Source organism: Schistocerca piceifrons, chromosome 5 (genome assembly GCF_021461385.2).
Source record: "Schistocerca piceifrons isolate TAMUIC-IGC-003096 chromosome 5, iqSchPice1.1, whole genome shotgun sequence".
Lineage (NCBI taxonomy): Eukaryota > Metazoa > Arthropoda > Insecta > Orthoptera > Acrididae > Schistocerca > Schistocerca piceifrons.
In genome coordinates this window covers 705885534-706029712 of record NC_060142.1, presented here as the reverse complement: position 1 = coordinate 706029712, position 144179 = coordinate 705885534, and the positions used below count along the sequence as shown (strand labels likewise).

General features: G+C 39.8%; 1 protein-coding gene across 1 annotated transcript; it reads left to right on the top strand.

Annotated features, from left to right (window-relative positions):
- Positions 1-59593: 59593 nt before the first annotated feature.
- LOC124798515 (facilitated trehalose transporter Tret1-like) lies at positions 59594-112356 on the top strand. Its single transcript, XM_047261958.1, has 6 exons — positions 59594-59853; positions 60387-60505; positions 86917-87198; positions 96694-96921; positions 99357-99850; positions 111864-112356. The coding sequence occupies exons 1-6, from the start codon at positions 59604-59606 to the stop codon at positions 112123-112125; spliced, it is 1635 nt and encodes a 544-aa protein (XP_047117914.1). The 5' UTR covers positions 59594-59603; the 3' UTR covers positions 112126-112356.
- Positions 112357-144179: the final 31823 nt, after the last annotated feature.

The following is a 144179-nucleotide window of genomic DNA, read 5'->3' as shown; positions in this document are numbered from 1 at the left end:
GCGGGATTTTGTCAGTTCGTAGACCCTTCGGATATCTGTGGTTGTGAGAGATTTGATTTGTTTTTATGTGATACTGACGGCTGCACGCTACTGCCCCAATGAAAACAGAAGTCACGCGAACTCCTTTGGTTATGAATTATATGAGATTATCACGATAGTTTGGAGCAGATGCACGCTAGCCGCTTTCAAATGAACGTACCAGAAAATTCGTACTCATTTCCAGTTTTCATAGTTTTTAAGGCAGCTCGATGAGAATGTTCTTAAAAAAGTCACATCGATAGCGATTATAATAAACCCATACTAAAATCTCACGTGAGTAGTTGTTCATGTAGCTTTCAAAATCAAAACTGTTACCTTCCTTAACTACGGAATACTTCGACGTCATTGTCAAGAATGTGAAACAAAAAGTACTTTAGAAAGTGAAAACATCAACAATTAGAGTCTACTGTAAAAAGAAGATTTGTTTCAGGGGAAAAAGAAAGGCTGCTTTTAAAGAAGTTATAAATATAAAATTAGCAGACATTACATTTGGCACGAAAAGCTTACAAATTAATAGCTTATCAAACTTTTGCCCTAAAAGAATTGACACAATATAGATTAGTTTCATGTATTCTGAGGTACAACCACACGTGACGCTAGTACGGAAGTCTTGGAGAAACGCTGCTGTACATTTATTTATTTATTATTATTATTTTTTTTGAGTCATCAGTCTTCTGACTGGTTTGAAGCGGCCCGCCACGAATTTCTCTCCTGTACCAATTTTTTCACCTTACAGTAGGACTTACAACCTACGTCATCAATTATTTGCTGGATTTATACCAATCACTGTCTTCGTATGCATTTTTTTTGCCTTTTTCAGCTCCCTCTAGTATTATGGAAGTCATTCCCTGATGTCTTAACAGATGTCCTGTCATTCTGTCCCTTCTCCTTGTCAGTGTTTTCAACGTATTCCTTCTCTCTCTGATTCTGTGCAGAACCCCCTCATTCCTTACCTTATCATTCCACCTAATTTTCAACATTCGTCTGTAACACCACATATCAAATGATTTGAGTCTCTTCTGTTCCGGTTTTCCCACAGTGGTCCAAACATACATTCTCACACATTCTTCCTCAAACTAGGGCCTATGTTCTCATACATCCTTCCTCAAACTAGGGCCTATGTTTGATACTAATAGGCTCCTCTCGACTAGGAATGGCCTTTTTGCCAGTGCTAGTCTGCTCCGTCCGTCATTGGTTATTTTGCTGCCTTGGTAATAGAATTCCTTTACTTCATCTTCTTCGTGACCATCAATCCTGATGTTAAGTTTCTCCCTGTTCTTATTTCTGCTACTTCTCATTACTTTCACCTTTCTTCGATTTACTCTCAGTCCATATTCTGTGCTCATTAGACTGTTCATTCCATTCAGTAGATCATGCAATTCTTCGTCACTTTCACCCAGGATAGCAATATCACCAGCGAATTGTATCATTGATGTCCTTTACCTCGAATTTTAATGCCGCTCCTGAACCTTTCTTTTATTTCCATCATTGCTTCTTCGATGTACAGACTGAACAGCAAGGGCAAAAGACTGCGTCCTTTATGAATCTGAGCACTTCGTTCTTGGTCGTCCACTCTTATTATTCCCTCTTGGAACTTGTACATACTGTATACTATCCGTCTCTTCCTGTAGGTTACCCCTACTTTTCTCAGAATTTCGAATATCCTGCACCATTTTACATTGTCGAACGCTTTTTCCAGGTACACAAATGTTATGAAGATGTCTTGATTTTTCTTTAGCCTTGCTTCCATTATCGACCGCATCATCAGAATTGCCTCTCTGGTGCCTTTACCTCTCCTAAAACCAAACTAATCGTCATCCAACACCAATTTTCTTTTCCATTCTTCTGTATATTATTGTTATAAGCAATCTGCATGCATGAGCTGTTAAGCTGATCGTGCGATAATTCTCGTACTTGTCAGTCTTCGGAATTGTGGAGATACATTTATTGTTGTTGTTGTGGTCTTGAGTCCTGAGACTGGTTTGATGCAACTCTCCATGCTACTCTATCCTGTGCAAGCTGCTTCATCTCCCAGTACTTACTGCAACCTACATCCTTCTGAATCTGCTTACAAGGGAACCTCCCCATCGCACCCCCCTCCGATTTAGTTATAAGTTGGCACAGTGGATAGGCCTTGAAAAACAGAACACAGATCAATTGAGAAACCAGGAAGAAGTCGTGTGGAACTGTGAAAAAATAAGCAAAAAATACAAACTGAGTAGTCCATGGGCAAGATAGGCAACATTATGGACAATGCGAGCTTAGGAGCGCCGTGGACCAGTGGTAACGCAATCAGCTGCGGAACGAGAGGTCCTTGGTTCAAATCTTCCATCGAATGAAAAGTTTAACTTTTTATTTTCAGTTTATGTGACAAATTCTTACGTTTTCATCACTTTTTTGGGAGTGATTATCACATCCACAAGAAAACCTAAATCGGGCAAGGTAGAAGAATGTTTTTACCCATTCTCCAAGCGTACAAGTTAGGTGGGTCGATAACATATTCCTGTCATGTGTCGTATAGAATATATCAGATGTGTTTTCCTGTGGAGGAATCGGTTGACCTATGACCTTGCGATCGAATGTTTTCGGTTCCCATTGGAGAGGCACATCCTTCGTCTACTAATCGCACGGTTTTGCGATGCGGTCGGAAAACACAGACACTAAACTTATTACAGTGAACAGAGACGTCAATGAACGAACGGACAGATAATAATTATGCAAAAATAAAGAAAGTAAAATTTTCGCTCCAGGGAAGACTTGAACCAAGGACGTCTCATTCTCCAGCTGCTCACGCTACCACGGGACCACGGCGCCCCTGAGCTCACGTTATCCATGATGTTGCCTATCTTACCCATGGACTACTCAGTTAGTATATTTTGCTTATTTTTTCGTAGTTCCACACAACTTCTTCCTGTTTTCTCAGTTGATCTGTGTTCAGTTCTTCAAGGCCTATCCACTGTGCCAACTAATAACTAAATCTGAGGGGGGTGCGATGGGGAGGTTCCCTTGTTAGTGTATTCATCTCTTGGTCTCCCTCTACGATTTTTGCCCTCCACGCTACCCTCCAATGCTAAATTTGTGATCCCTTGATGCCTCAGAACATGCCCTACCAACCGATCCCTTCTTCTTGTCAAGTTGTGCCACAAACTCCTCTTGTCCCCTGTTCTATTCAATACCTCCTCATTAGTTACGTGATCTACCCATCTAATCTTCAGCATTTTTCTGTAGCACCACATTTTGAAAGCTTCTACACTCTTCTTGTCCAAACTATTTATAGTCCATGTTTCACTTCCATACATGGCTACACTCCATACAAATAGTTTCAGAAACGACTTCCTGACACTTAAATCTATACTCGATGTTAACAAATTTCTCTTCTTCAGAAACGCTTTCCTTGCCATTGCCAGTCTACATTTTATATCCTCTCTACTTCGACCATCATCAGTTATTTTGCTCCCCAAATAGCAAAACTCCTTTACTACTTTAAGTGTCTCATTTCCTAATCTAATTCCCTCAGCATCACCCGACTTAATTCGACTACATTCCATTATCCTCGTTTTGCTTTTGTTGATGTTCATCTTATATCCTCTCTTCAAGACACTGTCCATTCCGTTCAACTGCTCTTCCAAGTCCTTTGCTGTCTCTGACAGAATTACAATCTCATCGGCGAACCTCAAAGTTTTTATTTCTTGTCCATGGATTTTAATACCTACTCCGAATTTTTCTTTCGTTTCCTTTATTGCTTGCTCAATATACAGATTGAATAACATCGGGGAGAGGCTACAACCCTGTCTCACTCCCTTCCCAACCACTGCTTCCCTTTCATGTCCCTCAACTCTTATAACTGCCATCTGGTTTCTGTACAAATTGTAAATAGCCTTTCGCTCCCTGTATTTTATCCCTGCCACCTTTAGAATTTGAAAGAGAGAATTCCAGTCAAATACATTTATTACGCAATCATAAATTAGTCTTAAATCTCAGTATTACTCGAAAAGAGGTCGAATACAAACCATTTCATTCGAGCGAGCGTAGAAACCAAGATTTACGTTCTAAAAAAATTAAAAAAGCTGTTTCAAAAGTACAACACTTGATCGTAAATCACATGAAAAAACTGGGTATTTTACAAGTACAACGAGGTGACAAAAACGGTGGTATACCTCGCAGTGTCGCCTCGGATCTCCTTTTGCTCGGTGTAGTGCAGCTACGCAAAGTGGCAGGGACGCAACAAGGGGGAAGTCCGTGCAGAGGCACCGAGCCATGCTGCCTGCCTCCATAGGCGTCCATAATTGCGAAAGTGTTTCCGGTGCAAGATTTTGTGCACGAACTAACTTCTCGATTATGCCCCATAAATGTTCGATGGGGTTCGTGTCGGGCAGTCTAGGTGGCCAAATCATTCACTTAAACTGTCCAGAACGTTCTTTATGGTGTGCATACTGTAAGACATTCAGCTGGCTTGTTTGGAGGAAGAGACCAAACAGCAAGGTCATCAGTCTCATCGGATTAGGGAAGGAAGTCAGGCGTGCCCTTTCAAAGGAACCATCCCAGCATTTGCCTGGAGTGATTTAGGGAAATCACGGAAAACCTAAATCAGGATGGCCGGACGCAGGATTGAACCGTCGTCCCCCCGAATGCGAGTCCAGTGTGCTACCACTGCGCTACCTTGCTCAGTGTAAGACCTTCGGTACACACACCATCAGATTATTTGACCTTTCGCTCTAACGAAGTAGGCGAGTGTCAGCAATATGTCTACTGGTCTTATCGTGGCATGTTTATCTTTTGCCGTTAGGTCAGACGATAGAAATGTCACTTTCACGCTTAGAGTAGCAGATTGACGGTGACCAACTGTAAACAGAACTTGATTAATTGTCACAGACATTTATTAAAATAATAACAAGCATAAAAATTACTTAACTTGGTTCTGGATGCTATTTACAATTGACAATCTAAAGTTCCTTTGGTATTGGTACGTTAATCTTATTCTCACGTGTATCTCTGATACTTGACAAAAGTGTCTATTCATTTATCTTCATGGCTATGTACAGGAATATGGTAATCTTATCAGGCACAGACTGAAACTTCACTATAGACTGGTACAGACAAATGTAGAACTCGTACAGACTGGTACAGACTAATGCAGACTGACTAATCGGAGATCTGTACACTCGTTATAATACCTCGCGCGTTCATGTATCATTGCGCGAGTGTGATCCGCGAGGAGAAACGGTTCTGCGTTAGCAGCATTCTCATTGGCTGCGTTACATATTAATACGCGGATCGGCGGAAGCAGAATTTGGTCCGTCTCTGTGGCAGCGCCATCTCGTAGTGCGGAGACGGACGAGCGCTGCGCCTGCGCTGTTGTGGTTAGCGGGGCACGCTCTAGTGGGAAAGTTGTGTACGCGCTGACTACGCAGAACTATGTACACAACATTCTTCAAATCAGTCGTGACCAATTGCGGTGAAGTGGCATGGTGCTTTGTCTTCCATAAAAATTCCATCGTTGTTTGGGAACACGAAGCCCGTGAATGGCTGCAAATGGTCTCCAAGTAGCGGAACAGAATCATTCACAGTCAATCATCGGCTCAGTTGGGGCAGAGGGCCTAGTCCATTTCATGTAAACACAGCCCACACCATTGTGGGGCCACCACCAGCTTGCACAGTTCTTTGCTGATAACTTGGGTCGTTGGCTTCGTGGGTTCAACTGAAATCGGGACTTATCTGACCAAGCCAAGGTACTCCAGTCGTCTAGGGTCCAACCGATATTGACATGAGCCCAGCAGAGGCGCTGCAGGCTATGTCGTGCTGTTAGTTAAGGCACTCGCGTCGGGCGTCTGCTGCCATAGCCCGTTAACGCCAAATTTCGCCGCACTGTTCTAACGGATACGTCCATCGTACGTCCCACATTGATTTATGCGGATATTTCACGCAGTGTCGCGTGTCTGCTATCACTGATAACTCCACGCAAACGTCGCTGCTCTCTGTCGTTAAGTGAAAGCCATCGGCTACCGCGTTATCCGTGGTGAGAGGTAACACCTCAAATGTGGTAGTCTCGGGACTCTCTCGACACTCTGGAATTCGAAATATTGAATTCCCCAACGATTTACGAAATGGAATGGCCCATGCTTCTAGCTCCAACTACCACTCCGCGTTAATTCCCGTATTGCCATAATCACGGAAACCTTTTTACGTGAATCAGCTGAGTACAAATGACAGCTCCGCCAATGCAGTTCCCTTTTTATAGCTTGTATACGCGATACTACCGCCATCTGTGTATGTTCATATCGTTATCAAGTGACTTTTGTCACCTTAGTATAAACAACGACGATAATTACTTTGCTGTCGGCTGCTAATCGTCTGAGGAGCAAATAAACGCGCTCTAAACTGTTAGATATTAATCTTCTATAATTTCCAATGAAGAATCAGATCTTCCGTACCAATATACCTGGCGTTCCTCGCGGCAGTGCGAAAAATATGGATGATACAGTGTGCGCAGTCACTGTTGCTGCATCTCAATTGACACGAGAAGAAATGTAACCCTGCAAAGTCCGACAAAGCGAGGTTAAGTTTCGCGTAGCGTTACTGACACGCCCCTGGTAACGTTACTCATACGACCCTATCTTCTCGGGTGATGTCAGTAAGATAACGTTATCCTTAAGCATCTCTGGACTCAACAGTGAGTTTTACGGTTGCTTGTTTTCGAAGGCGTCTAGCTGGGAAGTCGTTAAAGACTGAGTCTTCGGAGAAAGCCAAGTAGTGGACTGACTTTTACGATCGCGTTCCAAAGAATACTGAACAGTAATTCGCATGTAAGAAATTTCTCCAAGACGGAATCGTTCATGAAAATTGAAGTTTTAATCGACTTGCCATAGCATTATTTTATTACTATAATTCAATAATACTTTTCGACAAAGGATATAATAAACGAATAGCGGTATCTCAATCCGTTATGCTTACGGGTCTCAGGAAAGCCCTTTCTTTCCATTGTTAAGATAGCGCTTATAAATTACATGTTTTCTCAGAAAGCGTTTCAACTAGGAAGTTGAAATTTTTGCGAGTTATTTATTGGAATATTGTCTACAACTTAAAACAGGGATTTTTAAAAATTTGAATTCAACTGTTATAGATTAATTTTTTCTATTGTAATGAAAATTCACTACTTCTTGTGTCTTTTTGTTTATAAATTCAAAAACTAAATGTTTTTGGAAAAAGGCTGCATTAAGTTGCGGAGAAGGAACTGTGTAACGTTTCCTGAAAATCTGAAGCAAATTGGTTTGATAGATCCTGAGAAAACATGTCATTTGTATGAAAAAATAAAACTTTTGGGAATCGAGTGACGAAGTTTGGATTACCTTTCTAGTGCATTCCAAGTCCGCAGGACGGATTATCTTCACCTTCGGCAAACTCTTCCTCCAGATTCCTCTTTGTTCTCCTGTTTACTCCGGCTTCTGTTTCTAGGCTATTTACAGCCTGTCAGCAGTCCGAAGACGTTCCTTGTCTAAAGCAAGCAACGTTCGTACCATGTTGAAACGTATCTCCATTCCAATATTTCGAAATACTTTACACGTTACAACATTGCCATCATTGAAAGAAGCAACAGCATCACACACAACAAAGTGAAGTGTTTCTATTCCAACAAACACAGTCTTGGCCATATAACACTATTTACACTTTCATTAGGGTTTTGAATTTTTCCACGAACACACTTTTCCAACAGTTCAGGTGCTGCTAAGTCTCTGAAAATAAGTTTTATCATCTCCATTACCGCATCAGACAGACTATGCTTATGAGTGTACACTTCACCATTTAGCAATCCATAGTTGTATTTACATCAACTGTTTTCTCCTTTGGGACACAATTAATGATGGGGACTTTCATCGGTTGAAAAAGTATGAAAAAAATAGCTCAAACAGCCTTCTTCATTTAATCGACACTCTGAGTGTTTTGCCTAGTGGCCATTCCATAATAGCTCTCCAGTTTGTCAATCACACTGTCAGTTTACCTTCCCTTCCCATCCAACCCTTTACTGTCACCGAGTGTTTTTTTTTTTTTTTGTACGAAGCTTTCAGTCGCCGAAGTCTTGATCCCATTCGTTTCTGAACGTGTCCAATACACTCAGGTTTCTGCTCTACAGCATCATCACCATAGAGCTTCAGTTCTTGAATATGTTTGAAATTGCCACTATGGTTAGCTGTCTTTCACGTGTCTCTTTATTTTTTTTGTGGACACCTACAATGTTTAGATATTACTGCTACATCTAAAACTGCCACTGTATACATGCTGGTGGCAGATACTACACCATGAAGACATGTGCTCCCCGTTTATGCCAGGTACCATTGAATGGTTCAAATGGATCTGAGCACTATGGGACTTAACTGCTGTGGTCATCAGTCCCCTAGAACTTAGAACTACTTAAACCTAACTAACCTAAGGACATCACACACATCCACGCCCGAGGCAGGATTCGAACCTGCGACCGTAGCGGTCACGCGGTTCCAGACTGAAGCGCCTTTAACCGCACGGCCACACCGGCCGGCTTACCATCGAATGCTGTAGTCAAACATCTGTTACCATTATTTCCTACTATTGCCTCTTCCACAGCTTTCTTCATAGATTCTATATAGGCATCTTCTACTTTACACCCTATAAAGCTGTTATACACTGAAGAACCAAAGAAACTGGTACCTGCCAACATCACGTAGGGCCCCCACGAGCACGCAGAAGCGCCGCAACACGACGTGGCAAGAACTCAAATAATGTCTGAAGTAGTGCTGGAGGGAACTGACGCCATGAATCCTGCAGGGCTGTCCATAAATCCGTAAGAGTGCGAAGGGGTGGAGATTTCTTCTGAACAGCACGTTGCAAGGCATCCCATATATGCTCAATAATGTTCATGTCTGGGGAGTTTGGTGGCCAGAGGAAGTGTTTAAACTCAGAAGAGTGTTCCTGGAGCCACACTGTAGCAATTCTGGACGTGTGAGTTGTCGCATTGTCCTGCAGGAATTGCACAAGTCCGTCGGAATGCACAATGGACATGAATGCGTGCAGGTAATCAGAAAGGATGCTTATGTAAGTATCACCTATCAGAGTCGTATCTAGACGTATCAGGGGTCCCATATCACTCCAGCTGCACACATCCCACACCATTACAGTGCCTCCACCAGCTTGAACAGTCCCCTGCTGACATGAAGGGTTCATGGATTCATGAGGTCGTCTGCATACCCGAACACGTCCGTCCGCTCCATACAATTTGAAACGACACTCGTCCGACCAGGCAACATGTTTCCAGTCATCAACAGTGCAAAGTCGGTGTTGACGGACCCAGGCGAGGCGTATAGCTTTGTGTCATGCATTCATCAAGGGTATACAAGTGGGCCTTTGGCTCCTAAGCCCATATCGATGATGTTTCGTTGAACGTTTCACAGGCTGACGCGTGTTGATGGCCCAACATTGAAATCTGCAGCAATTTGCGGAAAGGTTGCACTTCTGTCACGTTGAACGATTCTCATCAATCGTCGTTGGTTCCGTCCTTGCAGGATCTTTTACCGGCCGCAGCGATGTCGGAGATTTGATGTTTCACCGGATTCCTGATATTCATGGTACACTTGTGAAACGGTCGTACGGGAAAATCGCCACTTCATCTCTACCTCGGAGATGCCGTGTCTCATCGCTTTTACGCCGACTATAACACAACGTTCAAACTGACTCAAATCTTGATAACCTGGCATTGTAGCAGCAGTAACCGATCTAATAACTGCGCCAGACACTTGCCTTATATAGCCGTTGCCGACTGCAGCGCTGTATTCTGCCTGTTTACATACCTCTGTATTTGAATACCCACGCATCTATCAGCTTCTTTGCCGCTTCAGTGTAGTTAGTAAATTTGATTGGCGGACTTCGAAGATTCATCATGCCCCAGAAAACTTCACCTGCTGTACCACCTTAACAATTGTACGCAAGGAATAAACAAATCTAATGTTGTGTTCATACATTTTGCTACCATTTTTTTCATCTGGAGTTACTGCAACTCTGTTACACTTACCGCACTTCAGAGAAAGCGGAAAAACTTCCACTGGCAAGTCCTACGTTATTTTTTATAGAGCGTTCCAGATGGACTTCAGTACACTGAATAAATCTTACACAGTTTGCAAAAATTCCGTCGAGAACTGACATACCAGGTATTTCATTCATATCCGATTCGCGCCGTAAGACATTCATTCCTTCCTCTGCGAAGTACTTTCTTTCTCACTTTCATTACAGTGGCCGGTCGGGGTGGCCGAGCGGTTCTAGGTGCTACAGTCTGGAACCGCGCGACCGCTACGGTCGCAGGTTCGAATCCTGCCTCGGGCATGGATGTGTGCGCTGTCCTTAGGTTAGTTAGGTTTAAGTAATTCTAAGTTCTAGGGGACTGATGACCTTAGAAGTTAAGTCCCATAGTGCTCAGAGCCATTTGAACCATTTTCATTACAGTGGGTAGGTGTACCAGCGAGGTTAGGTTCACACACTTGGTTATGGTCTTTATTGTTTACGTTAATAACACCTACCTTTGGCTTTCCAACATTTCTCCTTTTCTTAAAAGCCTTCAGTGGATTTCTAGTCACTTTACATTTACCCATGATTACCTTTCAATAAAACAGAGACTTCACCGAACAGAATTCACTGCAAATATTTTCATGATTACATAAGAGTAACACACGACAATCGAGCGAGCGATATATATCGTAGCCCGCATCTCGTGGTCGTGCGGTAGCGTTCTCGCTTCACACGCCCGGGTTCCCGGGTTCGATTCCCGGCGGGGTCAGGGATTTTCTCTGCCTCGTGATGGCTGGGTGTTGTGTGCTGTCCTTAGGTTAGTTAGGTTTAAGTAGTTCTAAGTTCTAGGGGACTTATGACCACAGCAGTTGAGTCCCATAGTGCTCAGAGCCATTTGAACCATTTTTTTGATATATATCGCACTATCACAAGTTAGCCCGAACATTTATTTTATAACACTTACTTTCTTTCATATCACTAAAAAGTATATGATGAACATGTAGATTCATGAGTACAATATTTGACAGCAGTTTAACAGCGCCAGAGTGGGTCACGCCCATGCAGAACATATTTAAAAAATATTTTAAAAACAGTTGTAGTCTTCTGAATTGAATAAATTATATATCAATTGAAAGGGCAGAGTCTGTAGATTTTTAAAATGCAAAAATGTAAAAATTGAACCTTTCTTGATTTTGAGCCTTTCCGGAGTCCCTTAGTGAAGTGAACCCAACCGATCATTGAGTAATACCACAGTCCGATCCCTGAACGATGGCAGTTGGCGCATGTCGAGGCACAGATGGGGATTGCGTTGTTGACGATCCCTAGAGGTCTGCGCGGATAAGAAAAGTGCAATCCGCATCCGCACCGCATCCGCAAGGTCCTAACCCGCAACCGCATCCGCTGCAATTAATCCGCATCCGCAACTTCCTTATCCGCATCCGCATATATTTAAGTTTTGAATGAGTAATTAATAGTAATAGACAGTAGTAGTTAGAATTATGGTATTTAATGACATAGTTACTGTTAGAGTGCCATTTCTCCGACAACTTAACTACTTTTGACTTCTTAAATCACAGGAAATGCTCTATACCTACTGTAAAGCAGACCATTCCAAACAGGAAAGCATTGGCGCTCCGGAGCACACACAGTAGCGGCTCGGATCTCGTGAGATTGGAAACGCTATTTAAAAAAATGAAATTCAATGTAATAGTATTACATGGAATGTTTTAGCAAATTTGAAGTTCCACTTTTGTGTCCAGTGTAGGGATATACTTTTTTACATGCAAAACAAGCCACTGTGTCTTTTATCTTTTCGTTGCCATCAAATACGTATCCGATTTTTTTCCAAATTGGCGATTTCAATTTGTTTTCCTTCACTAATGTAAAATCACCTTTTTTCACCTTACACGAAATTGTATCCATCGATATGATGTTCATTTGAAGAAAGAACTCTCACTGATATTTGCTACGATACACGTTGTCACTCGGTCACTACAAAGCGGTAACTGAAGGAGGGGGAAAATTGCAACGGGCACCTGTCTGGTAGACAGTGGGCAGGTCTGCCACCCAGAGAGCACTTCACAGGCCACACAAAAGACACGGCCGCGGAAACGGATTAGGCGCAGCTCTCTTGGGTCGTAGCCAGGGGCTGAGGACATCCGCTCTACCCGGGCCCTACAAGATTCCAAGAAAGTCAACAGACTTGAAGTTTTCAACTAACATTGCAACATACGTACCGCGCAGATGCCTTGCTCACTATCCGCAGATGACCCGCGGATACCCGCGCCGGTCGCGATTTTATCCGCCAAGTAACAGATACCGCGGATATATCCGCAGATACCCGCATCCGCGCAGACCTCTAACGATCCCAAACGACAACTGCGGTACGCGCATGCGCGTGCTTTCCGCTTGTAGAAAGCGTATATCCTGCAAATTTATATCTCGCTTGCTTCTGCAGAATTTATCACTTACCACCACAATTCCCAACAAATGGAATAGAAATCACTAAACAGCTCGCCACGATGACGTTTAATGCTCGCATTACCTACGGCATTAACAGCAGAGCGCTCACAATAATACTGAACGCTCATTGGCTTTCGGAGAATGCGTGTCGGAAGAGCGCAGAGCAACCCTAAACTCGAGCGCCGTCATTCGTGACTCCAACTATAGTGGTGGAACAATCTGTGGCGTCGTAAACAGGAGAGCGAGTAGTGCAGTAGAATAACTCTGGACCTGTATGACAGACGAAAAAGAGAATGTTTATTGTTGTTTTGTAACCTAGTTATTTTATGTAAATTCCTTGAAGTTTTAATGTGTGTTCGTGTTTCGGAGTTATCGAGATTTCGGAAGTAGTAAAAATAAAGGAACTACAGTTGTGGAATCTTTTAATCGATTGTGGGGTATAGTATCCACAAGTGGCGACCCAGACTATTGCAGAAGGTACGTCAATTAAGAGAGCAATCATTTCACCTAACGGGGTGGGCTGTACAGGCGGTCTCTATACTCCCGGAACGCATATTAGGAGCGGGGGAAGAACGTCACGGTGTTCCACAACTAAGGTTAACGTTCGAGCAAGTCACGGACATTTCGCCAACGGGCTGCATCGCGTCTTCCGCGTCGCATTGTAAACCGGTCGCGCCGCCGTGTGGGCTGCAGCAGCCAGAGCTTTGGTTCTGACTTCTCGAACTCCCTTTCGAAGCCTGTGGAATCGCAGACGATACCTTGCAATTGGTCATCACCGTGGGCGCATTGGACTCGCAAACTTCACTTGTACTAGCTGACGTGGTGCAAACCATTTTCAGACGAATTTGGAAGACTTACTGAAGATGGACAAATGTGTCCTTCGCCAACAAGCAGTGGATTTTATGGCATATCAAATAACCCCGGAAGAAATTAAGCCCTTTGCAGTCCAAGGTAGACTCGTAACAGGTGGTACCGCTCCCAGAAATATATACACTCCTGGAAATTGAAATAGGAACACCGTGAATTCATTGTCCCAGGAAGGGGAAACTTTATTGACACATTCCTGGGATCAGATACATCACATGATAACACTGACAGAACCACAGACACATAGACACAGGCAACAGAGCATGCACAATGTCGGCACTAGTACAGTGTATATCCACCTTTCGCAGCAATGCAGGCTGCTATTCTCCCATGGAGACGATCGTAGAGATGCTGGATGTAGTCCTGTGGAACGGCTTGCCATGCCATTTCCACCTGGCGCCTCAGTTGGACCAGCGTTCGTGCTGGACGTGCAGACCGCGCGAGACGACGCTTCATCCAGTCCCAAACATGCTCAATGGGGGACAGATCCGGAGATCTTGCTGGCCAGGGTAGTTGACTTACACCTTCTAGAGCACGTTGGGTGGCACGGGATACATGCGGACGTGCATTGTCCTGTTGGAACAGCAAGTTCCCTTGCCGGTCTAGGAATGGTAGAACGATGGGTTCGATGACGGTTTGGATGTACCGTGCACTATTCAGTGTCCCCTCGACGATCACCAGTGGTGTACGGCCAGTGTAGGAGATCGCTCCCCACACCATGATGCCGGGTGTTGGCCCTGTGTGCCTCGGTCGTATGCAGTCCTGATTGTGGCGCTCACCTGCACGGCGCCAAACACGCATACGACCATCATTGGCACCAAGGCAGAAGCGACTCTCATCGCTGAAGACGACACGTCTCCATTCGTCCCTCCATTCACGCCTGTCGCGACACCACTGGAGGCGGGCTGCACGATGTTGGGGCGTGAGCGGAAGACGGCCTAACGGTGTGCGGGACCGTAGCCCAGCTTCATGGAGACGGTTGCGAATGGTCCTCGCCGATACCCCAGGAGCAACAGTGTCCCTAATTTGCTGGGAAGTGGTGGTGCGGTCCCCTACGGCACTGCGTAGGATCCTACGGTCTTGGCGTGCATCCGTGCGTCGCTGCGGTCCGGTCCCAGGTCGACGGGCACGTGCACCTTCCGCCGACCACTGGCGACAACATCGATGTACTGTGGAGACCTCACGCCCCACGTGTTGAGCAATTCGGCGGTACGTCCACCCGGCCTCCCGCATGCCCACTATACGCCCTCGCTCAAAGTCCGTCAACTGCACATACGGTTCACGTCCACGCTGTCGCGGCATGCTACCAGTGTTAAAGACTGCGATGGAGCTCCGTATGCCACGGCAAACTGGCTGACACTGACGGCGGCGGTGCACAAATGCTGCGCAGCTAGCGCCATTCGACGGCCAACACCGCGGTTCCTGGTGTGTCCGCTGTGCCGTGCGTGTGATCATTGCTTGTACAGCCCTCTCGCAGTGTCCGGAGCAAGTATGGTGGGTCTGACACGCCGGTGTCAATGTGTTCTTTTTTCCATTTCCAGGCGTGTATGTGGCTGAGGTACTATGAATCATTGCTAGTCATTTTCTTCCCTGTTACATCCGAAAATTTAGTGAAGGAAATTATTGCTTTTGTTCCTCTATGTGGGTCGTTACGCTAGATGTCCACTTGAGGCAGCAGAAACATTCTGCTGTCTGACCAAATACTGATTTCTTAAACTTTCTCAATGTTGTTTCGCGAAAGCAGCGACTCCCCCCCCCCAAAAAAAAGAAGATCCTGTTTAATTTCAAGTGACGTTTCCATCATAGCATTCTCGTACTAACCGAGCTGACCAGTAACAAACCTACGACCTGCTAACCCGACCTCGTACAATAATTAAGAGTGGTTGAAATTTCTCATAATTAGAGACTGTAAGTAGCGACCTGTATCTGCTTTGAAGAAACTTTTAGTAGCCAATATCGCATTTAGTGTTATTTATTCCTGTCGACCGGTTTCAACAGTTGAGACTGCCATCGTCTGATCTGTCAAGTGACGCATTTACATAGGGAACATTTACAGTCATCTTTATGTTTGCCATTACAAATGAGGAAATTGACATTCTACATTTCCGTACCTTCAAAAAACTGTTATACTTTCTGTTCCATTATGGCTTTATCACATATGCCGTGAAGTGGATTTGTGGACACACGTTCACTATATTTGATTGCTGGCGGTGAAAAATATGTCCTTAATTTTTGGCACTTTCTTAATAAACGACATTATGCAGTTGTCCGGAATACCAAATACAGACAATTTTTCTCTACTTTTCTTTATAGTGTTTTTTCTTAACCCACCCCGGAGTTGATGTGTTACTGCAGTGAGCAGTTGATCCACGCATTTGCCACTCTTAGTACCGGTTATTCTCTGATCAGTGAAGTATTCTTTTTGAATTGTCCCACCGAGTGTGTGAGCTGACGCTCCCTCCTCCTTGCGATGTCGGTTTCCTGCTGTGCGTGTTGGTGTATTTTCTTTTTTTTTTTTATAGAAACACCCTTGTCACATTGATATGTTTTGTACCTCTACTATTGCTCGTTCCCTGTGCTTTCGTTGGTTCCTCGCGGAGGAAATGAGGCATGGCGACCAGGCATCGGGCTGCGACCCTTGCCCAATTTGCCTCCCCCCCCCCCCCCCACCCCACTTCGCTTCGGGATCCGCGAAAGCTGTAAGTAACTTTGGACCCGGCTAGTCCTTGGATGGGTGACCGTCTAGGGAAATTGAAAGATCTGCACCAGGCCATGGTGCCACACGAAATTTTTGGACCAGAGCTGACTTGATGATCTCATCGTTGATACGCCATAACGAATTCAAACCTGCATCCGAGCAAGTATTGATGTTGCTCAGGAGTGCTGTGGAAAACCTCCACATGGGAAAAAGACGATTTTGTCGCTACACAGATCTTTGTTTTTTTGATTTGGTGATCTAAGACACAATGTAAATGCAATGCATTCCTCGGTGTCAATTTTTGTTTTCTGTGCCATGAATTTCGAAATAAAGGAGTGACGCAAAACTTTTGTTAATGTATGTACATAGATGTGGATTTACCACCCGGTTCGCAGTTTTGATGTTTGTTTGTTCCTAATCTCATTGCTGATGCCTTTCTATACCTTCCCCTTTCTTTGGTACACTTTCAATCCGTATGTTATGCTTAGTGGACTTTTCGTTCCTTTTAGGAGTTTTTGTAATTGACATGCGTCTCGCGTATTGCCTTTGTTGACATGCGACTCACTTCGGTGCGACGAAACATGTAGGCCTACTTTTCTGTGATGGTGGCTAGGAAGATTTCCCTGGCATCCACATCTATAAAAGTATGCTTCCCTACTCTTCTCTAGGGGTCACTGACCCTTATAGTACGTAAGTAATAGTAGCTTAAGTTTTAGTGTTACAATAGGGTCTTTTCATTCATGAATATATCCATGTTGTTTGTTATTGTTGTAGTATATGCTATTGTAATAGTTCTAAGTAGAAACAAATAAACATAAGAAAAAATTGAGAAATTTCTTGTCAACGGCTTACAAAGGAGTTTTCCACCTCACTCAGAAGTTAATGTTCAGAATAAAGAAAAGAAAGAAAAATGAATAGATTACCATAAACATTCAAGTAAATTTAATTTTGTATGTAACGGTTCATTGTTATCATCAAGAAATTGGACAACACTATATCATCATCATCATCATCATCATCAGTGTTCTGGCTGAAGGCAGGTTTTCACATGGTAGTTCTCCAGGCTGTCCGGTCTTCTGCCATCCTCTTCAGGTCTGCATAATTTCCTCTTCCCTTTGTGTCGCCTATCATCTTGTATCTCCTTCTTCCTCTCAGTCTTCTCCCACAAACCAATCCTTCCAAAGCATCTACTAGCAAGCACTCCCTTCTCAATGAATGTCCCAACCAGTTCTTTTTCCTTTCTCTTACAACCTTCAGCAGACATCTTCTCTCACCAACCCTTTCCAATACTCTTTCATTACTCACTCTTTCCATCCAGCTTATTCTCTCCATTCCCCTCCACATCCACATCTCAAATGCTTCTAACCTCTTTTCATCCTCTCATCTCGGAGTCCATGTTTCTGCCCCATATAGTGCCACACTCCAGACAAAACATTTGGCAAGCCTTTTCCTTAGTCCTTTATCTAATTTGCCACATAAGAGTCTCTTCTTTCTGTTGAATGCCTCCTTCGCTATGGGAATTCGAGTTTTCACCTCCTGGTGACATCTCAAGTCTTCAGTTTCTGTGCTTCCAAGATATTTAAACGCACTTACGTGACTAATGGCAGATTGTCCTATTTTAATATTGGACAGTCTGCGTCTTGTACTGATGACCATACTCTTTGTTTTTGCTTTGTTTATTTTCATCCCATATTCCACACAAGCTTCATTCAGATCTTTGAGCATGTAATTCACTGTCCGCTCACTTTCTGCCACTAATACCATGTCATCAGCAAATCTTATACATTCTATTCTCTTTCCACCAATACATATTCCTCTTTTCACATCTAAGCTTTTCGCAATAATCTCTTCAAGGTATACGTTAAACAACAGTGGGGAAAGGCAACAACCTTGTCTAACACCTCGTCCAATGCTGCTTCCTTCTGATAAATAAAATAAAATAAATAACTCCAGAGGTACATCATAACATGTAAAATTCAGTATTATGATGAGTTGGTGCATGTGTCAACGCTAAATGAGTGCATTTTGGATGTTGCGTGTAAGAAACAGTTCCATGTAGCATGCTGATACGTTTTGTTGCTGTGATTTTCCCTGTGCTTAATGTTGTAGGAAACGAGTTCTGTAATGGAAAGAAAGGTATTTCGGACCCTCGTCCACACAGTTTCTTCTGTTCGTTGAGCAATGTCTCCTGAAAGTACCGCCGCATCTTTCTGTTACTCCTTCAAGTGCGACACCGCTGCATTAGTGCTGACAATATGGGCGAGGGGGGGGGGGGGGGCGGTGGTTGAAGGAGAAAGGGAAGTTCCTAGACGAAGGAAACCGACACTGTTAGGATCAGTTCTTGGTAAATGCACAAGGCGGTAACCCACGCAGCGCAAAGGGGCGAGGAACCTTGACGGACATGCGGGCCACTCTTCAGTGTGCCTGGCGCTCGGCTCCCCCGCATTCCGTTCCTCTGACGGGCCCTCGACACCCGCCAGTCGGGCGTCAGCGACCTCTTAAGTGAAGCCTGTTGACGCGGCCGACACCGTTGTCCCGTCTGCAGGCTAGCGGCCGGCGAACATCGCGTGTCGAAGCGAACGATTTGCGGCGCTCATTGTCAGCAGCATCTGAACTGCTGGTACTCTAAAACTACCGGCCTTACCTCCGGGCATTGCTGCGAACGGCTTCCACGAACGTCCATAAAGCTTATCGCAGTGGGCGTTTCTTCAGCACTTTGCTTCCAATGCCTCAGTTTTAAGACCTCGCACACGTTTTACGATACTCTTACGTTTAACGAGATTATATTGGAGCCTTAAGAGCTATATCCTCCCTTTGGGTTACCACGGACGTATCGGTTGCCGGTATTCTTATGAGATCAGCCTCTGTTCTGTTCTTCAGATGTCGTGGCATAGCCACATTCTACGCGTCGCTGTGAGGTTACAAGTGTACTCATTACCCCCAGTTGCGTACCGAACGAATCACAGCAGAATATGTGGCTGGTGGTACTTTGTTTGTTTGTGTCTCTGATTTCCTTTATTAGGATAATTAGGTGACAAACACGGCACTGTCCGAATATTCATTTTGCCAATCTCCTATTAGCAATGAAAACAAAACAAAAATCTATGTTTGCAGAGAAGTATCGAAAAAATTTCATTTCCGTGTCTTTCTGAAAACGCGTTTGAAATTATGAAACAGTCGTACAAAGAAATGTGTACAAATGTGTAGGTACAGTATCCAAGATTAGAGACATGATTAGAGACAATTACTGTTCGCTGGACGCAGCTGCTTCGCGCACTGGGACAACGCCTTTGATAGCTCTTGCGCTTTGCAGTTGAAGGCTGTCAAAAGCGTTGACAGATGCAGGCATTTCCTTAATTTGACTCGAGTGTATTTGTGGGGAAGAATAAACGCATTATAAAAAGTTTTACGCTTCTCAGTGTTTATGATGTCATATCTCCTGACCCGTGTGTCATACAACGATATAATTTTGTAGATACATTCAGCGGCATAAATGGATGCTGTCTGCAAAATGTGTTGAGAATAGAGTTAATATAAAACAAGAAAACAATTAAACGTCATGCGGAATGCGCCAGTTTTTCGTGCATCTCAGTGATTATGATGTCATTATCTCTTGAACTATGTATGGTACCATGATGTACTTTCGTAGGTGCGTTTAGCGACATATGTGGATACTATCTGCGAAATTATTTGCGAATACATTTCGTAGCACAGAAGTGATACGTATAAACGTCATGCATGCTTCGGCAATTTTTCACGCATCTCATTGTTTATGACATCGTATGTCCTAAAATATACTAGGAGGTGGTTCTTAGTCCCACAGCGATTGTTGCCTGACAGTAAGAGACATGTGTACCAAGTTTTGTTGAAATCGCTCTAGTGGTTTAGGTGGAGATGTGGAACACACACAGCCGGCCGGGGTGACCGAGCGGTTCTAGGCGCTACAGCCCTTGTGAGGCCAATTGAGGAGCTACCTGACTGAGGAGTAACGGCACCGGTCACGAAAACTCACAACGCCCAGGAGAGCGGTGTGCTGACCATATGGCCCTCCATATCCACATCCGGCGACGCCTGAGGGCTGAGGATCACACGGTGGCCGGTCGGTAAAGTTCGACCTCCAAGGCCTGTTTAGACAGCGTTTGTTTGTTCAGTGCTTGATTTATGACGGTACACATCGGTACGCCGTACCGGTGCCTCTGACGAAAAAAAAAAAAAATCTGAATCCCAGATTCTGAGATGTGCGATAGAACTTTTGCTGCGCTTGAAGCTATGTAAATCAAATGTTGTATTCACACTTTTAATATGCTCAGAAAAGCGTTAAAATAACGCTTACTGAATTTCGAAAACACCCTCTGGAACATCACAGTACCAGAATCTTTTTCTTTTTCTTTTTTCTTTTTTTTTTCACAAATCAAGCATTGGATATGCTCATAACACACACGTATACGTGATTCACTGTAAAGTGTATGACATAGGGTCCTTCCTACTGTACCACTTATCAAGGGTTCTTCCTGCTCGATTTGCATGTGGAGTGCGAAGGATGACTCCTTCGATGTCTGTGGGCGCTGCAGTTAGTCTAATATTTCCTTCGCGGCACTTACGGTAGCAATACTTAGAGATAGTAATGTATTCTTAGATTCCTGAATTAGTACTGTTTCTTGAAACATAATAAGTTGGCTTTCACAGAATACCTGGCGTCTATCTTGGAACGTGTGCCACTTCATGTTTCTCTGCATCTCAGTGGGTCACACAAACCTGTGATCATTCGTGCTTCGCGTCTTGGTATTTGTTCAGTATCCCCTGTTGGTCTCATTTGCCATGAGTTCCACACACTTGAGCACTACTCGAAAATGGGTTGCTTTGCAGGCAACTTTCTTTCTAAACTGATTGCATTTTCCCAGCATCCTACCAATGAAATGAAGTGTCACCTCCTCCACCTACGTTTCAGCCTTTGTGATCATTTCATTTTATATCCCTACAAATTATTACTCATGTTACCGATGATGGTGCCACTAAGGCGGAGTTACTAAATACAGTTTTCCGTAATTCCTTCACGAAAGAAGACGAAGTAAATATTCCAGAATTCGAAACCATAACAACTGTTAACAAGAGTCATAGGAAAGTAGGTATCTTAGGTGTTGCGAAACAACTCAAATCACTTAAGAAAGGCAAGTCTTCCGGTACAGATGGTGTACCAAACAGGTTCCTCTCAGAGTATGCAGACACAATAGCACCTTTCTTAGCAACCATATACAACCGCTCACTTGGCGAAAGGTCTGTTCGTAAAGACTGGTAAATACACTACTGGCCATCAAAATTGCTACACCAAGAAGAAATGCAGATGATAAACGGGTATTCATTGGACAAATATATTATACTACAACTGAGATGTGATTACATTTTCACGCAATTTGGGTGCATAGATCTTGAGAAATCAGTACCAAGGACAACCACCTCTGGCCCTAATAACGGCCTTGATACCCCTGGGCATTTGAGTCAAACAGAGCTTGGATGGGTGTACAGGTACAGCTGCCCATGAAGCTTCAACACGATGCCACAGTTCATCAAGAGTAGTGAGTGGCGTATTGTGACGAGCCAGTTGCTCGGCCACCATTGACTAGACGTTTTCAATTGGTGAGAGATCTGGAGAATGTGCTGGCCAGGGCAGCAGTCGAACATTTTCTGTATCCAGAAAGGCCCGTACAGGACCTGCCACATGCGGTCATGCAATATCCTGCTGAAATGTAGGGTTTCGCAGGGATCGAATGAAGGCTAGAGCCACGGGTCGTAACACATCTGAAATGTAACGTCCACTGTTCAAAGTGCCGTCAATGCGAACAAGAGGTGACCGAGACGTGTAACCAATGGCACCCCATACCATCACGCCGGGTGATACGCCAGTATGGCGATGACGAATACACGCTTGCAATGTGCGTTCACCGCGATGTCGGCAAACACGGATGCGACCATCATGATGCTGTAAACAGAACCTGGATTCATCCGAAAAAATGACGTTTTGCCATTCGTGCACACAGGTTCGTCGTTGAGTACACCATCGCAGGCGCTCCTGTCTGTGATGCAGCGTCAAGGGTAACCGCAGCCATGGTCTCCGAGCTGATAGTCCAAGTTGCTGCGAACGCCGTCGAACTGTTCGTGCAGATGGTTGTTGTCTTGCAATCGTCCCCATATATTGACACACGGATCAAGACGTGGCTGCACGATCCGTTACAGCCATGCTGATAAGATGCCTGTCATCTCGACTGTTAGTGATACGAGGCCGTTGGGATCCAGCACGGCGTTCCGTATTACCCTCCTGTACCCACCGATTCCATATTCTGCTAAAAGTCATTGGATCTCGACCAACGCGAGCATTAACGTCGCGATACGATAAACCGCAATCGCGATAGGCTACAATCCGACTTTTATCAAAGTCGGAAACGTGATGGTACGCATTTCTCCTCCTTACACGAGGCATCACAACAACGTTTCACCAGGCAACGCCGGTCAACTGCTGTTTGTGTATGATAAATCACTTGGAAACTTTCCTCATGTCAGCACGTTGTAGGTGTTGCCATCGGCGCCAACCTTGTGTGAATGCTCTGAAAAGTTAATAATCATTTGCATATCACAGCATCTTCTTCCTGTCGGTTAAATTTCGCGTCTGTAGCGCGTCATCTTCGTGGTGTAGCAATTTTAATGGCCAGTAGTGTAGAACAGGTCACACCAATATTCAAGAAAGGAAATAGGAGTAACCCATTGAATTACAGACCCATATCACTGACGTCATTTTGCAGTGGGATTTTGGGGCATATACTGTACTCTAACATTATGAATCACCTTGAAGAAAATGACTTATTGATACATAACCAACACGGATTCAGAAAATATCGTTCTTGTGCAACACAGCTGGCTGGGCGCAGTAGCAGCGCGGTTCTAGGCGCTTCAGTCTGGAACCGCGCCACTGCTACGGTCGCAGGTTCGAATCCTGCCTCGGACATGGATGTGTGTGATGTCCTTAGGCTAGTTAGATTTAAGTAGTTCTAAGTCTAGGGGACTGATGACCTCATATGTAAAGCCCCATAGTGCTCAGAGCCATTTGATTATGCAACACAGCTGGATCTTTATTCCCATGAGGGATTGAGTGCTGTCGAGAAGCGATCTAAGATCGATTCCATATTCCTAGAAGGTTTTTGATACCGTTCCGCACAAGCGACTATTAATCAAATTGCGTGCATATGGAGAATCGTCTCAGTTGTGTGACTGGATTCGTGACTTCCTCTCAGAGAGGTCACAGCTCGTAGTGATGGATGGTAAATCATCGAGTAGAACAGAAGTGATGTCTGGCGTTCCGCAAGGTAGTGTCATAGGCCCTCTGCTGTTCCTGATTTACATAAATGACCTAGGTGATAATCTGAGCAGCCCCCTTAGATTGTTTGCAGATGACGCTGTGATTTACCATCTAGTAAAATCATCAGACGATCAATTCCAAGGATTTCTGTATGGCGCGAAAAGTGGCAATTTGCACTAAACAAAGGAAAGTGCGAGGTCATTCACATGGGTACTAACAGATATCCAATAAATTTGTGGTATACGATAAATCGCACAAATCTAAGGGCTGTCAACTCGACTAAATACCTAGGAATTACAATTACGAGCAACTTAAATTGGAAATACTACGTAGATAATATTGGGGGGGAGGCGAAACAAAGACTGCACTTTGTTGGCCGAACAATTCCAGAAGATGCGACAAACCCACTAAACAGACAGCCTACATTACACTTGTGCGTCCTCTGCTGGAATATTGCTGCGCCGTGTGGGATCCTCACCAGGTAGGATTGGCGGAGGACATCGAAGGAGTGCAGGGAAGGGCAGCTCGTTTCGTGCTATCGCGCAGCAGGGGTCAGAGTGTCACTTAAATGATTACGCGACTTGGGGTGGCAGTCACTGAAACATAGGCGGTTTTCTTTGCGGCGAGATCTATTTACGAAATTTCAATCACCAGCTTTGTCTTCCGAATGCGAAAATATTTTGTTGACATCCACCTATGAAGGGAGAAATGATCATCATAATGAAATGAAATGTCGTGTGACGAGGGCCTCCCGTCGCGTATGATAAAATAAGAGAAATCAGAGCTTGAACGGAAAGATTTAGGTGTTCCTTTTTCCCACGCGCCATTCGAGAGTGGAATGGTGGAGAAGTAGTATGAAAATGGTTCGATGAATAATAATAATAATAATATTTTATTGTCGTTAAGCTTACAGAAACAATAGACAACGTCAAATTGCAAAATATAAACAAAATTATATGCAGGAGTTATAAGTGCAATATTACAATAGTTTTATAAATAGTCAATAGACAGGAGACACAATATATAAAGTGAGGTAGTACAACCAAATCAATCAGAGTGTACCAGTACAAAATACAGGAAAAAGTGAAAAGATGAACCCTCTGTCAGACGCTTAGGCCTAAGAGTGAATTGCAGAGTAATCATGTAGATGTAGATGTAGACGGGTATTTAGATGAGTCGATTGATTCACTGATTTAACAGTCAGGGCATGCTACATTTTTGCGTATGTGGAGTGAAAAATGTCACATTTCTGAATACCCAGAGGAAGTTTCCCTGCGCCACTTATAATTCACATCAAGATTGGGCGGAATCTATGCCCACTTTTTTTTCGGACAGTATTTCATTATAGACAACTGCATCGTCTGCAACAAGTATGAGGTTACTACTAATACAGTCTGCCAGGTCAGTAATACAAAACATGAACAGCAAGGGTCACAACACGCTTCCTTCAGGCGCGCCTGAGATGCCGACTCCCGTAGAAGGTAACACGCAGAGCCCTCCCTGAAAGGAAATACTCAGTTAGACCTACGAAATGTTATATCATTATATTTGCCTCTTACAGATCTACTGCCGGCCGAAGTGGCCGTGCGGTTAAAGGCGCTGCAGTCTGGAACCGCAAGACCGCTACGGTCGCAGGTTCGAATCCTGCCTCGGGCATGGATGTTTGTGATGTCCTTAGGTTAGTTAGGTTTAACTAGTTCTAGGTTCTAGGGGACTAATGACCTCAGCAGTTGAGTCCGATAGTGCTCAGAGCCATTTGAACAGATCTACTATTATGGCGCAAAAAACAGCATAGTTCCATTTAAGAAAATAAAGTTGATGGGCCTACCTGCATCCCAGTGATAAATGAAGTTTTACCTGTCTCCTTGTGCACTTAAATTTTGTCTTCGCGACCCCTACAGGAGCATTGGAGCAGTACGTGACCTTTTGCGGCTTTTTTTATTTCCTTTAAAGAAAGAAAGCCTTATGATATCGGTTCCATACATACTTTCCGTGAGAAACATTTGTACGCACCACATAAACCTTACAGAATTTGCTAACTGTTAGGTTACGAAACAATTTTTAGCGAAAGATTATGTTTCCTGTAGGTAACTGAACTGCCACTTCAACAGACTGACACCAGGTTAAGTTACGTTCGCTACACACAAAGGCCCTAAATTCAAAGAAATTTTTAGTAAATTATAGTAGAGCAATTTGTTATTTTTATCATCTAAATTGATAAAAGCTAACAAACTGCCCTATATAAACAGTACTTTAGTCCGTTACCGGCACTTAAACAATCGTTCTGTGGACCTGTACCGCACGATACTAAAGTTTTGTTGTCCCCGAAACTCTGATTATTATCAATGTTTGACAATTAATTACTGTGACAACACGTATGCTGACACTTCTACAGTTTCAGATGAACGAAAACTAAACATCTGATTAAATATTCCATAAAAAATATTAAGTGTAATGTAATATTTTGTGTAATGTAGTATCTTGTATAGACACCTTTTATTAACCTGACACGTTACACATCATTATGAAGTGTCGTATTCATGATCTATCGAACAAGTACTAATCTAATCTAATCTCAAAAGCATTAGGATAATTTTAAGACATTCATTTGGTGACAATACAGTTGTTCCTCCTTCTAATGTTACTATTATTTTAAACATGTGCTAACGACTACATTTTTCTATTACAGAATGTTAACCTTGGATATAACGAAAATAGAAGGGTCTTTTAATGTACAAAAGGCAAAGAACAACAGAACGGAACTAAAGGATGTGAAACCGTTACTGCCACAGGTACTGTGCAACACTACATTAAAAATATATACTACTTATCATAATTTTATTTGACACTTATTTCTCTTGCGTGAAATAAAAGATGAACTTGTTGACTATAGTCGGTGGAAAACCTTTGTCTAAATATTGAAGTTGCTCAGAAGTAAAATGTAAATTCAGTCTTTTGTGTAAAACAAGGCACCCACTGGTAATTAAACTCTGATGTGGGAGCAGTGTGTGGGCCACTTACAGACAGATCCAAGTCCTAGTAATATAGAGCAAATGATGTATGGTACTCAAATCATGCCCGGACACAAATGAAAACATTTTATGCAGTGAAGTGTGATTGGTTGAAAAGTATCTGAGAAACTCCTCTTACAGTACCAGCCCTTGGAATATCCTTCTCTATAAAATAAAAAAGTTAACAGTTGGCCAGTCAGGACACATTGTCGTCATCCAGACTTTTATTCCTGGAAATAGGAATTCAGTTTTATATATACTGTGTGTGTGGCTCAATATTTATTTGATTGGTGCCAGAATACAAATTTAAAGGTCCGTTTTTCAGGCCTCAGTCAAAACTAAGAAGATTTCTATCACTATAGTAATCACCTCTTGTGCCTCTGGCAATGATTATGTAATGTGAAGAATGGTAAGCTGACCTGGTTTAGCTGTGCTTGTTAAACTGTATGTCTTCCTATAGCTGGGTGAGTGACGGACATTGCATTACTCACGTCAATGTGTGAACAGGCCACCTTTTTCCAGTTCTGTGATAATATGTTCCATGTTGTTGTGGTTTTCAGTCCTGAGACTGGTTTGATGCAGCTCTCCATGCTACCCTATCCTGTGCAAGCTTCTTCATCTCCCAGTACCTACTGCAACCTACATCCTTTGAATCTGCTTAGTGTATTCATCTGTCGGTCTCCCTCTACGATTTTTACCCTCCACGCTGCCCTCCAATACTAAATTGGTGATCTCTCGATGTCTCAGAATATGTCCTACCAACCGGTCCCTTCTTCTTGTCAAGTTGTGCCACAAACTCCTCTTCTCCCCAATTCTATTCAATACCTCCTCATTAGTTATGTGATCTACCCATCTAATCTTCAGCATTCTTCTGTAGCACCATATTTCGAAAGCTTCTATTCTCTTCTTGTCCAAACTATTTATCGTCCATGTTTCACATCCATACACAACTACACTCCATACAAATAATTTTGGAAAAGACTTCCTGACACTTGAATCTATACTCTATGTTAACAAATTCCTCTTCTTCAGAAATGCTTTCCTTGCCATTCCTCTCTACTTCGACCATCATAAGTTATTTTGCTCCCCAAAGAGCAAAACTCCTTTACTACTTTAAGCGTCTCATTTCGTAATCTAATTCCCTCAGCATCACCTGACTTAATTCGACTACATTTCATGATCCTCGTTTTGATTTTGTTGATGTTCACCTTATATCCTCCTTTCAAGACACTGTCCATTCCATTCAACTGCTCTTCCAAGTCCTTTGCTGTCTCTGACAGAATTACAATGTCATTGGTGAACCTCAAAGCTTTTATTTCTTCTCCTCGGATTTTAATACCTAGTCTGAATTTTTCTTTTGTTTCCTTTACTGGTTGCTCAATATACAGATTGAATTTAATCGGGGAGAGGCTACAATCCTGTCTCACTCACTACCCAACCGCTGCTTCTCTTTCATGCCCCTCAACTCTTATAACTGCCATCTGGTTTCTGTACAAATTGTAAATAGCCCTTCACTCCCTGTATTTTACCCCTGCCACCCTTAGAATTTGAAAGAGAGTGTTCCAGTCAACACTGTCAAATGCTTTCTCTAAGTTTACAGATGCTAGAAATGTAGGTTTGCCTTTCCTTAATCTAGCCTCTAAGATAAGTCGTAGGGTCAGTATTGCCTCACATGTTCCAATATTTCTACGGAATCCAAACTGATATTCCCCAAGGTCAGCCTCTACCAGTTTTTCCATTCGTCTGTAAAGAATTCGTGTTAGTATTTTGCATCCGTGACTTATTAAACTGATAGTTCGGTAATTTTCACATCTGTCAACACCTGCTTTCTTTGGGATTGGAATTATTATTTTCTTCTTGAAGTCTGAGGGTATTTCGCCTGTCTCACACATCTTGTTGACCAAATGGTAGATTTTTGTCAGGATTGGTTCTCCCAAGGCCGTCAGTAGTTCTAATGGAATGTTACCTACTCCCGGGGCCTTGTTTCGACTCAGGTCTTTCAGTGCTCTGTCAAACTCTTCACGCAATATCATACCTCCCATTTCATCTTCATCTACATCCTCTTCCATTTCCATAATATTGTCCTCAAGTACATTGCCCTTGTATAGACCTTCTATACACTCCTTCCACCATTCTGATTTCCCTTCTTTGCTTAGAACTGGGTTTCCATCTGAGCTCTTGATATTCATACAAGTCATTCTCTTTTCTCCAAAGGTCTCTTTAATTTTCCTGTAGGCAGTATCTATCTTACCCCTAGTGAGACAAGCCTCTACATCCTTACATTTGTCCTCTAGCCATCCCTGCTTAGCCATTTTGCACTTCCTGTCGATCTCATTTTTGAGACGTTTGTATTCCTTTTTGCCTGCTTCATGTATTGCGTTTTTATATTTTCTCCTTTCATCAATTAAATTAAATATTTCTTCTGTTATCCAAGGATTTCTACTGATCCTCTGCTGCCTTCACTACTTCATCCATCAGAGCTACCCATTCTTCTTCTACTGTATTTCTTTCCCCCATTCCTGTCAATTGTTCCGTTATGCTCTCCGTGAAAATCTGTACAACCTCTGGTTTAGTCAGTTTATCCAGGTCCCATCTCCTTAAATTCCCACCTTTTTGCAGTTTCTTCAGTTTTAATCTACAGTTCATAACCAATGTATTGTGGTCAGAATCCACATCAGGCCCTGGAAATGTCTTACAGTTTAAAACCTGGTCCCTAAATCTATGTCTTAACATTATATAATCTATCTGATACCTTCTAGTATCTCCAGGATTCTTCCATGTATACAATAGTCTTTTATGATTCTTGAACCAAGTGTTAGCTATGATTAAGTTACACTCTGTGCAAAATTCTAATTGATGGCTTCCTCTTTCATTTCTTACCCCCAATCCATATTCATCTACTATGTTTCCTTCTCTCCCTTTTCCTACTCTCGAATTCCAGTCACCCATGACTATTAAATTTTCATCTCCCTTCACTATCTCAAGAATTTCTTTTATCTCATCATACATTTCATCAATTTCTCCATCATCTGCAGAGCTAGTTGGCATATAAACTTGTACTACTGTAGTAGGCGTGGGCTTTGTGTCCATCTTGGCCACAATAATGCGTTCAGTATGCTATTTGTAGTAGCTTACCTGCACTCGTATTTTTTATTAATTATTAAACCTACTCCTGCATTACCCCTATTTGATTTTGTATTTATAACCCTGTATTCACCTGACCAAAAGTCTTGTTCCTCCTGCCACCGAACTTCACTAATTCCCACTATATCTAACTTTAACCTATCCATTTCCCTTTTTAAATTTTCTAACCTACCTGCCCGATTAAGGGATCTGACATTCCACGCTCCAATCCTTAGAATGCCAGTTTTGTTTCTCCTGATAACGACAGCCTCATGAGCAGTCCCTGCCCGGAGATCCGAATGGAGAACTATTTTACCTCCGGAATATTTTACCCAAGAGGTCCCCATCATCATTTAACCATACAGTAAAGCTGCATGCCCTCGGGAAAAACTATGGCTGTAGTTACCCCTTGCTTTCAGCCGTTCGCAGTACCAGAACAGCAAGGCCGTTTTGGTTAGTCTTACAAGGCCAGATCAGTCAGTTATCCAGACTGTTGCCCCTGCAACTACTGAAAAGGCTGCTGCCCCTCTTCAGGAACCACACGTTTGTCTGGCCTCTCAACAGATACCCCTCCATTGTGGTTGCACCTACGGTACGGCCATCTGTATCGCTGAGGCACGCAAGCCTCCCTACCAACAGCAAGGTCCATGGTTCATGGGGGGGATATGTTCCATATGATGCTTCATTCAGATCTTGTAACTTCAATAGCTTTGCTGTCCTGTGTGTTTGTTGCCAGCTTTGTCACCATAAAATGGTAAAAATATATAATATTTAAATGGTCTTCTGAAAGTATTAATAAATTGGCACTATTTTCATACTTAACTCTTGATTGTCTCCATTGCATAAACATATAGTGTAAAGAGATCTGCTTCTCATGCAAATTTATGCACTTTTTTAAGTAGTAGTTTTATTTAAGAGACAGCCGTATTTTTACAGCATCAAAGGCCATTTGTCACATCATAATTACCACAGTTCTAATTTTTCTACTCATTGTCCTGTTAACTTCTTGCTGCATATCATCTTTTATTCCCTCGATCTGTTTTTTCTTTAGTCTACTTCATTTTCTGTCCTTCACATAAGTACTCCTGTATTATAGAAGCATACAGCTTTTTTAAAAAAAAATCCCCATTCTTCTTTTAATTTCTGTCATCCCAGTTTTATCCTACAGTCATCATACAACACGGTTTCCAAAATCCATTTTCTATACTGCTTAGTGTTGATTTCAATTTTGTACTCCTGATCCATAGGAAGTTGTGGTCTCCACAAATTACTGAAACATGTTGATATTTCACTTTTTTCTGACGTCATCATTTCATAAGATGAATTTTAGTTGCCTTATTGTAGACTTTCCTTGCCTCATTTTCTACAGCAAATCATTTTCACCTGTTACCCCTTCGCCCCTCCCTCCCTGCTCTGAATTCCTGAACATTGCTAATACAATCTCCAGTCCCTACCTTGTATGTTATTCTACAGTGCTTCTAAGTAAGACAGCCATTTGACTACTGTTTCTAGTTCAGTGCCGAAGAATCACTGATATGCATTTTTTGAATAATTTTAGTAAGAGACAACAACTTTGCCTGAACTCCTTATTTACAGGGAAAAATGTAAGTTCTTCTTAACCTGATTTTTGGTTTGAGCAATATAGTAGAAGTGATCTGAAAACTCTGTGCAAGTCATAATTTTATTTATATTAATACAAATAACATGAGGGTAAAGGAGACCACTCACTGAATAGTAGAAGCATTTTGAACTGTTGACAGGCATCCATAAAAGAATGAGAACTTTGCTAGCTTTCAGAGAACTCCCTTTGTGAGCTTGAGTACACATACATATGCACCCTGAGCCACAAACCTGTGCAGCTACATTGTACCGGCTGAACACATAATCCAGGAGTGTGCCTATGAAACAGCTCCAAAGGAGAGCCCCTCCCCCCCCCCCCCCCCCATTATAACCCAGTATCATCCAAGACTGGAGCAACTGCAAGACCTGCCCAATTCATCCTTCCATCACATACTACACACTCCTGTCAGAGGCTTATCATCTCCCATCAGAGGCAGTCTACCTACGAATGCAGCTACATTGTATACCAGTTCTGCTACAATTGCTGTGCAGCATTTTACGTGGACACGACCACTAATGAGCTGCCCACCAGAATGGAGGGCCACTGCCAAACAGTGGCCAAGAGCAGACTTGACCACCCATCGACGGAACAAATTGCCAATCAGAAAGTACTCAAGTTCATGGCAGTTTTGCAGCCAGTGCTGTCTGGTATCTTCCTGCCAGTACCAGCTTTACTGATCCCTGTGAATGGGAGTTATCCTTGTAACACCTCTTTTCCTCTGCTAATCCTCCTGGCCACAGTGTCCACTAATTCACTGCACTCACCCCTTCAGTGATATTCCCTTCCTCTGTCCTGTCCCCGCTCTAAATCCACACCTCCACCATATTATTGCAATCCTGTGCCAAGTGAACTTACTGGCTCAGAATTGCATTACTATGCCCTGCACCAGCTGCTTCTCCCATCTGCACTCCAATCTAATAAACCTGCTGCCTCCCTCTGAGCTGCCAGCTACACCACTGTAAGCTCTCCATCTGATTCCTGTCTTTCAGTGATTGGTATCTTCCCCTACATTATATTCATTCTAGGACTAAAAAAAAAGAACAAAAAAAGTCATGTACCACAAAGGAATAATCCAAATGTGATGGAAATTGGTAGATGTGATGTACATGTACAGACAAACAAATGATTACAATTTCAGAAAAAAATGTGTGATTTATTCGAGAGAAGGAGATTCACAAATTGAGCAAGTCACTAATGTGTTGGTCCACCTCTGGTCGTTATGCCAGCAGTTATTTGACTTGCCATTGATTGACAGAGTTGTTGGCTGTCCTTCTGAAGCATTTTGTGCCAAATTCTATCCAGTTAGTGTCTCAGATTGTCAAAATCATGAGATGGTTGGACGGCCCTGTCCATAATGTTCCAAATGTTTTCAGCTGGGGAGAGACCCAGCAGCTGTGCAGGCCAAGGTAGGGTTTGGTAAGCTTTGATACAAGTGGCAGAAACTCTTGCCGTGTGCAGGTGTCATTATCTTACTGAAATGTAAGTCCAGGATGACTTGCCATGAAGAGCAACAAAATAGGGTTTAGATTGTTGTCGGCATACTAACGTGCTGTAAGGGTGCTGCATATGACAACTAAAGGGTACCTGGCATGCCAGACCATTACTCCTGGTTGTCAGGCCATATGATGGGCGACAGTCACCTTGGCATCCCACTGGTATCCTGTTCCTCTCCAAACAGGTCTTCAGACTGGAATCTCACTGACTAGAGTAGCATTGTCTTCAGTGGTGAGACCTGCTTCAAACAGAGCTCTGATGGCCAGCAAAGACATGTCAGGAGAAGTCCCCGGACAGCTGTGGGATACCAGCCTGTCACCCACCGGATGGGCTGACAACCATGAGTGATGGTGTATGTGTGTGTGTGTGTGTGTGGGGGGGGGGGGGGTGCCATTTTTTTCGTAGCAGCACCCTTTTGGGGGTATCACCTGCAGCATCCTTACAGCACCTTGGTACATCGACAATGTTCTATGCTCTGTTTTGTTGCCCGTCATGGAAGCCATCCTGGGTTTACATTAAAGCAAGTTAACACCCCCTCGCAGATGGTGAGAATTTCTACTGCTTTTCTTTGTGCTTGCCAAATACTACCTTGGCCAGCAACATCACCGGATCTCTCCCCAGTTGAGAAAGTTTGGAGCATTATGTGCAGGGCTCTCCTTCCAGCAAGGGATTTTGACAATGTAAAGCGTCAGTTGGACAGAATTTGGCATGATATCCCTCAGAAGGACATCCAACAACTCTGTCAACCAATGCCAAGCCATATAACTGCTTGCATATACATCTACATCTACATTTATACTCCGCAAACCATGCAACGGTGTGTGGCGGAGGGCACTTTACGTGCCACTGTCATTACCTCCCTTTCCTGTTCCAGTCGCATTTGGTTTGCGGGAAGAACGACTGCCGGAAAGCCTCCGTGCGTGCTCGAATCTCTCTAATTTTACATTCGTGATCTCCTCGGGAGGTATAAATAGGGGGAAGCAATATATTTGATACCTCATCCAGAATCGCACCCTCATAAGAGACAGAGGTGGTTGCTTAATTTGTGAGGCTCCTGCTCTTGAATAAATCGTTCAGTTTCTCTGAAATTGTAATCATTTGCTTGTCTGCATCACTTCTAACAATTTCCAATCCATTTGGATGATTCCTTTGTGGTAGTTTTTTTTTTCTTAGAATGTACTTTCTGCTACCATATTTTACTTAGGTTATCTGTGTGCACTGTGCAACAAAATTAAAGAGTCACTTTTTGAAATCCCATTACTGTCTTCCATTGCAAAAGAGAAGTTTGAAATGTGGCTCAACAGTGCCTACAACTTCCCTCTGTAATGGTTCAAAAGCATGGCGCCCTCAATGTCTTGCCAGACGTGGAAAAAAAAAGAGGTGGGGGGGGGGGGGGGAAGGTGGGGGCGGAGCTCAGGAATTCATGTGAAGTATAAGTAAGGTATGTTAATGATATCACACTGGCACCAATTTCAACACAATTCTGTCCAATGCCACCCTGGACGTGTTGCATGATGGGAAGGTCGGTCACATCCCCTCTTACACACATTTCATTCCCTCTTTAGACGCCTCTGCAGTGGAGGTCAGATTGTGATGCCCAGCTTTGAAATCATGCAGTTTTATTATGGATGGAAGAAGAAAACATTTTAGACATATCATCAGTTAGAATCAATACTAAAGGGCCTCAGAGGCGGCATAATTGTGTCAGTGAGACCACCTCTTTGCATGGGGCATTTCTTCACACAATTTTCGTGTTTGAAAACATCAGACTACAGTGCAATGAGCAACAGAATGATGTCCTTGACAATCTTTGAGACTTCCAGCTCCCCGTAGACAATTTAACATTCTCTAAGAGAATGGTGGGCCTGTAACTGTGTTGAACATGATCACACTCCTTTGGAGTGTAGTGTGACTGATGTTTGCTCTTCTGTACATGGTAGAACCACTAGGGACTGTTCAAAACCATTCAACAAAATTTGAATGTCATCTGAAGCAGCAAAGACCATTTCTGCTTTTTCGGCCTCCTATTTGGCGCCCTCCTGTGTCCTGATAACAGGGGGTGTGACAGTGACACATGCGCAAATAAAATGGTGAAGAGTCCCTCTAAGACCTCCTCAGTTCAGCAACACCCTCAGCAGCACCTGCGCTCCTTTGTTGAGTACTTTAAAATGTACCTGTACAGAGACAACCCATGATGAATTCTTAGATGCTTGCTGGCAGGCAACCCCTTAGACATCCCTCAGGTTCCACATCTCCACAAGCATGCGCTAGAGCACCAGCGTAGCACCACTCAGATGAAGAGTGCCAAATTTCATCAAACAGTTTTGAATGGTCCCTGATGATTCCATCCTGTAAAACAGAGCAAAAATTGTTGTTATGCTACACTCCAAAGGAGTATGATCACATTCATTGGGGTGGAACTCCCACACTGTTATTAGAGGAGGCTTCAGTCATCCAAGGCGTGTCAGCTGTGTCAAAGGTTGTCAAGAACAATGTCCTGTTGCTCACCACACTGTGAACCATTGTTTCTGACTATGAAATGTGTGGCAATCAGCACCTCATGTGAAGGAGTGCTTTCAGTGATGTTCTTTATGTGATCCGTTCAGGTTTATTCATGTTGATTCTGAGCGGTGGTGTGTCTTGGCACCCAAAAAAAAACTGTATGATTTCAACTGGTAATCACGGTTCTGACATCCATTACAGAGATGTCAAAAGAGGGTGTGAAATGTGCGTGAAAGGTAATGCGAGAACCTATCCATCATGATAAATATCCATTGTGGTGTTTGGCAGAATTGTGGTGAAATTGGTGTCAGTGTGACATTATTAACCCATCTTACATTTCAAATGAACTTCTCAGCTCTGGCCTTTATCAGCATGTGTCAACACTTTTCTATTTGAAGCACCAAACTCGTGATATTTGAGAGTACCATGCTTTTACAACATTACAGGGACAGATTGCAGCACCTTTGAGTGGAATTTAAAACTTCTGCATTACAATAAGTGACAATTATGGGGTTTTGTTAAAGTGACCATTTAATTGTGTTGCACAATGTATGAACTATTCACAGCATTATTGTATTTTGAACATGTCATATAGTTTCTTTGTTGTGTACAGTTTATCGATTGGTATGCTATAATACATTTTTTTGTTGGTTAATTAATAAATATGTATAGCTCATTAACATATTCAGTGTTGGTTTTTCTGTTAGTTGTTGAAGAATAATTATATTACACTGATATGATATCCAATCTTAAAACCCCTGTGAGCTTCAAGTACTCTCATTTTGCCTCAATCCCTACCCTCAAAATTCTTTTATGGAATCTAGCTGATAAAGCAATTACACTCAATCCTCTATAATTTATAACTATGTTCTGTCTCTCACTTTTTTGTATATAGAGCTTATGTCTGCAGGTTTACACTCTCATGGCAATAGTTCTCAATATAGGCATCCACTTAACAAATTAGGTACTTCCTGTAATTCAACTATATTTTCATAATTGTAATGCTTTACACGTATGTCATAGACCTGGGGATTTATTATTCTTCCTTCTCTTAAAACAATAACAGTATTTAAATTGCAAATTGGGACAAATGAACTGCAAATTAATTTCTTTGACTCTGTGAATTAACATTTTCACCTGTTTTTTTTTGGCAGATAATCATTACAGGCCTCTGTTGCTTATTGTTATTTGATCTTGGAATGATGATCTCCTTCACAAGGATGACTCCAACTTTGTATGAGAAGTTGTCAGTTGATGTAATAGATGCTTCTTGGCTTGGTAAGTCCTTATGCACATTTTTTGTTTTAAATACATAGCTGAGGCAAGCAAAAATTTAATTTAAATACCTTAATTAAAAAAAAAAGATTGTGACAATTTTTCAATATCTTATTAATACACACACACACACACACACACACACACACACACACACACACACACACAGACAGAGGGGGAGAGAGAGAGAGAAGAGAGAGAGAACAGGAGGGGGGGGGGGGGCAATGAGAATGAGGAGAAGAAGGAGAAAAAGGATTTCTGTCATTGGATAAATAGACAGCCTCCAAAAAAAGAAAATAATGTCAATACCTGCTGACTGTTACTGATTTAGTCAGTCAGTGTTAAATTGTACAATTGCACCTCAGTGCCTTGATTTCAATGACCCATTCCTTGTACTACTACTGTAATTATTGTACTGCTGTAATTATTATAATTTCTGTTGTCATTTTAGGTTGTGTGTTTTGATAATCCATGGCTTAATTTTTCACAACACTATAGTCTGAGACCTTCACAAAAAAAAAATAAACCTTACACTTGAAACTCTGTGCTTGACAGTTGTACCAACAAATGTAATAATGATACAAACAAAACTTCCAAGATAAAAATTTCCATGTAACCAAGGGAAGACAATACAACCAAAGCTTCTTCAATACTTTGTGATGAGACTGTCATTATGTTCTGTCCTAGTATTCTATATTTTATCATTCTCTGCCACACTTCCCTTTCCAAAATGCCAGTCCTCATGTGGTGGTCCAGTGAACACACTCTTCCATACTTCTTTTTTTGTTTATTTCTATCCATGGTGCTAGATGAAATGTTATCATTCAGACTGGTCATAACTATAAGTTAGTTTTGCTGTTTGATTGATTAGTTTGTTGATTTGGGGGAGAGGACTAAACAGCGAGGTCATCGGTACCATCAGATGAGGGAAGGATGGGGCAGGAAATCAGCAATGCTCTTTCAAAGGAATGATCTTGGCATAGGCCCGAAGTGATTTAGGGAAATCACAGAAAACTTAAATCAGGATGGACTTCACTTGCCTCTGTCTCTGAGACTAGTGATGAACTCAAGGTGGATTTTCAGAGACGATGCTATTGTGCCCTTTTACTCACTGCTCCCAAGTAGCTCTGGTTAAGTAGGAAGTGAGGAAATTTCAAACACCTGCTTTCCACCATATCTGGGTAGCACTGCTTCTTTGAATCCCACATATACAGTGAGGCATCTGTTTCATTTTAGGCACTTTTTGATATGATTCAACATATGCCCCAGTACCGCTGATCGACTCAGACTTTGATTCCACTGTACTTCATTCACATCTTCAGAAGGACATCACACAATTAACTGAGTATCTTCTACGATGGAGAAATATATTATTAACACTTGTGAGATAGGCCCATTTCTCACATGGGCCCATATCTGCGGATGTCATATTTCCTGAACTATGTGTCATCTAATGATTTAATTTTGCGGATAAATTCATTAGTATATTTGGATAGTGTCTGCAAAATTTGGTGTGAATAGAGTCAGTACTAAAGAAGTAATAAATTAAAACATCATGCCTGTGAGACTCACATATGTTTCACCAGATCTTTTCATTAATCCGCCGGAAGGATTCAATCCAGGTCTTGCGAGCCTCTCTGAATACCAAAAGCAATGTGCAAACATGCATTACTATTTGGGTGGATTTACTTTTGGCCTTTCATCATTATTATAATCTTTGTGGTATCATTTTAAATGAACTTGGAAATGTCGCATTGCTCCACCTGTGGTTCTGGATTGACCACAAAAGCTACTTACAGCACATTTTTGGTCCTCCAGACTTTCAAAAAACTACCAAACATTTTATTTATGTTTTATCTTACTGAACTTGATTAACTCAGGGACACAAAAACAACAGTGTTCTTAGCCCTCTGTTGCCAGCCCTGAAACTGAGTTTATTGCATGGTATCTCTCCCTGTCACTCTAATAAAGCCAAGCAGTACCCGTAAAGAGCAGTAGGAGATCCTTTACTGCTGGGAGCATTCAGTTTCTTAGGAATTAATGACCCAAATATTCTGTGTCTTTTGACCTCCAGTGCTTCCAGGTGGAAGATTAAGTGCAGTGCAGTTTCATCCACCACACCCCATAGTCTGAACTTGGGGGCGTCTTCCTGTACATTATGGTGACAAAAGTCATGGGATATCAAGATGCACGTACACAGATGGTGGTAATATTGGATACACAATGTACAGAACGGCAGTGCATTGACAGAGCTATCATTTGTATTCATGTGATTCATGTGAAAAGCTTTCTGATGTGATTATGGTCCTGTGACAGGAGTTAACGGACTTTGGGAACAGAATGGTAGTTGGAGCTAGATGCATAGGACATTCCTTTTCGGAAATCATTAGATAATTAGATATTCCATGATCAACAGTGTCAAAAGTGGTCAAGAATAGCAAATTTCAGGCATTACCTCTCACCATGGACAACACAGTGAAGACCTTCGCTCAGTGACTGAGCAGCTGCGTTTGCATAGAGTTCAGCAGTGTTTGTGTACAGTTGTCAGTGCTAACAGACAAGCAACATTGCATGAAATAACTGCAGAAATCAATGTGGGACTTACGATTAATTTAGCCTGTAGAACACTGTGGCAAAATACAGCACAACATTACCTGCAGCACCGCTTGTGGGCTTGTGACCATATCGGTTGTCCCAAGATGACTGGAAAACTGTGGCCTGGGCAGATGAGTCCCCATTTCAGTTGGTAAGAGTTGATGATAGGGATTGAGTGTGGCACAGACCACACAAAGTTGTCAACAAGGCACCGTGCAAGCTGGTGGTAGTTCCATAATGGTGATAGACTTGGTCCTGTGGTCCAACTGAGCTCATCGATGACTGGAAATGGTTATGTTTGGGTACTTGGAGACCATTTACAGCCATTCATGGACTTCATGTTCCCAAACAATGACAGAATTTTTATGGTTGACAGTGCTCCATGTCACCGTGATTGGCCTTAAGAACATTCTGGACAGTTCAAGTGACTGATTTGCGCTTTCATATTGCCTGACATGAATCCCACTGAACATTTATGGGACATAATCGAGAGGTCAGTTCATGCACAAAATCCTGCACCAGCAACACTCGCAATTATGGATGGCTGTAGAGGCAGCATGGCTCAGTCTATCTGAAGGGCAGTTCCAACAACTTGTTGAGCCCATGTCACATTGAGCTGCTGCACTATGCTGCACAAAAGGAGGTCTGACATGTCTGTTTCCTGGAGCTGCCATGGCCAGTCACTAGTTCTGTCATGAAGTCTGCCTCCTGTTTAAGGTGAAGACTACACAGCTTCTCTTAAAACATTTTTTTGGCATCATTAGCTTGGCTTCTTTTTGTTTTTGGTTCTTAGTCCAATAATTTGCATGCTATATCCTGATCCAACCACACAGCTTTGATTTTACCCTTGCATTAATGATGGTTAAGGCGGGTTATGGTCCAAAATATGGAGGTGTCTCTCCTGTCCTGCACAGCCTATCAGCTCATTCTTACCACTAATTCCTGAGTGACCAAGGACCCACAACAGGTTTACCCTGCTACATTTCCGTAGTCTTACAAGGGCTACATGGCTTTCTGCAATGCATTTTCATCTCATTGCAGTGTCTGATACAAATTTCAGAGCTACTTCGTTGCCTGAATGAATATAGATGCCATGATCCTTGTAGTACCTACACAGAACCTCTTCTGCACACACTCTGACAGCAAATATCTCTCCACTTGGAACGATATGGGTAGAGTTCCTAGAGGGCTGACTAGTTTAGGTTGTACCCCATAAACTGTGGCCCAAGCATCTTCATCTGTTTTCAGTATGTCAGTGCAACAGATTATGTCTTCTGAATGGTATCGTGCTTCAGTCTTACACTGCTCCATACTTACAATTGTTGGATTTCAAGGTTTATTGAAGGTGCAGGAAACAGTTGTTTAGTCAGCCAGCATTTCCCCAACCAACACTATAGTTACTGCTTTCATTATATTAGTGTGGGATTCTGCATTGCTAAAGCAGGGGTGGCCAAGAATTCAGCTCATGAGCCATGCCCTGGCTCATGTGCCATATAGCTGAGCCTGGCTCCACACTTCCCCTACCAACACACTGTACTGTCTGTAATAGGAAGAACCTGCAAACATGCCATATTTAGATGGCAATGCAGTTGCACTATGTATGAGTTGGTATTATATTTCTCCACAACATAGACCACAGATGAAACAAATTTTCAATATTATATAATTATTTTTGACACACTGTAGACATAATGTAATTTTTATCTGATACAAGCTGCTGGCATACACACAGACGGGGACAATTTCATAGATTTTCGCACTCAGGTTGCCATCTAATTGTGACTTATTTAGTTCCATAATTGAAGAAAGGTCTCTGACACACATATGTTGATCAAAATATTGTACAACTTTTGAAACCTCATTAAGAAAACATGGAACCTCTACCTGAGGAAAGCAATATAGAAATTGTGGGTAGTTTTAACAGAAAAGGATTTTTCTTTAAAATGGGCATTATAGTGCAGCTCAATCACTTACATCTGCACATGCACAGGGACTCTTTCAACCAAATTTACAAATGTTATTGAAAACAGATGTAAGATTGGTTGTGTCCTCAAAAGGTTTGGAGAACAACCCGTGCAATTCTTTTGAGGCCACAGTGAATCCTTTAAACCTCACGTTTTCTTTGACGCCAGTGAGTTTAAGGAACTGAACTGTGTTTGGCAAAATTTTTCCCATCCACATTGCAATTTTCTTTTTAAATCAATCATATCAAATCAGAAATAAGTTGTTTCTCAACTCCAGTGTTTTACTGTGGTCTCTCAACTCCAGTGTTCTACTGTGGCCAGTGTGTAGTTAAGTCCAATTAAAATGTTAGATCTGCAATCCATTCTTGATGTTCTAATTTTCTTTCCTGCAATTCTTCTTCCTCTGTAAATTCAACAACAGTGGGGTTTAATTCAAAGAATTCATTCCAGGCATGCTCCTATACAAAACCAATGTACTTTGTGGTAATACATAAAATTTATGTAATCTTCCTTCATTTCCATCAAAAACAGTTGCAATTGGCAGTGCAATAATGTGTGCAACTTCAGAAAGTTTGCTATTTGTACCACCAATTTCTTCATTTGCTCCACGCATGCAAATGTAGCACAAAGTGCTTCTTGATGCACAGAACAATGAATTCCATCTAGTCATCATTATAATTTTTTGGTCTTTCATTATCAACTAAATTTTCAAATTCTTTCTGCACGGCATTATAATGTTGTTTCATTGCAAATTTGCGGTACCCATCAATTATGTCATGTGTATTATGAGGATTTTCATTCCTCTCTTCTCTCATTTTCATTCAGTTTTAAGGGCTTGTGACAGTAGATCACTAGACAGCCTTTTCTATTGCGAACAGCCACTGGACCTTTGAATTTCCTTCATATCAGGAACAAATAGACTGGTGCCACGATGCTGATGAACTGAAGAGTATTATGCCAGCTGTAAAGTACCACACTGCAATACTAAATGAAATGACACGCTGTATTGGGTATTACCGAGAAGAACAGAGCAAAGCCGAAACGCTTCGAGCCTCAACCTGCACATACAGCTCATATGTGGTTTGGCAGACCACACCTGGCCCTGTCCTAAAGGTTTCCAATTTTTAACCTGTATGCCCCTGCTGCTGCCACTGTTGTAACCCAATGATACAATGTGGGTATGTGAAGCAAGTTCTCCATCCCAGCAGTGGGCAAGCTGCTGACTCCACCTGTTATAGCTAGGAGACCAGACTCTGCACCTACCCAAGGTTCTCTGCAGCCACCTTCTTTTCTTATTTATTTCACCATACTGTAGCCCCGTAAGTTTTCATAGGTCGTATTACAGAAATGCATGACCCTGGGACTTAGATCTTGGATTTTATCGTTGCCCATTCTGGTTGACATTTATGTCAGGGGTCCATGTTGGCTTTGCTTCCAGGGTTATCCATAAATACTTCACTCCCCCCCTCCACACTCACACAATAGAATTTCATCAAAGAGCTTAAGATTCCAATATAAGTCCTAGATATGCTTCCTCAGGAATAATATGCAACAGTTTTCCTGGAACTCAACCTTAGAACTTGCATCCAGCACCAGTTTTGCACAGTGTTCAGATTGCATTGGACCATTGTTTTAATGGTACTTGTAACTTCGCAAGTATTACCATAACTAAATTGTTTGCACATCCTCGCCAAAAGTAACCTCTAGCATTTAACTCTTTATTGAGTTCATTCAACACTAGATTACACAGTAACTGGAACAAAATCCCTCCTCACAGATACTATGTGGTGGTGTTGATCACTATTTTCTCAACCATCATGGAGGCTACAACCTTTCGTCTGCTCAGCGTGGTTTTAATTCACTTCGAAATAATGGCCATAGTTGCATACTTTTCTTCAGGTCTAACCATGAATTTGAAGGTATATTGCTAAAAGCCCCCTCAATATCCAGGAAGGTGCAGAGACCAGTTTACTGAAAATATAGAGCTTTTCTCATCTTACCACAAACTGATGAAGTACTATTTTGCTTGATTTAGATGGTTGGTATGCATGTTAGTTTTCATGTAGAGGAACCTCAGTTAACCTCCTTTATTTGCTGTCCACATTAACCAATTTTTCCATTGTCTTTAAAAGAAAGACTGATTGATCTTATAACCTTAGGCTCTGTATGATCATTTCTCCTTGATTTCAGAATGAAAACAACATTTACTGTCCTCCAAGCATTATTACACCTGCTGCTAGATGACTCTGAATGGTGTGAATAGAAGTCTGATGTCTGGATGACTTTTATATGCCACCCTTTGTCCTTCCAGGATGGAAATTATGTAACCCATCTAGTTTGCATCTTGTGTTATCCATCTGAAAGTGTGTGTGTGTTTTTGAAATGTTTTCAGATGATGTAAGTGAGCTGGGATGTGTATACCTGCCCAGTATTCATCTATTTTCATGAGGGAAATTGCGTAGAAACCACATCCAGACAAGCCGGCACATATGTTCTCATTGTTAATTTGGTGGGCGGATTCAGTCTGTTACACACTGCTCATCAAATCCCAAAAGCAGCATGGTCATGTGAATTGTTGTTTGTATGGGTCTATTTTTGGCCCTACATCATTATAATAATGTTTGTGGTACCATTTTAAATGATTTTAGAGACTGGATGTTCCTCCACTTGTGAAATATGACTGCCCACAGAAAGCGACTTACAGGTCATTTTTGGACCAGCACTCTCTCGAAAACCTACCACACATTTTATCTCTGTTTCATCATACCATACTTACAGGATAATCCAGGATGGAATGTAACAGTATTAAAGAAGGAAAGCTGCTACTCACCATATAGCGGAGATGCTGAGTTGCGATAGGCACAACGAAAAGATTCACACAATTATAACTTTCAGCCATTAAGGCCTTTGTCAGCTATAGACACAAATACCCACATGCGCACACATACACTCATGTAAGTGCAACTTGCAAACACGTCTGCAGTCTCAGACAACTGAAACCACATTGCGAGCAGCAGCACCAATGCATGATGGGCGTGGCGACTGGGTGGGGGTAAGGAAGGGGATAGGGCTTGGAGGGGGAGGGATAGTATGGTGGGGGTGGCAGACAGTGAAGTGCTGTAGTTTAGACGGAGGGCAGGAGAGAAGGTGGGGAGGGGGGGTAAGTAGTGGAAAGGAGAGAAATAAAAGAAATTAAAAGACTGTGTGTGGTGGTGAAACGATGGCTGTATAGTGCAGGAATGGGAACAGGGAGGGGGATGGATTGGTGAGGACAGCGACTAACGAAGGTTGAGGTCAGGAGGGCTATAGGAATGTAGGATGTATTGCAGGGAAAGTTCCCACCTGCGCAATTCAGAAAAACTGGTCTTGGTGGGAAGGATCCATATGGCACAGGCTGTGAAACAGTCATTGAGATGAGGGATATCATGTTTGGCAGCATGGTCAGCAACAGGGTGGTCCACTTGTTTTTAGGGTGCCAACACCAGCTCTTCTGAATTGCACAGGTGTGAACTTTCCCTGCAATACACCCTGTTGTTGTTGTTGTTGTTGTGGTCTTCAGTCCTGAGACTGGTTTCATGCAGCTCTCCATGCTACTCTATCCTGTGCAAGCTCCTTCATCTCCCAGTACTTACTGCAACCTACGTCCTTCTGAATCTGCTTAGTGTATTCATCTCTTGGTCTCTCTCTATGATTTTTATCCTCCACGCTGCCCTCCAGTGCTAAATTTGTGATCCCTTGATGCCTCAGAATATGTCCTACCAACCGGTCACTTCTTCTTGTCAAGTTGTGCCACAAACCTCTCTTCTCCCCAATTCTATTCAATACCTCCTCATTAGTTATGTGATCTACCCATCTAATCTTCAGCATTCTTCTGTAGCATCACATTTCGAAAGCTTCTATTCTCTTCTTGTCCAAACTATTTATGTCCATGTTTCACTTCCATAGACAACTACACTCCATACAAATACTTTCAGAAACGACTTCCTGACACTTAAATCTATACTCGATGTTAAAAAATTTCTCTTCTTCAGAAACGCTTTTCTTGCCTCAAGTAGCAAAAGTCCTTTACTACTTTAAGTGTCTCATTTCCTAATCTAATTCCCTCAGCATCACCCGACTTAATTCGACTACATTCCATTATCCTCGTTTTGGTTTTGTTGATGCTAATCTTATATCCTCCTTTCAAGACACTGTCCATTCCATTCAACTGCTCTTCCAAGTCCTTTGCTGTCTCTGACAGAATTACAATGTCATTGGCGAACCTCAAAGTTTTTATTTCTTCTCCATGGATTTTAATACCTACTCCGAATTTTTCTCTTGTTTCCTTCACTGCTTGCTTTAATATAGACATTGAATAACATCGGGGGGAGGCTACAACCCTGTCTCTCTCCCTTCCCAACCGCTGCTTCCCTTTCATGTCCCTCGACTCTTATAACTGCCATTTGTTTCTGTACAAATTGTAAATAGCCTTTCTCTCCCTGTATTTTACCCCTGCCACCTTCAGAATTTGAAAGAGAGTATTCCAGTCAACATTGTCGAAAGCTTTCTCTAAGTCTACAAATCCTAGAAATGTAGGTTTGCCTTTCCTTAATCTTTCTTCTAAGATAAGTTGTAGGGTCAGTATTGCCTCACGTGTTCCAATATTTCTACGGAATCCAAACTGATCTTCCCCAAGGTTGGCTTCTACTAGTTTTTCCATTCGTCTGTAAAGAATTCGCCTTAGTATTTTGCAGCTGTGGCTTATTAAACTGATAGTTCGGTAATTTTCACATCTGTCAACACCTGCTTTCTTTGGGATTGGAATTATTATATTCTTCTTGAAGTCTGATGGTATTTCGCCTGTCTCATACATCTTGCTCAGCAGATGGTAGGGTTTTGTCAGGACTGGCTTTCCCAAGGCCGTCAGTAGTTCTAATGGAATGTTGTCTACTCCCGGGGCCTTGTTTCGACTCAGGTCTTTCAGTGCTCTCTCAAACTCTTCACGCAGTATTGTATATCCCATTTCGTCTTCATCTACATCCTCTTCCATTTCCAGAATATTGTCCTCAAGTACGTTGCTCTTGTATAGACCCTCTATATACTCCTTCCACCTTTCTGCTTTCCCTTCTTTGCTTCGAACTGGGTTACCATCTGAGCTCTTGATATTCATTCAAGTGGTTCTCTTTTCTCCAAAGGTCTCTTTAATTTTCCTGTAGGCAGAATCTATCTTACCCCTAGTGAGATAAGCCTCTACATCCTTACATTTGTCCTCTAGCCATCCCTGCTTAGCCATTTTGCACTTCATGTTGATCTCGTTTTTGAGACATTTGTATTCCTTTTTGCCTGCTTCATTTACTGCATTTTTATATTTTCTCCTTTCATCAATTAAATTCAGTATTTCTTCTGTTACCCAAGATTTCTACTAGCCTCGTCTTTTTACCTACTTGATCCTCTGCTGCTACCCATTCTTCTTCTACTGTATTTCTTTCCCCCATTCCTGTCAATTGTTCCCTTATGCTCTCCCTGAAACTCTCTACAACCTCTGGTTCTTTCAGTTTATCCAGGTCCCATCTCCTTAAATTCCCACCTTTTTGCAGTTTCTTCAGTTTCAACCTGCAGTTCATAACCAATAGATTGTGGTCAGAATCCACATCTGCCCCTGGAAACGTCTTACAATTTAAAACCTGGTTCCTAAATCTCTGTCTTACCATTATATAATCTATCTGATACCTTCTAGTATTTCCAGGATTCTTCCATGTGTACAACCTTCTTTTATGATTCTTGAACCAAGTGTTAGCTATGAATAAGTTATGCTCTGTGCAAAATTCTACCAGACGGCCTCCTCTTTCATTTCTTTCCTCCAATCCATATTCACCTACTGTGTTTCCTTCTCTCCCTTTTCCTACCCTCGAATTCCAGTCACCCATGACTATTAAATTTTCATCTCCCTTCACTACCTGAATAATTTCTTTTATCTCATCATACATTTCATCAATTTCTTCATCATCTTCATACACCCTGCGTTTCCATAACCCTCCTGGCCTCAACCTTCATTAGTCACTGTCCTCACACATCCAGCACCCTCCCTGTTCCCATTCCTGCACTACACAGCTGTCATTTAACCACCACACCCAGTCATTTAATTTCACTTCTTTCTGCTATCTATCCCCTCCCCCTCCCCCCCTTCCCACCTTCTCTCCTGCCCTCCATCTAAACTGCAGCCCTTCACTGTCCACCACCCCCAGCACACTATCCCTCCCCCTCCCGTCCCAGCCCCCTCCTTACCCCCACCCAGTCGCCACTCCCATCATGCACTGGTGCTGCTGCTAGCAATGTGGTTTCAGTTGTCTGAGACTGCAGACATGTGTGCAAGTTGTGTTTGCGTGAGTGTGTATGTGTGTCTATTGCTGACAAAATGCCTTAATGACTGAAAGCTACAATTGTGTGAATCTTTTTGTTGTGCTTATCGCAACGCAGCAACTCTGCTATATGGTAAATAGCAACTTTCCTTCTCTAATATTGTTATGTACTTACAGGATGTTTATATTACAATTAATCTGTGATAATATTCTAAGAAAAAGTATTTTTGCAAAAAGAAGCAAATTCGTAATTCAGAAACTCTCATTTATTCACTGACTAGCTGGATCTACTGACTAGCTAAACCAGTCAAATGACTGACCCCCACTTGATATGACTGGGCTTTGATTGTTTGTTGGCCTCTACAGTAGCATAGGAAATAATCAGAGGGAAAGCACTGCTCAAAACTCTGACCTACTGATTAACTGCCTAAGCTGACCAGTGCTAACTGGGACTGGACTTCAATAAACTCTGTAACTGATTTATGTCATCTAATTAAAATTCTACCAAAATTTTAAAAAATAGTATTAGAAAGAGTTATTATGCTAGTTTGTGGTTTTAATATCAATGTGAGTAGCAGCAGGCTTAATGAATCGCAGAACACATCAAAGCTTTGTGTAGAGGGAAGGTATAATATGAGTACATTATTGCTGTTATTTTCACCAGCGATTGAGAGTGTGAAAGTCTCTCATTTCAGTGGTCTTTGAGATAAATGAGATAAAGATAATTATTAATTTTGCTTTTCTGTTACTATCTTCTCCTGTGTAAACCATGACAATCTAAAAGTTATGTTACTTAACAAGTCTACCTCTCAGTCATCAGCAATGCGCAGTTAGATATGATATGCAAGATATGTGTGAGAAGTGATCTATTTGCAACAGTGGTGATACTATTCTTTATAAGTCTGTACCTAACCATTGCCAGTAAAAGAAAAAGCTAAACCAATGCTATTTTCATTTCTGTATACTTTAAATAAAGTCTTTTACCAAGCTACTTTATTAGTTTGGGAAAAACAGCATGTTTGATTTTATCATGTTCTGATATTTATTTATGGCAAAGTACTGGGTTGGCAAGAAAGCAAAAATAACATGGTAATACACTCATCTACAGCAAAAATTTATGTTTCATGACAGCATGTGAAATATAATAGAAATGTGTGTATTGGTATCAGCATATGACAGCGCTGAAGCTTGTATCCACTCATTCTCTGATTCACTCATATAACCTGATATGGAATTGCTGTATTCTATCACTTGTGTCATATATGAACTTAACAAATACCAAACAAAGATATGCATTAGTATGAAATAGACAAAAAATTATTTTATTGCATTTCATTGAACTGGCCTAAAGAGAAAATAATATTATTTACCTTAATTAACATTTCAAAATATTGTCTAGATACACTATGTGATCAAAAGTATCGGGACACCACTGAAAACAAACATTTTTCATATTAGGTGGATTGTGCTCTCACTTACTGCCAGGTACTCCATACCAGTAAGCTCAGTAGTCATTAGACATTGTGAGAGAGCAGAATGGGCTGCTCCACGGAACTCACGGACTTTGAATGTGTCAGGTGATTAGGCATCATTTGTGACATATGTCTGTATACAGGATTTCCACACTCCTAAATATCCCTAGGTTCACTGTTTCCGATGTGATAATGAAGTGGTAACATGAAGGGACATGTACAGGAAAAAAGCGTACAGGCTGACCTCGTCTGTTGACTGACAGAGACTGCTGACAGTTGAAGAGGATTGTAATGTGTAATAGACAGACTTCTATCCAGACCATCACACAGGAATTCCAAACTGCATCAGGATCCAGTGGAAGTACTATGACAGTTAGGTGGGAGGTGAGAACACTTGGATTTCGAATGGCTGTTCATAAGCCACACATCACTCTGGTAAATACCAAACAATGCCTTGCTTGGTTAAGGAATGTAAACATTGGACGACTGAACAGTGGAAAAATGTTGTGCCGAGTGACAAACCATGGTACTCAATGTAGCAATTCAATGGCAGGGTGCGGGTATGGTGAATGCCCTGTGGACGTCATCTGCCAGTGTGTGTAGTAGTGCCAACAGTAAAATGTGGAGGCGGCGGTGTTATGGTGTGGTCATGTTTTTCATGGAAGGGGCTTGCATCCCTTGCATGCCATTGCAAGTCACCAAAGTGGCGTCAACTAAAAAGGACTTGCAATACGGCGGCCGAACTTCCCCGTATGGGGCCTCCCGGCCAACAATGCCATACGATCATTTCATTTCATTTCATCACAGCACAGGCCTATATGGATGTTTTAAGCACCTTCTTGCTTCTCACTATTGAAAAAGCAGTTTGAGGATGGAGATTTCGCCTTCCAATATGATTGAGCACCTGTTCATAATGCATGGCCTGTGATGGAGCAGTTTCACGACAATAACATTCCTGTAATGTACTGGCCTTCACGGAGCCCTGACCTGAATCCTATAGAACACCTTTGGGATGTTTTGGAATACTGACTTCATGCCAGGGCTCATCAACCAACATCAATACCTCTCCTCAGTGCAGCACTCCATGAAGATTGGGCTGCTATTCCCCAAGAAACCTTCCAGCACTTATTTGGATCCATAGAAGAGCTTTTAACTGCTGCAGAAATGCATATTGTGTTTTGTACTGCAATTTTCCATATTCATTCTACTTTGAACAAGGTCTGTGTTTATATAAATGTGTGGTACAATGATATTCATCAAAATCATTGGCATCAGTCGTATTCTTTCTATTAAAGTCTATTTGTATAATACAGTGTTTACAAAAGGACAGATATTTTTATGTTTGCCCAAAGTTTAGTAATGGACTTTTAAAGTTCAGAATCTGCTGAAACTTCTGAAATTTTTTTGACATCAATAAAATATGAAAAGGGCTCTCTCATATTACAAATCTTGCCAATGTATTAAAAGTTGTTCACAGATATAGAAACAAGCAATATTTACCTCAAAATAGCTATTTAAATAGGCAAATAATAATATTATGACAAAGCTGTCTACACCTAACTATGCTCACTTATGATATACAAATAATTTTAAAATTCGATTGTCTGACACAGAAACCATTACTGTATCACAGAAAATTGAAATCTAGTTATCCAAAAATGGTTCAAATGGCTCTGAGCACTATGGGACTTAGCTGCTGAGGTGATCAGTCCGCTAGAATTTAGAACTACTTAAATCTAACTAACGTAAGGACATCACACACATCCATGCCCAAGTCAGGATTTGAACCTGCGACCAGAGTGGTCGCGCAGTTCCAGACTGTAGCGCCTAGAACTGCTCGGCCATCCTGGCAAGCCTCTAGTTATCCATTACAAATGAGCACTGCTGTCTGAAATTTCCTTTTCAAGATACCTACATCAGCATCCACACTCTGCCAGCCTCTGTGAAGTGCATGATACACAGTACATCCCATTGGTATATCTGAACACTTCTTAAATAAGGAGATAATTCAGAGGCTTCCTTTACCAGGATACAGATTGGCTGGCAGCTTTTCGAGGAGCTCTTTGCGGTGTGGGGGAGTAGCCATGTATGTGAAAAACAGTATCCCATTTGAGTCAATTGATGTTTCAAAGTACTGCACTGAAAAGGTGTTTGAATGTTGTGCAGGTGTGGTTAAACTTAACGGCGCTAAACTTCTATCTGTTATTATTTATAGATCCCCAGACTCTGATTTCACAACATTTTTGCTAAAGCTAGAGGAGGTTCTTGGTTCACTTCATAGGAAATACAAAAAGTTGGTTATATGTGGTGACTTCAATATTAATTGTATAAGTGATTGTGCAAGGAAGAGGATGCTGGTAGACCTCTTTAATTCATATAATCTTACACAAACCGTATTCTTTCCAACAAGAGTGCAAGGGAACAGTAGAACAACCATAGACAACATTTTTGTTCATTCCTCATTACTAGAAGGGCATTCTGTTAGCAAAAAGGTGAATGGCCTTCCAGATCATGATGCACAAATTTTAACTCTAAAAGGTTTTTGTGCTGCAACACGTGTTAAATATAGTCATCAGCTGTTTAGGAAAGCTGATCCAGTTGCTGCAGAGAACTTTTTAAACCTTATCAAGGAACAAGAGTGGCAAGATGTTTATAGCGCTGATACAGTAGGCGATAAATATAAGGCTTTTCTCAAGACTTTTCTCATGCTCTTTGAAAGTTGCTTTCCATTAAAACGTTCAAAACAGGGTATTAGCACAAACTGGCAGCCTGGGTGGCTGACTAGACGGATAAGAATATCTTGTAGAACAAAGTGGCAATTATATCAAAATGTTAGAAACAGTCAAAATCTAAATGCAGCAGCCCATTACAAACAGTATTGTAAGGTGCTTAAAAATGTTATTAGGAAGGCAAAAAGTATGTGGTATTCAGATAGAATAGCTAAGTCTCAGGATAAAATTAAAACCATATGGTCAGTCGTAAAGGAAGTGGCTGGTCTGCAGAGACAGGTCGAGGATATAGAATCAGTGCATAGGGGAATGTCCGTGTTACTGATAAGTCGCATATATGTACACTATTTAATAATCACTTTCTGAATATACAGGTGAACTAAATAGAAACCTAGTCCCAACAGGGAACCATATAGCGCTCTTAGAAAAAAGTGTTCCGAGACTGTTACCTGAAATGCTCCTCCATGATACTGACAAGAGGGAGATTGAGTTAATAATTAAATCACTAAAGACCAAGAACTCTCATGGATATGACGGGGTATCTAGCAGAATACTGAAGTATTGTTCTATGTATGTTAGCCCAGTACTTATTATATCTGTAACTTTCCCTTTAGGAGTGGTCGGTTTCCTGACCAATTAAAGTACTCAGTAGTGAAGCCACTTTATAAAAAGGGAGACATTGATAATGTTGACAATTTTAGACCTATTTCTATGCCATCGGTGTTTGCTAAAGTTATCGAGAAGGTTGTATATACAAGGTTACTGGAGCATTTAAATTCTCATAATTTGCGGTCAAATGTTCAGTTTGGTTTTAGAAATGGTTTAACAACTGAAAATTCTATATTCTCTTTTCTCTGTGAGGTTTTGGATGGATTAAATAAAAGATTGCGAACGATAGGTGTTTTCTTTGATTTAACAAAGGCTTTTGAGTGTGTTGACCACAAAATATTACTGCAGAATTTGGACCATTATGGAGTAAGGAGAGTAGCTTACAATTGGTTCGCCTCTTACTTTAAGAACAGAAAGCAGAAGGTAATTCTCCGCAATATTGAGAGTGGTAGTGATGTTCAGTCTCAATGGGGCACTGTTAAGTGGGGCATTGCCCAAGGGTCGGTGCTGGGGCCACTGCTGTTTCTTATTTATGTAAATGATATGCCTTCTAGTATTACAGGTGATTCAAAAATATTTCTGTTTGCTGATGACACCAGCTTGATAGTGAAGGATGTTGTGTGTAATATTGAAACAGTAACAAATAATGTAGTTCATGAAATAAGTTCGTGGCTTGTGGAAAATAATTTGATGCTAAATCACAGTAAGACTCAGTTTTTACAGTTTCTAACTCACAATTCAACAAGAACCGATATTTTGATCAGACAGAATGGGCATATTATAAGCGAGACGGAACAGTTCAAGTTCCTAAGCGTTCGGATAGATAGTAAGCTGTTGTGGAAAAACCCATGTCCAGGATCTTGTTCAGAAACTAAATGCTGCTTTATTTACCATTAGAACAGTATCTGAAATAAGAGACACTTCAACACGAAAGTAGTCTACTTCGCATATTTTCATACGCTTATGTCGTATGGTATTATTTTTTGGGGTAATTCTTCTGATTCAAAAAGGGTATTGTTGGCTCAAAAACGGGCTGTTCGAGCTATATGTGGTGTAAGTTCGAGAACCTCTTGTCAACCCGTATTCAATAGTCTGGGAATTCTGACATTGCCCTCACAGTATATATTTTCTTTAATGTCATTTGTTGTTAGCAATAATAACCTATTCCCAAGAGTTAGCAGCTTCCACTCAATTAATACTAGGCAGAAATCAAATCTGCATGTAGAATGCACTTCCTTGACTCTTGTGCAGAAAGGAGGTCAGTACTCTGCTGCATCCATTTTCAATAAGCTACCACAAGAACTCAAAAATCTTAGCAGTAGCCCAAACTCTTTTAAGTATGAACTGAAGAGTTTCCTCATGGCTCACTCCTTCTATTCTGTCGGCGAGCTCCTGGAAGAGCTAAAAAATTAAGCAAATTCCAGTGTTGCATTGTTGATTTTCTTTATTTAACCTTACGACTTGTCACCTGAATGTTTTTTTATATTTCATTTTATCTGTTTCTAATATCGTGTTATAATTTCATGTATTGACTCGTTCCATGACCATGGATACTTCTCCTTAATTTGGTCCCACAGAACAATAAATAAATAAATAAATAAAATAAATTGTGCTAGTTACTAGGCCTTCTTCCCATTCCATTCACACATGAAGCATGGAAAAAATGTTTAAACACCTCTGGGCTTGCTATAGTTAGTCTAGGCTTGTCTTCATGATCCCCACAGCAGTGATATATGGGGCATAGCAGTATGTTTCTGGACTTGTAATTGAAAGGTAGTTCTTGAAACTTTGTAGGTGGGCTTTCCCAGGATAGTTTGTGTCTGTCTTGAAGCAGCTGCCCGTTCAGTATCCTCAGCATCCATGGCACACTTCCATTAGTCACACGAGTCTGTGACCATTTTTAATGACCTTCCCTGTATACATTCAATATCCACTGTTAATCCTGTTTGATACAGGTCCCTCACACTAGAGCAATATACTAGGATAGATTGCAGGAGTATTTTGTACTTACCTGGATAGCCAAGCATCTGAGACGGGGAGGTGTGCCAGTCCTGGGTCAAATCCACCCAAGGGATTAACAATGAGAATCAGTGTGCTGCCCAGCCTGAATGTTGTCATTTTAGGTGGTTTCCCATATTCCACTTGGTGAACACCCAAGTCCCACCCCAGTAGCACTGAGAAAACTTCCAATCTCTTTCAAATGAATAACACTACACACAGACAGTTCTGTTACATACATTCTGTCACAGGGGTAATGGGATGGTGACAGGAAGGGCATCTGGCCAATGCTTAAAGTAACCATACATGCCCAGTCCATCACTAACCATGTTGACCTAGTGCTGGCAGGGGTCAAAGGCACAAGAAAAATAAGATAAAGAAGCTGCAGGAGTATTTTGTAAGCAATCTCCTTTGTACACTGGTTGCATGTCCCTAGTTTTCATTTATATGAAATGAGGATGAGGAAAGAAAGGGAAGGGTTGGGTGGGAATTCATGATTTTGAGCTACACAGGGCAATGTGGGAAAGTTGAAAATTTGTGCCAGGTCGGGACTCGAACCTACATTTACCACTTCGCATGATTGTTTGCCTTAACTGTTGTTGGCCATCTGGACACAGTCCCTGACCATCTCAAATTTTCAAATTGTCACATGTGCCAGTATCATCTGAACTCGTACGGGAATCAGTAATTTGTGAGTAGGGAGTTAACTGATGATGGTGCATTACAGCATACAATAAGTTAGAAATTTGTGTTGGTTAGAAGCAGTAAATCCAGGTTTGAGTCCTGATCTGGTATAAGTTTTCAACTTTTGTCATCAGATTACCACAATTCTCTGTGTGGCTGGAAGTCATGAATCCCTACCCAACCCTTCCCTTTCTTTCCTCATTCTCTATTTCATATAAATGTATGCATCAACTGTGTCATCATAAGTGGTGTCTGTTCTGTTGGACACATCTGACAGAACAGACACCACTCAAATATATACATCCCTAATATTCTTTCAATGAACAAAAATCTGTCATCTGTTTTACCTATGATTGAGACGATTGTTTTGTTTCATACCATTCCAATTATGACTTGTTGATATTGATGTCATAGGATACTGCATTTATCATTTTGTGAAGTGCACAATTTGACATTTCTGAACATTTAAAGGAAGCTGATAATCTTTGCACCATTTTGACATCTTACCGAGATCTGACTGAATATTTGTGCAGCTTTTTTAAAGACAGTACTTCATTACAGATAACTATATCACTTACAGAAAGTGTGAGGTCACTTTTAATTTTGTCTACAAGTTCATTAATATATACAACATGAACAGAAAGTGTACCAACACAATTCCCTGGAGTACCTGTTGATGCCTGTGCATCGAAAATAACATGCTCACAATTCTCTGGGGTACCTGTTGATGCCTGTGCATCAAAGATAACATGCTCATCCTCGCTACCAAGAAATCCTCAATCCATCCACAAATTTCACTTGATGTTCCGTACGAGCATACTTTCAATAATAAATGTAGACATGGTACTGAATGAAATGCTTTTCAGAAAAAAGAAATAGTGCTTCTTTCTGACTGCCTTTGTCCAAGGCTTTCAGTATGTTATGGGAGAAAAGTGCAAGTTGGGTTTCACGAGATCAATGTTTTTAGAATCTGTGCAGGTTGACACAGCATGGTCAGTTGTTGTTCTCTTTGAGAAACTGTTCAAAACATTTTGAATACCCACTCTACTGTACTTTTTAAAAATTTGAAAACCTCTTTCTCCCTGCTGGATGATGACAGGAAATCACGACAAACAGCCACCTGAGTAATGGGGGTAAAAGTAAACCTGCATTCTTAGTGCAGTTCAGTAGAGCACGTCTCCAATCATGAACAAGATAATGCAGCTTGTGCACACTGTTCTATCTGGCAGTTTTACTCAGAGGGTCATTTCGAGCTTAGGACGTGCGTGCATTGTCCTTTATGAGAAGAAGGGTTGTCAGCACGAGGCTGCACCAGCCAAATGAGTGTGCACCACTGTGACATCATCTGAACACTGAGTTTCTATTGTGAGAAACAAAAGATTGAAGAGCTCCCTTAAATGAATGCCTGCTGTCAATAACACCTGCTAATGACTGCTACCTGTAAATTATGGCTCATTAGTACCCCAACAAAATGCAAGAGAACTGTGTGCTACCTTTTTGTTGTGCTATGTACACCTGCTTAGTACAAACCTATCTTCATATGATTAGTTTGATTCCTAGGTAATCTTTATGAACAAAAATACAGAACAGCCCCCTTCCCAAGCCCCATGGTGCACTGACAATGTGCTAAGGGAATCACAATGAATTTCCTTCCCTATCTTTTTCCCGTTAATGCTATTCTTGTACCATTAGTATGCTATACAGTAGTGAGACATTTAATTCTAATCTTTCTTTTATTTTTGGAGTATACTTATAGGATAGGAAATGTCAGTCAGTCCAGCATTTGCTCTTATGGCAGGAAAAACTAATGTGCTCCATATCAAAGCTGACATTCACAGATAAATCATAATAATAACAATAATCATAAACTTAGCTGTCCTGGAAGTAAATTAAGTGCTGAGTTGACAGTTATTCCTTGGATGAAATTAATATTTAAATATCATACAGCTTTTTGTTATTGATGAAGCATTATCTGTTTTATGTTGCTTATGAAACATTAACCCCTTTGACAATCAAGAAATCAGAAGAAGATCGTATTAATCATAAATACTCCACCCAAATGCTAGCGAACTGTGTTAGTGGTGAAACAAAATAAGAGGCATTGTAATTACAGAACACTGGAAACATAACTGTTGATGTATATTAATTTTAATAAATGTGTGGAATTATGAGTTTTTTCAGATGCACTTAAGGTGTCAAAAGTTCTCCCAGTTTTTTAAAAAAGGGGACAAACATCTTCCTCAAAGTTACAGACCACTGTCCATTGTTCCAATATTCTCATAAATATGTGAGGCACTGATACACGCACAAATAAGCACCTTCTTTGAAAAACACAGTATCTTGTGTAACAATAAGTTTGCTTTTCACAAGGGAAGAAACACAACAGGGATCATCTTGGAAATCATTGACCAAACCTTAATAGCTTTTGAAAACAATAACATGGTGTCACTGGTATTGTGACCTAATCAGAGCTTTTGATTGCATTCCTGTTGATGTACTACTGACGAAACTAGAGTTTTATGTGGTGAGAGGGAGCACTTTAGCTGTGATAAGTTCTTATTTAAGTAACGGAAAACAATTTTTCAGTCAGAAATGTAAATTCTTCTGCAATGGAAATCAGTACAGGTGTACCACAAGGGCCTATCCTTGGACCTTTCTTATTCATTGTAGCTGTCAATGATTTACCTAATAACATAGCCCACCCTGTCATACGTTATGCTGATGATACAACACTCTTACCACACATCAGAATATTTCAGATCTGAATAGTGTAACAAAAGAAACAATTGATACGGCCCTGGACTGGTTTGCACCCAATAAGCTCCTGTGCAGTCCTGATAAAACTCAACAATTTTTAATGGGAACATCAAATGAAGTAGGCAATAAGTCAGTAAAACTCTTAGGTATTTACACTGACTCAAAACTCTATTTGGAGAACCATGTCAATCACATATGTGAAGAAATATCCCAGGTGGCATACATTATGTTGAAACTAGAAGAGGTAGTGAGCTTGAAGTACCTTAGCATGGCATACTTTGGGCTAAGCACTCCCGTCATATCAAGAATGTTTTGAAGTTACAAAAAAAGTCTTATGCGTAATATTTAAAATAGGTCATAGGGAGCACTGTGTCCTCTTTTTTCCAGACTCAGAATTATAAATTTATACATTTATGTGTCTGTCAGAGGCGATTCTAAAAGTCGGGTCAAGGGGGGGGTGGCTAATGGGGGGGGGGGGGGGGGGTTTGGGAGAATGGAATATTGCTTAACAAAAGGAGAGTTCTCCACTGACAAATTGGTAAAATTTGGTGTTGCTTAAAGGAATTTTGTGTTAACTGTTTTGGAGAGTTCAGGGTAGAAAAAAACTTATTTTAATATGGGAGATTTTATAAATTGCACAAACCATAAAAAAAGGTCTACTTACAACAAATAAGTTTTCATTAATTTTCTGGATACAGAAGATGACATGAATGTAAAAACTTGAACTTGACATGGATATAAAAAAAAAATTATGTAACAAAATTCACTGGATACTTCCATCTTCAGCCCAATTTGTCATTTTTATTCGCCTCTGTTTCTTTTTACTGATATTTTCAATGCCTGCATCTCTTTCATTATGGGTATTTGCAAGAGTCAATACACTTAGTCTCACGTACCCCATTTGGAAAAACTACTTGTCACAGTTCTTTAAATCTTCAGTTGCTGTTTCAGATCTGTTACTTTCATCAACCCACTTTTTCTTCCGTAGTTTCAGCTCTCCTTCTGGATCTGTTGAAGTACTATATTTGCTTATTCCTGAAGTCATTTTATCCAGTGTAGTATGATACTCCATTGGGGGGGCACTGCCCCTGGTGTCTGTACTCTATATTAAAAATAATATTTCAGAATTTGTTGCCAGACAGGAAATACATGAAAACAACTCCAAAGCTAACGGTGATTTGCACATACCACACCACAGATTAGCAAGAACAGGAAATTCCCACAAAGTAAACCCACTCAAAATGATCAATAAACTGCCAGCTCATGTTCAGTTTATGGATAATTTTTTTTTTTTTTTAAATTAAGCGGTACAGCTGGCTGTCAGATCATCCATTTTATGATATTAAAGAATTCTTTGCGATGTCTGAGGAGGCTATTAGCATTTAGAAATTTTCTGTAGTTAAACATATTATTGTGTGCTGTGGTTAAGGAATGTGTAATTACATAGTTATACAATACAGAATACACTATGTACAAGTGTACTATACTATATTATGATACATTATATTATATTACAGTATAGATTATTGCATTAACTTTCAGAAACTATTCTGGTGTAATCTGGTACGCTGCCATGCTTAAAATAGATACCATAATGTATTGACATTAGTTTATTTCATTGGTATTATGTATATTCTACTACATCCTGTATGACGAAGCCAATATCATTGTAAAATGATCTATGGCGAATTAAATTCTTGATTTTTGTCATGAGGACTCTGATATCCAGTTCCATTTCTTTTCATCTGTAGAAGAATGAAAGAGAAGGGAAGATTAGGATATAATGTTCCATTGACTTTTAGGTCAATAGAGATAGTGCAGAAGAATGAACATACAGGTTCAAGATGTGCATGAATGTTCAGTTCTGTTTGTGTTAATTTCAGCATTTCATTTCTATTCCATGATACTAATTTTCTTCTTTCAACTTTATTTTATGACTATTTCTCACATACAGTTCGAAATTTTCATTTCAGGTATTACAACCTACATTATGCTGGCACTAGGAAGTTGCCTATCAGGTTTAACTGCTGATGCTGGAGGGAGGAGGATAGCAATGATACTGGCAAACAGTGCATCTCTTTCAGGATGGATTGCCACTGGATTGTGTAATAGCACTGAAGTGCTGTATGTGTCCAGTGCTCTAACTGGTCTAGGCATAGGTTTTACCATGACACCAGTGATTGCATATCTTGGTGAAATCAGTCAACCACAGTTTCGCAGCATGCTGATTGCAGCTACTGGTCAGCATTGATTTTCTTTTATTTCTTTACATCTGTATTGTTATTTTCTATGCAAAGTCATATTGTTAAATTGTTATTAGATGCTCTTAAAAGGGAGCTGATATGTGTGAGTGATGCGTATATAGAATCAAGCAGAGGACATATCAAATGTTTTTTATGTGTTCTTTGTAATATGTTCTTTCACTAATAACCAAAAACAAAAGGTTTTTGGTTAGATGTTTATAATTTCTTCCCCTTGTTTTGGTGCATGAAATAAACCCCAAAGTTTTTAAAAATAATTCTGATATACTCTATATAAAGAAAAAAGCAAATATCCGTCAAACTTTTATAGTCCTTGCAACCTGAATAGTGTATGCAGTTCATATGCTGTGAAGTGCGTCATCATTTTGTATTATTTGTGTTGCATGTAACTATAATCCAAAGCCAGTGTGTCCAAAGAATATAATAAAGGAATTTGTTTTTTGTAAAATAATTGTAAGCCTTGAAGAACTTTTCTCTTGCCAAGTCATCAAATAAATTCTTATGTTTTGCAGGCACAATGCCGCACATAGGATGTCTACTTATTTACAGTTTGTGGCCATATGTGCACTGGAACTGGATAGCATTTGCAAGTGTTGTGGTGCCAGTCATTTCTGTTCTCTCTATTCTGTGGGTAAGCATCATTTCTGTATTTTGAAATATGTGTGGCTTCAAAAGTAGAGTTTGTAGTTTTAAATGCAATTAAATTTTATGTGTGATAAAGAAGAGATGGAGGTGAGGGATGCTTCTACTATAATTTGTCTAGTACATGAGCTGATGCTTATGAAGTGTATAGCAATTATTCTATTTCAAACAGCTGCTGTCTGTAGTATCAGAGTTTGGTTTCCGAAGTGGCAAAAATACAGGGTCGGCCATCGTAGAATTTACAAAAGTTGTACTTGATCCTCTTGACAAAGATGAGTGTGTCACAGGCATATTTTTGGATCTTTCTCAGGCCTTTCATACAGTCAACCACAAGATTCTACTAAATAAATTAGAAGCATTAGGAATAAGAGGGGTAACTGATGACTGGTTTCGATCATACCTAGCAGGTAGGGTACAAAGAGTAGAGATAACACATACTTCAAATAGATCCAAACATTTAGTAAACCACTTATCAGAACCAAAATACGTTACTATAGGGGTTCCACAAGGTAGTATATTAGGACCAATACTATTCCTGATACACATCAATGACTTTCCCAGTAGTGTTACTCATGGTGAAAAAGATCTCTTTGCTGACGACAGCAATATTATAGTCACTAAGAAAACAAGAGAATTCCTTGCAGAGAAAGCAAATGAAACTCTCAAGGAAGTTTATGATTGGTTAATAAGCAATAAAGTGACATTGAACATAAAGAAAACTAATGCCATGAATTTCAGTTTGAAGAGGGAAAATGACAATGTTAAATTAAACGTAGATGGTACTTCTATAGACTGTGTACCAAATGCAAAATTCCTAGGAATGAATATTGATTCCCAGTTGAAGTGGTGTGAACACACAAAGGTACTTGCAAACAGAATGTCATCAGCATGTTATGCCCTTAGAATCCTATAATCAGTATGTAACATGCAGTGTCTTTTACTTGCATACTATGCATATGTACACCAAGTTCTTAGCTATGGCATTCTTTTTGGGGAAGAAATGCACAAAATATTAACACAGTTTGCAGACTCCAGAAAAGAGCCATAAGAGTAATAACCAAAAATAGTAAACGAGCTCATTGTAAAGATCTGTTCAAAACACTGGGGATTTTAACTGCTCCACATGAATACATTTACCAGTCAGTTGGTAATTACTGCATAAACAGCTCTGTCCATGACCATGGAACAAGAACTACACTCAAATTACACTTACCAAGAAAAAATAAACATAAAACTCAAAACAGCATTTTCTACCAAGGAATAAAACTGTACAATAAATTACCAAAAGAGATTAAACAAATTCCAAAAATACACTTATTTAAAAAGGCAGCTAAAAACTATCTTTTGTATCCCGCCTGGAAGGTGGCACGTGGGTCTGCTCCTGTGATCTGCAAAATAGGCCAAATGAAGGAAGTGAGTAGGAGCAGGAGAGATAAAGCTCTTCGGTACTGCATGGAAAGTAAAAGCACATTTAATAGAGAATATTAGTCAATGACGTATGTGTAACTTTTGGTAAAGATGAGCACGTAGGTGCGAAGCTGTTGTCCATGTATCAAAGCTAACAGTTACTAGTAGTTGGACAAATTATAATTGAAGAACCAAGGCAAAGTATGTAATGGCTAGCCCCCTATCTACATCTACATCTACATCTATACTCCGCGAGCCACCTTACGGTGTGTGGCGGAGGGTACTTATTGTACCACTATCTGATCCCCCCTTCCCTAACATGCAGTATCTTTTACTTGCATACTATGCATATGTACACCAAGTTCTTAGCTATGGCATTCTTTTTGGGGAAGAAATGCACAAAATATTAACACAGTTTGCAGACTCCAGAAAAGAGCCATAAGAGTAATAACCAAAAATAGTAAACGAGCTCATTGTAAAGATCTGTTCAAAACACTGGGGATTTTAACTGCTCCACATGAATACATTTACCAGTCAGTTGGTAATTACTGCATAAACAGCTCTGTCCATGACCATGGAACAAGAACTACACTCAAATTACACTTACCAAGAAAAAATAAACATAAAACTCAAAACAGCATTTTCTACCAAGGAATAAAACTGTACAATAAATTACCAAAAGAGATTAAACAAATTCCAAAAATACACTTATTTAAAAAGGCAGCTAAAAACTATCTTTTGTATCCCGCCTGGAAGGTGGCACGTGGGTCTGCTCCTGTGATCTGCAAAATAGGCCAAATGAAGGAAGTGAGTAGGAGCAGGAGAGATAAAGCTCTTCGGTACTGCATGGAAAGTAAAAGCACATTTAATAGAGAATATTAGTCAATGACGTATGTGTAACTTTTGGTAAAGATGAGCACGTAGGTGCGAAGCTGTTGTCCATGTATCAAAGCTAACAGTTACTAGTAGTTGGACAAATTATAATTGAAGAACCAAGGCAAAGTATGTAATGGCTAGCCCCCTATCTACATCTACATCTACATCTATACTCCGCGAGCCACCTTACGGTGTGTGGCGGAGGGTACTTATTGTACCACTATCTGATCCCCCCTTCCCTGTTCCATTCACGAATTGTGCGCGGGAAGAACGACTGCTTGTAAGTCTCCGTATTTGCTCTAATTTCTCGGATCTTTTCGTTGTGATCATTACGCGAGATATATGTGGGCGGTAGTAATATGTTTCCCATCTCTTCCCGGAATGTGCTCTCTCGTAATTTCGATAATAAACCTCTCCGTATTGCGTAACGCCTTTCTTGTAGTGTCCGCCACTGGAGCTTGTTCAGCATCTCCGTAACGCTCTCGCGCTGACTAAATGTCCCCATGACGAATCGCGCTGCTTTTCGCTGGATCATGTCTATCTCTTCTATTAATCCAACCTGGTAAGGGTCCCATACTAATGAGCAATACTCAAGAATCGGACGAACAAGCGTTTTGTAAGCTACTTCTTTCGTCGATGAGTCACATTTTCTTAGAATTCTTCCTATGAATCTCAACCTGGCGCCTGCTTTTCCCACTATTTGTTTTATGTGATCATTCCACTTCAGATCGCTCCGGATAGTAACTCCTAAGTATTTTACGGTCGTTACCGCTTCCAATGATTTACCACCTATGGCATAATCGTACTGGAATGGATTTCTGCCCCTATGTATGCGCATTATATTACATTTATCTACGTTTAGGGAAAGCTGCCAGCTGTCGCACCATGCATTAATCCTCTGCAGATCCTCCTGGAGTACATACGAGTCTTCTGATGTTGCTACTTTCTTGTAGACAACCGTGTCATCTGCAAATAGCCTCACGGAGCTACCGATGTTGTCAACTAAGTCATTTATGTATATTGTAAACAATAAAGGTCCTATCACGCTTCCCTGTGGTACTCCCGAAATTACCTCTACATCTGCAGATTTTGAACCGTTAAGAATGACATGTTGTGTTCTTTCTTCTAGGAAATCCTGAATCCAATCACAAACCTGGTCCGATATTCCGTAAGCTCGTATTTTTTTCACTAAACGTAAGTGCGGAACCGTATCAAATGCCTTCCTGAAGTCCAGGAATACGGCATCAATCTGCTCGCCAGTGTCTACGGCACTGTGAATTTCTTGGGCAAATAGGGCGAGCTGAGTTTCACATGATCTCTGTTTGCGGAATCCATGTTGGTTATGATGAAGGAGATTTGTATTATCTAAGAACGTCATAATACGAGAACACAAAACATGTTCCATTATTCTACAACAGATTGACGTTAGCGAAATAGGCCTATAATTATTCGCATCTGATTTATGACCCTTCTTGAAAATGGGAACGACCTGCGCTTTCTTCCAGTCGCTAGGTACTTTACGTTCTTCCAGCGATCTACGATAAATTGCTGATAGAAAGGGGGCAAGTTCTTTAGCATAATCACTGTAGAATCTTAAGGGTATCTCGTCTGGTCCGGATGCTTTTCCGCTACTAAGTGATAGCAGTTGTTTTTCAATTCCGATATCGTTTATTTCAATATTTTCCATTTTGGCGTCCGTGCGACGGCTGAAGTCAGGGACCGTGTTACGATTTTCCGCAGTGAAACAGTTTCGGAACACTGAATTCAGTATTTCTGCCTTTCTTCGGTCGTCCTCTGTTTCGGTGCCATCATGGTCAACAAGTGACTGAATAGGGGATTTAGATCCGCTTACCGATTTTACATATGACCAAAACTTTTTAGGGTTCTTGTTTAGATTGTTTGCCAATGTTTTATGTTCGAATTCGTTGAATGCTTCTCTCATTGCTCTCTTTACGCTCTTTTTCGCTTCGTTCAGCTTTTCCTTATCAGCTATGATTCGACTACTCTTAAACCTATGATGAAGCTTTCTTTGTTTCCGTAGTACCTTTCGTACATGATTGTTATACCACGGTGGATCTTTCCCCTCGCTTTGGACCTTAGTCGGTACGAACTTATCTAAGGCGTACTGGACGATGTTTCTGAATTTTTTCCATTTTTGTTCCACATCCTCTTCCTCAGAAATGAACGTTTGATGGTGGTCACTCAGATATTCTGCGATTTGTGCCCTATCACTCTTGTTAAGCAAATATATTTTCCTTCCTTTCTTGGCATTTCTTATTAGACTTGTAGTCATTGATGCAACCACTGACTTATGATCACTGATACCCTCTTCTACATTCACGGAGTCGAAAAGTTCCGGTCTATTTGTTGCTATGAGGTCTAAAACGTTAGCTTCACGAGTTGGTTCTCTAACTATCTGCTCGAAGTAATTCTCGGACAAGGCAGTCAGGATAATGTCACAAGAGTCTCTGTCCCTGGCTCCAGTTCTGATTGTGTGACTATCCCATTCTATACCTGGTAGATTGAAGTCTCCCCCTATTACAATAGTATGATCACGAAACTTCTTCACGACGTTCTGCAGGTTCTCTCTGAGGCGCTCAACTACTACGGTTGCTGATGCAGGTGGTCTATAGAAGCATCCGACTATCATATCTGACCCACCTTTGATACTTAACTTAACCCAGATTATTTCACATTCGCATTCGCTAATAACTTCACTGGATATTATTGGATTCTTTACTGCTATAAATACTCCTCCACCATTGGCGTTTATCCTATCCTTGCGGTATATATTCCATTCTGTGTCTAGGATTTCGTTACTGTTCACTTCCGGTTTTAACCAACTTTCCGTTCCTAATACTATATGCGCACTATTTCCTTCAATAAGAGATACTAATTCAGGAACCTTGCCTTGGATACTCCTGCAGTTTACCAATATTACGTTAACTTTTCCTGTTTTTGGTCTCTGAGGACGGACGTTCTTTATCAACGATGATAATGTCCTCTCTGGTAAGCCGTCAGGTATTTTATCGTTTCGCCCAAGGGGGCAAAGTAGAAGCTAGGTTGCTTGGTCGTCTGCTCTTGATCAACTGGGCAGAAAGCAGAGCGGAGCTTCTTGAGCTCCACAGTGTCAGCTAGAGGGCAGTGGTTGGTATAGTTTGTCTGCTCTTGTAGTGCCAACCTACGAGCATGCACCTACGCTGTGGCATCAGAGCTATCGACACCACAGTACCTGTTATGCAATACATTTTGTACATAGAAGGATTACTTGGACAAAATAGAGTAGGGTTTGGTTAAAAAAGTTATACAAATAAATAATAATAGTGATTATAAAGCATCCAACATCCCACATAACACTTTCACACTATGTTTTTTTCCTTCTTTTTTCCTTTTGTAGAAAAACTGATTCCAAGCTATGCATAGCACAATACTAACACCTCTTCTTCTTTCTGAGCTCAACATCTCACTCATTATAGAGGGATGCCGTCTCTGTTTTTCAGGATAGCAAATGGTAGGTTTCGGTACAGAAAATGGCCCAGAGATCACTAGTGTGTGTGTGTGTGTGTAGTGACTGAAGTGTTATGAAACAATGTGTGTATAACATGTGCAGTGACTGGTAGTGAGATATGAGAGAACAGTGTGGCATTACATTATGTAATAAGTTATTTTTAAAAAAAGTATTGTATACCAGAAGTAAATCTAACGATTGTCTCTATCTAGAAGTCTGTAAGAGCATGTGTATATGAATTAGCTTATTTTAAATTGGTCTAAACTTGTAAATACTTTGACATGTCCTACATCCTCATAAAAAGAGATCTACAGATGAATAAAGCTGCTACTATTACTACTACTACTACTACTGCTACCACCTCTTCGGAGCTGCATATTCAGTGACTTGTCCACAGTCTGGATGTTGTTTATTATGTTGAAGTGAGGCACATTAAAGGGCATATCTTCTTACTAAAGTACAGAGTTTTTACCTAGTTGATTGTCTTGATGTTGGCTTCATTGGCTTCTTTAGAGGCATGATAATGTCTACAGTGTGACGAGAATGGAGAAAATTAACTGACATTAGGATGAACTAGGTATGGACTAGGCATGTGACGCATGGGTGTCAGAGCCGGTGGGGAATGGTGCATAATGAAGGTGACATGGAGATGTGACTTGGGAGAAGATGATAGGGCAGGGGAAAGGGAAACTGCTGGGTGGAGGGTGTGGGATGGTGGATGAATGGAGATTGTGGTCAGGAGGTTTATGGTCCCTCCACCACCACCACCACCACCACCACCACCACCACCCTCGCCACCACCACCAAACCAGCTGCCCCCCCTCTGAGCTGCTAGCTGTGCACCCCAACCAACTTCCTGCCTCCCATCTCTCTTTCCTTTTACTCACTCCTCTCCATAGAACCCTCATTCATGCCATCCATCTGTTGAACAGCAATCCTGGCATTGTGTGTCCAGCTGAAACCACATAGGGGCAAGTGGTTGCGTGTGTGTGTGTGTGTGTGTGTGTGTGTGTGTGTTTGTGTGTGTGTGAAAGCTAGCAAGTTTCTTCTTTTTTGTGTGTACCTGCACCAACTCAACACATTGCTTTTCAGTGAGTGGTTTCCATTTAGGGTGTATACGACCCGGGACAACTGGGAGATCCGGGAAAAACCCGGGAATTTTTTCATCCGGGAGAAAACCAGGAAAAACCTGGGAATTTTTTAGGATTCTGGGAATCTTTCATTGTTTTAGTTTTCAGTTAAATTTTTGTAATTTTGACTGATAAGAATCAATACTCTTACAAAGGTTTTTACTGTATCCTGCTCCTGCAGAATAACACTTCAACGATAAAACATGAATGAGAGAAAAACATACAAATAACTTAAATTTGCAAAGGAAATACCGCCATATACAACAACAACACACAGTGCTCATGCAAGTGTCTGCCAACAGCAAAATGTGTCAAAGGCTTTAGGAAGACTATGCAATGCTTCATAACAATAAATTGCCTCCAATGAGCGTGAAGTCACAACTGTTTACATTAGATTCGTTTTAGCAGTTACAAGCAGGCTCATGTTCATGCGGAGTTGAATCGCGTTTGAGCAGTACATTCTCCCACTTCTGGCTACAAGAATGTGGCTATTGGCAGTGCAAGCAGTCGCAGCAAGTAGCTAGATGCTACCAGTAAAAGGGGGCGCCAAATTCATTGTCTTGAGGGGAAAAAAATCTTGTTTAACAAAGCGCCTACCACCCAGCGCACGTTTGTCTATTGATTATTTTGAAACGCTTCCCTGTTGGTTTTTTTTAACACATTTTAAGTTGCTTTCTGACTGAATTACAAGTCGATGTTTGAAAGCGTGCATAGTGTACATGATGTCTCTGTCAGAAGAATCCTCGTCACATCTAGAAATAAACTTTCTGCAGACGAAAGGAGTCGGGGCTATACGAGGAGGTGATCGGAGTAAAGCCGAATGGATGAATGCCAATCGCTGTCTGATTATGTGGTTGATTGGATTTGCGAATGATCAGCATTGTTATAATTACTAGTGAAATCCATAGATTCAGACTGTCAGAATGGAAATAAACGACTGACAGGAATAACAGGTGAGAAAGATTATGTATTATCTTCTCGGTGTACCCAAGCAAATGAAGTTTTGACAGAAAATTTTTGGCCAGGTTGTTACACTAGTAGGGACCAGTTGTACAGTCCCTGGCTAGCAGTCGCTTAAGTTCTATTCTGGAAGTAACACGGAAAACGTGTTGTACAAACACGTAATAATGCCTAACCGGAAAACAATCGCGGGATAACTAAGCCTGTGATTCTGGCAGGGTTAGTGAAATTAATTGTCAATGGTACGAATAGCTGCAGAATTGGTGATGACAAGATTGTTTGTTAGAACGAAGAAGGAGAAAAAATGGGACATCACACAAATTATGGAAGAATAAGACGATTCCAAATTTATATAAAAATTTCGTAATACTACTTTCCGATCTCATGCTTGAGAAGATGGTGCATGTGAATGAAATGTGAAACTATTTCCTAACATAAAGCTTTAATCTGCCAGGAAGTTTCATAAAGCTTTTTGCTTGTAGCAGGCCTAATAGGCATTTGATATTGGCACTGTGTGAATTATATTCTGTCATGTTATAAAAATGGCCATTTGTGCCAAAACAGTCTCGTTTATTTGGTGTGTCTTACAAAATTGCTCCAATATTAGAAAAGCCTCTTTTGTTTTATCTGGCAGACAGTGACAAAATAGACGTAATCAGATCGAGAAACCACACCAGTCTTGGGTATTATTCGTGTTAACAGCTTTTTCAGTATTAGATAACGATGTTTCAGTTTTTCATGTAGTGAATTGTTTGACGAGCTTTGATGAGGTAATAGATTCTTTTGCAGAAAGGAAAGCATGCCATGTAAAGCTGTAGCAAGATTAGAGAGAAAAGAAATTTTAGGAGCTAAGGATTGAAGAAACGTGTACTTTCTTGCTTGTCTCTTTTCTTTATTGGTTTTATGTATCCTATATTTAATTTTATGTCACACAAAACAGCAAGTTATTAGCTAATAGGCAATAAAGAGTGAAAATTTCCTGAAGAGTTCTTGTTCTCCTGATTACAAATAATCCCATCTCTGCTATTAGTGGCAAGGATTCCCCCCCCCCCCCCCCCCCCCCCCCAACTTCCACTGTCGTGAATATAGCTTGATGGCATCCAGTACAAAATAATATACACATTTCAGTTCCACAGAGCGAAATACAGTGATGTGCAATAGAAGAATGCTTTATGAAGAGGTGTGGCACTGAACTTTGGCACACTTAAGACCAAATAACATGTCTTACATTTCCTCGAACACATATGTTTTATGTTTCAGACTTTCCAGAAATATGTGTGCTACAAGAAGAACATATTTTTGGAAATTCGATTTTTTTTAGTTTTGACCCAGTTAGCAAACGTCGTAGATACGAGGCTGATGCGCAGAACAATCTGAGTTATAGTGGATAGTCTTCACATGACCCATGTTTACATTTAGCGATTTTGCTGTTTCCCCTTTGTTTACTCTCACATCAAATGAAAACAAAACAGATATCTGGCCGGGAGCTATCAAGTGAATTAAAATACATTCACACAATTACAGAAGGCTAAAATATGTCATTAGTTTCAGATTTTATTTTATTTCCACCTTTCTGACTGTCAAGCATTAATTGCCTTGCAGAACAATGAAGTTATTTTTGTCTGTTTGATAAAGAAATTTGACTTTTATTAACCTTTTCCGCAGAGGCAGTCAGTGTATTTGAAACGAAATGTTTAATTCCGCAGTACTGTCTAGTTTCAACTGTTTGCTGCATTTCACGCACATTTTCATCTTCTAGCACGTGCGGTGCTATGCCATAATAAAGAACCAAACACGATATGATACAGTACTGGTGCACCAAGAAAATTTACAGCCTGAAAACCACAATGAAAAGCTTAATATCAGGTCGAGGTCTACTTGATTGGGAATCTGGACATACGAATGTGCACTTTAAGTATCAGTATGCACTTTAAATGTGCACATTTTAGTTATGGTGCACGAAATTCCAATGCTCTTGGAGTATCCTCTGATGTCTTGTTTCTATTATGAAATAATGTATGATCTTTCAACGTTTTACATGTACGTACATACTGTCTTCCTGCGTCATGATAGCTGCGCAAGCATGGTGATGCCTGTTATCTGCACTCTCTGGCAACTGCTGAAACGAACCTGTTTCTAACAGGTTGTGGAAAAATATTGCGAATGGTGGTTTGAAAAGCGTTACTTTCAAAGTAAATATCCTTTTACATAAGTTGAACTATGTGCGAGAATGTACCATGAATTTCTTATATCACAGAGCGTTTGCCTCTCATTTAAAAATCAAAGAGCTGATGATGTGCCATTTACAATGAAGATCAGACATTTGTCATCATTAAAAAGTTTACTGGAACATTTGTGTGATTCTTAAAGTATAACACGCACAAGAAAGATCAACATTATATGCAAAATCGTAGCTTCTCTTGCAGGTTATTAACCTTAGAGACCAATACTATATGAGAAAACTTTTCTTTTCTTATAGCAACACTATGTATATTAATTTAAACTATTAACTTTCCCTGTTTGTGTGTTCGTGCTACGTAACAATGATGTTGCTGTTGGCTGACTACATCACGTGCCCTATGCTCTGAATATCCACTGTTATCGACTGCCGACATCACATGAAATGAGCTATGACTGGCTTACAGAAATGCAACGCAATCTCAATTTCAATGACTCGGAAAGTAACATGCAGTGTTTGGTGGAATTCCAAAGTATACTTTCGTAATACGAAAATACACAACGTACATGTTGCTGCACATAAAAGATATTTCCAAAATGTGTCTTTTTCTCTGAGTTTTATTTTCTAAAGTGCTGGGAAATTCTATGCCTGTGTATAAAACCTTAACCATTCAAAGGATTTATAAGGGAAAATATACTGTCACTTACCATGGAAAAAGCATGTTTTTAGATGGGAGAAAGTGTATTTTTAACTGGGAAATCCAGGAATTTTTGTTCCGTGTCCATGTATACACCCTCACATTCTACCAGAACTTCCCTACTATTAATAATTAATTTTAGTTGACACGATTTTTACATGAAATTCTTTTTTTCCAAATGTTCCTGCTGGTACTGTAGGATCTGCACTGTGTCTTGGGCTTGCTTATATTACATAACCCCCAGAATTCCACAAACAAATATTTATGAGTGATAATATGCTAGTATGTGATGTAACGAGCCAATACTAATAACATTTTCTTTTTCATTAGTACAAAATAAATTAGACGTTACAAATGTGTACTATATGTATTGTTTTATCTTCTGGTCTTGATTTAAAATCAGTTGTCTTGTACCAGTAACCATGATCCTCACTCTGTTGTCTATTGTCCTGTTATCCTTCCATCATTTTTCCATCTGCTTGCGTACCATATTAGCAGTCTTCCACTTCACTGAGCCATCATCAGTTTGCCTTACAACACTTTCTTAGCATCAGTATACAGAACCAGGTCCTCTTAACCAAGAGAAAACAGGTATGTGATAAACAAGAATTAATAGACAAATATGTCAAAGAATTTGAAGTAATATTTCTCAATAGTACAGCACTTAATCTACAACGAAAACAAGTACCATCACCAGCAATTTTCATAGAATCTGTTTTCATGTATGAAGTTAGGTAATCAATAGCATATTCAAATAACAATCAAATAACTATAAGTGTACATAAATTTTACATACCAGAAAACTTAATCATGAGATGTCATAAACCGAAGTGTATACCAAAGGATAGATGGAAGTCATAATGGTAGGGTGAAACATGCAAGACTATGATTTCTAATCGTTTACCTTATTTCACAGCATATGTGTGGCTTTTCCATGTGAACTAAACTTAGCAAAGTTTTTAATATGTACTTTTCCAATAATACTACCTCCTACGCCTTTTGATACATTTTCTGTAGTGCTGTAACACTAAAATAACTTTATCACACACACTATAATGAATCTGAGTAACTAAATATCAAATGTATATCTAATGAAATAGTCATGGCAATCAAAATAATCTTAATGCAAAAAGTTTTTCAACTAGTACAATTAACACAGTAAAATTATACATTAATAATTACTGCCTCAAAACTTTTATAAACATAATGGCACTAACGTATCACATTCAATATCTGTTATCAGTGTTTTCATTTTAAAAATTCCTTCTTGAAGAGCACAATCTTCCTAATGAGAAAAGAAATACCTTGGAAAAGTTTAAGCAATCCTACAAAAGATAATAATAAGTAATGTAAATTACGTACCTGAATGTACTAAAGGACCATATCAGCACACACAATGAAGTATTGAAATTACAAGTAAACACAGACTGATATAAATAAAATGTGAATCCCCTTAACCACTCACTTAGTCTGAAAATATTGTCAATATTCCTTCATAAGTATTGGTTTGCTCAGTCGTATTCAAAGCCATAGTAGTGTATGTCTGTGCGTCTGCACATTAAAGTCAATACAAAATAATCACTTAGTACTCTTACTCTGTCATGTAGCATGTCTGATTCAATTCCCTCACATTTCATACAGCATACAAATATACTGAATATTCAGTTGCTCAAGACTAATAAGAGTCATCAAACATCGTTCATAGTGTATACAGTCATCAGTGTTCATAATATAGTAAATCCATACTTTCTCCACAACTTTCAAGACATTAAGTTTCAAATTTCACTATGTTGTACATTTGTCTTACAATTTTATTTATTTATTTATTTATTTATTTAGGGTCTATGTAACAAGTATTTTGCTCCAATTGAATAATTATAAGCATTGCTTAATGTTCAATGATAATGCAGTGTAACTCTTATAAGTAATGATAATAATGGATTCCCTATTAATTAAGAATAACAATACTGATGGAAAAAGATAATTTCAGTAGATTGATGGACTAGGAGAAGAATGGATGTAGCACAGAAACTAAAGTGAGAAACATTTCTAAATAGCTGGAGCCCTGTGCTTGCCGTGGCACATAAAATACTGCAGATGTGTGTCCCCCTGATGTTGATACATTTCCTCAATATAGAAATTAACAATAAAATTTTATGTCAGCAGTAAAATGCGTTTTTCATAAGGAACAAAATATTTTTAACTAACAAAAAGAAAAGTTTTCCTTTTTGTCTGTGACATATAATGTTTTCACTTTCCATTCAAAAGTTGTACTAACTTTGTGCAACCAGTCTGTTCCCCGAGTAAATCTTCACTTATTTTTGGAATTATCAAACAATCATTTCAAATTCTACACCTTCAATTTCAAATGTCAATTAAGTCTGATTTCTTACTACTTTGTTGAGTCTAGCAGTAGCCTCTCTCATCCTAACTTCTGTTACTGATGTTTCAATATAAAACCTGTTTTGTCTAATTTCATCAATTAAAGCTGATATTTCAGAAATTCTAATACCTTAATTAAGCAATGCTTTCCCTTCCCAGATTCCTGTTTTCACATAAACATTAGGATTTCGTATTTCATATCAAAGTCTTCATCTAATAAGTCCTTTTCATCATCACTGAATTCCACATTCTTGCTGTTTTGAAAACTTTTGTTCTTGTTTCTAGTTAAGTTACTTGCCTTCTTCACCCAATTAATATTTAAATAAGAAACATCATTACTACATTGTTATAATGATCAGTACACATGTTACCAAAGAACATAGTTAATAATTCTGATTGCCATTTTCTTTTCAAAAATCTTTTGCACAAGATTGGTAATTTTTTCCAAAGTGAGTCACTAAATAGCTTTTCCCAAACATTTGTACAAATTGTGCACAGAAATGTTTTATTGCAAACTTCAGGATTTAGTACTGAAAACTAATTACACAATTCACATACAGATTTGTTCTGAACACTTTCAGTGACTAAATTATGAGCATCACAGTATTTGGGCATATGACAGATTCAGACATTTCATTTCTAACTTCATTTACATTTCTGCTTACCTCTGTCAATGAATAACCTTCCTCCTCATTTAACAATTTATCTTTTAATCCAACAAAAAAATCTATATTTTCATTTTCATTACTTTTAATTCTACCCTCATCAGTAACATAATTTACATTACAAATTACAAAATAATGCACATTTTCATTTTGATTACTTTTAATTCTTCCCTCATCTCTAACATAATTTACATTATAAACACTATTTGCAACTTTATCTGTTATGATTATTGGTGCATGTATTATTATTTGCTTTCACATTGTGGTCCTTCAATGGAATTACCATTAGTTTAGTGGCTCATCAATTTGTGCACCCTGACTCAAATGCTGAGCTGCATGTTGATTTCAGTTTCTATTATGTCATTCATATTCCCTGTTACATTGTGTCCCTCTGTTATCAGATTCTCTTGGTGGCCCCTTACTTAATTTCTATGACTGTTACTCATGATAGTTATTTTCTCCCCAACTTTATTGTAACCTCCCTGTCTGAAATGATTTGAACCAAAGCTATACCTGTTATTTCTTTCAAAATATCTGCCCATCTTATCTACAGATTTGAGGAACTGTTCAACTGATTCATCCGGCCCGTATACTTAATGTCACTGAACATCCTCAGGTAACCTTCTCTTCAGTGCATCAGTTTGTAAATTTGTCAGAACTGTGGTTCAAATGAACAAGTTTCGTTAACTGATTTTGACAAAATTCTTTCATACCCCATTTGTGTCATATGTAACTTGAGCCATTGTGAAATTCACTTTCAATTCCAGCCTGTTCCAACTCCAACCAAAATGTGTCAAGGATATTATCTTGAGATGCTAAATCTTGTGTAAAAGTTTGATTTCTCCAAGACAGTGATTCACCATCCAAATATCTTTTCATAAATTTAATTTTGGGACTGTCAGTTAAGTTTGGAATGAAATTGTCTCTACAGTATTGTAAGAAATCAAAAGGATGCAAACTACTTTCTTCAGGGAAACTTCTCACTGGCTTATCAGACGAAACATTACGACCTATGTTAAAAAATGTTTTTGCAACCATCTTTTCATGTACAGTATGTAGTGTAATTGTTTTTGACATAAAACAAATTTTTTTCCAAACATGACACAATATTCCTACATTCGCTGTATTGTCCTAAATGTTCTATTTAACAATATGAATTTTTGTTTCACAGTATTGTTAACAGAGACAACTTTGTTACATTAAGTTATGTTCTACTTCTGAAATTTCACACTGCAAATTTACTTCAAAATTCGTTATTCTTGATTAAAAATGTGGGCATTGGATTCTGTTTGTGACTATGTCACCTAATTCTGTGATTTTTTGAATTTGTTGTTTCACTTTGATTACTTAATTTGTTTCTGATGGTAATAAGCTGATTACCAGAGCTCTGTTCATGAGATGCCAGAATATGATTTCCTAGCTCCAATTCAACAGTCTCACAGTTTTATTTTAATTCGTTTTTAAGGCTCTTTTGTATTAATTTGTGTTTTATAGCATCACTATCATCAGAATTTTCTTTATAGTTTCAGAAATTAAATTGTTTGCTTCAGTAATTTGCCTGCCTAGAGGGTGACTGTTTCTAGATAAGATATTTGAAGCTATTATCATGTCTCTCATAAATTATTTTGTTTACTGAACTCCTAATGCTGAATCATCTTCCTCAACAAGCCCTGAGCTGAATCACTTTTCTCTCATTTTACTGCAATTTTCAAAGTTTGAACAATAATGTAATTTAAAAAAAAATCACATACACAACTAGAGACAAAAGTAATAAATGTTCTGTCACTGTTCTTTCTCCAACAAGGTACTTAAAAAGAAAGCTGAACTAATGTACCAGTACTCAATTTCTGCCAGTATGTGCCTGGTTACATCCTCTTTGTTCTCCAGTCCTGTGTTCAGATATCTTGATTACTTTCCTGTTTCATCTCCACTTTTTGACTTTTGCATTCACTGTAGATTTGTCTCTCATTCTCTTGTAGGTTATCTGAAAAATACATCAGATCAGTACTTTTTTGTACTATATTAATATCCCAGGACAATGCACCCACATATTATAAGCCTCTTCAATGCTGCGTATTCAATGAGTTATTCATTATTTTAAAGTGAGATGCATTAAAGATGTAAAGATAATACATATATCTAAAGCTTTCACATAGCTGATTGTCTTGATGTTGTCTTCTTTGTCTTCTTTATAAGCATGATAATGTCCACAAGCTGGGCTGGTACATAGTGAATTAATTGATGTAAGAAATGTGAATATCTGGTAAATTTCAAGTTACAAAGAACAGTAAAACAGCTGAACTTTTAAATGTTTATATTTTAAAATTCTTCACATGTTATGACACAACTTGAAATAATAACTCATACAATACGTTTGCTTTCTGGAACTTTACAAAATAATTTGACCACCATTCACTATATCTTATCGCAAAATCAGTACATGATGAAGAAGTATAAACATAGTATAAACAAAGCAAAGATTTTACATCTTTCTCAGGGACAATCATCAACACTTTTTTCCAGCAAAACTTAATAGAACTCCATTTATAGACTTGTGCTAAAACTTCAACATTGTTATAAAGACATGAATATAAATATTTAAGCATGAAATAATTAATTTTAGTTGACTTACTTTGCAACATGAACTTCTCTTTTTGTAAATGGAGATATCAACAGCAACTGGTATCATAGGAATCATAATGTGTCTTTGGTTTGATTACATTACATGTTGCAGTAAAATTTTTAATAGCACAGAGGAAAAATAATGCTTTTATGCTACACCCTAAAGTTTTTATATCACAATAAATGATTCTTTAAAAACTATTACTTTTCACTGCTTATAGTTACAGGTATTGTAACTTAGCTTGCATGTGTAGTTATATGATTTTAATTTAGGCCCACTATGACCTTACTTCATTAAGCAGTAGTAATGTCAGCAAGTAAAAATCTAAAGGTCTATAGTTACAGTTGGTCCTAGCAATTTTTAAATGACTTATGCTGCTTTCAGTTTCAGAAATTAAATTGTTTGCTTCAGTAATTTGCCTGCCTAGAGGGTGACTGTTTCTAGATAAAATATTTGAAGCTGTTATCATGTCTCTCATAAATTATTTTGTTTTGTAATCTCTATCCATCTCTAAAATGTATTTTTTGTAGTGGGACCTAAGTTACTGTTTACTGTTTTTGTTTTGTTTTATGTATTACCATAAATTCTGCCCAAAAGCTTGTAAAATTGTCATGTTCCATATCCTGTGATAGTGTCACAACATAGATCACCGGAACAAGAGAGAAATAAATAAATCACCCTTGGCAGTGACTTGTTAATGAGAAAAGTGCCAGTTGGTTTGAAGTGCACATTAAACTGTATGTTCTCATATAATTAGCTGCAGAAATCAGTTCAAAAGTTGGGGGAGGAAAAGAGCATACCATATCCAATGATCCATATCTATTAACAAGGCATAAAAGTAAAACACTGTGGTATTCAAACAAACCTTCAGATTAAAGATGCATTAATTTTACACCTAATCTGTTAATGTACAAGTATTTCTTCTACTCACACTAAAATTAAGTAGCCTACTACCTCATGACTATCAGGTTTCTGTTAGTATTGTAACTTTGGCCAGAAATGAGTTTTTCAAGTGTATCTTACCGTGGCATGCAGCACCGAATTAAGTGTGACAGATTTTCATCAACCCCTATTTAACAATATATACCTACATGTTTTAAATGAACTTTCTTATAATACATGAAAATAATGTTTGATAAAATTTCAGTTCACTATTTGAGAACTTACAGGTGCTGTGGGCTTTTGTTATTGAATCTGGCTAGTGTAATAAGCATTATTCAAGATAGCTAAAACTACATGTCACATTTTACTTCTGTTAGTTGAATTCATCTAGCAAGGAAAACCACCACTTCAACAAGTTGTAAGTTAAATGTCACCTTATGTTTTTTTGTCCCTTCTGACTAAGACTGATAAGGTGGCTATTCAGTAAAGTATAAAGATTGTCAGATCATGGAGGTGAGTGCTGTCTCAGTTCAACCTTGGGTAGTTGTGAGAAGGTTCTGATGGGCAGCCTTCAAGTGCTCTCTCACAGTTAGCTCGGCACTTGCAGGATGCATTGGCATTCCTGTCTCAGTTACACTGTACACAACACTACATTAGAACACTAATATACAGATAGAATTTAACACTCTCACATTTAACTACTTGTAACCCTGTTTAACAAAACACAGATGGAAGGATTTTTAAAGAAAAACAACGAGAGGAATATAATGGGTTCTGCAACTCAGCAGTTTGTGAGAAGTGTCATAGCACTCTCATAGGGAATAAGCCCATCCCCCAATGCAATATCATTTTCTTCCACAGCTCCCCCACATCCCATCCTGGAGTAAGCATTTAAGCTTTTAAAGCCGTAAGGTGAACAATTCTCCATATCATGTCACCAGTAACCTCTCTCCTACATTTGGTTCACAGGAGTTCTCCTGGATACCTTGTGGAACTAGCATTGCCAGAAGAAAGGGCACTACAGAGAACTGACTTAGCCACAGACTTGGGAATTGTTTCCAGAACGAATTTCCTCCATACAGCAGAGTGTCAACTGATTTGAAAATTCCTGGCAGATCTCTGCTTATGTGAAGTTTGGAAAATAAAAGAGAGGTACTGCCAGAAGGAAAGCTGTGAGAGTAGTTAGTGAGCTATGCTTCAATAGCTCAGTCAATAGAGAATTTGCTTATGAAAGACATTTGTTCTGTTTTCGAATCTCAGTCAGCACATTGTTAGTATGTCAGGAAATTTTAAATCAGCATAAATTCTGCTGCAGTGGAAACATTCATTCTGAAAGTTGAAAATTAAGATGGTGGCTCAGATGACAGAATGTTAAAAGTTTCTTAGACAAGTTATACAAATTAAACTTACAACATTTATCCCTCAAAATGTGATCATATGCTAGCCAAGCAGGACTCACATAACTCTGCAGCTTATGCAATAATATGCTTCAAAGTATTCATTGAGAATTGTCGAGCTTTTGATTTTGCTTCTTGTGTCATTAAGTGTTGTCGTGATTGCAATGGCAATCAGTGATGTCTTTGCTTTTGTTCTTAAAAATTAGTAAATACTGCACTAAGGGCTTTATTTTTTTTATTTTTTTTTTTATTTTTTATTTTTACACAGACACAGAACTCAGGTCTCACTTTGATGACTATTGAAACACTGGTGGCTTTGAATCTTTAACTTTTGACTGTGCATTTTCCTAGCAAGAACAAAAAACTTACAAAGCAGGTACATTCGCAGAATATTAACACTACTCTCTTAAAAGGACCAGAACTCCATTATACTTACCACTCATGCCACTGTCAACATTTTAACTTTCTTTTATGTGAATACCATTATCTTTTTATACTCTAACATGTTTTGGGCAAGGTGTACAGTGCGATGGCCTCTGATATCCGTCTTTCGACATGTCCAGAAGGTAAAACATATTGCACAATCAAGGTGAATTGGTGAGTGTTTGCTAAATCTGCCACTGAAAGTAATGAGATATTTGCACTTTTTAATTTCACAAATTATCTCATTACATATATTATCCTCAATAAAAATGATACAATCTTCAAACATACATACCTTTTGGAAATATCTGAAATGTGATCTTCTCCTTTGTTCCCATTAGTGTTTATGAGTTCTGATAAGAAAGTATCAGATTTGATGAGTCTACATCTACATCTACATCCATAGTCCGCAAGCCACCTGACGGTGTGTGGCGGAGGGTACCCTGAGTACCTCTATCGGTTCTCCCTTCTATTCCAGTCTCGTATTGTTCGTGGAAAGAAGCATTGTCGGTATCCTTCTGTGTGGGCTCTAATCTCTCTGATTTTATCCTCATGGTCTTTTCGCGAGATATACGTAGGAGGGAGCAATATACTGCTTGACTCTTCAGTGAAGATATGTTCTCGAAACTTCAACAAAAGCCCGTACCGAGCTACTGAGCGTCTCTCCTGCAGAGTCTTCCACTGGAGTTTATCTATCATCTCCGTAACGCTTTCCCGATTACTAAATGATCCTGTAACGAAGCGCGCTGCTCTCCGTTGGATCTTCTCTATCTCTTCTATCAACCCTATCTAGTATGGATCCCACACTGCTGAGCAGTATTCAAGCAGTGGGCGAACAAGTGTACTGTAACCTACTTCCTTTGTTTTCGGATTGCATTTCCTTAGGATTCTTCCAATGAATCTCAGTCTGGCATCTGCTTTACCGACAATCAACTTTATATGATCATTTCATTTTAAATTACTCCTAATGCGTACTCCCAGACAATTTATGGAATTAACTGCTTCCAGTTGCTGACCTGCTATTTTGTAGCTAAATGATAAGGGATCTATCTTTCTATGTATTCGCAGCACATTACACTTGTCTACATTGAGATTCAATTGCCATTACCTGCACCATGCATCAATTCGCTGCAGATCCTCCTGCATTTCAGTACAATTTTCCATTGTTACAACCTCTCGATACACCACAGCATCATCTGCAAAAAGCCTCAGTGAACTTTCGATGTCATGAGTACTTCAAGAAGTCCAAACAAATCACCATTTTATGGAGAAACAGAAGTGTCACTTCTCTCACATCAAGTAAATCCATGATTTGACAAGAATGTAATATCTTCTACCTTACACTGAAGCATTATTCTTTTCTTTCCACCTCTGTGAAAACTGAAAAACAAAGCACTCACTCTTCAGGTTCAGATTTAACAACACAAACATATTTGCATTGTCTTCTGTAGTCTGTTCGCATTGAACTTGACTAAGATTAATAACTTAAGGGTAGAGGAGACCATTCACCAAATAGCAGAAGCATTAAGTTTGGAATAAATCCTTTGTTGAGCTAGAGTACGAACACACACACACACACACACACACACACACACACACACACACACACATCAGACACATACCTGCACCTCTACATCAGGCAACTGGACACAGAGTGCCAGGATTTAATTTTGATGTTTGGACTAGAGTGAGGTAGGGTTGTGTTGGGCGGGGTGAGGGTACGTAGAGGGAGGGAGAGGTGGGAGACAGGAAAAGAGGTTAGGGGTGGGTAGGTATTGGCTTGGAGGGAGGCAGCAGGTTTGCTAGCTAGGAATGCAGGAGGGATGGGTGGCATTTGCATGAACTAGGCGTGTGATGCACAGCTGTTAGAGCTGGTGCAGTGCAGCATGTGATGAAGGATACTTGGGTTGGGAAGGGGTGGCAGGAAAGAGCAAGGGAAAACTGTTGGGTGACAGGTGTGAGGACACTGGGTTAATGAAGACTGGGGCCAGAAGGGTTATGGGGATGAAGGATATTTTGCGAGGATAACTTCCATCTGAATAGTTTAGAAAAGCTGGTGCAGGAGGGAAGGATCCAGATGGTTCGTGTTGTGAAGCAGCCATTCAACCTGAGCATGTTGTGCTCAGCTGCGTGCTGTGCCACTGGCTGATCAACTTTGTTCTTGGCTGCGGTTTAGCACTGGTCATTCATTCTGGTGGACAAGTGATTGGTTGTCATACCAACAAAAAAAAAAAAAAGCTGTGCATAACAATTAGTATATGATGTGGGTGCTTTCACAGGCTCCATCTCTGATGGTGTAGGATAGAAAGGACTGTAATAATAAAAGCTGGGTGTGTGGATTAGGCAGGCCTTGCACCTGGATCTTCTGCAGGTATCATATAGTAGTGGAAGGGCTTAGGGATGTTGTGTAGGTTGTGTGGGTGACGAAATACCAGTTAAGGAGGAGTGGGAAGAGTGTCTCTCATTTCTGGGCACGATGATAGATAATCAAAACCCTAATGAAAGGTATGGCTCAGTATTTTCTCGTCCAGGGTGATAAGGTGCAGTGGTGGCACTACTTTGTAGCTGATTCTTGGGGCTGGTGGGAGCATTAGGGCTGTGTGAGGTTATAACATCGGAAATCTGTTTGCAGACTGGGTCTGGGGGACAGTGCACATCTGTGCAGGTCTTTTTGAGACCTCCAGCATACTTGGCAAGGGAGTTCTCATCACTGCAAATATGCTGTCCACAGGTAGCTAGGCTGTATGGGAGTGAATTTTTGGTGTGGAAGGGATAACAGCTGTTGAAGTCCAGGTACTGTCAGTTACTGACGGACAGAGGTGTCGATGGTGCCATCAGAGAAGTGGAGGTCACTGTCCAGGAAGTTGTCCAGGTGAAGCCTATCCCTACCTGTCACTGTTGATGCCACCTCCATATATGTCATCAGACGTTCATGTCCATGCCCTTACCACTATTAAACACTGCCTATCCCAACATCCTTGAGACTCCAAACCCACTAACTCATTCCTCAAACACCTTACCAACTACATCCTGCCACACAACTGCTTCTGATTTGAGGAGAAGGTATGTAAGCAGACATGTGGCACATCCACAGGCACTTGCGTGGAACCCTCCTAGGTCAACTTTTTGTGGGCCTTCTTAGCCTCCAAATGACCCAGACCCCTTGTCTGGTTCAGGTTCATTGATGATATCTTTATCATCTGGACTCTGGGCCAAGACACACTATCCTCATTCCTACACAATCTCAACACCTTCTCTTCCCTCTGCTTCACATGGTCCACCACAACCTAGTGTGCAACTTTTCTGAGTGTTGACCTCCACATCCCTCATGGCTACAATCACACCTCTGTCTGTATCAAACCCACTAACCACCAACAGCACCTGCATGCCAACGGCAGTCAACCCTTCTACACCAAGAAATTGGTGGTGTATCTGCAGTGATGAGAACTCACTTGCTCTGTATGCTGAATGTTTTATGAAGGCCTTCGCAGACAATTACTACCCCCCAAACCTAGTCCAAAAACAGATATCCCATACCACATCCTCACACCACACCCTCCCACCAGCCCCAAGAGACAGCTACGATGGATCATCCCCTTTGTCAACCATGTCACCATGGACCAGAAAAATGGAACCATATCCTTTGCCAGTGCTTTGGTTACCTATCATCACACCCAGAAGTGGGGGATATCCAACCCAAGATCCTTCCAAACCCTCTTAAAGTGGTATTTTGTTGCCCTTTCAACCTATTATTCATCCACTGCAAGTTGAAGATTCACGTAGTCGCTGTCGAGAATGGAAGAAGGAGTGCCTTGCCCAGCATTTGGACGGCTGAGGAGAAAGGAGTGGTGAGGGGAAGGCAGCACTGGCTACATGCCACAGACCTGACACTGTTGCCCTTAACAATATGCACAGTAATGCTTTATGTCTAGAGGCAGCTTAATGTTATTATTGCTTCAAGATAATTGAATATCTTTCAACTAGTGCAGATTTTCTCCACTTCTGGTAGCACCAGTAACATCATCAAGTTATTGTGGACAAGCAAGGCATGACATCCTGGTCCATTACTATGCAACTACCACTCCAAACTTCTTGCCACAGCTCTGTCTTCCATTCATCACATGCCTTGGCTGTGCAGCTGTCACCCCTCCGTTTAGCATCTCTAGACAGCTGTCCCCCTCTAAGCTGCTAGCTACCTGCCCCTAACTCATCTTCCTGCCTCCCATCTCTCACTCCTTCTACCCACCCTACCTAACACAATCTCCAACCAACATTGGTCTGGCAGCTAAATTGCAATTCTGGTATTGCGTGTCCAGTATGGCACAAGTGTGTGTGTGTGTGTGTGTGTGTGTGTGTGTGTGTGTGTGTGTGCATGCGTGTGTGTGTGTGGCTAAATTATTTACATTGGACAGAACTTTTTCTACTTTATTTAGATGAATGTTACCTATTTTCCATTTGTTGATACCTTCTTTGACAAAGACCGATCGATATCTGGGTGAGATAGTTTTGTACACAAAGCAAAATAAACTATTTTTGCTTTGTGTATAGTAGAGATAACTCCTTTCCTGGCCAACATTAGGAATTTCATGAGTCTTTGTGAAATAAGGCTTCTGGCAACACCCTGATACATATTTATTTTTGTAGCACCTTATGAAAGTAGAGAAGTCACAATTAAATGTTCTGACTGCTTTAACTTCCTTTTAGTATCCAATACTGTTTTGCATTTTCATCTATTTTTGAAGAATTTAATTGGTTGCAGGAATGTTGTTATTCCTCTTGAGCAAATTAGTTACAATTTTAGAACTGTGATGCCTTTCTCTTCTTCACTGGACCACATGATTTTTTAATTTTTTTTTCTAAATCAGCAGTCCCCTAATTTACACTTGCTTTATTTGCATTAGTACTTTTAGATTTCTAATCTCTCACAATGTTTTTGTGTTTTATGTGCACACCCTAATTAGAATTATCTTTTTGTCCGATAGCTCTTCCAGAGTATCCCCTCTTGGGAGAGCCAAATGAGAGACTATTTTACCTCCAGAATATTTTATTCATGTGTAAGTTCTCATGTCATTTAGCAGATAATTTTATGTACTAGGCAAAGTTAATGATAATGTGATAGTTTCCCATTGACTTCTACATTGCAGCAATGCAACCGTATAAGTCGCCTCGAGCACACTCACAAGTAGCATCACAAATTATCCTACTATATTCCCTGATTTACACAAATTTTCACTACTGGAGGAGCTGCTTCCTTCCTGCAAAATGAAGCTTTTGTCTATACCACAACCAACAGAAAGGGCTGGTGCTTCTGTACTCTGAGTTGTATTGATCTTCTGGTTCTATTCACCTCACATACCATTGCAATCTCCACTGTAATTATGGCAAGAGTCTCCTATGACAGACCAGCTGCAAGGTTCATTGGGACAAAACTTTGGAAGTATCTGTTACTCCTTCGTGACTCTTCCCTTATCATAATTGGTGACAGATGGAGTTTTGCTCGTAAGTGAATTCAGCTTAGCAGTATTATCACTTTATTGTAAACACTTCCTTGCAGCATATGTGGTGTTTCTTTCTGCTCTGGAGATGCTCCCTTCCCCACTGTTGCACAACTACATCACTTTTTCATTCCACCCTCACTTATTTCTTTAAATGTCATCTTTGTGTTTGTGCGGCAATCAAAGAAAAATTATCAGTACCTCACAAAATTTAAAATATTGCTCTGTTTCTGATTACTCAACAGTACGATATCTGTTCAAAAAATTTCGGAACATTCATAATTTTGTGCCAGTGGTGTGTTGGAGCAAAGTGCTGTGGGCATCCGTGCATGTGCCTGTGTTTAGTGTGTAATTGCTGGAAGTTTCACTGTTGTATGAATGTTAGTTATTGTTCAGTACTGTAATGAGTAAAACGTTGGGTTGCACAGTTTGTGAATTTCAAGATGGAGTTAAAGGAGCAATGTGTCTGCATTAAATTTTGCATGAAACTCAAGAAAATCCATACAGAGACATACCAGATGATGCAGAGAGCCTATGGTGATGAGTGCGTGAGCCATGTTCAGTGTTACAAATGGCTCACATGGTTTAAAAATGGCCAGACAGAACTTGAGGATACCCTTGTTCAGGATGCCCTTTGACATCTACTGATGATGCTCATGTCAGGAATGTCAACAAAATTATGCTTGCCAATTGAAGACTGTCTGTCAAAGAGATTGGAGAAGAATGTAACATTTCAGTTGGATCATGTCATGAAGTTCTGATACAGGATCTTGGAATGCATTATGTTGCCACTAAGTTCATGCCACAGCTCATGAGTCAAGACCAGAAAGACCTTCGCCTCACAGTCTAGGAAGAGCTTTTGGATCACGCATATAACAATAAGTGTTCCTTAACAGAATCGTAACTGGTGATGAGATGTGGGTATATGCTTATGATGTTGAGACCAAGGTTCAGTCTTCACATTACATTGGGAAAGGTTCTCCAAGGGCAAAAAAAGCTTGTTAGGCCAGAACAAATGTCAAAGATATGCTAAGAGTTTTCTTTGACTTTGACGGATTAGTTCATCATGAATTCATGCCAAAGAGACAAATTGTTAATTGATGGTACTACTGGGATGTGTTGCAATGTCTACTGGAAAATGTGAGAAGGAAACGGCCTGAAATGTGGTGAAACAATTCACGGATCTTGCATCACGGTAATGCACCTGCACATTTATCCCTGTTGGTGTATGATTATTGCACAAAAAATGAAATCACTATGCTTCCTCGTCCTCCATACTGTCCAGACCTGGCCCCTGCAGATTTTTTTTTTTTTTTATTTCCAAAGTTGAAAACCCCATTGAAAGGACAAAGATTTACAACAATAGATGAGATAGAAGAAAATTCATAGACAGTGCTTAGCACAATCCAGCAAGAAGTGCACCAAGACTGCATCGAAGTGAAAATGGCATTGGGAGTAGTGTATCAATTGTGGAGGAGAGTATTTCAAAGGAGATCATGCACAATAAGTAAAAGGTAAGTGTAGAAAAATTTTGTGGACAAAGCTCTGGAATTTTTTGAACAGACCTCGTATATGTAAATTTCTGAAACTACTTATTTTCTAAAGACATGTTGCTATGATTTTATGCCATATTTCACTATCTGATATAGTTTTTAAGTTTTAAAGCTGTATATTTGTTGAAATGAAATTTGTTTGTTACAAAATAAAATTATGCCGAGTATTTGGCATATATCTGCTGCCTTTCTGATTCAGAGCAGAGTTCGTGCTGTGTGACAGATCCCAGAATCTCCATTCTGGCTTATGGCCAAGGGGAAAGAGAAGAAAGCTGAAGCTTCGATGGAATGGCTGAGAGGCTCATTAGCTCACCATAAAATGAATGAAGAAATGATAGAGGTTCAGCAACATGTGGCATCAGATGATCGTGCAGTCTGCATTCTCTATGAACCACAGAAATTCAATGTGCAGCATGACAATCTTGGTCTTGATTTGAGCCCAGGAGAATCCGTACCCAAAAGTGTTGCAGAGAATAGGTGCAGCAGTGAACGTGGATGTGGTGGGGTGAGTATTCTTTGATCTTATCTTATGATTGGTCTTATTGCTTATTTGTCAGAGGCAGAATCCGTAGCTTAATTGTTTAGCCCTGCAAATACAAATGAGATATTTAACAGAAATAATTGTATGGATGGGAAGGTTTTAACAAATGCTTATTGATGTTTTCATCCAACATAAATTTACATGTATTTAGCATGAGATTACCTTAAATATGAAACATTATAAGAAATCAAAGAAAGGCATTTGTACACATGCAAACTAAATGCATGATTAATAACTGGGGATATAATAGAGTCAGAAGATGGGCCTGCATCAAAGCTAAAGATTTCAAGTAAAAGAGAAGATTAAAAACAGCAAAAATAGTGTAAAAATGTTAACACATGAATAATTGATCCAGAATAAAAAAAAGTGAAGCCTTATATCTGGCACTTTGAGGATGTGTAATGGAATGGAATTGGCCTCTGTCAAAGAGATAATGGTAGACAAAAAGTACTGGTTACTAATCTGAATCACTGAAACTGTGTGACAATACAAGGCAAAACATGTTTTAGTAATAAAATGGATAAATTTCAGTTGCCTCCATATCTGAGTCTATGACTACCAAGTAAATAACTGAGGTCCAGTTCTTAAAAGTTTCTTTCACGAGAGAGATAGATTGGGGTACTCGCACAACTGAGGACCTGTGTAAAAGGGCAAAGGTGACTGTAGGTTTGTAAGCTGATGTCAGAGCAGTAAGTCCACACCTCACGTCATTCAGTGACACCTTTGGCAGTGAAAGAAGAAATGGTCAGCTATCAGCACCACATTGTTCTCAAGATCAGATCATGGAACATATTTTCTGTCCTGTACAGGAATATGCACTCGTGGTCTAGTAGTATAAGTACTCAACATCTAGCGGTAGCTCCTTCGACTAGTAATCAAAGTGGCCTGGGTACCAAGTCCAGGTCCAGCTGCTGCTTAAATTCTGCACAAAAATCATCAGCAGTGCTAGCCGAACACTTCCCATATAAGGAGTCGCCCTTGTTCAAACAATGGCCTCGTCAAGACAAGCAGAGTTTCAGTGCAACCTCTTACTCTTGGGGTGGGAAACTGCCCATAAAAGGTGATTAGTGGCTTGAGGATGCAGAAGACAATGGAAACCACTATATCAAAGACACATAATGTGTATCCACAGGTCATGTGGCCTGTAACTGAAAATATTTCATGATGATCTCTCCATTGGAAAAAGATTCCAGATTGTTAAGGATTTCTGGTCAGACAAATGTAGGGTAATATCAATAGCAAAAGCAAATGGTATAATGAGGGTAGGATCCAGTATGAGTAGGAAGATAGGGCATAGTGTGAGTTACTGTGAACAGTTTAGTGACAGGGCTGTTCTCAACAGAATTTACAGCAATAGTTGAACAGTTGAGATATATTTGCTAATGTCAGAAGCAGAAGATAAAGATATAGAGAAAGTATATGAGGCTGTTGAATGGATAATTCAATATTTAAAGGGAGAAGAAAATTTAATAATCATGGTGAACTGTAATGCTGTAGAAGGGGAAGGAATAGAAATCAGAGTTACAGGGGAATATGTGATTATAGCAAGAATGACAGAGGAGAAAGACTTATTGAGTTCTGAAATAGAGGTTACCTAGTAACAGCAAATACACTGTTCAGAAATGACAAGAGGAAGAGGTATACTTGGAAAAGGTTAGGTAACATCATGGTCAGAAAGAGATTCAGATATCAGATATTGGTTTGCAAGGCCAACCCAGGAGCAGATATAGACTCAGATTATAATTCAGTAATGATGAAAAGTATGTTGACATTTAAGAGAATTTCCCAGAAGAATCTGTGTGGAAAGATGTGGGATACTGTAGAACTGAGGATTGAGGTGTGTTTGATAGTTACTAGGGCTGTAGATACTGCAATAATCAATATCACAATAGTTAATTCAATTGAACAGTAACTTACATCTCTAAAAAGGGCAATCTCAGAAGTTGGACCTACAAATACAGGTACAAGGAAGATAACTGTGAAGAAATCATGGGAGACAGGAGATATTCTTCTGTTGATTGAGGAAAGAAAGAAGTACAAAAATGCTCAGAGAAAGATAGAAACACAGTGACTCAAACCACATACAAATTAAATAAAAAAGTGCAGGGAGGCCAAAGGGCTGTAGGAAAAAAATGTGAAGACACTGAAATGTAAATGGGTGTCTGAAGGACTGAATCAGCATACATACCTTTAGAATTTCTAAAATCACTAAGGAAGTTACTGTGCAAAATCTATCAGACTGGAGACATAGTATCAGACTTCCAGAAAAACATTATCCACAAATAAGGGTTGAATGAAAAGTAATGCCTCCACCTTCATTAATTGGGTTTGGATGGGAATATTTTAATAAATCAAATGCAGAAATAATCCTTAGACTGTGATCTTCAAGTACCAGTATACACTTTTCCACATAATCACCAGCCAATTAGATACATTTCTGCCAATGATGAACAAGTTTTCTGAAGCCATTATGGAAGTAGTCGACACTCTGTTTCCACTACCACAGTCTTACAGTTCTCTCAACATCTTCATCAGAAGCATAATGATGTTCCCTCAGATCATCTTTCATTATTGTAAAGAGATGGAACTCAGATGGTGCTAAATCTGGAATGTATGGTGGATGCCGTATGGTGGTGAGATTCAGTCTCTGAAGTTCTGCTGTGATGGCACGTGAAGTGTGTGGTTTGCCATTGTCATGCTGCAGGAAAACATTTCCCTTTTCCTTTTGGACCCTTGTTAGCTGTTGTTTCAGAGTTTGCAGCATTGTGATGTAATGCTCTGAATTTTTTGTTGTTCCATGATCAAGGAAATCAACATGGATAACACCATCTGTGTATTTATATTTATTTATTTATTTATTTCCTGTTCCGTAGATCTCGTATTGTGAGCACGTCACATGAGATGTGGAACGAGTCAATCATACAAAACAACAAACATACAAAAGATACAAAACAGTCTTCATTAAATATTTGTGATAGTTCTTATTTGATGGAAATTGTGCAGGGTTCTTAATTACAAAACACATCAGCGAATATATGTACTGGGATACAGTGGTTATTATTTGCAGCTTTTTGAAAAGGTTACGGCATGATGTCCTAGGGCATACTCTGCACATAATTCTAATAGCCCTTTTCTGGACCACAAAAATTTTCTTTGCCAAAGCTAAATTTCCCCAGAAGGTTATTCCGTAACACATAATGGAGTGAGAACACCCATAGTATGCAGACTTCATAGTAGTTAAATCTCCAATGGAAGACATAATTCTGATAGTATACAGTGTGTTAACTGTAAGACGGCAGAGTTGTGAGGGGAGTGCGAGGAGAGGAGGAAGCAAGCATTGGCTGGCGAGGGGAGAGGAGCCATTGGGGGGAGGACAAGGCACGCCTACCAGTTGCAGTGCTGGCACAACAAATTGCACGTCATGCTTACACAAAAGCAGACGAAAGGCTTGGAAGTAAAACTCGCTTGTTGTTCGTAAACAAAACTGAAATCGTCATGTACATTAAAATCTATATCTGCAAAACTGGAAGCAGTGTTCGCAGGCTCCGCACAATCTTCCGCACTGAATAAAATTCCGCTATCGTGTTGTGAATGACATGCTGGTTGAAATCATCAATCATTACTTCAATTTCTCCACTTCTTTTCCTAAGTTAAAACAGAGAGAAAGATTTATAAGAATATGCCTTCTGCACTGCATGTATTTTTTTGAATTTGGAAATGTACTGTAATATGAATGTGTTTCAAAATAATACAGTAACAAGTGGTGTTTCCATACAAAGCAATACGGTAGCAAGGAAAAATGAAAATAGGGGGCTCCTTCAAAGTGATCGCGAACAAAATATCTGAAATGGAAACTCACCTTTTCTTGCCAGGTGTTTGTGGTGATATGCTAGGATGATTCTTGGAATATTGTTTGAATATTCCAGTGCTATGTGTCCTGTGTATGTAGCAGCTCTCACTGAAGATTTGTAAATGGGGTGAAGCATTTTTTCTGCTCCCTTTCCCTTTCGCAGCATTCAATCACACGCAATATAATTTTGCGAGCATCGCTACGTAATACTGGTTTCCTTCTAACCGTAGGCCTACCGGTAGGGGTTGTTGGCGACTCCCGAGATGGGCCAGCAACTGCCTCTTCACTCATTTTGATAATGTTTAGCACGACTGCACAATAAAAACACGCAGAACAGTACAGCGCAAAACAATAACAAAGCAGACGACAATGGCTACCTTGTACAACACAGACAGCTACGTAATGTTGGCAGCAGTTGAAACTGCGTGCCTACCGAAGCCTCCCGATGTTTACTGACTACTACTGATTCAGGACTAGGGAGAGGTCTGCCATCTAAAAGTTTACACACTGTACATAGCCAAGCTCAATTTTTTTAGGGTCTGTTGTACATGGAAGGACCAGTTCAGCATAAATTTCTCTCTTAGTTTTGCATGACCGTTTAATACCTTCTGTGATCCAAGGCTTACTTACGGACTTTGGATTTATGTTTTTGACTCATTTCTTTGGAAAAGATTCTTCGAAAAGGGCAGAAAAATAATTTATAAAATGGTTAAATTTGTCATTAGCATTATCAATGTTGTAAATAAAGGACCAGTCCATTAGCTGCAACTTACAGTTGAAGGATTCTTTTGCCTCTTTGTTCATTATTCTTATACATTTCCACTGGGGAGATAGTTTAACAAGAGTGTTAACTCTGTAAAGAGTGATTAATTGACCATCATGGTCTGTGAGACCATTTATAACCTGGTTTACATTAATGTTCTGGTATCTACTTACATTTAAAAATACATTGTCTATCATAGTTTGGGAACCTGGTGTGATTCTAGTGGAAAAATTGATTACTGAATTCAGATTATAAGTGGACATCACATTCTGGAAGTTACTTCTACTGTTATCATCAATCAGACAGTCTACATTAAAATCATGTAAGGCTAGAATATCCTTTGCTTTTGAAAATAAAACTGACAGTACCTGATCCATGAGACTAAAAAACATTTTTATATTTCCTGATGGTGCCCTGTAAACAGCCAGGACTATTAATAAATTAAGATTAGTTTTTATTTCAGTAGCACATGCTTCAAAATGTTGGTCCATATCGTATTTTGTAATGTCAATTACTTTGTAGTCAAAATTTTCCTTAACATATATTGCCACTCCCCCCATTTCTTTATTTACTCTACAGTATTGGGTTGCTAAGTTGTAACTTGGTGAAAAGGGCATGATGCAGTTGCTAGTAACATGGTGCTCAGTGAAGCACAATATCTGGGCATTATTCATACAGTCTTTTTCATTAATGTTGATAAGCAATTGGTCTATTTTGTTAGGGAGGCTTCTCACATTTTGATGAAAAATTGATAACCCTACCTTCTTTATTTTGTGAGTGCTGTTATTTCTTGACTGAGATTCCGGAGGAGTCTGCCTAAAGTCATGTGGTAGTAAACATTTGACACTGTTTAGGGTATTGGCTTTTTCTTCTTCAGGCCTGCACATAAAAAAATCATTGAAACGGGAAGGCAGCACGACATTTCTTCCACTAGACACCATTCTATCTGTTGTAATTGTCTTCTCATTTGTGGTTGCTGGTGATACTATTGGCTGCCTGGGTGATTCTGTCATCGCTGGGACTGATGCTCCTGTTAATGTAGCTTTTGTTGACTTCACCTTTTCAGGTAGACCTACTGCTTCTGTCACTGTTCTCTCTGTTGGCATGTTAGCAGGAGTCGTATTTACAGTACCATTGCTTTTGAAGGGGTAATCAACTGATACTGATAGCTGCTCGGCTGTTTTTGGATACATCATTGGGATGGCTGTATTGTGAAGACTGTTATCTTCTAAACTGAGTCTTTCTAATGTACATACAATTTTTTCACTGAGTAACCTGTAGCCATGGTTTTTCCAGTTGAGGACTGCACCTCGAATTTCTTTTTCTGGGGCTCACATCAACATAATCACCATAAACAGCTTTCATTCTCTGATGAATCTCCTTTGAGGTGACATCTTCTGCTGTCAAGAATTCAATGACTGCACATTGCTTAAATCGCATTGACCGATTGTCGGAGAAGGGTTATATACTTTACACTGTAACAACACAACTGTTCAATGCTACGGCTTCCTGCCAACTGGAGCTCTAGAAAAGAGGCTATGCAACAAGCCAGTACCTGCCCCATACCAATTCTGTCAACTATTAAAGAGTTACGAAGATGGAGGCATTACTTTTCAGTCAACCCTTGTAATTTCGAAGATAGCAGGAGTTGGTAAGTGTGAGAACTTTCACACTACCATCTAGGAGCACATGCTTGCAAGCTGCTGATAAGAATATTGTACAGAAAATGCAAAAGGAAATTGAGGGTCTCTTAGATGATGATCAGTTCAGGTAATGGCACCAGAGAGGCATTTCAGTTTTTAATAGAGGCAGGATTTAAGAAATTCAGAACATGTTCATAGGGTTTGTTGATGTAGAAAAAAGCATTCAACAATGTAAAAAGGTGCAAGATGTAGAAAATTCTGTGAAAAATAGGGGCAAGTGACAGGGAAACCGAATTAATATTCAGGGTGTCCCATTTATCTTGACCATTCCTCTTCATTTCCTCTCCTACAGACCTATTCAGAAATGTATCACAGTGTACCATTCACTGAAACACAATGTTATTAATTACATAACAAAAGATTGACTTTGAACCCAGGATCACAAACCTGTCCACTTGCTGGAGTTTTCAGAAAACAAATGAAAACCAAGTAAAAACATAACACAAAGTTGGCTTCAACTCTCCTGTACTATTGCCCAGGAACATTCAAAGGTGCTCAAAGTGGTCACCCTAGACACTGATACACTGGTGCATTCATTGAATGATTACTGCTTCCAGTGTTGCCTGCTGAAGAGAATTACAAGCAAGCACGATATGTTCCTGCATGTCCTCTGGAGTTGCTGGAATATTGCAATAGACAATGTCTTTAATGCATCCCCAAAGAAAAAAGTCCAGAGGATTTAAATCAGGAGACCTAGCAGGCCAAGTAACTGTGCCTCCTCGACCAATCCATCTGGCAGGATACCTTCGGTTCAGAACACGACCTGCTGCACGCAAGGCATTATGTGCTGGACACTCATCTTGTTGTTACCACATAAGCATTCTGGTTCTTAATGGCGTTCCATCCAGAAGAGGAGGAAGAATTCATCTGAGGAAGTTGGCATATGCTGTGCCGTTTAGACTACCATTGATGAAATAAGGGCCAATAATTGCAGTAGCGTTGACGCTGATGTTCCTCCTGTCTAAGCCACCATTGGCTGTCGCTGGACCAATAATGCATGTTCCATTGTAAATACGTGTCCTTTGTTTGAGAAGGAACATTCATCAGTAAATAGAACATTGGAGAAGAAGTTCAGGTTGGGGAGGAGTTGCCTCTGTGCCCACTGACAGAACTGTACATGATTCTGGAAATCATTCCCATGCATTTCTTGATGTAAGTGTACATGGTAAGGATGGAACAGCTTATGTGTAAGAATACGATGTACACTGGTTTTAGGAAAGTCAATCTCATGTTCAAGCTGTCGTGTGCTCACATGTGGATTCGTAGCAATGGAAGCGAGAACAGTAGCTTCGGCAGCTTTGTCTGTACGGGTGCTAAGACGACTGCATTGTCGTGGGTTGAAACTACCTGTCTCCTGAAGCATCGCATGCAGACAAGAAAACATCCATTGGGAAGGTGGGTTTTTGTCAGGATATCACTCTCTGTACAGTTCTGCTGCCTGTGTAGCATTTCACCCACCTTCAACAATAACAATAAAAGAAATGTTATGTCAATGCTGTAGGGAGGACAGCGTGTACTGTATGCCTACTCTACACAACAGTATTTAAAAGGGCTAAACTACTGTACTAAATGTACCCATACATAAGAAAACAGTATTGCAATTACTGTTCTGCTAACTTACGTTCCCCATGGATGAGCAGCATTTCTACCTTCTCTTCCTTGATGTACATTCTACTCACACAACTCTTCAACTGACGATGGTTGACAGAATGACGGGTTGTGCATGCTACTTATGTTTACATTTGTCCTCTGTCAATGTCAGCATGTGGATGTGTTCCAGTACCCGGAGTGCTGGTACCATCAACATCAGTGTTGTGTTATGTAATTAATAACATTGTGTTTCAGTGAATGGTACACTGTGATACATTTTTGAATAGGTCTTTAGGAGAGGAAATGAAGTACTGATTAAAAAATACAGGGTGCCATTTAAAAAAGTCATACTGCTGTTCATATCTTTGTAAAAAACAAAAAAACAAAGCTGCAATGAAGGCAATCATACTGATTGATGTCCCCCTGACGGCTAAAGAACATTTGCTTGAAACATTTTGTAATTTGCACATGGACAAACAGTTACTTAAGGTGGTCAAGATAAATGGGACACCCAGTATAATCTTTGGAACAGCAAAGAGGGAACAATAAGATTAGAAGATCAGGAACAAAGTGCTTGGATTAAATATGGTATAAGACAGGGCTCCTGTCTTTTTCCTCTATTGTTCAATTTATACATCGAAGAAACAATGATGGAAATGAAAAATAGATTCAAGAGTCAGATTAAAATTCTAATTATCGGGTGTCAGTGATAAGATTCACTAATATCATTGGCATCCTTAATTAAGGTGAAGAATAATCATGGGATCTGTTGAATGAAATAAGCAAATTAACATTTTATTGTGTACAGAATATTTATTTTATTTATTTATTTATTCATCTGTGGAACAATAATATTGATTGAGAGTAAACTGAAAAAAGACAAAAGTAATAAGAGACAACAGAAATGAGAATACTGAGGAACTTAACATCAAAGTTGGTGATCATTAAGTAGATGAAGCCTAGGGCTTCTTCTACTTTGGAAGCAAAATAACACATGATAGACATACCAAGCAGGACATAAAAAGCAGACTAGCATTGGCAAAGGGGGCATTCCTGGCCAAAAAAAGTCTGCTAGTGTCACACATAGCCCTTAATTTGAGGAATTACATAGGAGGGCAGCACTGTATGGGTGTAAATCATGGACTGTGGGAAAACCAGAAAAGGAGAGACTCTTAAGTGTTTGAGATGTAGTACTACAGAGGGGCGTTGAAAATTAAGTGGACTGATAAGAAAATGAATGAGGAGGTCCTGCATAGAATTGGCTAAGAAAGGAACACATTGAAAACACTGACAAGAACACTTTAATTCTCTCTTCATTTAGATTTGAAAACTTTAAAATTCATTTTCAAGTGTTTCACATAATGTTGGTACCTGTGTCCTAGGTGCTTTATATTGACCATTCAGTAACTGAAAACTTATAATTATTTGATTATACTTTTGATTTATGACTTTCCCATTTAGATTCACAATTGCTTTTATCTGCTTATTTACTTAGTAGAATTAACAATTTTTATGTTTCCTTACTTTTGTTCATAATTTACAATTTCTTTTAGGCTGATACAGTTCGTGTGAAATTTGTTGATTGTAAAGAGAAGCAAGTTCAGTCTGACAGCACAAGTCACAAATCACGGAAATGCTTGAAAGGAGAAACTTTGTGTCCACAAATCGTTCTTTCTGGATATTTTTTCTTTACACGATTGTCAGGAGCTTCTAATACTGCAATTTATTTCAGAAGTTTTATCCATGCATTTGGGCTGCAATTCAACATACAGTGGGTGCTGGTATGTACACAAATATTTCAGTACATAGTTATTTAGCTTGTTAGTTACTTAGATGTTCCATTGATCATTTTGAATGACAGATTGTAATGATGTAGGACAAGTCATTTTACAGTCACATGGCAAATTATTTCGTACATATGGTTACATCCTGAACATTTGTAAGTTATTTAATTTTTTATTACAAGAAGAAAAAAAATATTTAAAATGTGAGTTAGTAATTCCTACCCACCAAAGTGGTAGAAACTGACCTCGGGGAAGATCAGTTTGGATTTTGTAGAAATGTTTGAACACGGGAGGCAATACTGACACCATGACTTATCTTAGAAGATAGGTTAAGGAAAGGCAAACCTATGTTTCTAGCATTTGTAGACTTAGAGAAAGCTTTTGACAATGTTGATTGGAACACTCTCTTTCAAGTTCTGAAGGTAGCAGTGGTAAAATACACTAAGTGAAAGGCTATTTACAATTTACGTAAACCAGATGGCAGTTATAAGAGTCGAGGGACATGAAGGGGAAGCAGTAGTAAGAGAAGGGAGTGAGACAGGGATGTAGCCTATCGCTGACGTTATTCCATCTGTATATTGAGCAAGCAGTTAAGGAAACAAAAGAAAAATTTGGAATAGGAATTAAAATCCACGGAGAAGAAATATAAACTTTGAGGTTTGCCAATGACATTGTAATTCTGTCAGAGACAGCAAAGGACATGGAAGAGCAGTTGAATGGTATGGACAGTGTCTTTAAAAGAGGATATAAGATGAATATCAACAAAAGTAAAATGAAGATAATGGAATGTAATCGAATGAAATCAGGTGATGCTGAGGGAATTGGATTAGGAAATGAGACACTTAAAGTAGTAGATGAGTTTTGCTATTTGGGAAGCAACATAACTGATGATGGTCACCCCCCCCACCTGTCCCCCCCCCCCCTTCCCCTCCCCCCCCCCCCCCAATACACACACACACACACATACGCACATGCAACTCACAAACACGACTGCATGAGAGTCTTGTAGTATTGTAATTATGTACATCATTGTTCCTTTTGAATTTTAGTGGATTATTGACTTCAAACTTCATGAGGGAAAATTAAACAATTGAAGATCCTGGATGGAATGTAACAGTGTTATGTTAGGATAACTGCTACCCATTATATAGTGGAGAGGCTGTGTCGCAGATAGGCACAACAAAAAGAGAGTCAGAAAGTGAGCTTTTGACCAACAAAGCCTTTGTCAAAATTAACACACACACACACACACACACACACACACACACACACACACACACACACACACCACTTGCACACTCATTACCAAGTGTCAGTTGCATTTGTGTGTGTGTGTGTATTAATTTTGACAAAGGCTTTGTTGGCCAAAAGCTCACTTTCTGATAGTCTTTTTGAGTAAATTTCATGAGGGAATAAATATACTGTGAAGCAGTAGTCAGAATGACCAACTTCTTAAACACTTTATTACTTCTATGAAGATCGACAACTGTATAAGAATGTGATTGTGACTTTGTATCTTCTGAACTAATGATACAATATCCAGCATCCTACAGCTTATGTAAATATTGGTTCTGAGCTATAGGCACCAACAATTTCTGGAAATGCTATTATGAATACTACATTTATATTTATGAAATGGTTTAATTTAGTTTGAGATCAAGACTAAAATTCATATGTGTGCATCAGCGGAAAGCACATTTGAAATGGAGGAAAGGACTACAATAATTTAAAAAGCACCATATTCTTCTGTTACACAAATTAATAATAATGTATGAGCATTAAGTTCATATACAGCAAATGCACTTTTCTTCAGTAGCATTTTGACTAGCTCTGTCTGTCCTTGTCATGGTAAGGACATAATCGGGCTTCTTTTTTTTTTTTTTTTTTTTTTTAAGAAAGGAAAAGATGTCTTCTGATGTTGCTTTGGAAGGTATAAGTTGGTGTTATTGGTCTCTGTGCTTCCAGTGAAAGTGTAATGCCATAACATTAACCTTTCAAAATCTCTGAATAATAACAGCTACTTTGCTGCTGTTTATGAGATATTTAAGTTACGTTACTTTAATGATGGTCTGCTTCATAAAACCAGTTCATAAAAATTCTCAAATCCAAGCGCAGGCTCCATTTCCAGTAACTGCTATCATCAACTGAATACTGAATCCTAACATACTTTCCTTCCTTTTGCTGCCCTTTAAACTGTTTTACATTTTTGTTTATGTAATAAACATGTCAGTTACTAATTAAAAGCTAATAATAGTGAAATTTTCATTCCTTTGTTCCTTGTTGTCCAAATAAATTTTGTTGAACACTGTTTTTTCACAATATCTGCAATTGGGATGTACCTTTTCTGTCTTTAAATGATGACTAGTTTCATTTGCTTGTTAATTTAATTAATGTGATATAGCATATACTAAGTATGACACATTTTTCAACAGGTGTATGCCTCACTTCTAGGGTTCATTAGCATTAGCATCTTCACAGTGCTGTTGAAAAAGTTTGGAAAACGAGAACTGGCACTCACATCAATTGTGGTCTGCTGTATCTGTAACATAGCACTTGGCACATGTGTAAATGTGTTTGAGAATAATTATGCAGGAGTTAGGTACAGAATGGACTGTAATTCGGTGACTTTTGCTGACACAAAAAGTGGTTCACTTGGCATATCATACACAGTAGATGAGCCGAATGCTACAGATGCTAATAATGATCATGTGGGTGAAACAGGATATTTCAAAGAAAATGGAACAAGATTCACCATATTGAAGTCAAATGGAACAGACATCTGCAGTTCAGCAGTGACAGTTGATAATGTTCTACAGCTGCCTGTCACTGGAATAGCTCTAGTAGCTTTTACATTGTTGCTGTTCTCGAGATACATTGGAGTTTATGAAATTCCTTGGATCTATGGAGCCGAGCTATTTCCTGTCAGGTAAGTCTGTTTAATACATTGCTCATAATTTGGAACTGAAACAACTTTTATGTTACTTTGCACTGTAAATCTGGTTCAAAGAGTTTGTCTGTACAGATGTGACTGAGATTTGATAAAGAATATACATTTGTACGTTAATGCAGTTCTCTTTCACTAGACAAGCAGCTACAGAATGGAGGCAAAATGAGTTGTTGACTTTTGACTGCTAAGGATGGGGAGGGGAGGATAAGAATATGAACAATGTGAAGGTAAAATTCGGAAGCATTAGGCTAGTGAGCTGTGCCATAGGGTATAAGACATATGATGGGTTCATTTGCTTTCAGATATCTGTATCTTGTTAATATGAAATTTGAAAGCCACATAAAATTGTTTTAACTGATCCTATAAGTTACAGAAACTACTGAAAAATGAACAGTTGTGAAAATTATTGCAGTTATTGGTTGCAGATTGTAGTCTAGGGACTATTTCTGTAATTAACACAACCTTTTTACTAAAACAGATAACCTAAACAACTCCAGGAATATATTCTTATCATGGAAAGACATCACCGTTTAATAGCGTATACTGGTGGTCATCAGATCGCATAATTCCTGATGGCCTGTTAATAGTTGCACCAAAATCAAAGTTATAAAATGGCTTTCCTTCTAATTTATTAGATTAAATTAAACATTGAAAAATCCAAGATGGAATAATGACAGTATTATGAAAAGGATGGACTGCTACTCACCATACAGAGGAGATGGTGAGTTTTGGACACACACACACACACACACACACACACACACACACACATGCACAGAGAAGGAGAGAGAGAGAGAGCGAGAGAGAGAGAGTAAAAACACTGCTATACATTCGAGCTTTAGGCCAGAAGGCCCTGTTCTAAAGTAGAAGACACACAGTAAATATTGTGTGCAGTCTGCCCACAGCACCAGGGACAGTGGTCGTGTTGACCGTGTGCCCGTCGTGTGTGTGTGTGTGTGTGTTTGTGTTTTCTACTTTAGAATGAGGCCTTTAGGCTGAAAGCTCAAATGTATAGCCATCTTTTTGTTGTACCTGATTGCAACTCAAAGCCTTCTTTATACAGTGAGTAGCAATCTGTCTTTTTTGTAATTTACTACGTTGACTCTTTTGTTCACATCAGCACAAATAGTGTTTTACATTATAGTGATAGTTTATGATCATTACAGTGCAGATTAAGTTTGCACATGTTGCTTATCTTTTGTTGCCCGCATCTCGTGGTTGTGCAGTAGCGTTCTCGCTTCCCACGCCCGGGTTCCCGGGTTCGATTCCTGGCGGGGTCAGGGATTTTCTCTGCCTCGTGATGGCTGGGTGTTGTGTGATGTCCTTAGGTTAGTTAGGTTTAAGTAGTTCTAAGTTCTAGGGGACTGATGACCTAAGATGTTAAGTCCCATAGTGCTCAGAGCCATTTGAACCATTTTATCTTTTGGTAATGCATATTTTTCAACAAAAACCGATTTGTAGTAAGAATGTGTTCTTACTAGTTAATTTAAATTACACTGAATACCTTTGTTATAACTAGAATTATTGCTGGTCAAAAATGAATGTCAGTTAAAAATGATTTTGGCTAGATAAAACATGTTTTGACAAATGACTTTGTTAAAACTGTTTAGACCCAGATCAAGGTTCATTTAGTGTACACACGATGCATTAGTATGACTAATTTGATGAGCAGCATTGCCTGACATCTAAATAAATAAACACGATGGAAGGAAGCATTTTTAGAAAGGATATTACCTATTGATGAACACGAAAACATAAACAGAAAAAAAAAACACTCTGCAATATTATCACAGAAGAAACTTACAATAAATTTCTATACAAAACTGAAGAAGCACAAGTAGCTGAAAAAAAGACGCAGAAACATTGCAGAAGATTAAATTGATTCAAGAGTATTAATATTTGTGGTACATGAAATTTAGGGACAAAGAAAGAGCCTGTGGAGTAGGGCCTACGATTTACATGTAGACAAAATTTTTGATATTATTGAAGCAGCTCCAGTGGCCATTGGTCATGGAAGTCAAGAGAGACTAAAAACTAAAACTTCAAGAAAATATGTGAACGTAACAATAGAGATAATAAATATTTAGCTCTCTACGTGTGAAAATTCACCAAAAAAAGAGTGTGGAGAAAATGGGGCTTATTTTGGAACCTCTGTGATGTTCCGTAAAAATGTGAAAAATAATTTATGATCATATTATATTAAACAATAAAAATGTTTTTTTTAAATCTCAATCAACACTTAATTGCTCTTGACTGAATTATTTCCCCCCAAACAAGTTCCTCTAGCTGAAACTAGTTTTATCTAATGTTCAAAGTTAAAGCTAGTTTTATCTTAGCTTCAAACATGTATAGCAGTAAAGTCCAGTTATACCTAAAAAATTCTAGATTCAGTATAAACTAGTTTTAACTAGAAAAAACGAATTCTCACTAAAATCTGATTCTGGCCACAACACATATGTTGACCTGTTCCACATCAATGAAGATTCTCCTTCTTCATAGGATTTATGGAACATGATGAATGAATGATTGAATTAATTAATTAAATGAATGGGTCCACTCAAAAGCATATGGTGTACAGAATGTATACAGAATGTCATGAGAGAGCTCATTAAATTCCTACTCTATTCCTTTGAGTACACCAGAAGCACCAACCACTGACTGGTATTACCAAATGCGACAGAGATTTCATATAGACATTGCATCTGAGAGCACTTACATGATTGTTGGATTGACTGAATCTACAAACAAATATATGTACTGAGACTTCTTTGGAGTAAAAACTTCAGAAAGTAAGAAAACTGACTAGCTGTACATTCACAGAATTGTATCTCTACAGGATGTTTCTGTATCATTGGGACAGACTACCAGGACCTCTGAAGAGTTAAAATAATGAAGTAAATAAAGAACCTCAGGAAAGGAACAACATACTCAAATTATAAACCAAGCTAATTGTCAAGAGACATGAAAAATGCTATCTCATTTTGACCTACTAATAAGAGACTGATATATAATTTACAGTGATTTTTTTTAATGTGCTCCAAAAATTTGAATTCAACATGGAAACACTGCAGTTAGTTCTGCTTCGTGTGCTAACATCCTAATCTCATTTGGGCAAGAACAGAAGCAGCAGCTGTACTTGCGAAGATTTCTTCTTCACCCATTATTGGTGTTTCACAGACAATAATTGTTACAGGAGACTATGTGGAAAAGTTAATGGAGTCAGGTTAACTGAAATTGCTGGCCAGGCTCCAGGGTGTTAATGCCACTTGCATTGACAAATTAGATGAACATGTTATAATGATGCAGTAAGTTTACACATCATGAACCCAATGTATACTGGACTGGAAGAAGTGATAGATTTGTTAAATGATTCCTTACTTTGCGTGTCCACTAGTATACAAGAAATGCCTTGGTCATGGGACCTCATATCTGCAACAGAGGTTTGCATCAGCCCTTGTTTGACTATTCATTATGTATCTCGTTTCTAGTTAAACAAACTTCATAAGAAAAGGTTATATGCAATTTTAATTTTGTTGCAGAAATTACATAGAACACAAATTTAGTTATATGCTGAAAGTTACGACTTGGTTTGTTCACAGGTACATTTATAATAAAAGATGGTATTTTCTTTTCAATACCTATAAAGTCATTAGTCTTCTGAATGGTTTTTCTTTCAGCCATGACTCTACTACCATATTACATTTATTTTTGTGAAATTACCTTGTGTCATGGGATATAGTATTGAAAAATATTTTGCTAATGTGCAAACAATTATTTAATCCAAGCAATACCATGTATATTCCTGTTTCTGGTACATATGAGTGAACATTTGATCTAATTTCAAATATGTGGGTATTCTGTTTGAGTTCTTTCAGTATGTATGAGCTCAGAACCGTATTTTGTGCTCAGCAGAGTGTTGTCTGCAATAAGTTAAGTAACTCAAATAAAAAATGCAGAGAATGTCTTTTTTCTACCATAGTAAAACTTCTTCTGCTCCAGCAGAGTTTCACCAAAGAGGCAGGTACTCCATATTGCCATATCAGAACCACAATCAAGTCCAAATCTGAAGGTAACATTATCATTTAAGTACCATAGCTAGCACTGAAAGCACATTTGTTGCTGACACCAAAACACAGAGCCAGGAAAGAGAGTGCAGTTTTTTAAACGAATATCAAATATTTGACAAAACTAGTATTTATATAACCATTGACTATTCCAGATATACTGAAATGAGATATTTCAAGTATATATAAGAAATGCTAAATTAGAAATAAAAAATAATGGCTGGTGGTCAGGTTTGAAATAGTGATCCACAACGTGCCAGGTAGTGACACTACCACTACACCACACTAACGTCAGCAAAACTTATGGCACCGCTCCCTCTCCTGGAGCAGAAGTGATCAGCTGTTTCAGCTCTCCTCACTGGAGCTGACTACAGCACCCTGTCTCTAGATCTTGTTACTGGACCTCCGAAAGGTGTCTCTGATAGATCCTTGAGTTCTGTTCATGTTCTATGGTGAGTGCTGAAAGTAACCCCTCCCATGAAGACTTCAAGATCACTGAATGGGTCTTCAGGAATCTCCCATCATTCATCTGTACCTCTGGACCATAGAAGAACTTTGTACCGGTGACAATATCTTTAAACATTTGAAGAATATCAAAGCCATCTGACAACCATGTTGAAGTGTATTCAGACTGCAGGTCTTCACCTGAGTCCGAAAACGTTCCTCTTCATCACACAGGAAATAAAAATCTTGGGGCACCTAGTGAATGTTGGTGGAGTCCATCTCATCCAGAGAAAATATGAACAGGCACAGATTTTCCTACTCCTTGGGACTTTTGTGATACGAGAAGTTTTCTGAGAATGTGCTTATACTACCAGTGATTCATGAAGGACCTCTATACCAAGAACTACTGTGGGAAGACACAAAATTTTCCTGTAACAGGGCACAAGAATGATGTTTCCTTGTCCTTAAGGAAGTGCTAACATATTCTCCAATTCTATCATTGTATGAAGAGAATGCCAAGACAAAGTTCACACTGATGTTAGCAGTTTTGGAATAGGGACAGTTCTAGAACAAATTCAGGAAGGCACTGAAAAAGTGATAGCTTATGCTTCCATAGTACTCTCCAAGTTTGAGAAGAACTGCTCTATGACTGAGTAGGAATGCCTTTCAGATGTTTGGGCTGTCGACAAGTTCTTGCTTTATTTATTTCGCAAATCATTCACTGTTCTGATGGATCACTATTCTCTGTGCTGGCTGACTAGCCTGAAGGATCCAGCAGGTCGACTGTGTGACTGTACTGCACTGTCCACTAATTCCCATATGCACTGACTAACTTGAAAATGTAAACATAAAACTGAAACACTGAACTGAACAAGTATCACTTGAAGGTCAATGTCCAATGGATTACTAAACCACTCTGAGCCCACAGCACTACTGCACGGATTATCTACTTTTAAAGTTTTAGTTAGTGGCATGCCATCATGGGCCATAGTGAAAGGTTTAATTTTTCTAATGTCTGGCTGCATTACCTTCTAGGGCCTAACCATTCACTCATCACATTTGCCCAAATTATTTAATAGAAAATAGGCAGGAATTTCTACATCTACATCTACATTTATACTCCACAAGCCACCCAACGGTGTGTGGTGGAGGGCACTTTACGTGCCACTGTCATTACCTCCCTTTCCTGTTCCAGTCGCGTATGGTTCGCGGGAAGAACGACTGTCTGAAAGCCTCCGTGCGTGCTCGAATCTCTCTAATTTTACATTCGTGATCTCCTCTGGAGGTATAAGTAGGGGGAAGCAATATATTCGATACCTCATCCAGAAACGCACCCTCTCGAAACCTGGCGAGCAAGCTACACCGCGATGCAGAGCGCCTCTCTTGCAGAGTCTGCCACTTGAGTTTGCTAAATTTGTGTAATAAAGTTTCACAATTCACAAGGATTTGTTTTTCATGAAACTATTAGATTTATTTTTGTTATGACATGCAGCAACAAGGTTAATCAGCTTCCAAGGGTGAATGTTTATCCTATGCAAGAGTGTAAATAACCATGCAATATCTCAGCTAGGTCCCAACTTACTCCAAAGCTTCAAAAAATTCAAAGTCCAACTTGTTTCAGATTCAAATTAGTTCTCAGATGCTAACTAGCAAAAATCATGAGTCCAAATCCATACTCTAGATTTCAGAGTTCAAAATTCTCCACTGATGAAAAAATACTCAAGTCTACAGGTCGAAAATATTATGTTCACAGGTGACCCACATGAAAATTTTCAGACTCCACAACTCCTAGCTCTCAATACTTTCATGACATGACCAACTCATTCCCCATGAAACTCACACAGAGATTGTTCATGAATACCTCCCTAACCAGCATGCCTGAGCCAAGATATAGGCTAGGTATTTATACTTTGTTATGGGTCATATGGGTCAAATCAAGTACATTTACCTTCTGGCCATGTAAACATGTAAATCTATTGGTGTACACAAGTATTATACATGAAATCAATAACAAATTTTATTAGCTATCAGTGCTGACATTAGAGTTTCAGTTCACACACCGGTTTTCACATAAATTACACCTTAAACATAAAAAACATTACCAATGTTAATGCTCTTCTTGGGTATGCTGCTGGATTTGATCGTTTTCACACATGATATTTCAGCGATCCATTTGGCCACCATCTTCAGATGCGGTCGCTGAGTACACAGTCATGCTGGAACTGATTGTGTACTCAGGGATTGCACCTGAAGATGGCAGCCAGATGGATCGCCGAGATATCATGCAGTGAAGATGATCACATCTGGCAGCATACCCGTGAAGAACAAAAACATATGGGATGCTGGGAAAATCTATGGAATCACATTACTGATGTTATTGTTAACAAATATAAACATTTAATTATGAACCTGTTTCTACTTTCTTAACTATTGTTATTCTTTAATGCTGCCATAACTTTTACAATATAAATTAATCTTGTGGCTAAATTTGCCAATTTTTCACATTCCAGCCTTTAGTTAAAAAATATTAATGTTTATCACAGTTTTGATTTAATTCTCTAAAAGGTCTCTATGAGATCTATCCACTGACACCCTATTTATGAAAACTGGTGTAGCTGTCACTGAGTTAGAAAGTTGATACAGTTTGTAAGTTGTTTATCACAGAATAACTTAAAAACTACTCATCACATTGGGGGTGTACTTATACCCTTGTACTCACTATAATTTTCCCTTTACTTCTTTGGTGCTGGCTTTCCAGTATCTTACTGGGGGAACATGCACGTTTTATTAGAACATATCTGATTTTTCAGTCCTTAACAAGATCCTTTAGTCTCTCATGGTGGCCCTTTCCACAATTTTTCTCCCCAATGGTTTTTGAGCAATGAAAATACTGGCCATGTGCTTTCAGAGTGAGTCATCTGCTATTGTTCGAATTTCTTGCACATTGTGTCTGCTCCAGTAGCAGAGCTCAAAGAGTGCCAATATCTAGCGAACAAACCACAAAGCTGTTGCCACTGTGAATGGCCACACTCAGCCACCACATGGCTTGTTACCATGCGCTCTTAGCTGTCGAATGTGAGCTCATGAGCCGACAACTCACACACAGCATAACAAACTCTGCATTCTGGGCTGCATCTGCTCCCAAAGCTTATGATGTGCCTTCTTGGGGGCTGTACCATCACAACTGACAAAACGGACACTGGGACTTCAGGGGCATGTCGTCACAACAGTATACAAACATTGATGCAAAACTATGAGGATACTGACTGCCTTTAATGGAATCCTTTGGTAGAATGCACCAGTGTGGGTGAAATCTCAATCCTCACTGTATTAAATGACATTGCTGTGGAACAGAGCATTGCTAAAAACCATAGAAGCCTTCAACAATGAGGAACCAATGAAAGGAGGATTCCAATTAATAAAAAGAAAACTGTTTGAGAGGACCTTTGATCCAATAGGGCAGAAATGTTTGCTTGTTATCCCAGCTAATCTGTCGCCAGCGATCCTGAGGAATTTTCACAATGCTCCAACTTCTCGTCACCTGGGATTCATGGAGACTTTAGACCAGGTGCAGATATCACTGGCCTTGTCTCTACTGATCTATCAGACACTATGTGATTCACTTAAGGAATACCAGTGCTGGAAACACTTATTACAACTACCTCTAGGGCATCTGACAGCACCACTCCACCAAATTGGAGTCAGCCTCTTGGGGAAATTTCCAAATTCAGCAAAAGGGGATCAATAGATAATAGTCTGCACTGACTATCTCATCTAGTATGCTGTCACTGAAATTGTGCTGACTGCTGAAGCTTTGGAAATTCCAAAGGTCCTTGCAGATGATATCATTCTGAAGCACAGAACACTGCATGCTTTGATCTCTAACCATGGAAAAGTTCTCCAGTTGATACCAGTATCAGAGATAATTTCACACTGCGTCATCACCCAAAAGATGACAACTGCTTATCATCTACATACAAATGGCAAAGGGGATTAGGGAGTGTCTAACTAGGTAAAGGTATGAGAGTGACTTAAATCCTTAACAGTCTTCTTTCATTCACCACTTCCATCCTAAAGCAAGTGCAGAAACTCTAGAAGCCAAAGGCTTGTGTTTGCATAATAACTTTTGCATGTGCTAATGACAACTTCCACTTTATAAAGTGTTATTTTCTCTATTTTTACTTTATCAGAAAAAATGAGCAAGAGAACAAACAAAAGCGATGAAGAAGAGTCAGAAAAGTTAACCTACTGCAAAATAAGAACAGATCACTGCTAAGATGGTGGTACATGGTCAAGAGTCATTTCTTATGTATCCAGCAATTAAGTAATAGTGTTTAAAAATAAAGTTAAAATTATGGTTTCTGGAACAAGCAACTTTATAACTAGTATAAAAAAACTGAGAATGTTTTGGAAAAATATATTCATGCATACTGTATTTTGCCTGTTTCTCTTGTTTCCTCATGGAGTTGTGTTTTAAAAAGAGAAGGGAATGTGAATCATACTAATGACTGATATTCACATTGGTGGATTCATGAAGGTTTTTTGCTCTATAGTGCAATGGAACTTATCACTATAAAAAAAAAAATCCATGTATGAACATGCATATGCACGTTGAGGAGCCTGACCTAGACAACACCACACCTTTCATTTGAATCTTTAAGTGGACAAAGTGACACCAACAGGTGAAATCATCAGAGGGGGACTCTTTTATATTCCCTTGCCTGTCCCACACTGTCATCAATGAAGAAAATTTTATTGTAGGTGATGGTCCTGACTTAGCTGGATGGAGGTTAATAGGCAATTATAGAGATCAGATTCTTAATGTCAGTCATGGTCCTGCATAGACTGCAGTTCATTTCCATTTAGAGTACTGTAAATACGTCAAAATATCTCATAGATAAGTAGAAATGTCGCTCAATGGGACTATGAATGCCCAATATATTACCAAAGGGGGAGGGGGTAGAATAAATGTGGTTAATTCACTATGAGCCACACAGTATGTAACGCTCTGTGCAGTGGAGGTATGATATATTGTGACTCCTACAAAACATTACATCCTTTAAGCATAGGCAAAACTATACTTACACTGACAGAGTCCACGCCCCGCCACTTTGTTTTGGGGGAAGAATCTGTCTATTCTGCTCAAAAGTACAAAAATATCTCTTACTCATTTCTACTGCACTGTCAGAAACAAATGATTTTGACATTAAAGTGAACAGGTCATTTTACTGGAAGTCAGTGTGCAACAAGAGACAGCTCTGTACACAATACACCAATCCAAATATGTACCAGGAACTGTTTGATTATTCTCAATAGAACATGGACTTATCATTTTACGACTTCCAGGTCACTAAGAAGCTGAGAATTGATCTAGGGGGCATAGTTTTGTAATAGATGGAAGTGTGACAGAGATATTGAAATGGTTGTGGATTCAGCTGGAAAAGGACTTTCTTGAACAAGGAATTGAAAAATGAAATGTTGAGCAGCTGGGGAAACGTGTGGAGAGTCTGGTGGTGATTGTTTCAAAAAATAAAATGTTTAATTGCCTAATTTCATTTCACTCCTATTGTGTGGACTGTTTTATCGTTTGGGTTCCCAGTCATAGACGTCATTACCTGAGAAGCTAGTTGTTTCTGGTTTGTTTGAATTTCTACAGTTACATCCCATAAAGGCTTCTTATTTTCTTTGTGTATTGGTTGTATCTTTCTAGGAGGGAGGCTCCTCACAATGTAGCCTGGAATGAAAAGAATCAAAATGAAATTTAACAGCATAATTTTGAATCCAAGAGTAAATGGCAACAGCAACTGGACTGTCATAGTAAAAATTATGAGTAAGAAAAGAAGTGGAGAAGATTGGCAACAGAGTTGCATTCAAACATCACATTTCTAGGTTTTCTAACTGATAACTTTTTCTATATGATACTCTTGGCAATGAAGCAGAATGAAATAGAGGAGTTATGAAGTATTTCAAAAAGTCTTGATGTAAATCTCAAAGAGAAAGCCATAGTTAACAAGTTTTCTGATTACTGCCATACACAGAATGGACAGTTAATAACAAGAGGAGTCTACAACTAGCAGCTAGATGGCTATGCAACAATATCTATATTTTTATAGTAATAATTTTGTAAAAGCAGCCATTCTTCTGGGAACAGTAGCTATTGAAATTAGGTATGGAGGCTTCAGTAGCTAAATATGATTATACAATGACTGAAAGTACCTCCTAGAGAATATTGTTATTAAGTTGGTAATGGGCCAACTAATATTGCAGTAAGGATGCACTATTGCTGTACAGTAAATATATAGATGCTAATTGAAGGAATATCAATGCCAAACCACAAGAAGATCAGAATTCTAACAATATTTGTAAGCATAAATTTTTTATGAGAAACAGGACTTGATAAGTTGTACCATTATGAGTAAGACAAAACAAAAGTTCTGCAAGAGTGAATTCCATTTGGTTAAATAAAGCCATGTTTACTATCAACATACTACAGAGACAGCTTCTTGAGACTCAAGAATTGACCATGGTGTTTATATAGCCAATCAAAACAGCAACTCAGTGACAAAATAAGAAAAAAAAATAATTATTTTGTTAGTACAAGAAAATCAAAGCAAATGCACTTATGTGCTGAGAAAAGTGTATAAGGTCTTGTGAGAATTTATATTTGCTTTGATTTTATGCATTATTATTGTTACCTTATGCAAATCAATAAACGTAAATGAACTAATGAATAGGAAACAGCTATGATTCCCTCTGTCACTGGTATGATTTCATTACATTACTACTAAAAATAAAGATAATTTCATAGAGTGCATAGAAAACAGAATGTAAAGTGCAAAAGAGAATGACTAATACCAGTGAATAATTCCCATACGAACAATGTCATAAACAGATTTTGCAAGCAATTTGACAAAGGAGTAAGTGTAGTGCATAATGTAAAACAACTAAAGATGAAAGTAAAAACAAAGAAATAATTTCAGCAATGAAATGGCTCATTATGCACTGGACGAGTTACTGTAAATCTTAACTATTGCATTTTATCTTGTATTGTCTTATGCAAATATGCATGGTGGATGTTCTCTGTTTAGACCAAGCTGAATAGTGATGTTCAATTTGCATAAAAAAATTTTTCAGGAAGTACTTGTAAAGGTAAACCTGTCATCAATCACACTTTACTAGGCATTGCCCTGTTGGATACAGCCTGCCCTTGCCTTCATATTGCCTTTGAACTGACTTAAGCACCCAGTTACAAGAGGATCTTGGGTTTAAGACTAAACCATAGTGCAACATGGCATAAGTGTCAGAAAAAATCTTAGGAACAGTTGAGGGTTGAAGCCCAGACATTTGTATTTGTATAACATCATTTATACACATATCCATAATAAGTACTTCTGGAAAATGAAACTGAAGTTTAAATTCTAGGTAGGAATTTGCAGTGCTTGTATGTTTACTTTCAACATGTGTTTTTGATTCTTTTGTTTCAGATCACGTGGCATAGCACTTGGTGCTGCTGCTGCCATAGCATATTCTGCTTCCTTCATAAGCGAGCAGATATATCCTTATCTGACATATGCACTTGGAGTGAAAGGAACATTTTGGCTACATGGCTTCATGGGTCTGATTGCTTTTATCCATATTTATTGCCTTTTGCCAGAAACGGATGGGAAACCCATTGATGAAACAGAGTCAATATTCAAGCGTATGTTAGAGAAACATGCTGAGAAACGCTTAAGTACAAAAAGATAAATGAATGCATTTCATCTCTTGAGCAGGATATGCAGAGATGGTGTAATTACCTGTTAAACATGCCTTCATTTGCTCAAGTTTTGGATACAAAAGAAATATCGAACTCTATTCTGAGTTATGAAATGTATTTTTTTAAAGTGAAATATCAATGATGATGCATGTTCGATAATGGTCAATTGTATAAACAATTGTAAAACTGTAAAACCAAAAATATGAACTTACTGACTGAAATTGGAGCAATTTTTAACGTTGTTTGTATAAATGTAAATTAATAATGTAATATTTTGAAATGCGAATGTTAAACAATTTTTTTAATAAATGAAAAATTTAGATTTACAACTTTCTTTTTTCTTTTCTTCTTTTTAAAAAAAAAAAAATTAATAAGATTCAAAAAGCCACTGATTTCCATACGTAGTTGTTTTTGCCGCAGATTAAATACTATAGTGATGCATTAAACAGCATTTTGAAACACTATGCTTCCTCAGTTATTTGCATATTGTATCACAATTCACCTAACCTTAATTGTGGTGCTGTTGTGTTTAGACAGTGAGTTCAGAATTGCCATTCTAATTCTAAATCACACTAAAAGTAAAGTTCTTGCTGTGACTGTCAGTGAGACGGAACATCATATCACTACATCTGTACAGAGAGGCAGCAAAACAATACAAATATGTGGTACTAAAATTCAGTTCTATGTTTATTTCTATTTTCTTCTAAAACAGTACACATGGTACACAACCACCAGTTTCTCCCTGTCCTCATGCATTTATCTAATGGGTTATTTCCATACATAGATTATTTGTTTACTTATTTGTCCATATAATCTCTTTTTCACTACATATATTGTACACAGGATATTTGACAGAAAACCTTTTTAGCGATTGGTTTTTCAAACGTCAAACACACATTATTTAAATTTTAACAACAAATTGAATCTATACAGTTAATAATTACAAATTTTTGAAATGCTGTATGTTTATAACTTATTTCTACAATTAAAGATACAAATTACATTTTTTCTTGCATAAGATACTGTGAGATTGAAAAGTAGCAGTTTTTCAGAAGGTAGGCTGTCACAGACTTTTTAAAGCTTTGTAGTTCAGGAAGAGATTTTATATGTCCTGGTAATCTGTTGTAAAGTTTTGTTGCTGCATGATATACACCTTTTTGGCGTAATGTGGTGTTACAATGATTAACATGTATGTCACTGTCTGACCTGATAATGTAATTGTTGTGGATTGGCAAGACAGCCAACCCACTATGAGGGGAAGCCGAAAGGCACGCGTTTTAGCTCACGCAGGCTGGCGTGAGGTCTGCAACAGGACAAGGAAGTGAGACTAACAAAAAACATACGTAGCTGCTGGAATACTTAACTTTAATCCGTAAATGGTGAACATCGCTCTTAATGGTTCATGTTTTACAGCATCAATAGTAACTGGTAATGGCGTTTTGCTAGGTCGTAGCAAATGACGTAGCTGAAGGCTATGCTAACTATCGTCTCGGCAAATGAGAGCGTAATTTGTCAGTGAACCATCGCTAGCAAAGTCGGCTGTACAATTGGGGCGAGTGCTAGGAAGTCTCTCTAGACCTGCCGTGTGGCGGCGCTCGGTCTGCAATCACTGACAGTGGCGACACGCGGGTCCGACGTATACTAACGGACCGCGGCTGATTTAAAGGCTACCACCTAGCAAGTGTGGTGTCTGGCGGTGACACCACAGTAATCATGGACACTTTTGTTTTGAGGGAAAAGGTTTTCTTTTCTCAGTATGCTTTTTTTGACATGCATGACTGCTTCCAGTATATAAATGCAGGGAAGGTGTAGGATCCTTAGATCTTTAAAGAAAGGTTTGCTTGGTTTTCTGCTGCTCACTTGTTTCATTATTCTTCTAACTGCCTTTTGTTTCCTGAAAACTGTTATGGCCTGATGTACATTTCCCCAGTAAATGATACCATACTTCAGTATTGAATGTACACGAGCAAAGTATACAGCCCTAACTGTTTCTGCAGTAGTATTGCTGCAGAGAAATCTTACTACGTAGCTCATTTTTCCTAGTTTTCAATTTAGGGATGTGATATGGGTGCTCCATTCAAGATTTTCCTGGAGATGAATCCCAAGAAATTTAGTTTCATTGACAGCACTAATGTTTTGGTTATATATACATATTAGAGGTTGTGCTGGATTTTTATTTTGATCAGTGTGGAAATTTGTGCGTACCATTTTTTGGGGATTAACTGTTAGCCTGTTTCTGGTAAACCATTCAGACACTCCTTTTGTAATATCTTTTGCAGATGCAATAAGATTTTCTTCTTTATTCCCTTCAATCAATAGACTGGTGTCATCTGCAAACAGTACTGGTTCAGAATCCGTAACGTGTGATGGGAAATTATTAATGTAGACCAAAAAAAGAAAGGGACCTAAAATGGAGCCCTGTGGAACACCATGACTTAGTCCACACGGTTCTGAAATGTGTAATTAGAGTTCATTTCCTTCCATGTACTTAATTTCAGTCACCTGAGAGTGATATTCCAAATACGGTTTAATCCACTAATTTGGCACACCTCTTACAGCATATCATTCAAGCTTCCTCAGGAATACAGAATGATCAATCACATCAAAAGCTTTTTTTAGGTCAAAGAATAAACCTGAGACATTTCTGTGGTTGTCCACTGCATTTAAGACATGGTTTATCAGATTGAAAGTGGTTGTTTCAATTGATCACTGTGGTCTGAAGCCATGTTGAAATCTAGAAATAATATTATTCTTGTCGAAGAATGTAGTTAGTTTTGAAAGGAACCGTTTTCCACAATTTTCGAAAACCCTGACAACAGAGACACAGGGCTATAGTTACCCATACATTGATGATCACCTTTTTTATATAGGGGTATTGCTTTTGCCATTTTTAGTTGCTGAGGGAAGACACTGTGCAATAAGGATGAACTGCATGTGTCTAATAAAGGTGAAAGTATTTGTCTTGCTGTTATTTTTATAATCTTGAATATCATCAATACCAGTTGAATAATTACTCTTCAGTGAATTAATGGTATTTAGGAGCTCTGTTGGGCTTATTGGGCTGAGAACATTGATATATTATTTATTTCAGTGGGTGAAAGTTCTTTCCATGTTGTATTAGTTGGATTTCCAAATTTTTCCTTCACTAATTTTCCAGCAACAGTTGCATAATAAGAATTGAAACTGTTTGCAACTGCCGTAGGGTCAGAGACATTCTTGCCATCACGTGATATCACAATATTTTTGTGAGTTGTCTTCTTTCCCATAAGATGTAGCACAGCTTTCCACATGGACTTACTTTTATTGGATGACTTCATAATATATTTGTCATTTTCCTTAATTTTTGCCTCTTTTACGACACGTTTCAAAACTAGCTTGTATTTTTTGAAATAAGTAATAAATTCTGGTCTGCTGTGAGTTTTTGACTCCAGAAAAAATTCCCACTTCCTTTTACAAGATACTCTAATGCCTGATGTAATCCAGTTTTTGAATCTATCTGTGCTTTTCGAAATCACTTTTATTTGTGGAAAAACTATGTCAAAGTTATGCTTGAAAATGTTCAAAAAATTTTCCATCTTTTCATTGGTAATAGAGGTCTCATATACTTCTCTCCAAGATTGTTCGCTGATTAGATACTGGAAGTATTCAATATTTTTCCGATTATAAATCGTTTTATGGATAATATTTTGTACACTGGTCGAAATGTGATTTACAGGAATGGTTAGTAATTGCGAAAGGTGGTCACTATAGCCGGTATCAAAGTTTTTTGATGTACACTTGCCCATGTTTACACATACCTGATCAAAGAGAGTGACACTAGTTTTTGTTACATGTGTTGGAGAGCTAACAGTCAAAGATTGTAGGCTTTTATAATATTTAAAAACGTTTCCCTGTGAGGGCTATGGCTCAGAAAGTCACTATTAGAATCACCATATAGTACCACTGTTTTCACAGTTGTCTTAAATTTTCCTAAAGCAAGGTCCAATTTTTTTGGGGGAAAAAAACACTCACATTACTAGCAGGAGAACTATACACACATAAAATAATGGTTTTTTCAGACATTAACTCAACAGCTGAGATTTCAAAGTCTCTTTCACAACCAAGTTTGCAAACAGATGCTGTTGTTGTTGGTGTGGTCTTCAGTCCTGAGACTGGTTTGATGCAGCTCTCCATGCAACTCTATCCTGTGCAAGCTTTTTCATCTCCCAGTACCTACTGCAACCTACATCCTTCTGAATCTGCGTAGTGTATTCATCTCTTGGTCTCCCTCTACGATTTTTACCCTCCACGCTGCCCTCCAATACTAAATTGGTGATCCCTTGATGCCTCAGAACATGTCCTACCAACCGATCCCTTCTTCTGGTCAAGTTGTGCCACAAACTTCTCTTCTCCCCAATCCTATTCAATACTTCCTCATTAGTTATGTGATCTACCCATCTAATCTTCAGCATTCTTCTGTAGCATCACATTTCGAAAGCTTCTATTCTCTTCTTGTCCAAACTATTTATTGTCCATGTTTCACTTCCATACATGGCTACACTCCATACGAATACTTTCAGAAATGACTTCCTGACACTTAAATCAATACTGGATGTTAACAAATTTCTCTTCTTCAGAAACGCTTTCCTTGCCATTGCCAGCCTACATTTTATATCCTCCCTAATTCGACCATCATCAGTTATTTTGCTCCCCAAATAGCAAAACTCCTTTACTACTTTAAGTGCCTCATTTCCTAATCTAATTCCCTCAGCATCACCCGACTTAATTAGACTACATTCCATTATCCTTGTTTTGCTTTTGTTGATGTTCATCTTATATCCTCCTTTCAAGACACTGTCCATTCCATTCAACTGCTCTTCCAAGTCCTTTGCTGTCTCTGACAGAATTACAATGTGATCAGCGAACCTCAAAGTTTTTATTTCTTCTCCATGAATTTTAATACCTACTCCGAATTTTTCTTTTGTTTCCTTTACTGCTTGCTCAATATACAGATTGAACAACATCGGGGAGAGGCTACAACCCTGTCTTACTCCCTTCCCAACCACTGCTTCCCTTTCATGTCCCTCGACTCTTATAACTGCCATCTGGTTTCTGTACAAATTGTAAATAGCCTTTCGCTCCCTGTATTTTACCCCTGCCACCATTAGAATTTGAAAGAGAGTATTCCAGTCAACATTGTCAAAAGCTTTCTCTAAGTCTACAAATGCTAGAAACGTAGGTTTGCCTTTCCTTAATCTTTCTTCTAAGATAAGTCGTAAGGTCAGTATTGCCTCACGTGTTCCAGTGTTTCTACGGAATCCAAATTGATCTTCCCCGAGGTTGGCTTCTACTAGTTTTTCCATTCGTCTGTAAAGAATTCGTGTTAGTATTTTGCAGCTGTGACTTATTAAGCTGATAGTTCGGTAATTTTCACATCTGTCAACACCTGCTTTCTTTGGGATTGGAATTATTATATTCTTCTTGAAGTCTGAGGGTATTTCGCCTGTTTCATACATCTTGCTCACCAGATGGTAGAGTTTTGTCAGGACTGGGTCTCCCACGGCCGTCAGTAGTTCCAATGGAATATTGTCTACTCCGGGGGCCTTGTTTCGACTCAGGTCTTTCAGTGCTCTGTCAAACTCTTCACGCAGTATCGTATCTCCCATTTCATCTTCATCTACATCCTCTTCCATTTCCATAATATTGTCCTCAAGTACATCGCCCTTGTATAGACCCTCTATATACTCCTTCCGCCTTTCTGCTTTCCCTTCTTTGCTTAGAACTGGGTTTCCATCTGAGCTCTTGATATTCATACAAGTCGTTCTCTTATCTGCAAAGGTCTCTCTAATTTTCCTGTAGGCGGTATCTATCTTACCCCTAGTGAGATAGGCCTCTACATCCTTACATTTGTCCTCTAGCCATCCCTGCTTAGCCATTTTGCACTTCCTGTCGATCTCATTTTTGAGACGTTTGTATTCCTTTTTGCCTGTTTCACTTAATGCATTTTTATATTTTCTCCTTTCATCAATTAAATTCAATATTTCTTCTGTTACCCAAGGATTTCTACTAGCCCTCGTCTTTTTACCTACTTGATCCTCTGCTGCCTTCACTACTTCATCCCTCAAAGCTACCCATTCTTCTTCTACTGTATTTATTTCCCCCATTCCTGTCAATTGCTCCCTTATGCTCTCCCTGAATCTCTGTGCAACCTCTGGTTCTTTTAGTTTATCCAGGTCCCATCTCCTTAAATTCCCACCTTTTTGCAGTTTCTTCAGTTTTAATCTACAGGTCATAACCAATAGATTGTGGTCAGAGTCCACATCTGCCCCTGGAAATGTCTTACAATTTAAAACCTGGTTCCTAAATCTCTGTCTTACCATTATATAATCTATCTGATACCTTTTAGTATCTCCAGGGTTCTTCCATGTATACAACCTTCTTTCATGATTCTTAAACCAAGTGTTAGTTATGATTATGTTGTGCTCTGTGCAAAATTCTACCAGGCGGCTTCCTCTTTCATTTCTGTCCCCCAATCCATATTCACCTACTATGTTTCCTTCTCTCCCTTTTCCTACACTCGAATTCCAGTCACCCATGACTATTAAATTTTCGTCTCCCTTCACAATCTGAATAATTTCTTTTATTTCATCATACATTTCTTCAAGTTCTTCGTCATCTGCAGAGCTAGTTGGCATATAAACTTGTACTACTGTAGTAGGTGTGGGCTTCGTATCTATCTTGGCCACAATAATGCGTTCACTATGCTGTTTGTAGTAGCTTACCCGCATTCCTATTTTCCTATTCATTATTAAACCTACTCCTGCATTACCCCTATTTGATTTTGTGTTTATAACCCTGTAGTCACCTGACCAGAAGTCTTGTTCCTCCTGCCACCGAACTTCACTAATTCCCACTATATCTAACTTCAACCTATCCATTTCCCTTTTTAAATTTTCTAACCTACCTGCCCGATTAAGGGATCTGACATTCCACGCTCCGATCTGTAGAACGCCAGTTTTCTTTCTCCTGCTAACGACATCCTCTTGAGTAGTCCCCGCCCGGAGATCCGAATGGGGGACTATTTTACCTCCGGAATATTTTACCCAAGAGGACGCCATCATCATGTAATCATACAGTAAAGCTGCATGCCCTCGGGAAAAATTACGGCTGTAGTTTCCCCTTGCTTTCAGCCATTCGCAGTACCAGCACAGCAAGGCCGTTTTGGTTATTGTTACAAGGCCAGATCAGTCAATCATCCAGACTGTTGCCCTTGCAACTACTGAAAAGGCTGCTGCCCCTCTTCAGATGCTATACCCTTATAATCCGCATTTTCTTTTACATATATACAAGTTCTCCCACGTTTTGATTCTATTTTACAAAAGCAATTTGCAAGGTTAAAATGGAATATTTTTAAGTATTGAAAATACTCATTTTGTAACCAATGCTCACAAAATCAGAACACTGAAATATCTTTCCATTCATTATTGAGGAGTCATCTTTCTTTATGACCCATTTGTCCAAAGTGCTTTGGACTGCTTTGTATTATGCTAATTGTGACTCAAATTTGCTAGACAACAGATTTCTTCAACCAAAAATTGTTTCTCACTGTGATTTAAATGAAGGCCATGGTTGGTGTGCATGGACCTGGCTAACGCACTTATATTATTATGTTCACATGCAGAAACTTTTTGCATACAGCACGTATCTCTTTGTTTACTGTTTCTATTAATTTATTAACACATGATCAAGGAGGTAGGTCGTATCTGTGTGGTTGATTTACAACAGCTACATTTGTGTTGCCTAATTTGGTTAGCACACTTTCAAAAACAGTGCTGAGTTTGCTACCTTTATCTCTGGCAACATCATTTGCTCCTGCACATAATACGACACAGTCTTTTGCATTAAGGTTTTCACACGATTTTACCACTGTTTTTGTCACTTCTGCAATACCTGCTCCTGGTTTGTCAAAGGCTTGGACACTTGCGTAAGTTTGTGTATCTGCTACCTTTTCTGCTATCTGATGTCCATAATTATCGGTAAAAATTAACAATTTTTTTGTTCTTTTTTGCACACTTGAGGCCAGTCGACTGATTTTTTAATCACATTTCTTTGTTTAAGATAACCCGCCAGGGTAGCCGAGGGCGCTAATGTGCTGCTTCCTGGACTTGGGTAGGCGCGCCGGCCCCAGTTCGAATCCGCCCGGTGGATTAACGACGAGGGCCGGTGTGCCGGCCAGCCTGGATGTGGTTTTCAGGCGGTTTTCCACATCCCGCTAGGTGGATACTGGGCTGGTCCCCACGTTCCGCCTCAGTTACACGACTCACAGACATTTGAGAAACGTTCGCACTATTTCATGACTTACACTAGACGCAGACAGCTGGACTACACTCATTCTGTGCTGGGGGGTTCGGGGTGGCGGCAGGAAGGGCATCCAGCCACCCTCTGCACTAACATTGCCAAATCCGTCATAACAAGGCCAACCCTGTGTCCCTGCGGGATACAGGCCTGCAGGAAAAGGAAGAAAGAAAGGAAAAGAATTTCTTTGTTTAGGATGAAAACGTGCAAAAAATTTACATTGCATGGCTGTTGTTGTTTGTAATTATTATTGGGACTCGTATGTTTCTGAATGACATTGTTTGCAGAATCACATTTGTCATTATAACTATTGATACACTAACTTTATTACTTCCAAGTTTTGTGCTGGTTTCCACAGTCATTCTTCCTTTGATTATATCACTGGTAGCCGACATTTCTACCAGGTTCAGATGATGCTCTATGTGTTGTGTTTTACAGCCAAGTTGTTGCAGCTGTTTCTGCAATAAGGCTACAGTCTTTCCCTGGGCACCAACACACTGGTGCACTCATTGAATGAAAGAATTACTTACTGCTTCCGGATTTGCCTGCTGAAGAGAATTACAAGCAAGCACGATACATTCCTGTGTGTCCTCTGGAGTTGTTGGAATATCACGATAGACAATGTCTTTAATGCAGCCCCAAAGAAAAAAAAGTCCAGAGGATTTAAACCAGGAGACCTAGCAGGCTAAGTAACTGTTCCTCCTCGACCAATCCATCTGGCAGGATACCTTCGGTTCAAAAAATGATGTGCACGCAAGGCATTATGTGCTGGACATACATAGTAGTAGTAGTAGTAGTAGTTTATTCATCCAGAGACAATTTACATTGCATGGATTTCGTCAAAAAAATACATAGTATATATATATACACACATATAGGGTGAACAGTACTACACAAAATACAGATGTGCATAGTAGACTACGTAACATCAGACCACATTGAAATAGCATGTACAACTTTGATTATTTACATTGATGTATGAGAAAGACTTTTTACATGTAATACACAGTTCATATTTAGATATAACACATACAATTCTAGCACTTTTGTACATATTATTTATTTAGATCATAGCAACAGTCAGATAAAAATTACTATTGGCACAGAGTACATAAATATAATTGTTTAGTATGGAGCTATTCCAGGTATTCTTTTACACTATAATAGCTGTTGGTCATTAAAATTTTGAATACTGCTTCTTTAAATGAAGACAATTTTTTTATTTCTTTTATCTTTACCGGTAGTTTGTTATACAATCTACTTCCTTGTATGTTTGTTTGTTTCTGCGCCAAAGCCTTGTTAACTCTTTTTATATGAATGTCATTGCACTTTCTTGTGTTGTAAGTATGTAGGTCCAAGTTGGATTGGAAATTGTTAATATTTCGTTTTACATTTATTACGCTTTTCTGTATATAGAGGCACGGTAGGGGTAGAATATTCAGCTGTTTAAATAATTGATTTGAAGGAGTTAGCCTTGAACTGTTGGTAATTATTCTAACATCTCGTTTTTGTAGAGTGAAGATGGTTTTGAGATTTTTCTTACTATGACCCCAGAAGATGAGGCCATAGGTAATAGCAGAATGTATATAAGCAAAGTAAACAGCTCTGCTACATTCCCTACTACATACAAAGCTAATAACATGTAAAGCAAAGCAAGCAGAGCTTAAATTATGTGAGAGATACAGGATATGGGATTTCCAGTCTAAATTTTCATCTGTATGTACACCTAAGAATTTTGTGGTAGCAACTCTCACTATTTCTTTATTTTGTATTCTGAGATCTAGATCAGAGTGTGACTTTGCTTTCCTGTAATGGATATAATTAGTTTTAGAGATATTTATGGTTAATTTGTTCACTTCAAACCAATTTTGCAAATATTCTATAACTCTGGTTGCAGATGTTGATACCACATAAGCATTCTGGTTCTTAATGGCATTTCATCCAGAAGAGGAGGAGGAATTCATCTGAGGAAGTTGGCATACACTGTACCATTTAGACTAACATTGTAGTACCAAGCATCCCACACCAGACATTAACTCTCCACTGACGCTTATGTTCAACCTGTCAAAGTCATCATGGGTTGTCGCTGGACCACTAATGCGTGTTCCTTGTATTTACGTGTCCTTTGTTTGAGAAGGAACATTCATCGGTAAATAGAAGAAGAAGTTCGGGTTGGCGAGGATTAGCTGCTGTGCCCACTGACAGAACAGTAGACGATTCTGGAAATCATTCCCATGCAATTCTTGATGTAGGTGTACATCGTAAGGATGGAACTGGTGACGTGTAAGAATATGATGTACACAGGTTTTAGGAATGCCAATCTCGTGTTCAAGCTGCCCTGTGCTCACAAGTGGATTCATAGCAACGGGAGCGAGAACAGTAGCTTCGGCAGCTTTGTCTGTACGGGTGCTAGGACGATTGCATTGTCGTGGGTTGAAACTTCCCGTTTCCTGAAGCGTCGCAACAAGATGAGAAAACATCAATTGGGAAGGTGGGTTCTTGTCAGGATATCGCTCTCTGTACAGTTCTGCTGCCTGCGTAGCATTTAGCCCAACTTCAACAACAACAATAAAAGAAATGTTATGTCAGTGCAGTTTGTAGGAAGGATAACCTTTACTGTATGCCTACTCTACACAACACAATTTAATAGAACTAAACTACTGTACTAAATGTACCCATACATAAGAAAACAGTATTGCAAATACTATTCTGCTAACTTACGTTCCCCATAGATGAGCAGCATTTCTACCTTCTCTTCATTGGTGTACATTCTACTCACACAACTCTTCAACTGACGCTTGTTGACAGAATGATGGGTGTGTATTCTACTTATGCCTACATTTGTACTCTGGCAACATCAGCACATGGATGTGTTCAATTAATCTGAGTACCTGGACGAAGCGCTGGGAGCGTCAATGCCAATGTTGTGTTCTGTAATTAATAATGTTGTGTGATACATTTTTGAATAGGTCTTTAGGAGAGGAAATGAAGTACTGAATTAAAAATACAGGGTGCCATTTAAAAAAGTCATACCGCTGTTCATCTCTTTGTAAAAAACAAAGCTACCACGAAGGGAATCATGCTGACTGATATCCCCCTGATGGCTAAAGAACATTTGCTTGAAATGTTTTGTAATTTGCACCTGGACAAACAGTTATTTAGGGTGGTCAAGATACATGGGACACCCTGCATAGTGGAGAAGCAGATAGGCACAACTCAACACATGACCACAGCTGCTGTGGCCAGACAGTGAGCAGCAGTACATGACAGGAGAAGCAACCGGGTGTCGGGGGTAAGAAGGAGGCTGGGGCAGGGAGGGGGAGGGATAGCAGGGTAGGAATGTGGGACGGTAAAGTGCTGCTTGTGGGAGTATACGGGAACGAGGTGGAGAGAGGGAAGGGTAGCCAGGTGCAGTCAGGAGGTTAGACGGAAGGCAGGAGGGGGGAAGAAGCAGAAAAGGAGAGAAGTAAAAAGACTGAGGGTGCATTGGAGGAATAGAAGGATGTGCGGTGCTGGAATGAGAATGGGGAAGAGGCTAAATGGGTAAGAAAAATGACTAATGGAGGTTGAGGCCAAGAGGGTTATGGGAACACAGGATATATTGCAGAAGGAGTTCCCACCTGTGCAATTCAGAAAAGGTGGTGTTGGTGGGAAGGACCTAGATGGCACAGGCCGTGAAGCAGTCATTGAAATGAAGAATGTGGTATTGGGTGGTGTCCTCAGCAGAAGGGTGGTCAGCTGTTTCTTGCCCACAGTGTGTCGGTTGGCCATTCATGTGGACAGACAGCTTGTTGGTTGTTATGAACGTTTAGAATACTGCACAGTGGTTGCAGCTTAGCTTGTAGATCATATGATTAGTTTCACAGGCAGCCCTGCCTTTGATGGGACAGGTGATGCTTGTGACTGGACTAGAGTAGATGGTGGTGGTAGGATGTATGTGACAGGTCTTGCATACAAATCTATTACAGTGATATGAGCCATGAGGCAACAGGTTGGAAGCAGGGGTTGTGTGGAGATGGACGACAATATTGTGTAGGTTTGGTGGTCAGCAGAATACAACTGAGGGAGAGGTGTAAGATTAATGGCTAGGCAGGGCATGATGAGAGATAGTTGAAACCCTCGTGGAGAATGTTGTTCAGTTGCTCCAGCCATGGAGTTATGATGGGAATGCTCCACAGTGACTGGACGGTGGGACTGTGGGAGGTGGTAGGTAATTGGAGAGATAAGGCACAGGAGATCTGTTTCTTGGGTGGGTAGTTATGGTCTGTGAAGACCACCTGTCACCACACATGTATCAGCCATGGGTGGCTATGTTGTGTGAAAGGGACTTCTTGGTATGGAATAGGTGGCAGCTGTTGAAGTGGAGGTATTGAAGGTGGTTGGTAGATTTGATATGGACAGAGGTATTGATGTAGCTGTCTTTGAAGTGGAGGTCAACATGAAGGAAGGTGACTTGTTGAGTTGAATAGTGAGGTATGATTTAATGGTAGGTTGATGATGCTCTCTAGAGAGGGGAATGTTGTGGCAGGTCATTTATCACACATTTAACAATTTTTTCCGTTGTTCTCTTGGGGTGCATGACCTGCAATCGACTCGTATCTAGTTGTATGTATTGTGTGTGACTTAGAGCACTATCTACTTGCCGTTGTTAACAGCAAACATTTCCATACCAAGGTCATCAGAGTACTGCCAACGCATGTATGATGAATCATATCCACCAAAGTGATGGAAAACCTATTTCGGCACCCTTTAATTGATGAACGAAGATGTATGCAAAGTACTCCATTCCCCTACCACATCTCAGACATAAATCGAGTCTTCAGTTTCGTAACTGCAGTAATCCTAAGTTAGTGACAGGGGCTTGTGAAGTACTCCAATCCCTGTATATACATTTGCTTGGCAGGTGTCGTGTGTGGGAGGCACTGTGTTCTTTTCAAAGAGTTAGAGCAGCATGTTGTGTAATTTTACCTGTCAAACGCCACTGCTATGCAAATGTCTGTTTCCTCTTAGGATGTCGTTTCTTGCATTTTATGTTGTTAATGATCATTTTATAGAACTGATGCCAGCATAGCATAATTTCTGAACCATAATCAAATGTGTACAGTGGGCGCTACATACCTCCAGAAAAGCATGGATCACAAAGAAACTATGTTGTTTTTCCCTTTGATATAGAAGGTAGTAGTTTTATCATCTTAAAGTTTCTCGCCAAGAGAGCAGGATAGAAAATTTGCATGGTGAATGTATGTCATGTGTTGGAATATATTTCCTGCATTGGAGTATTAACAGTGTTGTTATGCTTATTTCATTCCACACGACTAATACATCAGAAACCACACTGCTTCAACATTATAGTGTGCTGAAGTGCAGAACATGTAGCCTTAGGAATGTGTGTTTATGTTTTACGATGATTTCTCTCTGGTCAGTACCTTCTTGGTATGGAATCCAAACCTACAGCAGTTCTACAGAATTCCTTCTGGAGCTCCATTATGTATAAATCATTCATTTCTTCTTCTTCTTAATTGTCTGTTATATCACTTCAATACTCTCAAATGTATCAGGCTCATATCTACTATGCACCAACAAGGAATGCTAAACAGCTCAGTATACAAGCATCTAGAGACATCGTGTGTAATTGGATAGGTGACGTGAGTAAGACTGGTACGAAACAGCCTTTGCAGAACGGCGTTGATCAGAAGAAGTTTGGAACATGTGTTATAGTCTTTGTGAAAGCAAAATATTGAAGTGTATTGATTACTTCGAACTCAGCTCATTCTGTTCCTTCAAGAGACATCGAAGGTAGCGGGTATTGTACCCTCCTACTTCTCTGATATGCTCCAAATTAAACTGGAAACAATGTTGTGGGGGGGGGGGGGGGGGGTGTTGGTTAAAGACAGAGGAAGAGTTATGAGATGCATAAAGAGAGGGTATCTAGAGTTATGCTCAGGGTTGTTAGCCTACAGGCTCATTTCGAAACGAAATGCAAAGTGCTAGATCCTTGAATTTCTGACTTTATCCTGGAATTTGAGAATACTTCCTGACTCCCATGCATATAGGGGGAGATGTAAAATCGTAATAAAATCTTACCAAATTTATAAAATGTTTCCGCTAATGAACGTAGTTTCTGCACCTCCTCTCTGCTGATGACTATTTCCTACACTAAGACACAGTATTTGCATCATGTGATGTAGGCAGTGTAACAGAGTTTGCTATATCCCCACCTGTATATCATCTCTGCAAAGTAATGGAGGTGGTGGTTTAGTAATGATACAGAAATTGAGAACTGTGCTGCAATGTCATAGGCTGATAACATCTACATCTACATGGATACCCTGCAAATCACATTTAATTGGTTGGCAGAGGGTTCATCGAACCACCTTCACAATTCTCTATTATTCCACTCTCGTGTAGCACACAAAAAGAACGAACACCTATATCTTTCCATACAAGCTCTGATTTCCTTTATTTTATCATGATGATCGTTCCTCCCTACTAAGGTCGGCGCCAACGAAATATTTTTGCATTTGGAGGAGAAAGTTGGTGATTGGATTATCGTGAGAAGATTCCTCTACAACGAAAAACCCCTTTGTTTTAATGATGTCCATCCAAAACCCTGTATCATTTCAGTGACACTCTCTCCCCTATCTCGTGATGGACACGACGAGACGTTCTGTTGATTGACAACTCACTGAGAGTGATGGTTTATACCTTGAGTAATTGAGTAAAATGTGTTGAAATCAGGGCACAACCTAGTAAAATCGAGGCAATTGATGAAAAATACGACCAAAAATGTGGAGGGATGAGGATACTTACATGCTCACCTGAGTGTATAAAAATCATTTCATTCCTCCACCGGCGGGAGTAACAATTGATGGTGCATAGGCTACTATGGGTTTAACTCATGCAGGATACTCGCTTGCTTCACATGTGGTTATGCACTGTAAGTCACAAAAATGAAAGATCCAGTTTCCACAGATTTGGGGGTCAGGATGGCTACCACCTAGGACATTGAAATAGCGATCGTACACCTGAGTGCATTGTGCACCACCAATACGACGACTCAATGGTGTGGGTCTCTTCAAAAACAGAACACCGAGACATCTGTATTCCGTCATTGTGGAAGATGAGATTAAATGTAGATGCCGTCGCCTTCAAGTACAGCTTTTTGGAAATGCTTCAAAGTGGCACAAACTCTCCATGTTTCCATATACTGAGATGTCTTCAACATTTTTATCAATAAGAAACACCACCTCTGTCTTTTATTTCAACTGTCCATGTGTCGTGGGGGCAATCTTCAGCTTTTTGTGAGAGTCAACGGATCAAAACGTGTCAACGTCAGTTTAGTACCAACACAGACCTCACAGTCACGAGTGAAAAACAAAAATGTGTGATGGCGTACAAACAAAACTGTAGTCATACTCTGCTTCGAAGTGTTACAAAAAAAAAGATTGACAGTCTGTAGGATACGGTATTCATCTAGTTCAGGCGACAAAACTTTACACAGGTGTTAAGATTATTTATTGTTGACAGCATCTTGAATTGGACCCTTTCCAATGGCTCGGTTAGTAGATCAGCTAGTTGATATGTCCTGTCAATGTGCTCTAATCCGAGATCCCAATTCAGGAATCCCTCCCTGACGTAAAAGTGGCGGACTTCAGTGTGCTTCGACTTTCGATGATACATTGGATTTTTAGACATCTTCACTGTACATGCATTGTCAACATAGAGTGTGGGACGCGTCACTTGTTTGGATGTTCCAATCAGTTCATACAGCAACCTTTTCAGCCAGAGCAATTCCTTCGCTCCTTCACTGGCTGAAGTTATTTCTGCTTCCAAAGTGGATGATGCCACTGTCTTTTGTAATTGACTGGTCCATGATACAGCCCCATGAGAGAGTGTTGCGACAACTCCTGTTGTTCAACGCCTTGTGTCCTTGTCACCAGCACAGTCAGCATCACTGTAGACTTTTAAACAACTGCATTGCTCTTGTAAATAATTCCACAAGTCATCGTATTCTTCAGGTATTTAAAAATTATTTTCACTCGATTCCAGTCTTCAACTGTAGGCTCTTTCATGGCTCTAGCCGCTTTGTGCACTGCAAAAGCAAAATACGGACGGGAGACTGTAGTCAAATACATCAGACATCCCACCACTTCACGATAAGAAACTTTGGCTGTGATTTCTCCTTGACGTCACTTTCTTCACGTCCAACTGGAGTAGAAACTCCATTAGCTACATCCATTCCAAATCTCTTCAGAATTTCCATTCTATAGTCCTCTTGATTAATTGCTATTGACCCCTCTTCATTTTGCTGTACCTTCATACCAAAAAAGTTGTTGAGAGATCCTCTAGTTGTATGAAATTCCAACTTCAACATTTCCATGAACTCTTCAATATCTGCTTTATTTCTGCCCACAACTAAGCTGTCATCAACATAGATTGCAACATATAAACAGTTTTTGTTGCTCAGACGGTAGAAGAGATACGGATCAGCCCTACTGTTTTCAAATCCAGCTTTGTTCATGAAGTCTATGAAATGCTTGTTCGGAAGAGAGAGATGCGGTGAAATCTTATTGAGTTCTCTAATGGGTGACATTGGCGTAGTTCTTATAATTCGTAGTTTTACTCCGTTGGATGTTACGAAAATAACGAGCAGAGAGAGAGTGAGAGAGAGAGAGAGAGACAGATAGAGAGAAAGGGAGGGAGGGAGGGAGAGACTGTGCTGCGAACGAGGACTCTGACAACATAACACTGTCATATTTCTAGCGTGGTAACCATAGGAATACCAATTTCCTCCTTTAAGTTAGAGTGCTATTCTTCTCGTTGTGATAGCTCTCTATCTAGTCAGTGATGGATGAAGGACTAGACAGCCTTCTAACTATGGAACAGAACTGTCAGAACGTGATGAGATTTTGAGAGAATAAGGTATTTGACTGTTTTCTGGAAATTGTCTTAAATGATTAGTTATGTCACATTATGGTCCCAACATGCTTTTTCCGCTCCTGAATTTCAGTATTTTTTTTATAAAAACGAACGGAAATGAAATTCAAATAATTTGAAAGCCCCCTAAAACGCTCTATTCGAGTGATGTGATGCTTGTGACATCACTGGCTAGCTCACCACTTCTACTGTCATAACGTTAATTCACAATTGTGTCTTTTTTTTGAGAATTTACGTTTTGGAAAATGTGTTACAAATGGTGTGAAGTATCGTACTGTAAAGTACATTTATAAAACCTCCTGAAAAGTTGTTTTTGAGTGTTCCAGGAAATAAGGTACGTAAAATGTGGTTGGAATGTAATTGCAAATTGCCACCATGTCAACGCACAAGTTCGCTAACTTAACCAAAATATGTTGAACTGTGAAGTTAACATTAACTTTTCTCTGAGACATGCCCTCTCACTATTAAAACGAAGGACTACGTCATTCAGCGAAATTAAACACCTACTGAAAATTGTCATTTTACTTAACTACATCTCAATTATTCGGTAGTTCAATTAGAGTAGAGGACCACTGAATTTTACAAGACACTGCCCACCAATCGCTGGTCCGAATCTAACCCGAAAAAAACATTTTTTACTTATTTGGAAAATGGCCTGGCAGTCCTCTCATACAAAAACCAGGTCACAATTACAAAACTTCACCACACCGATCAGAAACGGAATATTATTGTGTTTTTCTTGTTGTTTACATGCGTTTACATTTGCATTTGCTGTTCACGCAAGTTACCTTCAAAAAGATATTTTCTAATTACCACGTACTTCTTACTTTATTAGAGACAATGTTAAACCTTTTTCAGTTTCATCATCTTACATAAAGATGAAGCAAATCTGCTACAGACGCTAACGTTAGTTTACACTCACTAACATCACAGTCCTTACGTTTTTTGTCACCTGCACGTTGTACACACTTCATATATCTCCGTATAACCTCATCATCCCACACCTTGTAGTACTGTGGGCGTATGGTGATAGCTTCATTATTAGCAATTCTTTCTAAAAAGAAGTGAATTGTTTGTTCACAAAGTAAATGCATTTATCCTCTGTTGTCCATCTCTCACACTAAGGCTAATGTGAAGCTATATATAGTACAACTGACATTGAGAATGAGTGCTATATCAGTTCTTGCTAACGCTATTTTCGTGTTTCGTGTAAAACTTTTGAAAACAGGTAACCTCTTTATCTGCTGTCTGATGTGCTATTCGTTGCTACACCGAACACCTGTAACATGCAGTTCCTTGCTGAATGTCTTCTGCAGCGGAAATCAGGACTAAGTTTTGCCAAGAGTAATTTCTACAATTCCTTAGTTTTGATTGAGTTTAATGATGTTGCAGGGAATAGGGAAAAGAATGTCCATCGTTCCACGTATCTCCACTCTAAATGGATGAAGCAGAAAAGCATCAACTTTCGTAAGGTTTCCAGTGTCAGCGTTTCACAAAATTCCTTTCTATTGTTGCTTAAAAGTTGTAACTGTGTTCTCCATCACTGGATAGCTAAATTGTTTGCAAAGAAAGTACGTGGAAACCCCGTAACTTCGACTAACGCTCCTTAACACACGTTCAGCTTCGTCTTACTCCTAGCCTGTGACATCACCAGAAATCAACCGATAAGAGAGTGTTTTCGATCACATGACCAGAGCTTAATATTTAATGATTTTTAAGTTTTAATTACATAAAAATAATTGATTTTTGTGAGAATATCGAGCGTAAATGATATTTGTATGTTATAATCAATCAGAATAACAACAATCTGAACCACATTTTTAACATAGGAAAATAGCCCGTTATCAGGTGTATGTGACTTCGTTGGGGGTATCAGTTCTTCCTGCGTTGGCAAACACCGACTATTATGTAAGATCATATATAACACTAATAAAATATGTGAGGAAAGGATTACGTATGTCTAGTCGTAAGGGGAGGATAGGTTTGACGTTGACAGTTGTGATTTCAACACATTGAGGAGTATCTCCGGTTGTAAGGGGTGACAGATTAATATAAACACCCGCACAATGTACCAATGTAAAGGTTAAATTGGACTTCTATAGGGTACAAACACGGAGGGCAATACGGCTGTAACCAATAGAATACACAGAACGTCTTCTCATCAGCCCCTAAGTAGACCCTCACAAGTTGTTTGTTGCACAATCACCGGCAATATTTACCACAGTACACCAAGCCATATCGCTAATGCCTTTCCAACCCTTCCATCTGCAGGAGCGTTGTTGATTATTGCATAGAGCCAGATGCCTGTGCTTTACATCACTTCTTTGAAAGAGTCTTGGCGGGATGTAGCACCTTCCAGAAGTGCTAATTGAAAATACCTCCAGTCTATTCTTGAATCTCATTGGCTGGAGACTTAAGTGTCAAATAACTGCCAAGAACCGAGAAGAATCGAGACACCTACCCAGTGTGTGTGCGTGTGTGTGTGTGTGTGTGTGTGTGGGGGGGGGGGGGTTATACCACAAGTTTTTTCGGACGCTATACACATATAAACGATAATCGGTTATGTGTATGTGTTGGAGTGTAAAGTTACTATGGTCATTGTTCCAACACGTGCAAGGAAAACGACTATGTCCGGTCGTAAGGGAGTCATGGATATGATGTGGAGAACTGCTATTTCAAAGCATTGATAGCCATAGGGGTATGAGAGATTTTATGTGGAAAATTATGACCAGTCATAAGAAAGACATAGATATTAGTATTTCAACTTGAAATTCATCCCAGAGCCACAGTCATCAGGAGGAGGTATTTCCAATAAATCGCTCAATGTCAAATGTCACCAGACTGTTATTATTTAATTATAGTTATACTGATAGATACGTGGCTGGTTTCCTAGGACGACTCCGTCTGCCATATGGGTGTGCTGCGGAGGTAGCTGGTGACTGGAACAGATGGACATTTCCGGGTTAAGGCGCGAGCCACCGCCGCACTTAACAAACCAATCAGGCGGGGTACAAGTGTGCAGCTGACCTAACAGTAGAGGATGCTGGGAGAATCCCCTCCTCTCCTCCTACTCACCCCACCGGATTTCACAACCACATAGAACAATACACCAATCTAGTACCCACCAATAGAAAGCAAGGAAAACTGTCAAACACAGATGGTATTGAGTTAATTAATTAGTCAGTACATTGGATAGAGTGGGGGTAGCACAAATGGACTATTTTCAAGGCATCTACAACTGGTGGTTTACCAACTATCCACTACTTTGTTAAGGAAGAAAGAGTGGTTAGCACCATGGAAGAGAAAGGGAGGGAGGGGAGAGAGAGAGAGAGAGAGAGAGAGAGACAGGCAATGAGAGAGAGAGAGAGAGAGAGAGAGAGAGAGAGAGAGAGAGAGCATGAGTTTTGAGAGGAATTGCCCAGGTATCAATATCAAAGAGTTGTTGCCGCCTGATGCTTTGTTCGACAGGAAATAACTGGAGGGGTGAGGGGGAGGAGAGGAGAGGATTCTCCCAGCATCATCTACCTGTGGCGTTGTGAACTAACTCAGTCAGTATGTGCACATTAGGGCAAGCACATAGAGCAGCTGCCACCACTGACCTGGTATGGAAGGTGTGTGTTTGGGAGCAGAATGTGCAGGAATTGCAACAGGAAGTAGCCACTTCAGGTAAGAATTCCCCAGCAAAGGATGCCACCATGAGCAAAGGGGAGTGCAGCTGTAGGGTGACCTGGATGCTGGATGGTTACAAAAAATGTAGCTTGGATCAGCTCTTTTGGGCAGCAGAGCTCTCTGGGCGCTGAATACGCATAATGTAATTTCAGTATTGATTAACAGTCTCTTTATGGTCAACATGGTATGACTGGGAGATGCACACATAATGGTAGATAGTTGGCAGCTGTGGTGCATGATGCAATCATGGTGAAGCTGCCATCACATGGGCAAGCGAGGATGGAGTGTCCTGCCCAATGCAGCCTCTGGTACATCTGCCCTGTGGTTGGTGTGAAGACGTGACTGGGAATTTTTAAAAGTGTAATTACATGTGGAGAATTATGTTGATATTGATTTTGTGACAGTATTCCTTCCATGATTGGCATAAAAAAGTGCCACGTTGTTTAAATATTCCACACACTGTAGCCCATAAATTGTTTAAATAAACAATTTCCACATCCTGCAGTTGAGTTACCATCAGGCAATCAATATTTCCATAAGGAGGGTAGTATTCGCCTAGAAAAACAGTCCCATACAAAAGGATATCAATTTAATTAATTGGTCAATCAATTTGTTTGAGTGGGAGGTGGGCTATTCGAAGAGTTCAGGCCTGAACTGAAGCAGCTCGTGTTCAAGGACAGAATACTGTAAGGGGAAAAGTAGCATAGAACTGAACAATAGGTTAAGGGGAGGGCAGGAGTGAGGGGGGGGGGGGAGAGGGGGAGGGATGGGCCATTTGTGGGGTTCTCCCAGAGGGGAGAGTGAGAAAGGAAAGTGACTTAGAACTGGAAGGATGGATTATCTCCAGGGAGGTTATAAATCAACCCTATGGGGTCATAAATCTGTTAACAGAACAATAGGTTAAGGGGAAGGGGAGGTGTAGGGGGAGTGCCCGCCATCTTGAATAAATTTGGCAACAATGCAAAGTGGGGTAGAGCAGACATTACCCTACTACTGATCTGCACATTTGTTTCCCCTAACAACATCTTGTTTCTTTTTACACAACATAGCAAAAGGCTAATTCGTAGCAACGACGTATTCTCGGCATGATTGATCAGTGATTGGATATCGAGATACCTCTCTGAGATACTTATTATTTTTAAAAAGATAAATATCGATGGCGGGCAATGAGAACCTCATACATATAAATTTGCTATGTGTGTAACTATTCAGCAGAATCCTAGTTACGGACAGATTAAAGAAATCCACGAACTTTGAAATTTCTCTTTGATGATGAAGTTACTGGTTACTGGAATTACGACGTTTTTGCAGATAGATGGAATTACCATAGATACATAATTTGTCATTCATTTTACTGTAAACATGCACAAGAACTGCAATGAATGACCTATTAGAATGAAATAGGTGGCAGGATGCAGTATAATTTCTTGCAAGGTGTAGTAAAGGTTACTGTTCCCACGCTCGTTTGCGGAAACTAGTAATGGTATAGATTTTTTTGCATCACATGAACTGAGGCATATGATTGTCTTGGACAATCACATTATTGTAAAGAGTGATACTTGACTAAAAACAGAACATTACACAAACCACACTCACTAAGCACTGCTCTAAAACGGGTTTCTGGATAGTGTGAAAGAGCCAACAGTATCAGATTAGTTTGTTTTATCTTTGAGCCGATTGTACAGTTACAACAATTAAAAATAACAACCAATATCGAACAATCAAATTACCAAACTGGAAGGCATCTGACAGCTCATATTGTCTTATATGAGATCTCAGATTTATAGGCAACGTTTCCATTGAAGGTACAGTTAGTTTCATATTCGTGTCTTGCTTCTGTTATGCGTTTCTTAGCGAGCGAAGGAACCTGTCAAAGCTTTATAAATGCATTCTGAAGTAGCTGAACATTTTCATGTTCTTTTAGCTCCTTAAACAAAATGTAAAAAGGGATTACTAGGTGTTTGTGTTGTCCTTATCATTTCATCATTATTCATGAAAGTGGTGTGATTGGAATGAACACAGATTGGGAATTTGTACGGGCGCTAATAACCGCGGAGTTGAGCGCCCCACACACCAATCGTCATCATCATCATCATCATCAAAACGTAAAAATCTTCTTGTAGTAACCGACTACTCACTACATCTACATCTGGATCGTTAACCTGCAAACCACCTTGAGGTGCATGGCGGAGGATATGTCCCTCTGTACATTACCAGATGCAATCAATACATTCGGGGTTTTATTATTCTTCTTCTCCGAAACTATCAGCCCTACGGAGGCCACTGCTGCACAACGTCGAGGATCCATGTTGACTGCCATCTGAAAAGAACGGAAAAAGCAAACTCAGTCAGCTTGCGCGGAGTCCTCACAGCTACGAAGCGAACCATGGATCTAGAGTATTTCTCACTGTATTGGAATGAATAGAGTATATTTTCTTTCGTATCTTGAATTTCTATCGTCATTTAAAAAAATGGTCCAAATGGCTCTGAGCACTATGGGACTTAACTTCTGAGATCATCAGTCCCCTAGAACTTAGAACTACTTAAACCTAACTAATCTAAGGACATCACACACATCCATGCCCGAGGCAGAATTCGAACCTGCGACCGTAGCAGTCGCGCGGTTCCAGACTGTAGCACCTAGAACCGCTCGGCCACCTCGGCCGGCCATTGTCATTTAGTCGCAAGGCAAATCATCAGGTAGGCTTTAATTTTTTTTAAAATCTGTGTTAACAGTAATAATTGCTGAACGCTTTGTGAACAGAACTGTTAAGTGTAGACAAGAGAAGTGACCCACATTCGTGCACCATACAGCTAAATCTGCTCCTGGATCGGTGAATGTATGTCTCTGCTTTAGAAACGAAAACCTTTTTTTACGCAATGTTAACATAAAGTGTGAGTGTAACTGTAAACACCATGCGGAAGGAAAACACGAGGCACAACTCCACATATCGAGCGGTCAGAGCCTTGAGCGTGGCGCGTCGTGGGCCGTTGTGCCCAAATGCCAGTACGTATCAGTTACTTACTCGGGACTAAAAAGAGATATGACTCCCCTTCCAGTGTTAAAAACAACTGCATGTTAGCTATAATTCGTGCACAGGAATGTGTGACATAAAATGAATCAAACGTAACCTGCCCCAGTGACTAAATGTTTCACTGTAAACTTCTAGAAAGATGCGCGATGTTTACTTATTTTCTGAGTAGCATGAGACCTATGAGCAATTACGAAAAGAGAGCCAGTTCAGTATCGGGCTGCGATATATGACTATAATATGCACAAGAACAATTTTTTTTTATCGAATAGTTTCCTCAGAATTGAAAGAGAAAGCATTCATAATGCAGAACATACTCGAATCCCATAACAATGGTTTTTTAATGTTTTATGCGAAAAGTAAAAAATTTAATGAGGAACTAACTGCGTAGCCGGATGTAACTGGTTCGTTTACATAAAACAAATTTTTGGAGTTGCAGCAGCTGACTCGATATTTGGCTCTCCGCATTTCGTTGCGCAGTTAGCCGCATGGCTAAACGACTCTGCGCCTAGCTGCAGGGCATTCCGTTGCGAAGACACTCCGTTCTTGTGACTCGAGCTTAAGAACAGCTATGAAATGCCAATAGCCCCTAGGGACCTCGTTGTTCCAGAAAACACTTTTCTTTCTTCCCTGGAGAGTAAAAACTTATATACCAATAAAATTAGCTTGGTGAGGCCTGCGAACTCTTAGAGTTATTATAGTTATCCTTGTCCTTTAATTATTTTACTTTCAGTAGTATATTACCAAAAAGATGGTCTAGCTATGGACAGCCTCCCCTTTCTCGGATCCTAGCGGACAATTTCATTAACGACTTCAAATAAAAAAAAAATTCAGCTATCCCAGTTTCACTAAGCATCTTATTTATATCTTATTGCAGGTATGTAGATGACAGCTGTGTCTGTTACCAAAGCAGCAAAGGTGATATTAGGGACTTCGCTACCCATTGAGCCAAACGCCTACTAGGTTTCTGTTTACGATTGAGTTAGACGACCAATCTTGCCTAAACTTCCTAGATCTCACAATTACGAAGCGAGGTTCTAATTTAATCACGGATATTTATCATAATCCTACAACAACATATCTAATTACAGGTGTAGATGGAAACCATCCTAACGCTCATAAGTGAGTTAATTTTTTGTCCATGTTTAACAGACGTGCCAAATTACAACATAAAGACGATGCTGTGAGGAAAGAAACTGACATCTTCGTTCAAGTTATCCAGTGGCTGCGCCGAAAGCACCATTCTTGCAGTGGATGATAAAATTCTAAACAAAACAACTGAAGAAATTAAATTTGGGCCCCTCTCTTATCTCGGGCCCTAAGTGATAAAATAGGCTACGCTTTCAAAAAGGAAAACGTAAAAATAGGCTTTCGCACCCTGTACATTCGCCATCGCACTGACGGCATGAATAACAAATAAAAAAACCGGTGATTTACAAAATTAATTGAGGATCATGTGGTTGTATCTATGTAGTGACTTCGCCACACGATTCAGAGAACAAACAAGAACAAAAGTGCTGTTGGGTCACATCTTAAAAATAAAGACTATGTTCTTTCAGCCGTAACAGTGGATACGGGAATTTTGCACGTTGAACATTAGAGGCGGAAGCTGGATATCCTCGAAGAACTGGAAATACATGTACATCGGTTCTTTAGTATATTTGACGACCTATTGATAGATTTATGTCAGCTAGCTCTTACTCTCCACCAATGTTCGCCCGCAGGTTTTCCGAACATATTTTCGCATGAAAGGCCTTTTCTTTTAACTTTCCCCTTTTTACACCCCTCTCCCTGTCTCCTTAATTTTCTGCGATGAGTGTTCGTTGTTTTAGAATTGTTTTATTGTTGACCCCCACTGTTTGCTTAAGGCTGGCATTTATTAATCACGCTTAACAATTAATTTTTAACTTTTGTTATGATACATTGCACTTTACGGTACGATGTCACAATCTCTGATACCTGTGCTCATATACAGTGGTTTTTAGTTTTTGCTATTGTTAAGTTGTCTTGTTCGTATTCGGCGGTTATCGCCCATGGCGTTTCCACTTTCCTAATTTTTGCACAATGCAATACGCGAATTTGTTTATGCCCTCTCTTCCACGATATATTAGAAGATTAATGGATTGGTTGAGCCCATGCTCCATCACTGTACCTAAGCTACAACAAAAAATAAAATTGTTGTATTTGCTTGAAAGCCTGCTACAGACACCTATGATAAATATACAATGTCATTTTCATGTAATTTTGATTTTATATTTTAGTCTTAGTATTACCGCATATTTTATATGTAACATAATTTTGTTTTTCCATACGTTCTACTTTCCCTGGCGTCACATAGTGGCCACTTTGTTAGCTTAGGTGTGTAGTATACATCCCACTCCTTGAGTGAAAAGTACTACATCCCTAAATACATATGCCAAAGAAAAGGTGTTCGTGACAGAGTAGTCGGTAAGTGGTGAGCACCTCACTGTAGGGAGCTGTTTTAAATCGTAGGTGCTGATACAAGAGATAACGATCCAGTGGCGGAACGGAAGTGGGTACGAGTCACATAATCCTATCTGCTGAGGTGGAGATAGGAATTCCATGGAGCGGGAGGTGCGGAAGAAACAGCTACGTGAAACCTAAGAACACGAAATGAGAAAGATAATAAATGTGTTGTAGTTATTAATTATCAAGTTGAATATCAGACCTGTTACGTACGTTGCACAGAGAGGCAGTATACGAGTTTGTAGCTGTCCTCATTTATCATGCATTGAGTTGTAATTTGAAGATAATATAAGAAGGTGAATTGAATCTAACATATTGTTTATGTGACGGAATGAATGAGAACGAGAAGTTAATTTTCAGCAGCTTTATCTGCAGCCTACAAGGAGGCAAAATATGACCCACGTTGGAGGAAGAAGGCACACAGATTCAAGGCACAGACTTGTTGGAACCTGATTAATAATGCTTAACGGCGACCGAACATTCTTCAGTAAACAACATTCATTGTACGTAAAAGGAGTATTCAGGTGGCAACTTATTTAAGTGTTTGGTGCATGAGGCGAAGTATAAGTAACCATCGCGCAGCCGAAGCCAAACTGAAACACTTCAGACGTTACGTCATACCTTGTGGATTCAGTATGTGTCATATTCACATGAACCCATACTGCCTGTATGAAGTTCTTCTGCCTGACTTGGTATGTGTTTTTCATGTATTCTGTATTGCATTTTCTTACATGTCTTTTAGCTAACTCTCACTGTGCTACTCTTGATTTTTGTACCCCTTTTCCAGATATTCTGATGCTGAGTTTATTCGAACAGCATCAATAAAGCAGTTGCCTTACATCCGATGACAACCAAATACTTATCCCCCCTTCATAGCAACATTCTTAAACATTTTAAATAACATAAAATGAGCGCATAACTCTTACGTGGCAACGTATCACACCTTGAACGTACGTGGCACTGCACAATCTTTTGCAGGCCCAAGATATCTGTTATCTGACATAAACGTTACAAATCCGTCGAGGGCAGACGACATTGTTTTCACGAAAAACTGCTGAAATAAATTAGAGAACCCGCATTTTGAGCCTGAGTGCAGAACGAGACTACTGCCAACAATGTGCATTTCGCGTAATGGCTACAAAGATACTAGAAATAAGAGTTCGCACAGAGGCATACAGGCTCGCTGTGTTTGCGAGTCGAATAGGAAAGGAAATGACAGGTGGTGTTGCAAGACACCCTCCGTCATGCACCATACGGTGGCGTACGGGCTATGTATGTAGATACACGCTTCAGCTAACGGAGTCAGCAACTCCAACATTCTATTCGGAGATAAACAATTCAACAGTTTAGTAGACGTAATTCCACTCTCAGGAAGCGCCGCCGTCTTTCGACATGCGCGCGCGCGCGTGTCTGTGTGTGTGTGTTTGCGTGTGTGTTTTCTATGTGTGTCCTATGAAGATGAACTCGTCCTACAGATCACCCTTAGGCACTGAGATGAATGATGGCTACAATCAACTCATAGATAATACCTGCAGTTTGATTTTAACAATAGTGGGACAGTTATGTATTAGAGCGGAGTTGGATATCAGAGATTTAAGGAACAGAATTGTAAACATTATTTCGAATCATGGTTTTCAAGATCCTTCAGTAGAACGTTAGGTCACCCATAGTCAGTAGAGTGAGCCTGATAAGAGAACTTTACACAAAATATACATCTGCAACTTGCATTTGTGGAACGTGTGTCAAATCGGACAGACATATCAACTTTAGAAGGTTCTCTGTTATCAGATCGAATAGACCAGACGAAAAAGGCGTTAACACTATCCCGCTACGGAGAGAATTTATGTTTTCAGTAGCACGGATCAACTTCCCAACCGAAAGACTACAAAAGGCAGTAGTATGAATTAAATCATTTTATACCATTCGCGCTGTTATTGGGATATTGCTTCCAGAGAAGCAAGATCAGCGAAGCAGATTGTACCAACATCAACAAAGTGAACTGGCAGTCTTTCAGAAAAGTAATAGAAAAAACAATAATTGTGCAGTAATTTATTGCTGCAGTTCTAGAAACGAGTCCAGCGCATATAACCTACTACGCACTTCTCAAAACATTAAAATGATGCGGCACATCCCCCTATACCCAGACATGCTAGTTCTGTACAGGTCAGAAACTCCTTGATGTGATGGAATACGGAATGTTCACGCTTGATTGCCTGACGTCGACTAGCACTTAAGAGTTAAAAGACTTCTACTCTTGGGAAGATTATAAATACTCAAACTACTGAGAACGCCTTAGCTGAATAAATTAGGGTGGAAAGATGTGTAGAAATACCATGATATCTGTCGTGTCGAGTGCAGTAAGGAAACTCATAAACCGTAACTGGAACATCGGCCAGGGTGAAATGGATCACCGCTTGTTGGGAGAAATGCTTCATGACCTGGCTCCTCCTTACGTCTGCAGTCCTGCTGCTACCCCAGTAGGTACCGTTTCAGTTGAAAGAGTTAAAGCTAGTTCTGAAGTACTCGAGGAGGTCGGCCCCTGGAATGGATTATATTCACTAACCTATGCTCCGTAATCTCCCAGATCCTGCATTGTGGGCAGTTCTACGAACCTTTAACTACATTTAGATAGAAGAGGCTCTTGTGCCTGAGTGGACACCTCAAATAATTATTCTAGTTCCCACATCTAAAATAACGCCTGTAAGTCCAACCTCATACAGGCCTATCGCCTTATCCTCGTGTGTCAGATATATGCTTGCGTTATCCTTTTGTGTGAGATAAATGCTTGCGAGGCTTGTTACGGTCGTTTACAGTGATGGCTGGAATCCGAGAACCTACTTTTAGAAAACCAGTTTTGCTTTCGAAAGGGTAGAGGAACCCTAGACAATTTGTCTATTTTGCATTCTGGAATTCTTTAGGCACCAAAAATGGGCGGCGTCTTACAGCAGCATTATTGTAATCAAGAGTGCATGTGATAATGTTCAGATTCCGATTCGAATACAAAAATTAAGCTATCTGGGCATACGAAAAGATTTTCTGTTTGTCACTCAAACCTTCCTATGCCACAGAAATGTATACACTACGTGATGAAGATTAGATGGGTAGATCACATAACTAATGAGGAGGTATTGAATAGAATTGGGGTGAAGAGGAGTTTGTGGCACAACTTGACGAGAAGAAGGGACCGGTTGGTAGGACATGTTATGAGGCATCAAGGGATCACAAATTTAGCATTGGAGGGCAGCGTGGAGGGTAAAAATCGTAGAGGGAGACCAAGAGATGAATACACTAAGCAGATTCAGAAGGATGTAGGTTGCAGTAGCTACTGGGAGATGAAACTTGCACAGGATAGGGTAGCATGGAGAGCTGCATCAAACCAGTCTCAGGACTGAAGACCACAACAACAACACGTGATGAAAAGTATCCGGACACCTGGCTGAAAATGACTTACAGCTTGGTGGCACCCTCCATCGGTAATGCTGGAATTCAATATGGTGTTGGCCCACCCATAGCCTTGATGAAGCTTCCACTTTCGCAGGCATACGTTCAATCAGGTGCTGGAAGGTTTCTTGGAGAGTGGCAGCCCATTCTTCAAGGAGTGCTGCACTGAGAAGAGGTATCGATGTCGGTCGGTGACGACTCGCACGAAGTCGGCGTTCCAGAACATCCCAAAGATGTTCTATAGGTTCAGGTCAGGACTCTGTCCAGGCCAGTTCATTACAGGAATGTTATTGTCGTGTAACAACTCCGCGACAGGTAGTGCGTTCTGAACAGTTGCTCGATCGTGTTGAAAGATGGAATCGCCATCCCCGAATTTCTCTTCAACAGTGCGAAGCAAGAAAGTGCTTAAAACATCATTGTAGGACTGTGCTGTGATAGTGCAACGCAAAACAACAAGGGGTGCAAGCCCCTTCCATGAAAAACACGACCACACCATAACACCACTAGCTCCAAATTTTACTGTTGGTACTACACACGCTGGCAGATGACGTTCACCGGGCATTCGCCATACTAACACCCTGCCATTGGATCGCTACATTGTGTACCATGATTTGTCATTCCACACAACATTTTTACCCTGCTCAGTCATCCAATATTGACGTTCCTTACACCAAGCGAGGCGTCGTTTAGCATTTACCGGCGTGATGTGTGGCTTATGAGCAGCCGCTCGACCATGGAATCCAAGTTTTCTCACCTCCCACCTAACTGTCATAGTACTTGCAGTAGACCCTGATGCAGTTTGGAATTCCTGTGTGATGGTCTGAATAGATGTCCGCCTATTAAGTATTACGACTCTCTTCAACTGTCGGCGGTCTCTGTCAGTGAACAGACGAGGTCAGCCTGTACGCTTTTGTGCTGTACGCGTCGCTTCGCGTTTCCACTTCACTATCACATCGGAAACAGTTGACCCAGGGATGCTTAGAAGTGTGAAAATCTCGCCTACAGACGTATGACAGTAATGACACCCAATCACCTGACCACTCTCGAAGTTCGTGAGTTCCGCGAAGCGCCCCATTTTGGTCTCTCACGGTGTCTACTGGTTACTGTTCTTCGTACATCCATATTTAAACTGGATGAAGGTGCGACACAGCTGGTATAATTTTCATTAAAACTGAAACTCCTTCAGCTGTACTTAAGATTTTACATTTATTTGGCTACTAGTTTCGACGTTGCGTCAACGCCATCTTCAGGCCCGTATACTTCGCTGAAATCAATTGTGTCTGGTTCAGAACTAGAAGACCGCGGTGAGACCCACACGTGCTCCACATGAATCCATGTGGAGGACGTGTGGGTCTCACCGCGGTCTTCTAGTTCTGAACCAGACACAATTGATTTCAGCGAAGTATACGGGCCTGAAGATGGCGTTGACGCAACGTCGAAACTAGTAGCCAAATAAATGTAAAATCTTAAGTACAGCTGAAGGAGTTTCAGTTTTAATAAAAATGACTACTGTGGTCTCTGATATGGAGTATCTGACAGTAGGTGGCAGCACAATGCACCTAATAAGAAAAACGTATGTTTTTGGGGGTGTCCGGATACTTTTGATCACGTAGTGCATGTAAAATTGCAGAACAAATTACTCGGTCTCCATACCACGTCAAGATTACTGTCTCAGGGCTTAGTTCTCAGCCCAATTCTAGCTTTAATACACGAACCTGGGATGGACACCATCATTTCACCACCTATTAAAACTGTCCAGTATGAAGATGACTGAAGATGATTTATGACTTTCTTTTCTACACATTAGTCTTCAGTCTCTTTGCCTAACTTTAGTGGGAGCCGTTTAGCCATTAACCGTTGAATGGGTGTGAACGGGCTAACAGTTTCAACTGAGAAATATGCAGTTTATTTCATCCACAGAAGGTGACGATCGACCAGCTCAGGCGTTTTATTAAGAAGTCTCTCCGCTAGTGACAAAAGCGGAATTTTACAGGTGAAGTATTTGGCATGTCCTTAACACGGGGCCGGCCGCGTTGGCCGTGCGGTTCTAGGCGCTCCAGTCCGGAGCCGCGCTGCTGCTACGGTCGCAGGTTCGAATCCTGCCTCGGGCATGGGTGTGTGTGATGTCCTTAGGTTAGTTAGGT

What these genes read in the sequence shown, in the direction of transcription:
- LOC124798515 (XM_047261958.1), top strand. Translation starts at nt 59,604, where the DNA reads ATGCTGGCACTAGGAAGTTGCCTATCAGGTTTAACTGCTGATGCTGGA. An exon ending in CATGCTGATTGCAGCTACTG is followed by an intron (nt 59,854 to 60,386) that starts GTCAGCATTGAT and finishes TATGTTTTGCAG; the next exon opens with GCACAATGCCGCACATAGGA. An exon ending in GTGAACGTGGATGTGGTGGG is followed by an intron (nt 87,199 to 96,693) that starts GTGAGTATTCTT and finishes AATTTCTTTTAG; the next exon opens with GCTGATACAGTTCGTGTGAA.